At 46.0% G+C, this 144,179-nt stretch overlaps 5 protein-coding genes across 9 annotated transcripts; 2 read left to right on the top strand and 3 right to left on the bottom strand.

The window, feature by feature from the left end:
- The first annotated feature begins 8,019 nt into the window (after nt 1–8,019).
- Nucleotides 8,020–19,613, top strand: NR2C2AP (nuclear receptor 2C2 associated protein). Its single transcript, XM_066604535.1, has 5 exons — nt 8,020–8,148; nt 9,286–9,376; nt 11,811–11,916; nt 13,312–13,379; nt 18,823–19,613. The coding sequence occupies exons 1-5, from the start codon at nt 8,111–8,113 to the stop codon at nt 18,937–18,939; spliced, it is 420 nt and encodes a 139-aa protein (XP_066460632.1). The 5' UTR covers nt 8,020–8,110; the 3' UTR covers nt 18,940–19,613.
- A 2,834-nt stretch (nt 19,614–22,447) lies between these two features.
- Nucleotides 22,448–53,242, bottom strand: RFXANK (regulatory factor X associated ankyrin containing protein). 4 transcript variants are annotated; one of them, XM_066604530.1, is made up of 13 exons: nt 53,120–53,242; nt 47,480–47,608; nt 46,115–46,192; nt 44,983–45,111; nt 43,663–43,740; nt 42,499–42,627; nt 40,015–40,095; nt 36,721–36,786; nt 36,537–36,637; nt 33,647–33,772; nt 31,258–31,324; nt 28,526–28,606; nt 22,448–25,935 (listed from the first exon to the last, which is right to left on the bottom strand). In XM_066604530.1, exons 2-13 carry the CDS (start codon nt 47,604–47,606, stop codon nt 25,883–25,885), a joined length of 1,116 nt encoding a protein of 371 aa, XP_066460627.1. In that variant the 5' UTR covers nt 47,607–47,608; nt 53,120–53,242; the 3' UTR covers nt 22,448–25,882. The 4 variants fall into 4 exon arrangements, with proteins under 4 accessions (XP_066460627.1, XP_066460628.1, XP_066460629.1 ...); XM_066604531.1 differs by lacking the exon at nt 53,120–53,242 and adding an exon at nt 52,966–53,056; XM_066604532.1 differs by lacking the exon at nt 53,120–53,242 and adding an exon at nt 50,492–50,532.
- Nucleotides 53,243–53,304: 62 nt separating this feature from the next.
- Nucleotides 53,305–68,241, top strand: BORCS8 (BLOC-1 related complex subunit 8). 2 transcript variants are annotated; one of them, XM_066604536.1, is made up of 5 exons: nt 53,305–53,403; nt 58,964–59,027; nt 60,068–60,180; nt 60,993–61,057; nt 63,875–68,241. In XM_066604536.1, the coding sequence occupies exons 2-5, from the start codon at nt 58,991–58,993 to the stop codon at nt 63,984–63,986; spliced, it is 327 nt and encodes a 108-aa protein (XP_066460633.1). In that variant the 5' UTR covers nt 53,305–53,403; nt 58,964–58,990; the 3' UTR covers nt 63,987–68,241. The 2 variants fall into 2 exon arrangements, with proteins under 2 accessions (XP_066460633.1, XP_066460634.1); XM_066604537.1 differs by lacking the exon at nt 53,305–53,403 and adding an exon at nt 57,915–57,925.
- Nucleotides 68,242–71,278: 3,037 nt separating this feature from the next.
- Nucleotides 71,279–83,280, bottom strand: TMEM221 (transmembrane protein 221). Its single transcript, XM_066602039.1, has 3 exons — nt 82,994–83,280; nt 74,448–74,533; nt 71,279–72,654 (listed from the first exon to the last, which is right to left on the bottom strand). Exons 1-3 carry the CDS (start codon nt 83,278–83,280, stop codon nt 72,107–72,109), a joined length of 921 nt encoding a protein of 306 aa, XP_066458136.1. The 3' UTR covers nt 71,279–72,106.
- A 41,942-nt stretch (nt 83,281–125,222) lies between these two features.
- Nucleotides 125,223–129,593, bottom strand: LOC136627097 (protein kinase C theta type-like). The gene is made up of 3 exons (XM_066602040.1): nt 129,364–129,593; nt 129,145–129,273; nt 125,223–125,494 (listed from the first exon to the last, which is right to left on the bottom strand). Exons 1-3 carry the CDS (start codon nt 129,517–129,519, stop codon nt 125,333–125,335), a joined length of 447 nt encoding a protein of 148 aa, XP_066458137.1. The 5' UTR covers nt 129,520–129,593; the 3' UTR covers nt 125,223–125,332.
- Between the last annotated feature and the right edge of the window lie 14,586 nt (nt 129,594–144,179).

A 144,179-nucleotide genomic window follows, 5' to 3' on the forward strand; every position in this document is an offset into this window, starting at 1 on the left:
TGGCGTGTTTGACATTCGTCCAGTCTAAATGGGACTTTAGATGTATACATTTTTGAAATTATGTATTACACGCAAGTTGGTTGAGTACAAAAGAGATGTAACATGTCATCATTACAATAAAAAGAATAGTGGAATAGCAAAAATATCCGCAATGGTGGGTGATGTAGTTTAAGAAAAAGTATGGTCACACACACTTTTCTATTTTTGCTTCGCTGGGCTGCCCCCAATGAGAAGTGGTCGCATCCGCCATGTGGTTGAGAAGATGATGATGACGACCATGTTCTTGTAAAAATTCATGCCTGGCTTTCCATGGAGTTTGTGAATTTCCATGGAGTTTGTGAACTTGTGAGGCTTCGCTGAAGGTCTTGTTAACCAAATGCTCAGGCGAGCGCTTCGCAGGTTCAGACACAGGAGAGCTTCCCCACGAGCTTCCGCTTGAGAGGAAGCCGGGAACTGAGAGAAATTAAAATTACTCAGCCTCTCTGGTTTGGCTGTTGATTGCTTCCTTCTCCTGGATGACTGGGCAGCAGGGAAGGCCCAATCAGCTGTAGTTTTATTGCTTTGGAGTCGTGTGGAGCCCTGGTGGTTCAGGAGCTCTGCACCCAGGCAGTCACTCACTTCAGAAGCCACACCCCTGCTTGATTGTCTTTTAAAATATTAAAACTTTTATTAATTAAAAATGTATCTTGCAGGATTATGGGAATCTGTGCAAACTTCAAATATCTCCAATATCTGTGATATATCGGCTTAAATGTCCCAATAGTGCTTTGATAGATTGGTCACTGAGCAACGCTCTCCATTGTTGGTTATGACATTGTCGCGGTGCAGATGTCCGTTGTCCTGGGGGACGAACACCGAAATATCTTCTGCAAATATTATGGGGAAAAAAGGAGAAGTTATAGCATGACTAAATGTAAAGCGTAATTACTGAACCAGTTAGGGTGCATGACATGCACTAACGGTCCATCAAACCCAGGTGGTATCCCAGCAGGCAGCCAGTTCATCACTGCATGTGTTTCTTCCATGAAGACATCTTCATAAAACATACTTGCATTAGATTCTTCCAGTGTGTAGTGACAAAAATACAAAGCAGGATCCCGAGATGAACAATAAGCAGGAGCAGGATGCAACGTGACAATGAATGCACCACCACGGGTGGACCATCCAACATGAAGACTAACCTACCACAAATGTACAGATGTGTGCATACATACAGTACATGCAATTAGTGCCCGCCTAATGGTGCAATCAAATCTCCATTTGTCAATTAAGAGGCCAGTCCTAGGTACCAATGGCAGCTTCTGTTACACTTCCTACATTACTTCTACCTCAAACGGGTTTTCAGAGAGTAAAAAAAAATGTTATGGGCAGTGAATGGCCTAAAAAACAGATAAGAGGAAATATTGAACTATTAAATGGCCACCCAGTCAAGTGCAGACGCTCATACCCTCGCCGCTGCAGTCCTGGAAGCTGCTGCAGTGGTCACATGCCGTTTGCTGTTCACATGTGTCACGGATTGAGGTATGGCAGCGCAAGGTTCAGAATATGATGCAGCAGGTGTCTGCCAAACATCTCTTACAGTCCAGTCCCTCTCTCAATGAGATTACTTTGTACAGCAGACCTGCTGGCTAACTCTTCCTGTCCCTGTTGGTGTGCACACCTAAAGTCCCTGCTGAGGCCAACCTCACTTACAGTTTGATGCATGGGAGTCGCAGCTTCTACCGATCCATGTGTTGTCTGGGGTTGACAGCGCTACTCTCCACTCCTTTCTCTATCTCCTTGCCGGTGTTGGTCAGTCCTCCCCAGTTTAAGGCCATCACGATCCTTCCATTTATTTTCTGAGTACCAGAATCAGCAGCTCTCCTGGTCTTTCTCCCAGCAGAACCCGGTCACCAGGCTCTTATCTCTCAGTCCCATGCTGGCTCCGCACACACTATGCATTAAATAGTGCATCACCCAATCGATTAGTGAGCAATAAACATGCTCAGTTCCTTTGCGTCAAATTTTGGTGGGACTTTTGGCACATCTCTCCTATTACATCCCTGTGGCAACATTACACATTGGGGTGAGTCCATAATACATGACTGCTGCAGCCCGTCACTACTGTAGCCATGAAGAGCGTGTGACCACTGAAGCCAAAAATTAGCTGCGGTAGTTCCGGCATGTGACTGTATAGTGGGACTGTATGAGCTGCTGCGCTGGACCGCAGGGGCCTTTAATGAATGAATATTGCTTTGTTTTTCTGTTTTAGGTCTTTTCCTGCCCATATTTTTTACTCTCAGACAACGGCTCCAACACGCTGTTCGTGTCCCAATCATGTGGCCACACGCACCTAGACATCATGGCCCGGGGCAGCGAATCTTTTTTGGGTTATGACCTGTAGTGAAGTAGTCCCTTGCCAGAGAATGCCCACAGCGGGGAAGAGAGTCATTGGGTAAAAGGAGCCAGAATTCTGGCACAAATTGTATTGAAAATGTAGCATAATTGGTGCGCCAAATAGATGTTATTTACGGTCTGTTTGGCATATTCATGTACGGCAGATCTGCTACAGGAGTTACTGTTCCATACATGCTTCTTGGTTGTCTCTGCAGCAGAAACGTGAATGAAACAGTAAGGGCTCATGCCCACAGCCGTATGCGTAAGACGGTCTCCCTACAGCGTTTCACACATTTCCAGGCATACGCGCTGCGGGCAGAGACCACAGATGGCACTGCATGTGCCCGCAAATCCCACACCACTGCGCAGTGTGATTTTTAAAAATGCATTTTAAAATTCCCGTCTCTGTTCAGTGTGGGGTTACATATGGAAACGCTGGCCATGCGTATGGGCGGACGCTGCATATGAACGCAGAGTAGAGCATGCTGCGATCTATATCTCTCACGTGTAGATACGCAGTGTCTAAACGCCGGTGTGCATGGAGCAGTGAAAGTCTATTGACTGTTATTGACTCCACGACTGTGCAACGCAGTGAAAACACAGTCGGAGATTTGACATTTGCGGCGGGAGTTCTGTTCGAGAAGCAGGAAAGGGGAATCCCCGCGGATGAACGGAACCGAACAGCGCCAAATGGACCCCATTGACTATATGAGGTCCGTTTGCTTTCCCCCCAGCTACCCGGCTTTTAGCTGGAGGATAAAGCGCTGCATACAAGACTTTTTCTTGCGCATTTTGTGCCAATCTGTGAAGGAGCCTCCGATCAGAGCTGCCAGCGCGAACGTGAAGCCGGAATATTCCTAACAGTATTAACAAATGTGCTGCAGTTTTTCACGCACCCTTAGGCTGACTACCCACTAGTGTTTGCGAATTTGCTACGTTTTTTTTTTCAGGTGTCTATGGGGCTTTCTAATGTTAAAAATGCATTGCGGCAAAATCACAATTTACCGCGAAATCGCGATGCGATTTTAACATTAACAAGTCCCATAGACCCCATGAAAAAAAAAAAACGTGAATTTCACTGTGAAAAAGAACTGTAGTGTGTAGTCACCCATAGGCCGCTCTCACACAAACCGGTTTTTATAGCGTTTCAAACACCGCCGTAAATACTATAAAAACGCCTAAGTGAAAGCGGCCGTAGGATTGTGATCCGTTTGAGAACAGTTCCCATACGTCTGCCACATTCTTGGGTCAGCGGGCCAGATGCATAGTCTTGTAGCCACAGCCCTGCTGACCCTGGCACGTCCTTGGGCCCGATGCATAGTCTTGTAGCCACAGCCCTGCTGACCCTGGCACGTCCTTGGGCCAGATGCATAGTCTTGTAGCCACAGCCCTGCTGACCCTGGCACGTTCTTGGGCCAGATGCATAGTCTTGTAGCCACAGCCCTGCTGACCCTGGCACGTCCTTGGGCCAGATGCATAGTCTTGTAGCCACAGCCCTTCTGACCCTGGCACGTCCTTGGGCCAGATGCATAGTCTTGTAGCCACAGCCCCGCTGACCCTGGCACGTCCTTGGGCCAGATGCATAGTCTTGTAGCCACAGCCCTGCTGACCCTGGCACATCCTTGGGCCAGATGCATGGTCTTGTAGCCACAGCCCTGCTGACCCTGGCACGTCCTTGGGCCAGATGCATAGTCTTGTAGTCACAGCCCCGCTGACCCTGCCACGGCTTTGGGCCAGATGCATAGTCTTATAGCCACAGCCCCGCTGATCCTGCCCCGTCCTTGGGTCAGTTGGCCAGATGCATAGGCTTGTAGCCACAGCCCCGCTGACCCTGGCACGTCCTTGGGTCAGCAGGCCAGATGCATAGTCTTATAGCCACAGCCCTGCTGACCTTCGCACGTCCTTGGGCCAGATGCATAGTCTTGTTGTCACAGCCCCACTGACCCTGCCATGTCCTTGGGGCAGTGGGACAGATGCATAGTCTTGTAGCCACAGCCCGGCTGACCCTGCCATGTCCTTGGGTCAGTGGGCCAGATGCATAGTCTTGTAGCCACAGCCCTGCTGACCCTGCCGCGTCCTTGGGTCAGTTGGCCAGATGCATAGTCTTGTAGCCACAGCCCCACTGACCCTGCCATGTCCTTGGGGCAGTGGGCCAGATGCATAGTCTTGTAGCCACAGACCAGCTGATCCTGCCGCGTCCTTGGGTCAGTTGGCCAGATGCATAGTCTTGTAGCCACAGCCCCGCTGACCCTGGCACGCCCTTGGGCCAGATGCATAGTCTTGTAGCCACAGCCCTGCTGACCCTGGCACGTCCTTGGGCCAGATGCATAGTCTTGTAGTCACAGCCCCGCTGACCCTGCCACGGCCTTGGGCCAGATGCATAGTCTTATAGCCACAGCCCCGCTGATCCTGCCCTGTCCTTGGGTCAGTTGGCCAGATGCATAGTCTTGTAGCCACAGCCCCGCTGACCCTGGCACGTCCTTGGGTCAGCAGGCCAGATGCATAGTCTTATAGCCACAGCCCCGCTGATCCTGCCCCGTCCTTGGGTCAGTTGGCCAGATGCATAGTCTTGTAGCCACAGCCCCGCTGATCCTGCCCCGTCCTTGGGTCAGTTGTCCAGATGCATAGTCTTATAGCCACAGCCCTGCTGACCTTCGTACGTCCTTGGGCCAGATGCATAGTCTTGTAGTCACAGCCCCGCTGACCCTGCCATGTCCTTGGGGCAGTGGGCCAGATGCATAGTCTTGTAGCCACAGCCCCGCTGACCCTGCCATGTCCTTGGGTCAGTGGGCCAGATGCATAGTCTTGTAACCATAGCCCTGCTGACCCTGACACATCCTTTGGCCACATGCATAGTCTTGTAGCCACAGCCCCGCTGACCCTGCCACGGCCTTGGGCCAGATGCATAGTCTTATAGCCACAGCCCCGCTGATCCTGCCCCGTCCTTGGGTCAGTTGGCCAGATGCATAGTCTTGTAGCCACAGCCCCGCTGATCCTGCCCCGTCCTTGGGTCAGTTGGCCAGATGCATAGTCTTATAGCCACAGCCTTGGGCCACATGCATAGTCTTGTAGCCACAGCCCCGCTGACCCTGCCACGGCCTTGGGCCAGATGCATAGTCTTATAGCCACAGCCCCGCTGATCCTGCCCCGTCCTTGGGTCAGCAGGCCAGATGCATAGTCTTATAGCCACAGCCCCGCTGATCCTGCCCCGTCCTTGGGTCAGTTGGCCAGATGCATAGTCTTGTAGCCACAGCCCCGCTGATCCTGCCCCGTCCTTGGGTCAGTTGGCCAGATGCATAGTCTTATAGCCACAGCCTTGGGCCACATGCATAGTCTTGTAGCCACAGCCCCGCTGACCCTGCCACGGCCTTGGGCCAGATGCATAGTCTTATAGCCACAGCCCCGCTGATCCTGCCCCGTCCTTGGGTCATTTGACCAGATGCATAGTCTTGTAGCCACAGCCCCGCTGACCCTGGCATGTCCTTGGGTCAGCAGGCCAGATGCATAGTCTTATAGCCACAGCCCCGCTGATCCTGCCCCGTCCTTGGGTCAGTTGGCCAGATGCATAGTCTTGTAGCCACAGCCCCGCTGATCCTGCCCCGTCCTTGGGTCAGTTGTCCAGATGCATAGTCTTATAGCCACAGCCCTGCTGACCTTCGCACGTCCTTGGGCCAGATGCATCGTCTTGTAGCCACAGCCCTGCTTACCCTGGCACGTCCTTGGGTCAGTGGGCCAGATGCATAGTCTTGTAGCCACAGCCCAGCTGATCCTGCTACGTCCTTGGGTCAGCGGGCCAGATGCATAGTCTTGTAGCCACAGCCCAGCTGATCCTGCTACGTCCTTGGGTCAGCGGGCCAGATGCATAGTATTGTAGCCACAGCCCCGCTGACCCTGAGACAGCTTCTAGATGTTCCAACCCCCTCACTCCCACATACCGAGTCGCAATGCATTTGTTTCCTGGCGCTCAAGTTTAGGGTCTCCAATACTAACTGTCAATCATATCTGACGTCACCCGTTGCCAGCGGGCGGTGAGACTCCTCCCCTGAGGCCGCTATCAGACGGCCGAGATACTCACGTGTGTGCTGTGAGACGCACAAATCCCGCATGAATATACACCGGGTCTTTTGGACAGGGTCATACACAGGAGCAGCGTTCTATCTCTTCACGCTCCTCGGAACACCGCCTATTGATCTCAATGGGACCTTTAATGCCTCGCATGCCGCGTGATGTGTGTGTGGGAGCGGTGCCAGGTTTCTCATTGAAATCAATCCTCTATGACGCATGAAACTGGCGCAAGAGGAACGGAATTTCACAGATGCAATGCCCTTTGGCCTGAAAATCGCATGGGCCCTGATTTTAATGAAGTTGTGATGTCATACGGTTGTGATGTCATCTGTCACACGTGTGATACTGAAATCCGACTTATTAACAAAAGCCTGTCCTGTTCTAAAAGGGCTCCCGTGTTACACGTATCCGCACAATATAAGCCCTACGGCCCGCAGTCTGAATCCGGCCCCCCATGTGATTTTATGTGGCCCCCTACGAGGGTCGGACACAGAGGGGCCGGCTCTCCACTGTCCCCAAAGGACCCAGCTGGTGCTTGGCAGAGGGGGCGAGGCCGGTACAGGGATTGGGGGCCATCTTGAAATCTGAGCTCTGGCGCGCCTCCACCCTGCACAGGTGACGGCTCAGCTCTGACCCCCTACCCCTTTAGCTCGGGACTAAAGAGGCAGAAGAGGAGAAACCTGTCATAGTGCGGAGAGCGGCGCCGCCGTGTAAGAAGGAGTTACATGTAGGGGTCATTCACAGCGGCGGTCCGTGAAATATACAGCGTCATTGATGAGGGGAACTAAGATAGGACGGCGCTGTCCAGCGCCGCGATTGAGCGCAGGTCTGAGAGGCTCCACTGAAAACAATGGGAGCCTCTGACAGCGTTTAGCGCTGAGAGCGCAGCATTAAACGCTAAACAAAGCCGCTGTGGGAGGGGCTTAATAGGTCATTTTCTCCCGTAATATGCGTGTAAATATACATATGAAAACCGCACGTCTGAATACCCCAATGTAAATACATGTGTAATACGGAGCGCAAATCCACCCGCGTGAGCGCGCCCTTATAGCCGGCCTCTGAAGGCGCCCAGAAGGGCTTTTATTTACCAGCGGTTTTTTTAACGCTGTGATATCACTGCGTTTTTTTCCAATGGGACCTTCGTAATGTTAAAATCGCAGGTTTGTGCTTTTTACGTTTTTTGTGTGATGCGATTTTAACATTAGAAAGTCCCACTGAAAAAAGGCAGAGATATCGCAGCGTTAAAAAAAAACGCTGATTGATAAAAGCCCTTACGCGCTGTGGCCCCGGTGAGGAGGTCTCTGGCGCCCCCCGGTGTATACTAGATGGTACTGACAGAGGCTGTAAATAAACCCCTCATGGATGTCTATTAACTCCTCCAGAGAAACACTAATAACAAGCCCAGAACGTGAGGGTCGGCAGCCCGGGGTCCGTCCCCGCTGGTGTACACTGGGCTGCGGCGTCCATAGCGCGCCCTCAGCAAATAGTGGAACTCTGCTGCCCTCTGCTGACCGCAGCAGAGACAAGCCAAGTGACGTCACGCATCTTGCTGGACTCGAGGCTTGGGATGCAAAGCGCAGTGCTTTACGGCACACGTACTGAAAAACACGGCCTTCACGGCATCATTTTGCATTGCCGTCTACTCGTCCGCTATGTGGTTTACGGCAGCATGCCGGAGTCCTTGCTTAGTCCTGGGGTTGTGAGCAGGTGAGGTCGGTGATGTTTGCTGGATTCCAAGGACTTCTGAGTCTAGTGACAGGCGGAGCTACAGGAGTAACCGGTCTTCTGCTGTTTCCTCTGTCTTGTATTTTGGTTTTGGTGATAGTTATGCTTATTTGAGGAGTTAAAAGGAAAAATTGTTATTTTGTTAACCCCTTACTGACCGCAGAACGCCTTCTTACCGACCTCCCTAATGGGCTACAGACCTCTTTCTCAGGCGGTGGCTCGGCTGACTGCTGACCGCCCGGCTCCTGCTCTAAAGCCGCCACGGCTGTGAGAGTTACCATTGCAAACACTTGCGGATCCCCAGTCATTAAGGAGTTAATGGCTAAATTATTTTCTTGTGGTAAAAAGTTCTTAGGGTTGCGATGAAGCCGTCCCTCCGCTCGTGGGCGCTGCGTCGCGTCCCTCCGCTCGTGGGCGCTGCGTCGCGTCCCTCCGCTCGTGGGCGCTGCGTCGCGTCCCTCCGCTCGTGGGCGCTGCGTCGCGTCCCTCCGCTCGTGGGCGCTGCGTCGCTTCCCTCCGCTCGTGGGCGCTGCGTCGCTTCCCTCCGCTCGTGGGCGCTGCGTCGCTTCCCTCCGCTCGTGGGCGCTGCGTCGCGTCCCTCCGCTCGTGGGCGCTGCGTCGCGTCCCTCCGCTCGTGGGCGCTGCGTCGCGTCCCTCCGCTCGTGGGCGCTGCGTCGCGTCCCTCCGCTCGTGGGCGCTGCGTCGCTTCCCTCCGCTCGTGGGCGCTGCGTCGCTTCCCTCCGCTCGTGGGCGCTGCGTCGCTTCCCTCCGCTCGTGGGCGCTGCGTCGCTTCCCTCCGCTCGTGGGCGCTGCGTCGCGTCCCTCCGCTCGTGGGCGCTGCGTCGCGTCCCACGCAGAGATAAATCATTTATTTAGCAGGATTGTTTGGTTCTCTGAAGTGACAAATGAGAACGATCAGCCAACGAGCCAGCGATGGTTTCCACGCTGCAGGAAATGAACGATAAGCGAATCCTCGTCGGCCGCGTTCACGCTCAGCGATTGTCCTTCAAATGCGACCGATCTGGCAGTGTTTTCCTAGTTCCGTGTACGGGCACCCCAAGGAGGCAGCAGGCGCGGTGGGAAATTTGGCGCTGACGTTTCTCGCGTTTCTCCCTACAGGGTCAGTTCGGTTCTTCAGCGAGATGTTAAGCAGTTCGGTAAACAGTTCCTCTTTGACCGGAAGGAAGAAACCTGCTGGAACTCGGATCAGGTACAGACATGGCGGATTGTGACCCAGACGTGTGCTGCCGGCCGCCGCATACATATATACGTGGAGGCGACAGGAGAGAAGTCAGGAGTGTCATCAGCGCTCTACGAACAGCTCCTGCGCAGCGTGTGGCCTGCACGCTGCCATGTTCGGGGGCCAATGACGTCACTGCTGGCTCGCTCTCCTGCAGCTGGTTTATACAGCAGATACATCGCTGGCGCGTTCAAACGAGAATCCTTCAGCCATTCTCTGAGAGCGACCGTACGAACCGACCGATAAGTGAACGAGCCGACGATTTTTTCTGCCTGTGTACAATGAACAGCGAACAGAAAGCGAACGGTTCTCATTCGTCGTTGACTTGTGTTAAGACCGAACGATGATCGTTCAATTTCCCTCATCTGAGCGATAATCGTTCCGTCTGAAGGCGGCTTTGCTATAAGCCCTATTCCGAAAATAAGTCCAATTTGCATTTAAAACAAAAACCGCACATCATCCCCTAACAGCGCCGTCCACTCCGCCGCTCGTCTCCCCAGCAGCTCCCGCAGACTTGCTTGTAGTTTTCAGTCAGTGCTTCCTGGTTTGGAGGTTCAAAATCCCCTCCTCCAGTAAACGCTGGCTGTGATTGGCTGAGCCGCGGCGCTCGATGAACCAGTCACAGCTATTTAATGCAGTGAATCTTTGCACGTTTTCTGCATCAAGAATTGATACATTATTTCATTTTTTTCCACAATGCAGATTTCAGAATTTGCGCCCAGAACGGTCGGTCTGTATGAACTTTGGTGCGTTTTACACTGCAGTCATCGTAAGGCTAATAGGTTACTGAACACACATCGGAATCCGAGCCGGAAATATTCCATTTAAATCAGACCCTCGACTTATAGGGGGTTTCCAGACTAAACTATTGATGACATATATTCAGGGTAAGTCACCAGTAGCAGAACAGGCGGTCCAACACCCCATCGATCAGCTGTTGGCAGGGGGCTACTGAGCGCCAGAACTGCACTGTCACGGCAAGAGCAGTCCTACTCCCCTGAGTCAGACCGAGCTTGTAATACAAGTCCCGACCACTACACATTGTACAGCGCTCTACTAGTTGCGACACACCATGGCAGATCATGTCGGACTGCCACCAATCTTCATGACCTGTCCTGAGGATACATCATCTATAGTTTAGTCTCAGGAAACCCCTTTCTAAGCTTCTTTAACCCGTGGTAGTGTTGTGGGGGAACTAGACACTTGGGGCAAAGCTTCCTTGCAGGATACAGTTTATCGCTGAGGATCAAGTAGCGGGATACTTCATGATCCGCTTGACTTCAGGAAATTTTTCTAACTAAAAGGTAATGTTCAAAGTGGAGAAGCCCTTAACGCTTCATAATGTAGTTATGTCATGGAGGCTGTATGCAGCGCGATCGGGGGTCGATCTCACTCCACACGATGTAGGTGTTGGCTGCAGCCGCAGTCAGCGCTCATGCTGACCACCGCTGACCCCACTCCTATCCCCCATGATGAGATTGCTGTGTGCTGTTCAGTTGCCATGGCAGCTGGGGCCTTCTGAAAGCGCTACCATTGCAGATTGCCTCTGAGGCCATGCCTGTCAGATGGCGGTACAATGGGAGCTAAACAAAAAAAGAGTAAAAATTACTGGAAAAAAAGTTTTATTAATTAAAAAAAAAAATAGAAGAAAATGAAAGTTTAAAAAAAAAAACCAAAAACCCTTTTCCACATTTATAATAAAAAATCAAAGTAAAAAAACTTATTTGGAATCACTGCATCCATAAACGTGCGATCTATCAAAGTAACACATGGCGAACGTCAGGGGAAAAAAATACACAACGTCAGAATTGCGCTTTGTTTTTGTTTTTTTTTGTCACAATGTCTGCCAGAAAAAATGAATAAAAAGCCATATATACCCCAAAATGGTACTGACAGAAACTACAGAGCGTCCCGCTAAAAATGACGCACATAACCGCCCCGGAAATGGAAACTTTACGGCTGTCAGAAGATGGCGGCAGAAAATAATTATTTGTATTCACTGATATTTGTTAAAGTGATACAACAACAAAAGCATGAAGTCAGAATGGCAGTCATCGCGCCGAGCCGTAGAATGACGTTATCGTGTTGTGTGTGCGCCGTAGAAACAAGACCCGTCCCAAAGATGGCGGAATTGCACCTTTTTTTCCCAGTTTCACTCCACTTAGAATTTTTTTTTTTTTTACTATGTTATATTTTACATTAAATGGCATCAAAAATAAAACTCATCCCACTAAGAATAACCTGCAGACCGCTACTCAGGGGGATAAATAAAAGTTATCATTTTTTTGAAAGTGGGGAGGAAAAAAAGCTGTCTGCGTCCTTAAGGTTAATGAAGCGGCTTCTGCTCGCTGTCCTGGCGACCAGAGTCCACGGTATTGATAACGTGTCTGTTTTCCCGCTCTAGGGCTCCTCCCAGTGGATTGCATTGGAATTCCCTCACAAGGTCTGCGTATCAGAAATCCACCTCCAGTTCCAGGGTGGCTTCTCCAGCCGGAGCTGCGTGCTGCAAGGTGAGGACAGCGACGGCCCTGACATAAATGGAAGCACAATGCATTCAGCCGGGTTTTTAACTCCTTAGTGATTTTCGCCATAAGGACGCAACAACTTTTTGGGGATTTTCATCTCCTATTTTCAAAAGCCGTAACTTTTTTTTATTTTTCCGTCAAGTGGTTTTTTGTTTTTGTTTTGTTTTTTTGAGTGGCAAACTGGTTTTTATTGGTACCATTTTTGGGTGCATATAATGTATTTATTGTATTGTTTTATTAGTTTTTTTGAGGACGGAGAAAAAACATCAATTCTGACTTTTTAAAAAATTTTTACAGCGTAAATCATGCAGCATTACAATGATACCAATTGTTCATTTTTTTCCCACTAAAAACCATTTTATTTATTTATTTATTTTTTAAACCTTTTTTTTTTTTTTTACATCGTTGCAATCAGTCATGTAACTTTTTTTTCTCTATGGATGGATCTCTTTGAGGGCTTGTTTTTTTTTGCATGATAAGCTGTAATTTATATTAGTACTAGAGATGAACGAGCATCGCTCTTCTCGAGTAACTGCATTCTCGTCCGAGCAGGCTCGGGGGGGACAGTGAGAGAGCCTGCTCAGCCAAGAATGCAGTTACTTGAGAAGAGCGATGCTTGCTCGAGTAACTGCCTTATCCAAGCGTGCTCACTCATCTCTAATTAGTACCATTTTGGGGTACTCAGGGATTTATGATCACTTCTATTGTGTTTTTTTTATTTTTTGCTATGCAGGATAAATAGTGTGTCCGCTTTATTGTACATGTCGTTACAGATATGAGGATACCAAATAAGTGGGATTTTTAAAATTATTTTTATATAAACAGGAAAAGGGTTTTGTTTTTTTTGTTATATATTTTTATTACGTGTTAAATTATTATTTTTTTTTCCTACACTTTTTTTTTTTTTCTTTATGTCCCTGTAGGGGGCCTGAACCATAATATCTCTGCGAGGTGTTATAATGCATTGCAGGATTTCTGTACTGCAGTGCATTATCACTCACAATAGCGATCGCAGGCCATGGCGGGCCCTGATACCAGTGTAAGGCGTCCTGGTTGCCATGGCCACCCATCGTTCGTCCCCCTGTAAACCCTTTACATGCCGTGATGTACATCGATCGCAGCACATAAGTGGTTGAGATCGGCGATCAGTATTCTCATCTATCCCCGCTGCTGCAGTGGCAGACCAGCTGCCCATCACAGCCGACTCCCGCCACGGGATGGCTCGGGCTCTCTTCTGATCTTGCGCCATCCACAGGACGTATGTTGTGTTGCATTAACCACCACCCTGCCAGGATGTAAACTTGCGTCCTGTGGTTTTAAGGGGTAATACTAGACAAAAGAATCTAATTTTTCATTTTTTTTTGTTTTCCTGCTTTACAGGATGCCTCAAAGAAGGCGACTTGGTGAAGATTGCAGAATTTTACCCAGAAGATAACAACGCCCTTCAGATATCCTTTGCTTGCAGTAATGGCTCCACCGCCGGCCTCCCTTCTTCCTACGAACACGTATTGCGGTGACATCTTTATTCAGATGATTAATGGCCGTGATCTCCCTCACGGTGGATTTGACTTCATTTGCACTTTGTACGGCACGAGGCCTGTTCTGTTCTGGATGGGAAATACTTTGTGCCTGACCGATGTAACGTGCCATGCACTGCATTAAAGGGGGCATCCTGTGCTGAAGACCCCCCAGTGAATGGCAGGTTACATGTTGCCCCGTGTGTTCCTTCTGCCGTTGAGTGGTCTACTGTATAACCGCCATTACTGGTCGCTCCAGTTGCTTCCCTTCTATGGCGCTGCTTGACGTCTTGTATTCGGCGCCCAGCAGAGCCTATGGAAATGGTTGGCAACTTCCGTTTCTCCTGTGTAAATGGAAATGACAGAAGTCGTCTGTTTCTGTAGGTATCGTAGTAATGGATGACTAGCTGTTCACATCCTGACATCGTATACACTAATAAAATGTACGCCCTTACTCCAAGGCCTTATGCACACGGCAGAGACGGCCATGGTCCCCCATCTGCGTTCAGACTGATATATATGGGCTCTGCACACTGCATGTCCTCTCCTCCATCCAAACGGACTAGAACAGGACATGCCACTATTTTTTTCTTCCGTGTGAAAAGTTGTGCCTGTAAGTAGCCTAATAGACTATGATTGGGCCGCGTGCTGTCTGTGGACAAAAATATGGAAACATACGAAATGCATGCCTTACGTTACTTGGGATTATAAATCATATTTCAATAAGACATGTAGAGACCGATATTAAGTGGAGGTAATATGACACAGATGCTGCTGGGCAACAAGGCTGCATTGCTCAGGGGTTTGAGCACTCAGCTGTTACCAGCTGGATCCCAAAGCCACCCAGAGCAGGGCAAGAGGTGAAGTCAACACAAATTTGTCGGGATAGCTCTCAGCCAAGCAGGGTACAAAAGGACAGCTCAGCACTAATGATTAAATCCCATGCATTTTGTATGGTGCTTCCATATTTTCATCCACCCCTTTATATCTACAACTCACAGTCGGAAAGTACAGCCGCGTGCCTCTGGCTGTCGGGTATGGCCACACAAGGGCGGTTACGTAGGGGTGTGTGGCTTCTGCGGTTTTTAAATTAATAGTTAAAAGTCTGCCTGATTTTGTGTGCTGACATTGTTAATGGCCGCGCTATTTTGCAATTAAAACTGATTATTTGCAAAATCGCATGCTTGTAGGATGCATTTAGACGGGCGAGAGTGAGTCACACCCGATATTCTTGGGCACGACTCGCATCGCACAGCACAGTTTTTCGTCTCACTCAATGAGTTGTATTGTCAGACGTCTCACAACGCACAATACCCCATATTCTCGTCTGTATGAATGCACCCTGAGGCCTCCCTCACACAGACATTTGCAGAAACGCAGCGTTTTTCAATGCAATGGAGCATTGTAAACGCTGCGTTTACTGCAGATTCCGCCCGGTTTCAGCAGCACATAAAAAAAAAAAAATCAATACTCGCCTAGCTAGTGAAGTCGCTGTCTTTGGCGCCGCTGTCAGGTCCTTGTGAAGCCGTCTGATTGGCTTAATGCATGAATGGCTGTGATTGGCCGCATCCAGTGTCGGCTGTGATTGGCTGAGTGGCCTGTCACTCAGCAGCGTTCAGCAATCTCTCGTTGGAGGTGGGGATTTCAAGTCCCCGTCACCAGAGAAAAAGTTCCCCTGCTGGCTGACAAGTCCCGAGAGCGCCGCCACGGATAGTGACATCACCTGCAAGGGGAGTATTGATTTTTTTTTTTTTGACTCCGTGTAGCTAGGGCGTTTAGTGCTGCCCAAAGCGCGGTACCAAGTTGTGCCGTGTTTTCGGTAGCGCTGAAACCGCTGCCCATTCATTTCAATGGGCAACGCAGGGCTGAAAACGGCCAAAAATAGAACATGCATCGCTGTAAAGGCGCAGCGTTGAAGACGCTGCATTTTCAGCCTTGTGTGAGCAGCCCCATTGAAATGAATGGCAGCCTTGTACAGTGTTTAGCGCTGTACAAAAACGCCTGTGTGAGGGAGGCCTTGCGTAGCTGCTACGGACTCCAGCAATGGTGCTGGCAGCTGTCCTCTGATCACCACGCAGCATCTGAGCAGTATGTCCATCTTCATGGCTTTTATTTACCCTTAAACTACCAGCTATTTTTCGGGTTTTGTGTTTTTTCATCCTTCCCTGTCCAGTCATCACGTAGCCCAATGACAGCTTGTTTGTTGCGGATGGGTTATATTCTATAGGGGCTCCCACACACTTGCGTTTTTCTAACACGATTGTCAATGAGACTTTCTGATGTTAAAAACGCATCACACAAAAATTGCAAAGCACCAACTTGTGATGCGTTTTTAACATTTGAAAGTCCCATTGACAGTTGTGTTAAAAAAAAAAACCACAGCGTTAACCCCTTAAGGACATCACCTATTTTGGGCTTAAGGACGCAACGATTTTTGGCGTATTTTCATCTCCATTTTTCAAAAAAAAGCCATAACTTTATTTTTCCGTCGATGCGGCTTGTTTTTTGCGTGGCGAGCTGTAGTTTTTATTGGTACCATTTTTGGGTACATAGACTATATTGTAAAACTTTTAGTATTTTTTTTATGATCGTAGGGAGAGAAAACACATCAATTCTGCCATAGATTTGGGGGGTTTTCTTTTAAAGCGTTAATTATGCAGCATAAATGACACTATTATTTTTTTTCTGCGGGGCCGGTACGATGACAAGGATACCAAAATACTTATTTATTTTTTTTAGGTTTTTCCACTTTTCTGCAACAAAAACCCTTTTTTGGAATTTTTTTTTTCTAAATCGCTGCATTGAAAGTCCTATAACTTTTGTTTTTATTTTTCCATTGACGGAATAGAAAAATGATCATACATCATACCACTGATGATCGCTTTGATAGGGGATTACAGGACTTCTCTCCTGCAATGCCTTATCACTTCTTACAGCGATCATAGGCAGTGGTAATACAGGATGCCTGTTGGTGGCGTCCTGTTATCATGGCAACCAGCCGGGCTCTCTCTGATTTACATCGCTCTCCCTCTGTTGCAGTGGGAGGCCAGCTATCAGTGACAGCCGACTCCCGCTGCCGGTTAGCGCAAGATTTCTTCTGATCTTGCGCCATCCCCATGACATAAGGGCACGTCCAGTTGCGGGAAGTACCCTGCTGCCAGTAAGTACCCTTACGTCATCTGGAGAGAAGGGGTTAATGATGCTGCCTTTTTTTTCTTTTCCCCTTTTCTTCCCCCCCGCCCTTTTAAAAAATCGTAACTCCTTTATTTATCCATCGACATCGCTGCATGAGGGCTTGTTATTTTGCGGGATGAGTTGTATTTTTCAATGGTTAATGTCCTGAAAAACTTTTACAAAATTCTAAAGTGGAGTAAAATGAAAAAAAAAACAATGTTCCGCCATCTTTCAGTGCGTCTTGTTTCTACGGCGCACAAACTGCAACAAAAAAGACATGATAACCTTATTCTGTGGGTCGATTACTACGATACCAAACTTGTATAGTTGTTTTTTCTTTTTTGCTGTGCTACTTTTTATTTTTTTGCAATTATTTTCTGCCGTCATCTTCTGCGCGCAATAACTTTTTTTTCCGTCGAGGTAGTTGTGCGAGGGCTCATTTTTTGGGGGATGTCCTGTAGTTTACGTTGGTGGCACTCCAGAATACATCTGACTTTTTTCTGGGAAACAGGGTGACTGAAAAAGTTCATTTCTGGCGTTCTTTTTATTTATTTTTTTGGACGACGTTCACTGTACGGGGTAAATAATGCGCTACTCTGTGGCCGATTGCAGCTATTGCCCATGGGTGTCAGCTGTAATAAACAGCTGACGCCTACACTGCATGAAGAGAGGTTGCCCCATGATCTCTCTTCATACGTAACCCCACGCTGCAGGACATCTATGTACGTCCTGGAGTGGGAAGGGGTTAACAAGATGCCAGTGTGTGGGAGCGCTCATAGTACCCTTTAATATCCCATAACAACACATTGAAAAATTTTACACGGGGTGAAATGGGAAAAAAGCAATTGCAAGATTTTTTTTTTCACTGTGCAGTAAAATTGACACAAGACTCCGCTCACGGATTATTTTTTTTCTTATTTTATTAATATCTACTACTTTTTATAAATCCCTCTTCAGCCTCAGTCAGACGGGCATTTTTTGCTGCGCATGTTTTTTGCGTTTACGATTCGCATCTATTAGAACCAATGCTTTTTAATGGCAGCGGTCACATGTCCGATTTTTACCTGCACAAAAAATTTGCACCGTTAAAAAAATAGTTGTGTTTTGCAATTCGCTGTCCCAACTGTGGCATCAGATTCTTTGGATGTGAAACCCCTTGATGCAGCCCCATTGACAACATGCAGAAAAGGTTGCGGTCCTCTGCCACAGCTGTGACAGTTGTGGCTGAGGATTCCTTCATCTCCACAGGGAGTCTCCTCATCACTGAACACTGTGACAGCACTGTCACAGTGTTCAGTGATAAGGGGACTCCCCGCAGGGATGAAGAATTCCCCTCTCACAGCAGTGGCACAGGAGCACAATGCTATCCCATTAAATTCAAGATGCTGGCAGCCCCCACAGTGATTTTCAGGGAAGGGCTTTGGAGTGCAATAATGCTCAGCCATTCAGCCAAAGCTTTCACAGTGTTCAGTGATGAGAGGACTCCCCACCGAGATGAAGAAATCCTCCAGGGGTTTCACATCCAAGGAATTCCCTGCTGCAGCTATCACACCGCGCCCAAGTGCGATTTATCTTTAATTTTTATTAGGAGATGGATTGACACATGAAGTGATATAATTTATGTATATGTTTGTTTTGTTATAGTTGTTTTTTTTCTTTTCTTTTTTTTTAATTTTAAATTTTATTTGACTTAATTTTACATTATTTTTTTCACAATTGCAGTCTGTTGTATTTTTAATGTCATCTATTTAAAACCATTAACCCCCTGGAATTAATAAATGGCAGTCCAGCGAGCCTTTATCAGAAGACCCTCGACTTCCTTAGCAGTTACCGCCACCTTGTAATTGCATCGTGGAAGGCCAATGATGAGTCGGTGGGGAGACTTGGTCTGATGGCTCATGTCGTGGTCAGGGTTGACGGCACGTGTAAGCTAGCTTAGATTGTGGCTGTCTGTAGCAGGTTTGGCTGTCTAGCCTGGTGCATACCCATTAGCCACCTTCTCTGTGTCAGTTTATCATGGCCACCATAGTAACGGAGACCCTTTGTTTTCTGTCTCTTAGAGGAAGGGATACTGGCAGATAATATCCTTTTTTGGGGGACAGAAAACAAAGTTCTCAGATTAGTTTTAGCAAAAGCGCCTAGTTTTCGGCTTAATTTGTGTCTTTCGCTCATGTATTCTTCCTTAACTTCTGGGCTGCACAGGTTTGATGTTCCAGAGCATTGTGCCGAAAAGCTGCGTCTTTGCTTTCCGAACAGTACAGATTTCTTTGGGAGGATTGTGGTTTACCACCTTGATGTGCTGGGCTGCAAGAACTGAAACTGCAGTACAGTCAACCAATGGGTATGGCAATGTGGAATGAAAACTGTCGAACCAAGTGTGCCGCACCTCAGAGCCATCGAACCAACGGTGCAGCGTCTGGCTGGAGTGCCACGGGTACAGTGAACAGAGAGACCAGATAAACCGTATCAAGGTCTGTTCCACTTGGACCTGTCTACTGAAGAATGCCAGAACCTTGTACACTAAAGGATCTAAGGGTGCCTTTACACGGGACAACTGTTGGGCACATAACTGCCTCACAGCCGTCCCACGGACTACTGACAGGAGCGATGGTTGTTCGAGTGAATGGAGACGGAGTGGCTCAGGATCGTTCTGACCGCCGATTTCCATTCATAGCAAACAATAGGCGCTCAAGAAGTGAGCGGCTCCTTACACGGCCCAAATGTCGCTTCGCTTTTAGTTCTGCTAAAAACCAAGGCATTCCAACAGGTCAGCAATTCCTCATTCAGCATCCTGTAGGCGGCCGATAATCTCCCCTAGTGTAAAGGTATCTTACCCCAAAAACAAGCATTGCCTCTTGATGTGGCATTACCCTGTAATCCACAGCTACATGTTTCATTCACCGCCGACTCGTCAACTACACGGCCACAATGTTATATAGTGCACCACATTATAATACGTTTACATTAAAAGGATCCAAAAGTTCTGTGGAAGTTCCCATGTTCTTTACTACAGGGTTAAAGAGGTTTTTGTCAACTTCGTTTCTTGACATGGCCTAGGATCTGGATTGGTAGGGGAATGACTGCTGGGACCTGCACAGATCCTAAGGGTGGGCTACTTATAGTGCTGAAGCTGCATTGAGAAGAAAAGGCGACCAATGGCCACGACTAATGAAACCATTGGATGTCTACTCGGGTTTGGGGCGTCACTCTAGTTAATTAGAGCTGTTGGATGTGATTGGCTTCAGTATAGGGTGCTGTTCAATAGGTATCAAAGGGTTAGAGAAGTAATGGTAACGGCATTCCAGTGGCATAATAGTATACATTGTAAACGGAGCATATGTGTCATAAAAATGATAACGTGCGCTCATTAATCCATTTCTATTTTCTAGATAGATATAGTCGGTATTATAATGAACCCATAGTTGCCTTGTGGCTGCCCCCAAATCATACAATTTTGGGGTTAAGTTTGCATACCCCCCCCCCCCCATTCCGCCCTTGTGAGTTCTACCCCTTCATGGGTGTTCCAAACTGATTAACAACTGCAATACATGCGGTAGCCCATGAAACACATGTGATTGGTAATCTGTTAATCATATATAGACAAAGGATCTGAATATCCTCCACTGTATGACAGATTTTGGGGCAGGTGCTAATACACTGGTCATTTACAGTGTACTTACTCTCAAGGTCCTGCGAGTATAAGCTTTGGTGGAGGTGACTGGTAGTGTAGGAATAGGACTAGATGAATTCTTGGGGTATGTTCACACGGGAGGATTCCCTGGGGATTTTCTGTGTAGATTGTCCTTATAGAAAATCTGCAGCATTTACAGCAGCATGAATGGGATTTTCAGAATCTCGTTTGCAGGTTGTGGGGACCCAAAATCTGTGAAGAATTAACTGCACTTTCTCGACTAGAAGACTCACTTTTCATCTGAAGCGCCGCTGTGTTTGCTCACCAGAAGAGCTTTGTGTGACTGTGTGCTGCAGAGAGTAGTGATTTACCTGTAGCTCCTCCGTCGCTGGACCCCACTGCCAGACATCTTATTCCACCGCTGCTGATGGTCTCAGGAGGGCTGCAGTAAGTTCCACTGATTATAGCCGCAGCCCCCCAAATAACCACACTCACAGAATATACATTCCTGCATTGTTTTCAGTTACTAGTCAGTAAATATACAAATGGTAAAATGGAACAATACCTGTGCAGCGCCACCTATTGGAAGACAGTATTCCTGCAAGTCAATGTCAGACTTTTTCTAAGTGCTCTCCCTAGGGGCAGCCTCACCCGGGAGAGAAACTCACGCAAGACTTGTGTGTTGTGAGAAGCACAAACCTTGTGCGACTATGAACCCATTCTTTACATGTGCGGTGCAAGAAGAATGTGTGGCATGTCCTATCTCTTTACGTTCCTTGGAACACATCGTCCAATGATTTCAATAGGAACGTTGATGCATTGCATGGCTCTAGTCTGGCATGTGATGTGCGTGCATAGAAATCAATGAAAAACACATCCGTGTGAAACTTGCATGAGAGGTTCAGCATTTCAAAGATGTGAGCCCTCTTGCCTGAAAATCGTCTTGCATCCGCAGGTAAATTGCACGTTCTAGAATGCAGTATTGTGCTGGGTCTCTTGGCCTGATATCGTCAAGGAGAACCAATACCCTTGCTGAGCCATGTATATAGGCCTTTCAGCAGCCAAGCCAGAATCCTGCTGCACGCTGATGAGCAATCACCCCGAAACAGCTGTCTGTATGTGGCTCTCTGGTCCTTCTGGGGAAGAGTCTGGCTTTGGCCCATAATGCCCAGTCATTGTTATAAGACTTGTTTAATGATGTAAAATGCTGTGTTTTGTGAACGGATGTGTGCGAGCGGCCTAAGTTATGAGAACTCTGCGTTTAAATTTTTTTAAAATGCATGGATTTTATCTGTGTGACAAATTAAAAGTATTTCTGTGGAAATACTATTGATGCCGACCGATCAGCTGTGCGGGCACATGTTGTCATTAAAATCAATGAGAGCGGTGGCTGCAGTTACAAGCTCCGGCCACTACATGGAAGGTCAGCATGTTATTGCAGCATTGATAGGATGCGCCTGCACCGCTGATCAGTCGTGGTCCCGAGTGATGGACCCCAGCCAATCAACTGTTGACAACACGTCATCAATAGTATTTCCACGGAAAACCCCTTTAAACATATTGGCTGGTTTTATTTTTCTACAAATAAGTGTAAACCTCTAGTTTTAGCCATCTGTATAGATATACAAAGACGAAAGCCCTGACTCACTGACTTGCCACTCATTCTCCAACTTCCCGATGTCGTACAAACATGAAATTTGGCACAAGCATTGATTGTCATAAATAGGAAAAGCTAATGGGGTCCCAACTCGATTATTCAATTCTAGCGCAAAAGAACTAGCGTCCAAATATTACATACGGAATCTAATTCTGTCACTTGAAATTTGGCATGAGCATTGATTGTGTCATAAATGGGAAAAGCTAATGGGTCCCAACTCCATTATTCAATTCTAAGCCCAAAAGAATTAGCGTCCAAATTTTACGTATGGAATCTAATTCTCTCACTTCCTGATGTCATTTTATATGAAGGATACGTCGCATGGTTACCTCCACGTGGTGTTTCCTGGGTAACGCAAAGAACCATGCAAAATGGTGAACATATTTTTTTCCTCAGTATCTCTAAAGTAACCACGACTTCATAAGATTTTCCGTGTGAACACCAGATAAACACCAGTACCAAATTAACTCGGGCGACGCCGGGTATATCAGCTAGTTATCTAATAAGAACAAGACATTGTGTAAAACCATTACAGAATTATTTTATGCTTTTAAAAATAAAGTATTTATCAGGGAAGAAAGTGAGTTTAAATCCCATTTAGTATTTTCTTACAAACTATACATAAACCTGACTTTAACACCTGATTTCCATGTATCATTATGTGATAAACCTGCCGCTGGGAGAGCCGAGAAATGTCAAAGGTTTTTTTCTTCAAGTTTTATGTAAATTTAATTTGGTGTGTAATAAGTTTCTAATACTTGTCACTTAAGATCTTTTCTTGCTGTAAGTTAATGGAAGCAGCTGTACATCTATTAGGAGGCTGAAACCCGAACCTGGTGCTCCGCTGCCCATGCAGACGCCCCGCTACACAACGGCTCTGGCCACACTGGCTCTGGCAGCCTGCCACTAGCGCTTCCTGTACTTTTGACTTCAAAAAATGCAGATTCTGCAGCGCTACTCCTGCTGTCACTTTCCCTAAGAGCAACCATAAGTCGTTGTGCTCCATCTAGAGCTGTAGAAACTGGGCCTTGTGCAGCCATCATGTCTGCTATGAACACTAATGTGAACAGCCTCACATGCCGCTGTGGCAGTTGGAGGCGATCAGGACCGACTTTCAGCCTCTTGAATGCAATCAGAGATCTTAGAAAGAACAAAGGAACATTAAGTATTACAGAATTGCTTACAGGGTTTTCCAGGCAGCACCCGCTGTCAGTGCCAACCTACACCGGGGTTGGAGCGTAAGCCAAGGCTCGACCCTGTGTAGCAACTAGCACTCGTAATTGCATGCACAGATCTCATTGAAATGAATGGGAGCTGCACTTGTAATTGCAGGCTGGGGCCCCATGGATTACAACGAGAGCTGTGCCTGCACTTACGATTGTCGACCACTACCCGTAGGAGGTTATCACGGGAGGGGGCGAGTTCCCCTTCAATGGAAGTGTTCAGAGACTGGACAATTATCTGTCTGGGATGATTTAGTGATTCCTGCACTGAGCAGGGGGTTGGACCCGATGACCCTGGAGGTTCCTTCCAACTCTACCATTCTATAATTCACTACACAGGTCAGGGGGAGCAACTTCCGCTCCGACCCCGGGGTAGCCCAGCTGTAAAAGCAGTCGCTGCCTGTAAACCACCTTAAACTCAATTTACATAGAACTGGACTGGATGAGGACATTTCCAAAATGCACACCTATTAATAAGCGATGCTCCGAGGTTAAAACCAACATGTCCTATCTTTTGGTGTTCCAACAGAACACATCGCCCATTGTTTTCAATAGGACTATGAAAGCTGTGCGATCCACATGCAAGTGCGATGTGATGTTTCCCATTGAAATCAACGTGCCTGAGGATCGCAATTTCACAGAAGTGACGCCAGGCAGTTTTGAATGAAAAACACTTTGTGTCTGCATGTACAATACACGTTGGCAAGTGCGTTATCGTCCATGTTAATGTAGGCTAAGGGTATGTTCACACATAGCGGATCCGCATTACAATCCACAGTATACTCTGCGCTGCGGATTTTTTGCCACTGATCTCCAGCAGATCTCACCCTTTCAGTTGAGGGGATGAAGTCCTCTGGGGATCTGTGGCAAATCCTGCTGCACAATCCGTACCAATTGTGCGGTTTTGCTGTGGATTTCCCGCTGTGTGAACGTTCCCTATTGTACGTTATTCACAGCTCTGGTAGCATTTCTTGCGGCTCTTGATTACCTTTGCAATCAGATTTTACATAATGTGATAATTCATATCACATAATTAATTCCTGTCATTTTAGAGGGATACATTCAAATATCCAAGGTCAAACATGGGAGATCACTGAGCTAGCAGCCATGTGAGAGGACCCCAGTACAGAAACATTGAGTAGATTATTTATTCCACAACGGACTTACGGGGTGCCAAGACTGATCACGGTCATGATGTTGCCTCTACATACTAGTGTTGGAGCATGTATTACCGGGGCTTTCCAGGCAGCGCTCGCTGTGATACATCGGGGTTGGCACTCACTGAAATCAATGGAATCTGTGCTGGTAATTGCAGGCTGGGGTCCCATTGATTTTAATGAGAACTGCAATCAAGAGCGCCGTCCGCTACACAGGAGTAGGAGCCGGGCTTCCGCTCCAACATTGGTGTATCCCAGCAGCGCTGCATGCGAAACCCCTGATAAGATCTTGAATTGAAGAGAACCTGTCGCCCCTCATCCTATCTCTATATTAGTAAAAACTTGCATTCTCCATCTAACAATTCTGGAGCCTCTTTTCTTAGAACGCTGGTTGTGCTGTTCCTCTGTTGTTCCTCCTGAGTATTTATGAATGGCTTGGCAGTTGGATGATACCATTCCCCCAGAGGTGTATCCCTACATTGATACGGTCAGCTCTGATTGTACCGGGTCAGTTCTTATTCACACGACCATATATATGTTATTTAGCTGCGTCCGAAAATCGCGCCCATCTGAAGCATTGGATTCCAATGTATTCATTCAGAGGAGCGATTTTTAGCTGCGTAAAAAAAAAAAATGGGCCGGCGAAAATAGAACATCGGCTGCTGGTTTTAGTCGCCAATTTTATACGCTGCGTCCAAAGATAGGCCCTGCCTTGCCCTATCTTTGGCCGAGATACGCTGGAAGCTCCCATAGACTCCTATGGGAGCTGGAAAAAAAAAGGGATTCTTTAGCTGCATCCAACGCCGGGAAAATAAGACAGCTGGCTCTGTTTAAGCCTTATTAGTCATTCCGAGGATTTCTGCTGATTGAGGGATTTCCACGCTGCAGCCTATTTTTTTGCCGATACGCTGCAGTTGCCTGTGTGAACGGCAGAAAATATGCAGCTAAAGATCAGGAGTTGATTGCGGCTATTCTTCATTCGTGTGATTTTATGGCGCGTAAGTTAAACGCAAAGGGTCGTGTGAAAGAGCCCTCAGTCTGCAGAGACACACAGCTGGTAACGCCCACTTGTCAAATTACTCATCAGTATTTAGGAGCAATAGCAGAGGAACAACAGTTCTCAGAAAACAGCTTTATAGGGGGGAGTACAAGTCTTCAGTAAAACGGGCACGTCCGGAGGGGTGACCTCTAACTGTAATGGTTCAGGAGGTGATAAGTGGCCTACAGTATATAGAAGCTGATGATGTCATGCAATGTTTGCTCCGTACTGTAACCCTACAGGCTCACTAATGCTGGAGATTCTAGTTCCCACTCACACAGGCCCGAAACCTTCCTGGTTGGGCAAGGCACATGTACAAAGGAAAATGGCAACGATCCTCCAAGCAGAATATACAGCGGGGGTTTCTCCTCGTTCTCTGAAGCCGTTTTGTTCAGGTTGGATTATTTCTCTGCAAAGAAGCTTAAATGAAGTTCTTGAAGCTTTCTTACAATCCAGAGTTCATTTAGCATTGTCCATTGTGCGCTGCAGAAACTGCCCGTGTCCGTCAGCCGTAGATGGACCAGCTGGCTCCACGTCTTCTCGCTTCGGCCCGTCACGATTGGCTCTGAAACAGTTTCAGGATGTGATTTTCGATTACCTGTTGAACTAAAGAGGAAAAAAAAACTCTTAAAACATTACATAAAACCGTACCGACTACAGCGGACGATAATGAAATGTGGGTTATATGAGGTCATGGATCCACAAAAACCTTGGATGTGTAATAAAATATAACCTTTATTAGTAAAACATAAAGAAAAATATTAAAATAGCGACAAACGGGGTTAAAAAATGTAGATAATTATACAAAAAAGTTCCCACCAGCAAATTATAACCCATAAATATAACATAAATACACAAGTGCTACAATGGCAGCCTAAGGGGTTAATTACGCTCCCTGCTTATATTAACATCACTGGACATAAGTTAAGGTCCTCAGCGAATGATAATTAATGCAGCAGGGTGTAAACCTACGTCCTGTGGGCTCAGAAGAGAGCCCGTGCCATGCCGCAGCGGGAGCCGGCTATGACTGAAGACATGAGAACATCAATGCCTGCTCTCAACCACTTATATGCCACGACAAAAGTACATTGGGTCTCTGTCACATCATAGGCACTTCACAATGTACTCACGGAGGGCTGATCCATTTCCTATACAAGCGGATGCCATGCTCTGGTGTCTGGGCCTGCCATGGTCTATGTGAGCAATAATGCATTACCGTACAGAAGCACTGCAATGCATTATCATAGCGACCAAAGCTTTTATGGTTCTAGTCCCCATAAAAATAGAATGTTAAAAAGAAAACCTATAAAAATAAAATTTCCTGTTTTTATTTTGTTTGTTTTTTTAAATACACATATTTGGTATCATCATGTCAGTAACGACCCCTACAATGCATTTACCACACTACTTATCCTGTATATAGTAGCATAGTAAGGGGACATTGTCCACCTAGTTCAGCCTGTTTCCATCCCCCTTGTTGATCCAGAGGAAGGCAAAAACCCCCAATGAGGCAGAAGCCAATTTACCCTATTTTAGGGGGAAAAAAATCCCTAATGGCAATCAGACTAATCCCTGAACCTCTGATAGTTCCTACCTAAATATAAGACCTGGATCAACAACCCGCTGATCACCAATGTCTATATCCTGTAATATCGTCACGCTCTAGAAAGACGTCTAGACCCTCTTAAACTCCTCTATGGATTTTGCCATCACCGCATCCACAGGCAGAGTTCACGGCAAACACCGTAAAAAAAATGGAAGGAAAATGCTTATTTTATTCATTATGTCTCCCAAAACACACAAAAGTGATGAAAAAAGCCTCACGCCCCAGAAGGAAGTGCCCCCCCCCCTTCATTCCCACCCTCTGTTCCCTTTCCCGCTTTGTTACATAGTTTTTGCTGACCTGTGCATTACTAAGGATGTATGATTGAAAACCAAATAAAAACTTTGTTTAAAAAAAAAAAGAAAGTACCCCAAAATGGAACCAATAAAGACTACAGCTCGTCACATAAAAAACAAGCCCTCATGGAAAAAAAGTGTGGGACTTTGAATGCAACGATGTAAAAAAATATTTAAAAAAAGGGTTTCTATTGTACAAAAGTGGAAAAACCTAAAGAAAAAATAAAGATTTTGGTATTGTGATCGTACCAACCAGAACATTATGTCATTTATGCTGCAGGATTTAAAAACAAGGCAGAATTGATGCGCTTTTACTCTCTGCACTCCAAAAGAAAAGAAAAAAATTATTAAAAAAGTTTTACAATACATTACACGCACCCGAAAATGGAACCAATACAAACTACAGCTGGCCACACAAAACACAGCGGAAAAAAGGGATGGCTTTGGAAAATTAGGGCTCAAAATACCCCAAAAACCATCACATCCCCACGGCCAAAATAGGCTGTGTCACTAAGGGGTTAATAATGTAAGGTTAATAGTAGAGATATAAAAGCAGCCTACAGCATACAGACCCCCCCCCCCCCCCCCCAATCCATAAATTGCTGTATGTTGTATTTGGGGGTTATTGTTTGAGGTGGGAACTACTTCTGTGTCAGGAGTTACATTTTTTAACCCTCAGTTTGCCGATCATGATCGTTTCCTCCCCATTTTACGTTTTATATTTTTACTGATTTTGTACTAAGTTATATTTTATTGTACATTCATGGTTATTGTGGATCAGTTCTCTTTTTGCTGTGCATTCCATAAGACCCGATGTATGAATGGCTGCACATGGCAGGCCAAACCAGACAGAAAGCTCTCCTGTCCATAGAACAAAGAATACGACTACCATGGAAGAGAAAAATACAAAGTCTGCTGGAAAAACTTTAGATGGCAAACATGATAAGAAAACAAGAAGTAGTGCTGTTGGGTGCACCTGTGGATGGGGCCGAGTCCGTAATAGTAGGCCTGCGCTTCTATGCAAGGCCAAATGCACTGGTTGGTAAAATGCACCCCTGCGGAGGATATGCGTTTGCTCTTGTGCAGGAAGCAACATATACAATGGAGAGGGGGCTACAGGATGCAGGGATGTGGGGGGGCAACGTCACTTTACCCTAGTAATGAGGGATAGATTCAGGTCTACTACTGACTTATGCACAGTTCCCCCTCCCATCTCAGATTAGGTAGCGGTCAGTATTAGTTTTGTCGTTTAGCAGCATCAGTTTGTGGTCTCGTCGGAGTGAACCGGCTACTATACCTTTCTTATGTCCCAGTGCCACAGCCAGATCCATCGGGGTATATCCAGAATCTGCCTCCATTGTTAAATCGGCTCCTCGCTCTGTATATATACACAAGGCATAATTACTACACAAGCCAATCTTAGTATGCGTAAAACACAGCGTGAGACACACAGTTTTACCGCTGTGGAGCCGGCAGTGGCCCAGCCTATCACAATGTATGGCAGTGAAATTGTACTGCGCATGACAGCTTATCCCACAAAGGCTGTCTTGTGCAATCCACCTGGATTTTTTTTGTTTACATTTCCCGCGCTGTCGCTTTGCAGCGGCACGTATAAACATGGCCTATACGCCTATACCATTATCTGTCTCTATTAATAGATAAAGAGGAGTTGTCACTTTAGAAATGGTTTTTAATTATGTAATGGCCTATTTATGCTATTTTACAATACATTATAACTGTAAATATAAGGGTTTGCCTAAAAGAGCAAAATATTTCTCTACTTTTAAAGGTCAATTTTGCCCAAACTTTCTTGCTTTGCTTTCTCTGTTTAGTTCCATGCTGCTTAGTTTGGGTTGTTTCTGGGTCCTTGCGCCCTCTTGTCGTTTGTCAGGGACAGTGGGGTCTGCTGTTAGGGTCAGTTGCAGGGATAGATTAGGCAAAGCCTTAGAAAGAGCTAGAGTTGGGGTTAGGTATTGGCAGGTTCTTCTTTCTGTTTGCCTTAAACATTTACATCATCACCTGATTACTACTGTGTCACCATCTTGTTCCCGATAGGATTTTATATTTTTACATTACCTACTAACATTGATGCACATAGGGATGCTGGACCAAGACCTCGGCAGCGCCACCTATTGAAGGCAGCAGAAACAATACCCTTCCTGACGACTGATGAGCACTTCATACATTTCTTTATTTTACTGTTGTGTTACACAATACACGATTCAGAGTGTCTTGACGGATATCGTACTCGCTCATGTGAACCCACCCTCAGCACCCAGGAGCGGCAACAAGTGAAGTCCAGTCTTGCTGTCCAGCAACCAGACAGCATTGTTACACTGACAACCCCTTTAAGGCATGACTGCACTTTCAAGTGACTTCTTGGAATACACTGCCGTGTGTACATGGGGAACACTACTATTTTTGGCATTATAGGACTTGTATCCTTTTATAAGCTTAATTTCTAATTGTGAGTTTTTCCTGAATTCCTGGGTCGAGACTATCTGTTACATCTCCCAGATACTGCACACATGGAGAAGAGGAGATCCTGGTCTCCTACCTCTATCAAACTCTCAAAAGCAACACAAGCATGGAGGACATTGTAGCGCTATTGAGCTGTATAGATATGAATTTAAGACTGGGGTGAAATATAACACTTAGTAAAAGCTCTAGGCACATCTGTGCGTCTCTCTGCCTCTGTCTCCTTCCAGCAGCTCCTCCCCCCTCCCTTCTCCTCTCCATGGACTTTCATAGTGACAATCTGATCTCTGCATGTACAGATTTTGGGCTCCTTCACACGGGCGCTACGATTCTCGGCCGAAAATCGTGTGAACGAGAAGCAGCCGTGACCAAGTCATGGCTGCATCTCCCGTTTATGCACCCGTTAAGACGGCCCAGGTCGGGCGGGGAGAGCGAATTAAACTCCCTACCGCTCTCCAGCCCTTGCCGGCTGTCAGCAATGGGAGAGGGCAGGAGCTTGTGTGCTAATCTCCCATCCTGCCTTTTTCTAACAGCTGGCAAGGGGAGGGAGTTTAGCAGAAATGCTGCTAAACTCCCCCTTACCTCTCTATGCCGGCAGCTCTCATAGGCTCCCATAGGAATCTATGGGACCGGCCGCCGTATTCCAGCCGAAAAGATAGGTCCGGAGCCATCTTTTCTTGCTGGTGTAAAAATGGCCAACCGGAGTGCGCACCGCAAAATTGACAATCTGAACTGATGAATCTGAATCCAATGCATCAGATGGTCGCATTTATCAGCCGGCCGTGAATACGCAGCAGATATACGCTCATGTGAATAAACCCTTTATCAGTAAACCTGAGTGAATGATCAGCACTCAAACACGGGAGAATGTCTGATAATGGAACATTTTATTACAGAAAGATTCCTATTACAAAGTTTTTTGTATCTTTGCCTGTACTATTAATTGGATTTGTGAAAAAAAAAAAAGTTTAGTTGACCCGGGGGGCTCACATGACTACATGTGTATCGGTCATTCGCAATACAGTTCCTTACCGTATGCAGGGTCAGTGGCCAGGCTTATGGCCTTACTCTTTAAAGGGGTTGTCCAGTTATGAGCCATTGATGAAAATAGGCTATTGATAGGGTTCTGTCACTCAGGATCCTCACCAATCAGTTGTTTACTGGACCGCTGCACTGAGCCAATTTCTGTAGGAAGTGGACAGCTCCGTTCCCACTGCAGTGGCCCGCACTAGTACTGCAGGTCAAGTTTCCGTTGACATTGATAGGAACAAAGCTGTTTGCTTCCAAGAGAAATCAGCTCTATGCCCTGGTGCAGTGGCCTGGTGAACAGTTAATTTTCGAGGTCGCAAGCGGTGGACTCCCTTCGATCTGCTACTGATGACCTATCCTGAGGATAGTCTATCAATAGCTTGTAACCGGACAACCTCATCACTAATCATTTCTAGCCCAGAGCTAGGACTCTCCAAATGTTTCCACAAGTAGTTTTCTACTATAAGATACAAAAGAAGTACAACAGTACCTCAAAAATAGAGGATAAGAATCTATATGTACCTAGCAAGACCTCCACACATTTCACGTGATTCCCTCTTACTGCATACAGTAATGGTGTCCCCCCATTCTGCAATAGAAGAACAAGTCATTTATATGCATTACTATACATTGGAATGTACATTTCTGCTTGGTCATACAGCCTATAATCAATCTACCATAGTGCAGAATAAGGCATCGATCCAGAAATCTGACGGGAAGACGCCCAACTATCTGCTACATCCGACTACCCACTGCTTCATGGCTTTCTGATGGATGATGCAGGACTCCCGAACAGAAGCCTACGACATCCGTCACACATGGTGGCGGCAGGGTTATGGTGCGAGCCTGTATGCGAGAACTGGGTCACTGCTTTATTGCTGCGGATAGATGTAGCTGGATGCCTTCTGAAGTATATACAGCTACACAATGGTATATAATGGTGCGGAAATGACAGGAAGCGATGCACAGCATGGATGAAAAATGACCCAAAATATACCACAAAAGCATCCAAAGCTGCCTGTGGAGTGCAAGGCACATGTGCAGCTGCTGCTGCAGTCAGGGAACTTCAAGACCCCATTCTGGTGGTGAATAAGGGGTTCCAGCAGTCGGACCCCCACCAATTAACCAGAATACCCCTTCAAGGCCGGATTCACACATCTGTATTTGTACAGTGAATAGAAGCAATTGATTTAAATCGGTTAATTCGCATGTCGGTATTTTGGGCGCGCATTTCGGTCGTGCAAAAAATACGACAGGCTCTATGTTCTGCGCATTTGTGCAATGTAACACCCCATTGAAAACAATGGCCGAGCGCAAATTCTCCAGAAATAGGCAGGAAACCTGCATGTTTGTGGCACATATAGTCATAAAATCAATGAGATCTTGGGCTCATATACTTGTGTGCGCAAATGTGCGGGAGTGCATTGCGGCCGAATGAACACGCAGTGTTTTTACAACCAAATTGCACTTCTGCCCATGTGATTCCAGCCTAGGGGCTTATGCACAGACACATTTGTGCAGCGTATCACACGTGAAAAATGTGTGTGCGCAAAGTGCCATGAACAGAGTCAGTTTATTTCAATTGGTTCGGTCACATGCGTATTTTGCGTGTACATTTGTTTGTGACAAAAAATACGTGCTCGATTTTCCTGGGCATTGGTGCAAGAACATCGCACATACTGAACGAATTACGCTTAATTGCCCATTGCAATCAATGGGATCATGTTTGTGTGTTGTTTTTTTTCGTGCATGCAAAAACACAATGCCCATCACATAAACACTTAACTCCGCGTGAAGCCAGCCTAAAGCCCCTTTACACGGCTGTCAATATTGCGCAAATATTAACCCCATTCTTTTGAATGGAGTCATAAACACATGAGCGGCATGTCCCATCTCTTCATTGATTTCAATAGGACCTTGATGCATTGCAGGGCTCTTGCATGCCGTGCGAGGTGCATGTGATTGGATGCAAGGTTTCCCATTGAAATTAATCTTCTATTGCACGTAAAATTCGTGCAAGAGGATCAGAAATTCACAGATACGCTGCAAGGCGTTTGTCTGAAATCGCATGTTCACAAGCGCAATATTGGGCCGAGTTCCATGGTATGATATCGCGTTCGCCCATGTGTAGGTAGCCAAAAGGTTGAGGAATCTCTTTATTTTTGCCTTCAGGCATTCCTTCAACTTTAGCGCATTTATTTGAGAGTATGTAACTACAGTGTTTCCCCCCCCCCCCCCAAATACCTACCCTGATTTTCAGAGGGGGCTTGAAATATAACCCCTCCCCCCAAAATAAGCCCTAGCTGTGCAATCTGAAAAAAAATACTCACCTAGCAGGCGCCGTCCCGTTCGCTGCTCTCAAGGCGCACCAGCAGTCTTCTATGTCGTCCTCAGTGGTGACAGAGCATTCTCTTCCTGGTAATGTGGGTTAAATACCCCGCCTCCAGCAAGAGAATGCTGTGATTGGCTCAGGACCACAGCCTCAGCCAATCACAGCCGACGCTTGATGAGCCAATTACAGCCATTCAGTGAAGAACATCATTGAATGGCTGTGATTGGCTGAAGCCGCAGTCCTGAGGACGACACTCAAGGAAGACTGCCGGTGCGCCTGCAGAGCAGCAAGAGGGACGGCGCCTGCTAGGTAAGTATTAAGACACCCCTGAAAATAAGACACTGGGCCTCTTTTGGGGCAAAAAATTAATATGAGACACAGTGTCTTATTTTGGGGGAAACACGGTATTTGAGGTCTTGAACTTGTTCTGTAGTGCAGATTGTAGAGTTCCTCATCATGATGTATTACACAAAATGCATGAAAAAAAAAGCATAAAAAGCAATACTGTCATTCTTTTTCTTTCCAACATTCACATGGAGGGAACACAAGAGTCATTACTGCGCACTAACATTCCCTTACCCAGTCATAGATATTAATATCCACCTTCTGATTCAGGAGCAAAGTCACAATATCGGAATATCCGCCAGTGCTCGCCAGGGACAGGGCACTTTCTCGCTCCTTGGCCAGGATGTGCGGGTCTGCTCTCTGCGGACGGATATACTTAGTACATAGACATAACAATATCACTGAGAACACGTGTTAATGCAGGGTGACATAACGGCATATACCGGCTCGCTGACACATACAGATCTCCAACAGATGACGGACGCGGCTTTATGCGCTTCTCAGTTTTATGTATACTTGGGAACTTTCACCGTTTACTCCCAGATGATGACAATCGCTCATGTGAGGATCATTTGGGTATGTTGGTACCATTTTGAAAACGTCATTTCATTTATTTTGGACGTCAGGATCGTGTAATTATAAGGGCAGTTTTTGGAATTTGGATGAAAATATCAAAAATCTATTTTCTGCAGTGACTTTGAGGGGTCCATGTATTAGAAACCCCCACAAATCACCCCATTTTAAAAACTGCTCCCCTCAAAATGGCATTTACAAAATCTGTTACCTCTTTAGGTGTTTCCCAGGATCAAAGCCAAGTAGCGTTTGGTGTAAGTGATGTGCTACCCTTATTCTGCGGCTCAGGGCGGTTGCAACAATACCACATTTATAAATATGAGGGCCTACTGATAAGTCTTTGGCTTTGTGTTCTTTTTTGTTTCTATGGTAACGAATGTTACATCACATGAAAAAGCCTTATATGTCTAATATATGTTTTCAAAATGTTGTGTTTGTAGCTTATGGAACAATGATCTCGGCACGCGGGAAAACAAAATGGCGGAGTCTAAGGCGATATTCACAGCAAGTGAGAGCAGAGGAGTGATAAAATTCTTGTTTCTGCAAGGAAAGTCCGCAAAGGATATTCATGGTGATATTGCTAGTGGACTACCTTCAAAATGGTTCCACCATCAATGCAAGGTATTACATTGAACTTTTGGACCAATTGAAGGCAGCTCTGAAGGCCAAAAGGTGCGGCAAGCTGGCCAAAGGAATCTTGTTCCTGCAAGACAACGCCTTCGCTCACACTGCACAAGCGACGACGGCAAAACTGGTGGAGTTAGGCTTCCAGCTGGTTGACCACCCACCTTATTCACCAGATCTCGCTCCCTCCGACTATCATCTGTTTTCAAACCTGAAGAAACACCTCAAGGGGACTAAATTTCACACCATTTCTGATGCCATGGCTGCTACAGATAACTGGTTTGAGGCACAACCGAAATCCTTCTTTTTACAAGGCTTACATCGGAATACCGATGTAAGAAGTGTGTTGGCATCAGTGGAGAGGATGTGGAATAAATGTAAAGTTTCATATTGCTATCTCGTTTCTTTTTTGGGTAAAGCCAAAGACTTATCAGCAGCCCCTCATATGTATTTTTTTTCCTACTACTTCTGCGAATGAAAGCATTTTTTTTCCTGTTTTTTTTCCTGGCATTGCCATATTCAGAGACGTAACTTTTCCCGATCTCCGGAGCCGTGCGAGGCCTTGATGTTTGCGGAATGAGATGAGGTTTCCATTTGTATCACTCTTGGTTCATGTGACTGTTTGATCATTTTTTGTGTGTTTTTAGAGTTGAACAAAAGAACATACCCCTTTTGTTCCTTTGCACGCCGTTGACCGTTCCGTCAATGGTCATGATATGTTATTCTTGTTCTGTGTGTCATTACGATTCCAGCTGCACCAAATTGACATAGTTTTTATTGTTTTCGTTTTCAGATTTTAATAGTTTAGGACAATAAAAATTATTTTTCATCGCCATATTTAGTCATAACTTTTTTTTCTGTCTACGTTGCTGTAGGAGGGCTTGATTTTTGCGGGACCAGTTGCTGTTGGACCATTTTAGGATGCATGACTTTTCGTCCGGCAGTATGTTCAAAATAAGAGATTTTAGCATTAACGATTGAAACCCAGCTCCATCCTGGTTCTTGCAGCAGAACCGTGGCTGTAAGTTACATCCATGATCCCGCTCTCATTACTGGGGGCACCCATGGTAATCAGCGCCATGCATGTACAGCATGAGGCAGGAACTACGAGCCCACAGCACCCTACATGTACGGCACTTGCTGGGAACAATGAAGGCTTCAGCAACTGCAACCAGAGATCTTACAAATCATGAGGAATTCATACAAAAGGTCCGTCTTATGACGGAACCAAACAGCGCTGAACGGACCCCATTAGCTGTAATGGGGTCCGTTTGGTCTCCACTCAGCGCTGAATGCAGAACTTTGTCTTCCGGTGAAATGCTGTGCAGCCATTTCTTCCGGTAGCTCGTGTGGAGGCTCCAGCGCAGATGTGAACCCGGCCTTAGAGACTGTTTTGATACATGAGGTCCTCATCTTTACAACTTCCCAACTTCCTATTGGTAGTTTGATAAACTTCCTCAGTGCGGGCGGCTTCAGACGACCGTAAGCGCAATTGTGCACGCTTCAGCGCAACGTATTTGTGCAGTGAACGAGGTTTGATTAGGTAGATTTGAGCGCATATCAGATCATAGTACTGTCCTTTTTACACACGCAGGGCCAGATTGGCGATTAATGGCGATTTAACCTAATGAGGTCCCAATGTGTTCTTTTTCCCGCTGAATTGCGGAGAGTATTGAGACTTCTATGGGTTCCTTAGTGTACAAATGCACACAAAAATAGAGTAGCTTCCATTGTTTGGTGCGCATTAAACACGTTCATGAGAACGAACCCGTTAACGTCAATGGGTTACATTTTCTGGACATTGTGCACGTATGTTGCACACGCGCATATACAGTCGTCTTAAGAAGCCCTGAGACACGCACTGAAGAAGTCTATACCTGCATAGTGTCTTCCTACAACATGAGCCAGAGAAATGTCTCTTACTTACCATATCCAGGAGGTAACGGACGGTCTCAATCTCGCCAAAAGCAGCCGCCCACATTAACGGAGTAAAGCCTCGCTCATCTGCTCGGTTTAAAAACGTATTATCTAGATGGAATCAGAAGACTCATAAAGACAGGAGCTTGGCCGTGTCAATGGCGGACAGTCGTCACAACACTGGCGTCACGTACCTTTCTGCAGATAGTCTATTAACTGTGTCAGCTCTCCCTGGGCCGCCAGCTGCTGTATGGAAAGGGCTGAGCCAAGAAAAGAGACAAGAAACTCATGGGAAATGGAATGCAGAATTTAAAAAGAATGTGTCAGAAAAAAAAAAAAATCTGCCTATTGTTTAACCCCTTCCCAACACGTGTCGTACATGTACGGCAAGGATTACCTTGGGGTTCAGAAGCTGAGCCCCACAAAGCAGAGCGGGCTTGCAGCTGTAACTTACAGCCTTGGTTCCGCTGCAACCACCGCGATGAAGCTAGAGGCCTCCTGCATACTGGCGGGTCGGACCCCACATGTGGGATTCCCGTAGCGGAGTGGGACCCGGTGCCTGGCCGGTGACCCCTGCATACCCGTCTGGTGGCGTGTTGCTGCGCTGCAGATGTGCCGGCCGGCACTCCTTTGGGCATGCACAGTAGGCGCCAGCGGTCAGTGATGACACTGATCCCACGATACCCATGCAGTGCTCACTGTGGAAGTGCCACGGGACGGATGGCTTCCATTGTACAAAGTCACAGCATGCTGCGATTTCCCCCCCCCCCCCCCCCCCCCGAGCGGATAATCGCAAACGATTTGCGCTCGTGGGCAGGAAATCGCGTTTTCTCATAGCCTGTACTGGATTTGCTGCAGAATCCTACTTCGTATCTCGCAATGCAAATCTGCCCATATGCAGGAGGCCTAACTCTAATCCCAATGATTTAACCCTGTAGATGCTGCTGTCAATGCAGACCACAACACGTAGAGGGTTTGGAGAGGGCTCCCTCCTTCCCGTCAACACTTCTGCAAACCGATTATGGGATGCCGAAGGTTGCCTCCGGTCTGCTTTGTATGGTGGGCTGTGAGGGTCATCACTGACAATTAGCAGGCCGAGCTGTCAGTGATGAAATGACAATGCAGATAATACACTGAACTACAGAAGTAGATGCTTAAAAATGTCCTGCGCTGCATGTAAATGAAGGCAAGCGGTCTGGCGGGTGGGCCGCGATGGCTGTGCTAGCTGCCCGTTTTCCACCCAGGTCAGCCCTCTATCCACCTCTGATATGGATGCCAGAACTCTGAAATCATGCGTTGCGCCATGCGGTCTTCTCCCGCCTCATGCGCAGCTAAGCTCCTCTATTCTGCCTGTAGATGGGAGAGTTTATCTGCGCATAAGCCGGGAGAAGACCGCACGGCGCAGCGCGAGACTTCAGAGCGCCGTCATCCATGCCAGACTGGGCTAGACGGATGGACTTGGGAGGAAAACGAGCAGCTGGCACAGCTGGTCCGACCTGCCACCTTCATTTACACCCGGCACGGGACATTTTTAAAACTCTATTACTCAGGCATGCAGGCAAAAGCAGTGCAATAATGATGGATACTGCACAATGGTAGCTGCTATTGGTTAACTGCTGACAGCTGCCCTTTAAAAGTGACATGTCAAGATTCGAAAAGCAGTGCCTGGTCAGGAAGGTCAAAAACTGGCTGCAGGGGGAAGGGGTAAAGTCACGTTTTTTAAAAATATTTCTACGCTTTTTTTTCTATTATTTTCCATGTCGCTATGTATACTGAAAACAAAAATCTGGTACGGTGTTAGCCAGTAGAGCAAAATGTGATTGTTCCCAGCAAGAGAAACCACGTTGTCTTGTAGATATGATACCTTTTAATGGCGAACAAAAATACATGATGTAATAGCGAGCTTCCGAACCAACGCAGTGTTCTTCTTCAGGCTTGAAGAAGCTCGCTATTACATCCTGTATTTTTGTTCGCCATTAAAAGGTATCATATCTACAGGATTACGTGGTTTCTCTTGTAGGGAACAATCACGCTATGTGTACTTAAATGGGTTTTCCAAGATTACAAAAAATGTGACATTTAGGGAATGTTGCAAAACAATAAATAAGGCATACTTATACCCTTATGTGCTTCCCGGCCCCCCAGGTCCTGTATTAACAGTCCCTGGTTCTGCCATTCCAATCCTAGAAGAAGCCATAGCAGTCACATGTACATGTAACTGCTCAGCCAGTCACAGGCTTCAGAGCTCCACATGGCAGGATCACTGTGTGGTCGTGTGCACAATAAATGGCACGTGACCACTGCAGCATCTTCTGGGATTCCAGCGGCTAGAACCAGGTTTCCTGTCCTGGAATTGGGCTATTTAAAGGGGTTGTCCACTTACCAGAGATCACCACTTTAATAGCATTGCCTGCACTGAAACAATAAACTGAAGCCTACTTACCCCACTGCACCTGCTGGGATCCAGCGCTGCAGCCCACTGCGGTCCCAGTAATTGTTGTGACATATGAGGTCACAGGAAATCAGGTGACTATCGCAGCCAATGAGAAGTTGCAGCATCACTGCTCGTTTTAAACACCATGATGCCAGGAGTTGAGGGACGTGACACTGTAGCCTCTCATTGGTTGTAGCAGTCACGTGATTTCTTGTGACATCATATGTCACAACAATTACCAGGACCGCAGTGGGGCTGTAGTGCCGGATGCGGCGGCCGCAGAGCGGTAAGTATACTTCATTTTATTGTTTTAATGCAGACAGCCTTATTAAAGTGGGGTTATCGGGTAAATGAACCCCTATTAAGGAGGCAAGTAGGGTTTCATTTTGCATTTCCTACCAATTACTGCCCTTTATTTTTTTTAAATCCTAATATCTTCCTTCTAGCCACTAGGCCTAATAATTAGTCTGACACTTCTTGTTCTGTATAGCAGCATCATGGATCACAGAAATAACAGACTCTTAACAGAATCCTTGATTTCAGTTAAAGACTCTGTCACCATCTTTTTCATGAGTTGCAGGCTAGCTACCCCCACCTCGCCCTCTAGCTAATGATTGACAGTTCTCTGCTTATTACTGTACATGGAGAGCTGCTAATCATTGGCTGGAAGGCAGGGTGAGGCTAGCCTGCAGCTCATGAATAATCAGTACTAGTTCTGTATCTGGCTGCTACTAACAAAATGCGAGTTTCTCCCAAACTACTGCACAGATCCACGCAGTAAATACATCACTGTAATCAGTGTGACGGGCGGTACCTTATGCTGTTCTCAATGAGGGGTGCAAAGACTTGGTGACAGATTCCCTTTAAGGATTAGAAGAATGTAGCTGCTCTTTTCCAAAAGCAGCACCACACCCGCCCACAGGTTGTGCATGGTATCCCAGCTCAGCCCTATTCACTTCAATGCAGGTGAGCTGCAATACCAGACGCAACGCCACAACCCATGGGTAGGTAAGCATTAACTGCAGGACAAAAAAGCAGTGGCTATGTAACTCACAGTCCAGAGTTGCTGGTAATACAGAGATCATGTTCCCTCGTTGTCTGTTGGTTAGGGTTGTGGAATATTTCAGTGGGCCAACTGTGAAGAGAAAGAGAAACTAGTAATCAGATCGGTTAAAGAACGACATAGATTAACGCCCAAGGCTAACTGCACACCGGCGAGCGCGATATGGGGTAGCGAATCACGGCCGGATATCGCGCTCCCAACTGTGTTAATTCTGCATGGATGTGAGGGGGTTTTCATGTCAAAACAGCCTCGCATCACTCCGCAGATGCAGGGATCCTCCGGCGCGGATCGCAGAGTTTATTCTATTGAGATAGGGCATCCCGCGATTTGTTTCCCACAGCGCGGTACCATGCAGGAAAGCATCACTCATGTCTAGGACCCCATTCAAAAGAGGCACAGGGGGTTCATATTTGTGCGTCTCGCTTGGTTTTCTCGGCCATGTGACAGCGGCCTAAAACACACATCTGTATAAGTACTCGTCCAGTCAGCTGTAGACAACACACAGACTGAAAATACGCTTGTGTGCCTTAGGCCAGATTCACGTGGGCCGTATTTGAGTGTGGAGCACGCAGTGAATGGAACCCATTGATTGCAATGTAAACAATACGCTGTTAGGAAAAACTGTCCTTGTGCTACATGGTATTGTGGTGAGAAACTGAATCCATCTACAAGAATGGCAGAGGAAAAGCACTGTCTAGACAGGAGGGGCATATGATGCTCAGAAGCCCCCTCCTTGAAGTGTCAGCTCCAGACGTAAAAGGAAGATGCAGTCGGGTCCACAGAGGTACTTCCAATGCTTTAATGTCTAAGGCAACGCGTTTCGGTGCTTCTATAGTAGCACCTTTTTCAAGCCAGTCACATATACAAACACATACAAACATTTATATACAATAATTAATACATTACAATCTGTGTAGCGCCATCTTAGGGGCGGGACTGATGGTACCGACGTGCCGCGTCATCAGGCGAGCGGGATGGAGGACACCGGCATGCCACGTCAGTCCGAAAGTCACATGGCATCCAACGGCCACGCCATCTACGGTATCACTGAGCATCATATCCCCCTCCTGTCTAGGAAGTGCTTTTCCTCTGCCATTCTTGTAGATGGATTCAGTTTCTCACCACAATACCATGTAGCACAAGGACAGTTTGTTTATATTTCTGTCTTTTGGAGGGGCTCTCTGTTCAAGAGAAGCCCTCTGTATGTCCTGCAGCTCTCCCTTAGTCCAAAGGGATTGGATATATGTGGCAAAGAATCTGAAGATGAACCTTGTGGCGCATTTCCATTGTTTCTTCTATTGATTGGAATGGGTTCATCCACATGCGTGTATTTTGCATGTGCAATTCCGTTGCACAAAAAAAAAAAATCTGCAGCATATACTGTTTTCCTATGTGTTAGCGCAGGCAAATAGCACATATTAAACTAATTAGGATAATTAGCGATTTCAATGTATGGGACCATGGCTGTGGGTTTTTCTGCATCGTGTATTAAAGAATTGTGCGCATACTATACAGTGAATAAAAACAATTGATTTCAATGGTTTCGTTCACAAACGCGTACGCAATTCCATCATACAAAAAAATAAGCAGCATGCAAATACACAGGAAAACAGAACATATGAGATTAATTAGGCTAATTAAACATTTCAATATATGGGACCGTGGCGGTGTGTTTTTTTTTTGCACGCTCAAATGCGTAACAGATAAGCCCACATGTAGCACATCTGGATTAGGCAGCGGAATGGGGGGGGGGGGGGGGTCACTCCACAGGTGATAACATCCACATTTTAAGTATATGTCCTAAGAGTGACTATTGGGTCATCCCAGTGATCATCGTTCCTCTGTTTAAAACAAAACCAAAATTGAAGCTCTAGATGGGGATTTAGGCTGAGCTATGCCCCGTACAAATGTAGTCAGGATTGAGAGCTGCAGATTTTTGCAGCTCCTACTTCCAACTCCTACATCTGATGAAGTATTGTAGGCACAATCATGATGGTGGGCTTTAAAATTAGACCAAAATCAAATTTCTACTGAGAGACATTTAAATGCATCAGAGTAATAGTCACTGGGACGGTTCATGGGTGTTTATGCGCCCGACAATGGACCGTGTAAAGATACCTTCAGCTTTTATTAGGTTACCTATGTAAAGTCGGCCCCATATCTTGCTAGCCGATATGCAATCCCCCCCCCCCCCCCATCCCCCGCCCTTTCCCCCCCCCCCATCACTTCAGTAAAGTAGCGATTCTCCGGGCAAGCTTTCAGCTGCGTCAGAGGATCGACAAGTGTTTTCAATGGGAAACTTCGGAATACGAAGGAATGCGAAAAGATAGGACATGCCACGAAAAATCACTCATGTATATAACTCCATTCAAAAGAATGTGGTTCATATTCATGCAAGATCTGGGTATCTTGCAAAGCGCAAAACTCGGGCGATCTTCTCAACTGTGTAAAAGCAGCCTTAGGTATACAATTTACCATTTAACTGCATGGCTTCTTCCTCGGTGTCGGAGCCATTCTGGGTTACAGGAAGCAGATCTACGAAGACTACGTTCCCATCATGGACAGGCGGACAAGCTGCGGTATCGGCCGGGTGCTCTGCCATGGCTGGAAAAGAAAGATTTCACGGTTTTATATAGAAAATTGTTACAATTTATGTATCAATAATAAGCAGCGCTTCATCACTCCTCATCTGTACACACACCTATTGGAAATCCCAGGTCATCTTATCTGCTGGCAGTCATCCCTTTTAACCCTTCCCAATCCAGTTTCCCTGCCACCCGCACGCTCCCCAGCTCTTATTTATTTTTGGTGGGAAAGTGCGCTGTGGGTTCCGTGGAATTACTCAACAGAAACACATAAAAATGACCGGTTATGATGATTTTATCAGCAATACTTTAAACATTTAACGTGACTTAGGAGTGTTTCACATTGGGAAGATCATCTGCAATAATCCTGTAAATGTATGCATATTGATATTACACACGTTTGGTCATGCAAAAATTTTTTTTTAAAAAGTCCTATTTTTTCTTGCGTATTTGCACACCAAAGGTCCCCATAGAAAACACTGAGGGGTGCGCAAATGCACAGGCAATACACAAGGAGATGCGTGATACACTGTGTAATTATGCTGGAAAAAGAACACATCTGGAGCTAATTAGCAATTTCAATTGATGCGTTTTTGTTTGCTGCACACAAATGAACAAGCCTTGCGGGTGCAAAAGGTACAGTACGGTACGTCGATTTGCGCAGCAAAAAAGCACAGTTTATCCTGTAAAAATGCAGCACTCAGGTGCACTCAAATGTGTTTACGCCCAGGGTGAAGCTGGTTTCACACGGGTAAGCATGATATCAGTCCAAGAAACCCAGTTTGCTATTACACTTGTGTTAGCGCAATCGTGCTTTTCAATATACTGTGGGAGCCATATTAGGTGTGGTTGGTAGGAGCTTGAAGAAAATCATCTCTAAACAATGGGATGTGATACCCAAGTGATCTTCTGACTTATTGTATTAAGTCACAGCTTTTATAGACAAAAAGATAGATTTCAGGTTGATACAGAAAGGGGTGTTAGAAAGCCAAGTACAGCTACATCATTCATTTGGTTCAAACTGGTTTTCCTTTGAAGTGTAAAGAATGATCACCTTCTGTTGACATGTCTCTCTGTTGGCTCCATTGTGCTTGATAAGAATCCAGTTTTTCCTGTTCATGTTGAAACTTCTCTAGATAAGAAACAATGGAAAAATCACACTCTCATTGTGTATGGGGGATTACTTGCCGACATAACCAGATTTAAGGCCCTTTTACATGCAACGATTATCACTAGAACAACCACAGGACTGAAGGAACTGCCAACATTTTTAAATAAAATTACTCGCACCTAATTAGCTGTATTTTCCCTCATTAGATAAAGTAAACTCGGTAGCAGCTGGGCATGTGTTTATGCAGATTCCATTGTCTTCTCTCTTGCATATGCAATGAGTACATTGTGTTCTCTCAGCAAGAGCAATTACAGCGCTCATTGTGTATGAACAGCAAACAAAACGATCTAAAGTCGCTGAGAATACTGAATGAACTGCACTTAATTGGAACAAATTCTGAGCGGGTTAACAATGGATTTTATGCCGGCTAAAAACCAGCGCTGCACGTCAATTGAACGAGCGGTGCATGACTGCCCGCGTTTACTTGTGACGATTGTCGCTCACTTTCGGCCGTTTAAACGAATTTTGAGCAATAATCGTTGTGTGTAAAAGGGGCTTTAGACTGAAATACAAACCTGATTACTAAAGAATATCATTTCTCTCCCATTTATTTATTTAGGGCTAATAAAGCTGAATATATGAAAACAAACAAACAAGATAAAGAACGTTTCTGTCAGCTCCCACAACTTGTAAAACTACGGATCCGGATGTGAACACAATGCGTTTTTGCTTTTAAAAAAAAACAAAAAAAAACAAACACACATCGCATTTATGTACTTGTGATTTTCATGTGCTTGAAAAAAAAAATTCAATAATTGCATCACACTCACATGCAAATCGCATTGGCAAACTTTTTTTTTTTTTTTTTTTTAAAGATCCCATACGAAATAAAAGGCAATTCCTTACGAGGAATAATCCAAAAGTAGTACTAGCAACGATTTCCCAATCTTGCAGCATCACTGTGACAAAAGAGTCGCTGTGCGTGAATAAACACACTGAAATCAACGTGTTATTAATACGCACAAGTTCTGTTTACATCGCTATCGGCCAGAACTTGTGCGTAAAAATTCACCTGTGTGAATACACCCTAAGGCCCAATGCCCAAAGACGTAAATTCCGCAGCAAGATTCCGCACTGAATTTTCACCATTGCACGCTGCCATAGGATTGCAGACAGACACGATATTGATCGCGGTAAATTCGCGCAGTAACAAAATCGCAGCGTGTCCTATTTCTGTGCGAGCCTCATCAGCGTACGATTTACCATTTAAGTGCATGGCCTCTTCCTCGGTGTCGGAGCCATTCTGAGTTACAGGAAGCAGATCTACCATGACTACGTTCCCATCATGCACAGGCGGACAAGCTGCAGTATCTGCCGGGTGCTCTGCCATGGCTGGAAAAGAAAGAGATTTCATTGTGTTTATATACTCTGATGTTACATTATGTGTTGTTATTATTTATTATTATTATTATTATTAAGCAGCGCTTCATCACTCCTCATCTGAACACACCTATAAGAAATCCCAGGTCATCTTATCTGCTGGCAGTCATGCCCTTTAACCCTTTTCAATCCAATTTCCCTGCCCCCGCACGCTCCCCAGCTCTTATTTATTTTGGGTGGGAAGTGCGCTGTGGGTTCCTTGGAATTATTTAATATAAACACATAAAACTGACTGTCATGATGATTATCTTAGCAATACTTAGCAAATTAAACGTGAGTGTTTCACATTGGGAAGATCATTGGTTATAATCCTGTAAATCTATGTATATTGATATTACATACATTTGGTCACGCAAACAAAAAAAATTTACCATGTTCTATTTTTCTGCGTATTTGCACACCAATCAATGGGCTATATGCGCGAGCTACATGGAAGCACATGTGTGAAACCCTGTTATTGCGCTGGAAAAAGAACACATCTGGAACTAATTAGCTATTTCAATTTGTTTGCCATGCACAAATGAATATCCCTTGCCGGTGCAGAAAGTGCGGTACGGTACGCCAGTGTGCGCACCAAAAAAAAACAAACAAAAACACACTTCATCCCGCCAAAGTGTATCACTCAGACGCACGCAAATGCATTCATGCTCGTTTGAAGCCAGGGTAAGGTTGCTTTCACAAAGGCAAGCATGATATCAGTCCAAGAAACTCAGACCGATATCACACTTGTGTTAACAGAATCGCAATCTTCCATATACTGTGAGTGCCATATCTCTGAACACAATGGGATGTGTTACCCAAGAGATCTTCTGAAATATTGTATTAAGGCACAGGTTTTATAAACAAAACAGGTAGATTTCAAGTTGATACAGAAAGGGGTGTTACAAAATCAAATACAGCTACATCATTCATTTGGTTCAAACTGGTTTTCCTTTGAAGTATAAAGAATGATCACCTTCTGTTGACATGTCTCTCTGCTGGCTCCATTGTGCTTGATAAAAATCAATTTTTTCCTGTTCATGTTGAAATGTCTCTAGATAAGAAACAATAGGAAATCACACTCTCATTGTGTATGGGGGATTACTTGCTGACATAAGCAGATTTAGACTGAAATAGAAATCTAATTACAAAAGAATATAATTTCTCTTCTACTTATTTATTTAAGGCTTATAAAGCTGAATATATGAAAACATGCATGCAAAATAAATACGTTTTCTGTTATTTCCCACAACTTGTAAAACTGCGATTCTGGAAAGGAGTACAATGTGTTTTTCTTTAAAAAAAAACAAAAAAAACAACACATTGCATCTATGTACTTGCGATTTCCACGTTCAAAAAAAAAAAAAAAAAGCTTACAAGTGCTTTTAATAGTTTTCAGTGGTAAAAATTGCATTGCACTCGCATGCAAATCGCACGACATGCAATTTTTAAAACATCCCATAGGAAATAATGGGCAATTCCTTACGAGAAATCACCCAAAAAAATAGGACATGCAGCGATTTTTCAATCTTGCAAGAAAAGTCACTAAATATGAACAAACATACTGAAATCAGGAGTAATTAACACACACAAGTTTCATCTAGATCGCTATCACACAGAACTCATGTATAAAACTTGCCAGTATGACTACACCCTTACAACAATTGACTGGCTGATAACAGTGAACACTAGAATGTTCCTGTGCTTTTGGCTTTCAAACAAAACCAAAATTGATGTGGATTTAGGCTGAGCTAGACCCTGAAATACAGTCAGGACTGAGAACTCGTACTTCTCAGGAAGTATTGTAGCTACAAGCATGATCCTTGGCTTTACAATAAGAGTCATTTAGAGCAAAGACGTTTCTCAGACATGCTAGGCTACTGAAGCGCCACTCTGCAAGGACAACGGAGAAATGTCCTAAGCAACAAGAGGGTTAAAAGATTGTAAAGAAACTGCTGATGAGGCATTTAAGGTACCTCTACACGGACTGATAGTCGCCCGAATGATTTCGGAAACAATCGATTACGGGTGACTGTCGGGCCGAGTACACATGGCCCTGACGGCATGGGGGAAGAAGCCACTCAGTAGTTACATTTCAGCTTACTGAAAAGGAACGATTACCGAGTGGCTTCTTGACTCCTTGAATGACTGCTGTTTACTGTGAAAAGAGGCGGGCGGCCGGAAGAGATTTCCATCCACTCCGCCTCCGTTATCTGACAAACTGCTGCTCCTGAGTAAAGGCACAGCAGCCATAGTCACAGGAGCGGCTCTTGGGGGTTTATGCGCCCGACAATGTTACCGTGTAAAGGTAGCTTAACTTTCTATTAGGCATACAATTTACCATTTAACTGCATGGCTTCTTCCTCGGTGTCGGAGCCATTCTGGATTACAGGAAGAAGATCTAAGATGACTACGTTCTCATCATGGACAGGCGGACAAGCTGCGGTATCGGCCGGGTGCTCTGCCATGGCTGGAAAAGAAAGATTTCACGGTTTTATATAGAAAATTGTTACACTTAATGTATCAATAATAATAAGCAGCGCTTCATCACTCCTTATCTGAACACACACCTACTAGAAATCCAGGTCATCTTATCTGCTGGCAGTCATCCTCTTTAACCCTTTCTAATCCCCTTTTCCTGCCACCCGCACGCTCCCCAGCTCTTATTTATTTTGGGTGAGAAAGCACATTGTGGGTTCCATGGAATTATTCAACAGAAACACGTAAAATGATGTTAGGATAATTTTATTAGCATTTTGTGGAAAATTAAAGTTCTCAGTGTCACATGGAGAAAATCAATTCCAATAATCCTGAAAACAATATTATAGATCTCCATCCACACACAAGTAGTAATTATTAGAAAATTATAGTACCAGTGTTTCTGATGTCTGAATGCGCCACACAGCTCTGCTACATCCATTCTGATCCCCACACATCACACACACAGCTCCGCTACTGCCATCCTGCTCCCCACACACAGCTCCGCTACATCCATCCTGCTCCCCACACATCACACACACAGCTCCGCTACATCCATCCTGCTCCCCACACATCACACACACAGCTCCGCTACATCCACCCTGCTCCCCAGATATCACATACACCTGTACTACATTCATGTTGCTGTGCGGACTTTACACACACAGCTCTTTTACATCCATGCTGATTCCCACATATTACACACACAGCTCTACAATATACATGCTGAATCACACACACACAGCTCTACTACATCCATGCTGATCCCACATTACACACACAGCTCTACTGCATCCAGGCTAATTCCCACATTACACACAGTGCTCTACTACATCTATGCTGATTCCCACATTACACACACAGCTCTGCTACATCCATGCAGATTCCCACACAGCTCTACTACATCCATGTCGATTCCCACCCATCACACACACAGCTCTACTACATCCATGTCGATTCCCACCCATCACACACACAGCTCTACTACATCCATGTCGATTCCCACCCATCACACACACAGCTCTACTACATCCATGTCGATTCCCACCCATCACACACACAGCTCTACTACATCCATGTCGATTCCCACCCATCACACACACAGCTCTACTACATCCACGTCGATTCCCGCACATCACACACACAGCTCTACTACATCCACGTCGATTCCCGCACATCACACACACAGCTCTACTACATCCATGTCGATTCCCACACATCACACACACAGCTCTACTACATCCACGTCGATTCCCAAACATCACACACACAGCTCTACTACATCCACGTCGATTCCCAAACATCACACACACAGCTCTACTACATCCACGTCGATTCCCAAACATCACACACACAGCTCTACTACATCCACGTCGATTCCCAAACATTACACACACAGCTCTACTACATCCATGTTGATTCCCAAACAACACATACAGCTCTACTCCATCCATCCTGATTACCACACGCCACGCACACACAGCTCTGGTACATCTACATCCATCCTGATTTCCAGACACCACCAGCACAGCAGACTCCTGGATACAGTGATCCGCCCCTGGTCATATGATCTCTGACTCCACCCACACAGGTGATCACATGACAGTGAAATCATCACAGGTCCTAGTAGCTACTGTCGGATTATCAAGTATTCAGTAATTTCTACCAAACTGCAGAATGGCTCCTACCACAGCAGTGACATCACTACAGGTCCTTCAGCTTACCGGATCTCTGTGGTGGCAGTAGGTCGGTGTCTCCTGTCAGGACCGCTGAGTTGTGTCTGAGATAATAACGGCTTAGTTGTATTCTCATTTTGTTATTTTTGTCCTCCCTTTCAAGAACCATAATTTTGTTCTTCTTCTGTCGGTCAGGCTCAGTGTTTTATATACGCTGTAGGACCTGTGACGATGTCACCAGGGGGCGGAGCATGAGAAGCACCCACACATACACATACATACTAAACAGACAAGTGGTCATTAGGAGTTTGATAAAGGCGAAAGAAGGAAGGACTGACTGACTCGCCACTAATTCTCTAACTTCCCGGTGTCCTAAGTTGTAAAGAGGTTACAACTTAATTATTCAATGCTAAGCGCAAAAGTAAGTGACCCCCCTATGTGACGTAACTTCCCAGTGTTGTACAAACGTGAAATTTGGCACGACCATTCTTTAGGACGTAAATAAGAAAAACTAAAGGGGTCACAACTCGATTATTCAATGCTAAGTGCAAAACTAAGAGACCCCCAATGTTATGTACCGAATCTAATTCCCTAACTTCCCAGTATCGTACAAGCTTGAAATTTGGCACGACCATTCTTTAGGTCATAAACAGGAAAAGTAAAAGGGTCGCAACTTGATTATTGAATTCTAAGTGTGAAAGTAAGTGACCCCCTAAGTAATGTAACTGACAACACACATCTGAACCGCATAAACATTAAATTTGAGACAACCATTCTTTATATCCTAATAGGAAAAGTAAAGGGGGCTGCAACTTTAATCCTTTCCAATCCAATTTGTATCCTGGTTTTCCTAGGGGGCTTACTCTCTTTCTGATGTTATACAACGGCGCTATCAGCTGGCTAAAGCCAGTACTGCATGAGGTGACACATTGGATAGGCTTCGACAGCAGAGAGGCTGGCAATATACAGTAAGAGAACCCCGACGGACGTCTTCCAACATCGGAGCTGTACAGCCTTAAATCATAATGTCTTCAGAGGTCAGACAGTGGATTGGAAAGGGTTAATATTCAATTCAATGCGTGAAAAACTATGAAGATCCGCAATACATGAGATAGTTCTTTTCTCAGAAACCATAAAGCCTAGGGAAATGATTTGTATACTGAGGGGAATCTACCTCCCCTCTATGTGTCTATACTTACCGTAAAGTCTTTTCTTGATCAGGATATCCGGGACACAGCACCCTCCCTTTGGGTTTGTTCACATTTCCGTATTTTGCATGTGCATTTTGGTCACGCAGAAAGAAAAAAAAAAAGAGCCGAACATGCTCTGTTTGTCTGCGTATTTGGGCACCCAAAGTCTCCATAGAAGTCAATGAGGGAGCGCAACTGTGTGCACAAACACGGCGCAATTGCGCTGGAACAAGAACACATCTGGAACTAATTAGCCATTTCACTTGGTGTGTCTTTGTTTGTCAGGCGCAGATGAACATGTCTTGTGGGCGCAAAAGTACAGTAAAATGCGCCGATGCGTACTAAAAAAACCCTAATTTATTCCACAAGAATGCAGTGCTCGGGCGTGCGCAAATGTGCTTCATAGTAAGGTCGTAAGGTCGAATGAAGACAATGTCCATCTAGTCCAGCCTGTTTCAGAGGAAGGCAAAAAAAGCCCAAGAGGCAGGAGCCAATTAGCCCTTTTGGGGGAAAAATTCCTTCCCGACTCCCTAATGGCAATCAGACTGTTCCCTGGATCAACCCCTAATAGTTCCTACCTGCCTGTATACCCGGATTAACAATTATCCTAAGATTTATATCCTGTAATATCCTTCCGCTCCAGAAATACATCTAGTCCCCTTTTAAACTCCTCTATGGATTTTGCCATCACCACTTCCTCCGGTAGAGAGTTCCACAGTCTCACTGCTCTTACAGTAAAGAACCCCTTTCTGTGTTGGTGATGAAACCTGCTTTCCTCTAGACATAGAGGATGCCCTCTCGTTACCGTCGTGGTCCTGGGTATAAACAGATCCTGGGAGAGATCCTTGTATTGTCCCCTCATGTATTTATACATGGTTATTTCACCGCCATTTATTACCACCCTCTGCTTTCTATCGTTGAGCCAATTCTTTACCCAGATACACACGTTTTCGCCCAGTCCGAGCTGCCTCATTTTGTGTATTAGCCTATTATGCGGCACGGTGTCAAAGGCTTTAGAGAAGTCCAGATATACGAGATCAATAGATTCTCCCAGGTCCAGCCTAGAGCTTACTTCATCGTAGAAACTGATCAGATTTGTCTGACATGAGCGACCCTTCATGAATCCATGCTGGTGAGGAGTTATTCCCTTGTTTTCCTTGAGGTGCTCATCGATGGCGTCTCTCAGAAACCCCTTGAATATTTTTCCCGTTACTGAAGTGAGACTTACCGGCCTGTAGTTACCAGGCTCACTTTTGGACCCCTTTTTGTAAGCTGGAACCACATTGGCAATGTGCCAATCCAATGGTACAACACCGGTCTCAGTAGTGTCCATAAATATTAGAAATAGCAGCCTAGCTATCTCATCACTTAGTTCCCTTAGTACCCTTGGGTGTATTTCACCCGGGCCCGGCGATTTATCCATTTTAATCCCCTTTACCCGGCTCTGCACTTCCTCCTGTGTTAGGCATGCTATATGTAACGGGGGTTCATTTTATTCCCCTGCATCTCGTGTCACATTTCCTTTTCCTTCGTGAATACACTTGAAAATAAACCATTTAACCCTTTCCGATCCAATTTTGGATCCAGGGTTTCCTACAGGGCTTTATCTTCTTGCTGTCATACAACGGTCGTCTCGGATTTCTCCTGCATTATTCGTTAAAGGGCCGGCGCTCGCAGTGCGAATCTGTTAATATAGTTAAAGAATACTTTTGGGTTGTTTTTGCGCTTTGGTCTTTCTGCCTCCTTCAGTTCGTTTGACGCCAGCTAAGGCCTTATTCACCCGGGCGGACCGGATTCTGCATGCGGGGGGGCGGTAGCGGATCCCAGCTCTGACCCGACCAGCATGAACTGCATTCTGGATGACCGCGGAGGCTCGCCGTCGGTCACACGCACTATATTTTTTCCTTCTTTGTCCATATTTCCCACATTACATCCGCAATGTTAACCGATACGGGCTGCGGGTCGGGACCCTTCCATGGAGGCCATCTGCGCAGATTTTGCGGCAAAATAGACACGTTGCGATTTTTCTTTTGCTCGCCGAATACGCAATTCATATCAGCGAATGTGAAGGAAAAATCAAAACCACACGCCTTTCAATGGGATTTGCTGCGGATCGTCCGTGAGGCCGGCGATCGCGAATTCCACAACTAGAACCCGTTCGTATGAGACCCCCTAAGGACGCCTTCACACGGGCGAGAATATCATCAGCCCAAGAAACTCGGAGCAACGTTACCCTTGTAAGACCGCGGCCCCAGATGCTTATAAACCCCCTCACATCTCCGGACCTGTGATTTTTATGTGCGTGCAAAAAATAAAATATTGCAAGGGCTTCCAATCTGGTAAAAACTGCGCGAGGAATCGCCCGAAAATACGACGTACCGCCATTATTAGAAAAAGAGAAAAGTGTCGCACAACGGGAATAAACACACTGAAATAAACGTGTTATTAACAGGCGCAAGTTCTGTCTAAATCGCAAAACTCACCCGTGTGAATGCACCCCTACAACAACGGCTTGGCTGATAACAGAGAACACTAGACTGCAGGTAAGCCTGCCCGTTGTTCCGTGCCCAGCAGCCCTCACCGGGCACACACAGCAGTAAGCCCACAACAATCCCCCTCCCCCACAAGACCACCCACCCGTGGAACGGTCAGCATCTGTCCTGGTCAGAGTCTTAAAGGCGCAGCTGCTGCCTGCTGTGCGGCGTGGCAAGGGTTAAACCAGCCAGCTGCCTCCAGACACTTCCGGGAGTTCGCATGTGAGGCGCCTTCTGATTAGACAGCAGGACGCCGCTCCTGATTGGTGGATTATAGAATCGGGGCTGTGATTGCCTGCGAGTAGTCACGTGTACTGATCCTGTATGGTTTCCATGGAGTAGACGTGCTGCTGCTGCAGCGTGACTGCTGGGAGTTGTAGTGCCGCGGTAAGTAGAGCACAGGGGTGACTGCTGGGAGCTGTAGTGCCGCGGTAAGTAGAGCGGAGGGGTGACTGCTGGGAGCTGTAGTGCCGTGGTAAGTAGAGCAGAGGGGTGACTGCTGGGAGCTGTAGTGCCGCGGTAAGTAGAGCAGAGGGGTGACTGCTGGGAGCTGTAGTGCCGCGGTAAGTAGAGGGGAGAGGTGACTACTGGGAGCTGTAGTGCCGCGGTAAGTAGAGCACAGGGGTGACTGCTGGGAGCTGTAGTGCCGCGGTAAGTAGAGCACAGGGGTGACTGCTGGGAGCTGTAGTGCCGCGGTAAGTAGAGGGGAGAGGTGACTACTGGGAGCTGTAGTGCCGTGGTAAGTAGAGCACAGGGGTGACTGCTGGGAGCTGTAGTGCCGCGGTAAGTAGAGCGGAGGGGTGACTGCTGGGAGCTGTAGTGCCGTGGTAAGTAGAGCAGAGGGGTGACTGCTGGGAGCTGTAGTGCTGCGGTAAGTAGAGCGGAGGGGTGACTGCTGGGAGCTGCAGTGCCGCGGTAAGTAGAGCACAGGGGTGACTGCTGGGAGCTGTAGTGCCGCGGTAAGTAGAGCGGAGGGGTGACTGCTGGGAGCTGTAGTGCCGCGGTAAGTAGAGCGGAGGGGTGACTGCTGGGAGCTGTAGTGCCGCGGTAAGTAGAGGGGAGAGGTGACTACTGGGAGCTGTAGTGCCGCGGTAAGTAGAGCACAGGGGTGACTGCTGGGAGCTGTAGTGCCGCGGTAAGTAGAGCGGAGGGGTGACTGCTGGGAGCTGTAGTGCCGTGGTAAGTAGAGCACAGGGGTGACTGCTGGGAGCTGTAGTGCTGCTGGGTAAGTAGTGCAGAGGGGTGACTGCTGGGAGCTGTAGTGCTGCTGGGTAAGTAGTGCAGAGGGGTGACTGCTGGGAGCTGTAGTGCTGCTGGGTAAGTAGTGCAGAGGGGTGACTGCTGGGAGCTGTAGTGCTGCTGGGTAAGTAGTGCAGAGGGGTGACTGCTGGGAGCTGTAGTGCAGCAGTAAGTAGTGCACAGGGGTGACTGCTGGGAGCTGTAGTGCAGCAGTAAGTAGTGCACAGGGGTGACTGCTGGGAGCTGTAGTGCAGCAGTAAGTAGTGCACAGGGGTGACTGCTGGGAGCTGTAGTGCAGCAGTAAGTAGTGCACAGGGGTGACTGCCGGGAGCTGTAGTGCAGCAGTAAGTAGTGCACAGGGGTGACTGCCGGGAGCTGTAGTGCAGCAGTAAGTAGTGCACAGGGGTGACTGCCGGGAGCTGTAGTGCAGCAGTAAGTAGTGCACAGGGGTGACTGCCGGGAGCTGTAGTGCAGCAGTAAGTAGTGCACAGGGGTGACTGCCGGGAGCTGTAGTGCAGCAGTAAGTAGTGCACAGGGGTGACTGCCGGGAGCTGTAGTGCAGCAGTAAGTAGTGCACAGGGGTGACTGCCGGGAGCTGTAGTGCTGCGGTAAGTAGAGCGGAGGGGTGACTGCCGGGAGCTATAGTGCTGCGGTAAGTAGTGCACAGGGGTGACTGCTGGGAGCTGTAGTGCAGCAGTAAGTAGTGCACAGGGGTGACTGCTGGGAGCTGTAGTGCAGCAGTAAGTAGTGCACAGGGGTGACTGCTGGGAGCTGTAGTGCCGCGGTATGTAGAGCGGAGGGGTGACTGCCGGGAGCTGTAGTGCTGCGGTAAGTAGTGCACAGGGGTGACTGCCGGGAGCTGTAGTGCTGCGGTAAGTAGTGCACAGGGGTGACTGCCGGGAGCTGTAGTGCTGCGGTAAGTAGTGCACAGGGGTGACTGCCGGGAGCTGTAGTGCTGCGGTAAGTAGTGCACAGGGGTGACTGCCGGGAGCTGTAGTGCTGCGGTAAGTAGTGCACAGGGGTGACTGCCGGGAGCTGTAGTGCTGCGGTAAGTAGTGCACAGGGGTGACTGCCGGGAGCTGTAGTGCTGCGGTAAGTAGTGCACAGGGGTGACTGCCGGGAGCTGTAGTGCTGCGGTAAGTAGTGCACAGGGGTGACTGCCGGGAGCTGTAGTGCTGCGGTAAGTAGTGCACAGGGGTGACTGCCGGGAGCTGTAGTGCTGCGGTAAGTAGTGCACAGGGGTGACTGCCGGGAGCTGTAGTGCTGCGGTAAGTAGTGCACAGGGGTGACTGCCGGGAGCTGTAGTGCTGCGGTAAGTAGTGCACAGGGGTGACTGCCGGGAGCTGTAGTGCAGAGGGGTGACTGCTGGGAGCAGTAGTGCCGCGGTAAGTAGAGCACAGGGGTGACTGCTGGGAGCTGTAGTGCAGAGGGGTGACTGCTGGGAGCTGTAGTGCTGCGGTAAGTAGAGCACAGGGGTGACTGCTGGGAGCTGTAGTGCTGTGGTAAGTAGTGGAGAGGGGTGACTGCTGGGAGCTGTAGTGCCGCAGTAAGTAGAGCGGAGGGGTGACTGCTGGGAGCTGTAGTGCAGCGGTAAGTAGTGCAGAGGGGTGAGTGCTGGGAGCTGTAGTGCACAGGGGTGACTGCTGAGAGCTGTAGTGCAGCGGTAAGTAGTGCAGAGGGGTGACTGCTGAGAGCTGTAGTGCGGAGGGGTGACTGCTGGAAGCTGTAGTGCAGCGGTAAGTAGAGCGGAGGGGTGACTGCTGGGAGCTGTAGTGCTGCGGTAAGTAGAGCGGAGGGGTGACTGCTGGGAGCTGTAGTGCCGCGGTAAGTAGAGCAGAGGGGTGACTGCTGGGAGCTGTAGTGCCGCGGTAAGTAGTGCGGAGGGGTGACTGCTGGGAGCTGTAGTGCAGCAGTAAGTAGTGCACAGGGGTGACTGCTGGGAGCTGTAGTGCAGCAGTAAGTAGTGCACAGGGGTGACTGCTGGGAGCTGTAGTGCAGCAGTAAGTAGTGCACAGGGGTGACTGCTGGGAGCTGTAGTGCAGCAGTAAGTAGTGCACAGGGGTGACTGCTGGGAGCTGTAGTGCAGCAGTAAGTAGTGCACAGGGGTGACTGCTGGGTGCTGTAGTGCCGCGGTATGTAGAGCGGAGGGGTGACTGCTGGGAGCTGTAGTGCTGCGGTAAGTAGTGCACAGGGGTGACTGCTGGGAGCTGTAGTGCTGCGGTAAGTAGTGCACAGGGGTGACTGCTGGGAGCTGTAGTGCTGCGGTAAGTAGAGCACAGGGGTGACTGCTGGGAGCTGTAGTGCTGCGGTAAGTAGAGCAGAGGGGTGACTCCTGGGAGCTATAGTGCTGCGGTAAGTAGAGCACAGGGGTGACTGCTGGGAGCTGTAGTGCCGCGGTAAGTAGAGCAGAGGGGTGACTGCTGGGAGCTGCAGTGCCGCGGTAAGTAGAGCACAGGGGTGACTGCTGGGAGCTGTAGTGCCGCGGTAAGTAGAGCGGAGGGGTGACTGCTGGGAGCTGTAGTGCTGCGGTAAGTAAAGCAGAGGGGTGACTGCTGGGAGCAGTAGTGCTGCGGTAAGTAGAGCAGAGGGGTGACTGCTGGAGCTGTAGTGCAGCTGTAAGTAGTGCAGAGTGGTGACTGCTGGGAGCTGTAGTACCGTGGTAAGTAGAGCGGAGGGGTGACTGCTGGGAGCTGTAGTGCTGTGGTAAGTAGAGCGGAGGGGTTACTGCTGGGAGCTGTAGTGCCGTGGTAAGTAGAGCGGAGGGGTGACTGCTGGGAGCTGTGGTGCCGTGGTAAGTAGAGCGGAGGGGTGACTGCTGGGAGCTGTAGTGCCGTGGTAAGTAGTGCGGAGGGGTGACTGCTGGGAGCTGTAGTGCCGTGGTAAGTAGTGCGGAGGGGTGACTGCTGGGAGCTGTAGTGCCGTGGTAAGTAGAGCACAGGGGTGACTGCTGGGAGCTGTAGTGCTGTGGTAAGTAGTGCGGAGGGGTGACTGCTGAGAGCTGTAGTGCTGTGGTAAGTAGTGCGGAGGGGTGACTGCTGGGAGCTGTAGTGCTGCGGTAAGTAGAGCACAGGGGTGACTGCTGGGAGCTGTAGTGCCGCGGTAAGTAGAGGGGAGAGGTGACTGCTGGAAGCAGTAGTACTGCGGTTAATAGTGCACAGGGGTGACTGCTGGGAGCTGTAGTGCCACGGTAAGTAGAGCACAGGGGTGACTGCTGGGAGCTGTAGTGCCGCAATAAGTAGAGCGGAGGGGTGACTGCTGGGAGCAGTAGTGCTGCGGTAAGTAGTGCGGAGGGGTGATTGCTGGGAGCTGTAGTGCCGTGGTAAGTAGAGCGGAGGGGGGACTGCTGGGAGCTGTAGTGCTGTGGTAAGTAGTGCGGAGGGGTGACTGCTGGGAGCTGTAGTGCCGCAGTAAGTAGAGGGGAGAGGTGACTGCTGGGAGCTGTAGTGCTGTGGTTAATAGTGCACAGGGGTGACTGCTGGGAGCAGTAGTGCCGCGGTAAGTAGTGTGGGGGGTGACTGCTGGGAGCTGTAGTGCAGCGGTAAGTAGTGCGGAGGGGTAACTGCTGGGAGCTGTAGTGCCGTGGTAAGTAGAGCACAGGGGTGACTGCTGGGAGCTGTAGTGCCGCGGTAAGTAGTGCACAGGGGTGACTGCTGGGAGCAGTAGTGCCGCGGTAAGTAGTGCACAGGGGTGACTGCTGGGAGCTGTAGTGCCGTGGTACGTAGAGCGGGGGGGGGTGACTGCTGGGAGCTGTAGTGCCGTGGTAAGTAGAGCACAGGGGTGACTGCTGGGAGCTGTAATGCTGCGGTAAGTAGTGCGCAGGGGTGACTGCTAGGAGTAGTAGTACTACGGTAAGTAGAGCACAGGAGTGACTGCTGGGAGCTGTAGTGCTGCGGTAAGTAGTGCGGAGGGGTGACTACTGGGAGCAGTAGTGCGGAGGAGTGACTGCTGGGAGCTGTAGTGCCGTGGTAAGTAGAGCACAGGGGTGACTGCTGGGAGCTGTAATGCTGCGGTAAGTAGTGCGCAGGGGTGACTGCTGGGAGTAGTAGTACTACGGTAAGTAGAGCACAGGGGTGACTGCTGGGAGCTGTAGTGCCACGGTAAGTAGTGCGGAGGGGTGACTGCTGGGAGCTGTAGTGCCGTGGTAAGTAGTGCACAGGGGTGACTGCTGGGAGCAGTAGTACTACGGTAAGTAGAGCACAGGGGTGACTGCTGAGAGCAGTAGTACTACGGTAAGTAGAGCACAGGGGTGACTGCTGGGAGCAGTAGTACTACGGTAAGTAGAGCACAGGGGTGACTGCTGGGAGCAGTAGTACTACGGTAAGTAGAGCACAGGGGTGACTGCTGGGAGCAGTAGTACTACGGTAAGTAGAGCACAGGGGTGACTGCTGGGAGCAGTAGTACTACGGTAAGTAGAGCACAGGGGTGACTGCTGGGAGCAGTAGTGCAGCGGTAAGTAGAGCACAGGGGTGACTGCTGGGAGCAGTAGTGCAGCGGTAAGTAGTGCAGAGGGGTGACTGCTGGGAGCTGTAGTGCCACAGTAAGTAGTGCGGAGGGGTGACTGCTGGGAGCAGTAGTACCACGGTAAGTAGAGCACAGGGGTGACTGCTGGGAGCAGTAGTGCAGAGAGGTTACTGCTGGGAGCTGTAGTGCAGAGGGGTGACCGGTGCGGCACGTGTGTGCGGTATTCATGCAGTACCCCTGTTTACAGGCGGAGCGCTAAGCCCGGACGGCTGTCATGGAGGAGCAGGAGATGCAGATAAAGGTGAAGAAAGGTAATGTGTCAGACCCCTTCATGGAGGCCGCATTAGGTTATGGCGTCTGCATAGAGCCGTGTGTGAGGGCGTGGTCATGTGGACGGAGTCGCGCTCCGTGTTAGGCGCATATGTTTTTACGCTGATCTGCATTGCGATGTTCAGGCGAGCGTTTTTCACGGCGGCGCTGCCGGTCGCTGATGTCATTGCATATTGACTGCGCACCACATGCAGATATCTCGTTGCCGAATACGCTCGTGTCAGCCAGGTTCAAAGTCAGTGGGACGCCGTGAATACACGGATTTCCTACATATTCGCTGTGTACTTGCTCCAGCCCATCACCTCAGTGGTAATACACACCAAGACGGGCCGCGCAACCAAACGGCGGATGAAGTAGAGAAACTGAAACGGAAGTGGGGGGGGGGGGGGGGATGAAAACGGATGCGTGTTTTTTTTTGTTTTTTTTTTAATAAACCGACATGCAGACACGATCTGCATGTTCCGCGAGTGGAAGAAAAAACGTGGCGTGCTTTATTACACAGCTGAATCTGCGCGGCGGCCGTCCAACCTGTCTGCCTGTACACCATTAACATCACACATGGCTGCAGGAAGTACAAATAAACAAACTGTACTGCGCCTGCCACCTGCGCCACCCCCACCCCTCCACGATCGGCCGCAGTCCAGTAATGGAGGTACGCAGGGTCGCGACCCAGCTCACAACTGGAATCCTCTGCGGGCCTCCTGCTTGCAGCATCCGACCCGCTCGTGTAGCTGCGCCGGACTGCGAGCATCAGGCTTAGCTTTGATATTTACGCGCAGCGGCCGGTCTTCGTTACGATTACGTGGAAATGAGCGATTCGCTACAATCCGCATTACTTCACGCGCTGGTTTTGTGCCGTTACCTTTTCTTCTCCGTTCGTAGCCAAAGCTCTGCTGGTTGCTTCTGCGTGGAGTTGCTAAGAACGCTGCTGACGTTGCGCCAAACGTTACACATTTCTGTAGACGTCTGTACGCCGTGCTCGCACCCAGGCTGATGGCGCTGTATGCTTCTTGTCTTCTAGTGACGGACAAGTTCACGGAGAGCATGTATGTCCTCGCCAACGAGCCGTCGGTGGCCTTGTATAGGCTGCAGGAACACGTCCGCAGGTCCCTCCCAGAACTGGCGCAGCACAAGGTGGGGGCACAACACGTAATGGGGGCTTCTGCCCCTGTATATACTCTAGTGATGGACCGCCCCTCATGGAGTTCTTGGTTTTTGCCTCCACGTCTCGTGTTTTTCTTTAAACTGGATTTTTTTTTTTCCTTTTTAAACTTGATTTTATTTTAGCCCCCCAGGAGGACTTGAAGACGTGATCATTTGATCGCTAGGATAATACACTGCATTACTTAGGTAGTGCATTCTACTAAGCCTATGACAACAGCCTATTATATACTGCCAGAGGCAGGGCCTAATAGGCTGAGTTACATGGTAAACATAGAGGCCTTTGTCAGGCTTCCAGCTGCCCTGGGAACCCATCAGTAACTTAGTCACACATCATCCTCCTGTCCTCTGCTTACATGCTGCAGTTGCTATTGATTGTGGCATGTAAGGGGTTAAACTGCCATGATCTGAGGTTTCTTCTCTCCTGGCGGTTCGAGCAGGAGCCGGGCTGTCAGTAGTCTGCCAAGCTATCACCTTAAAAAGGCTCATGTGCAGGTTTATAGCCCATTGATGATGTGTTGGCCGTCACTAAGGGGTTAATGGTGGCCATGTTGTCCCTGGACTTCTGTACGTGTATCTGCTTGCGGTATCAGAGGCAATAAGCGTTCTAAACAAGAGAACAAAAGCCTATGACAGACATTCCTGGTCTACGATCAGCATCTTGGGGCCGTGGTACAAGATGTAAGAAGTCACCACTTTGCTGGCCCTCCATGAGGATCGCAGGTTCCTGAAGTCCCTTAGCGTTTGTAGCCGGTTTGCTGTAACTGAGTGATTGTCTCTTGCAGGCGGATATGCAGAACTGGGAGGAGCAGAGCCAAGGATCAGTGTACACGGTGGAGTACGCATGCAGGTTGGTGTTCCCGGTTTCGGAGGTTCTTATAACTTTGGGCGGACATGTTCCAGTATTGGTACTTGAGTGGGTAAAGGGTTTCTCCAGGCTGCTGTAAGAAACCCGTCCTACAATGTTACTAGAAGCGGTTAGACACCTGCGGGCGGTGGGCAGCGGTGAAGCTTTGTGGGGGACTACCGGCTCTATGCTGGATAGTATATCGGCAGCTCAGACAGCGGCGGCAACATCTGCTCTGCAGTGAAGTGCTGATGCTCCGGTGGTGGTCAGAGCCTCCTACGTCCTGACAAGGAGTGGGGTGTTCGGTTCCCAGCCCCTCCTAGTAACATTCCAGGATGGGTTCCTTACAGGCTGGTCAGACGGCGCCCGGTTTGTTTTCACTTCCTTTAAGCACTTATGCTCCTTCTCTTCTGATACATAAAACCAGTTTCACATCCGTTCGGACGTTCAGTCACAAAATACTGGAAGAAGTAGTCCTGCATGCTGCGCTCTTTCTTCTGGTAAAATGCCGGGCAGCTGAGTGCAAACTCCACAGACCCCATTATAGTCAATTGAGTTCATTCGGCGCTGTTTGGTTCCACCATACGACAGCCCTGTTCGGCCGGGGGATTTCCCTTTCCTGCTCCCCAAACCGACCCCCAACACAGATGTGAAGGCAGCCTGACTGGCGTTACATGAGCGCAGGTACCTGTCCCATAAGTTTGTTTGTTTCCACTGATATCACATTTCTGTATGTGTCTCACATCGGGAAGATCATCTGTAGTAACCTTGTATTGTACTTGCCTTCCTTGGCGTTTCCCTGCTACCTCTTGCAGGCAGACTACATCTGAGAGGGCATGGTGGACTAGTCCCCTCGCTCTATGTACGCAGCTGTGGGAACGCCGGGGACAGTAAGACTAATACATGCCTGGATTTAGCATCTCTGCTCCTACGAGTTTAGTTTATGGGGTTCATAGGAGCGGACAGATTGTCTTTAAAGTGAACCTGTTATGGGCTTCATGCTGCCTGAACCACAAGTAGCACAAATCCGGGACAGATCTGCCCATCTAGCCCTTGTATGTTTTATTATGAAACTCTGCAGCATTTCAGAAAAAAAAACACACTTAAAAGTGTGACTCTGAGCTCTCGAGTCAAAGAGGGGGGCTGCACCGGGCTCTCCTCGCTCGCACCATCAAGACCAGCCTCTCCCTCTCTACACACTAGCAGGAAGAGGAGTTGTCGGTCTTGATGACGGGGGAGCCTGGCGCAGCCCCCCTCTTTGACTCAAGAGCTCCAAGTTAATCTTCTTAGTGTTTGGCTTTGTGTTTTTTGTTTGTTTGTTTTGTTGCTAACTACAATTGCTAACTACAATGCTAACTACAATTGACGAGTCTTTGGGAGTTTTGCTGTTGTCCTTAAGAAATGCCGTCCATTCTCCAAACCCTTTCTTCCATGCTTGATTGAAATCCCCTGGCTGCTTATCTCCCGGACACAATCAGTAAAGCAAGGTATGCTCCCAGGATGACACCGGGCAGAGAACACCCTGCTTCATTGGGCATGCTGTGAGATTTGGAGGGTGAAGTCCATTTAAATGAGTTGTTGGTTACATCTTGAAATTTTAAAGGGCAGGTGCGGATATGGCAAAATAGCAATCGATCAGCACTAGCCTATCGTCAGCCCCAGCGCTGCAGCCCTGCTGTTCTCCTGGTCTCTGTTGGCATTGAAGTAAGGTGATCGCTGCCTGCTAATCGGAGGCCACATCGTCCCTGCCACTTCTCCTGGCATTAGTGCTCACATCCTGGGCGCCGTGATGCCAGGAGTTCTGAACAGTGATAATGCAGTCTGATTGGTAGACAGCAGTCACCTGACTTTTGCTGTCAACATCGACCTGGAGAACAGCAGGGCTGTTGCACTGGATCGCTGAGGATGGGTACGTACTGCTTGATTTGTTGTTTTACCACATTTGCATCTGACCTTTAAATTTTAAAGACTAATTGGACAAGCCCTTTAAGTGTGGGAGGAAGGTCTTGGCAACCACTTTGCTGGCTCTACAGCACCGCTCTCGTGACTCTCTGTAGTTATCATACAATGTGTGCCCATTTCAGAAGTTGGCTTTATTCATAATATGGCAATGTGGAGCTCATGCAGGGTCCTCTCTGTATACATACTCACATTTGGTAGAATGCAATGGTGGCAATTTAGGGCCCTAAAACTCCTGATGGGCTCCCTTTAAAATGCAAAGTTACCCTTCAACTGTAAGAAGCGTTACAGGAGGAATGAAGAGGAGAGAGACATGGAGTGCCTCACATAGTAAGGCCGGTTTCACATCTGCGTTGGACCTCCAGTTGGAAGTTATATTACAGATCCGGTTCAAAATACCAGACAGCTGAGCGGAAACCAAACAAACCCCATTATAGTCAATCTGTGGCGGGGATCCCCCTTTTCTGCTCCCCAAATGGAGCAGGAAAGTGATACCCCCAACGCAGATGTAAACCTCCCTAAGGAAAAACCTACACTAGCTGTGGAGGAATAGGAGCTGTGGTATCTGCATCTGTAAACGACATCAAGGAGTATTACTTTATATTATGATGGAATAGTACAAGAAGGGTTTTGTGCAGCAAAGAAGATGACAATGGACTAGTTTTCAGAGACCTGGCCTCTGGATTGGTGCAGTGTGCAGGAATTCCTGGCTGACTCCATCTAGTCGGCTAGTATTGTCTGCGTACCCTTCTGTCTGACCGATGCCCGTTAGAAGGTATAATATATGTTTGGCAAATTGAACAGAATGCCCAAAAATGTGAATGTATTAAAAAGCATTTAATAGATTATTTCCTCCCTCAGTGCCGTTAAAAGCATGACGTTCAGCAGCGTGCACTTCAAGAGCATCGACGGCCTCCTGAAGCAAGCTATTAATCTAAAGCATCAGCTGAACGCCGTCCAGAGTCGCAGGTAGCGCTTCCACGTACCGTCCGAGCCGACTGCCTCCCTGCAAGAATCAGACGACTGCCAAAGGATTCCCTGTACTGTCTATTCCGCTACGCTCGTCGTGACTCTATTCCGCTCAGCGCGCGTCGTGACGTGCAATAGTTCTAAAACCAGTTGATGTGTTGAGGACTTGTACGGCTCCTGATGCGTCAATACAAACTTGCGTTGTGTATAACCTTTATGTTCTAACTTGCTACTACTGCAAAGGTTAACCCCTTCCTGCTGCAGGACGTAAATTTACGTCCTGGGGATAGTGCGAGATCACATATGATCCCGCAGCGGGAGCCGTCCTGCTGTTAAACCCTTCCCTGCCGCGATCTAAGCTCCCTCTGTCTCCGGCAGGCTCTCGCGATGTTATCGCGAGAGCCCGGCTGGTTGCTATGGCAACAGGACGCCGGATACTGGCGTCCTGTACTGCCAAAGCCTATGATCGCTATAGTAAGCGATAATGCATGGCAGGGAAGAAGCCCTGTCATGCATTATCACAGCGATCTGAAGTGTAACAGTAAAAGTCCCTCAGAGGGACACAAGTGTTGTAAAAAAAAAGAGAAAAATAAAGTTCAAAAAATAAAAATGTAAAAAAAAGTAAAAAAACCCTTTTTTTAATGCCTTTTCTCATATTAGCATAAAGAAAATGTAAAAAATTAAAAACCCCACATATTTGGTATCAACGTGTCCGTAATGACGCGTACAATACATTGAACATGCTTTTTATCCTGCACGGCAAAAAGCGTAAAAAAAAATGCTAATTTTTAGCATTTTGCCTCCCATAAAGCGCAATAAAAGTGATCAAAAAAACCAGATGTACCCCAAAATGGTACCAATTAAAAAATACAGCTCGTCTCGCAAAAAATAAGCCCTCACAGAGCTCCGTACATGGAAAAATAAAAAAGTTATGGCTTTTGAAAAATGGAGATGGAAAAATACCAAAAATCGCTTGGTCCTCAACGCCAAAATAGGCCATGTCATTAAGGGGTTAAATAATCCAGGTGGTTATGAGTAACAGACATTATGCTGTAGATGTGTGAAAGATGTCCCTAAAGGGGTATAAAGACTCTAGGACTTAAAGGGGTTGTCCCGCGCCGAAACGAGTTTTTTTTTTTTTTCAACCCCGATGCAGGGACGTACAGAAAGCTTACCGGAGCGCTTACCTTAATCCCCGCGCTCCGGTGACTTCTATACTTACCTGTGAAGATGGCCGCCGGAATCCTCTTCCTCCGTGGACCGCAGCTCTTCTGTGCGGTCCATTGCCGATTCCAGCCTCCTGATTGGCTGGAATCGGCACGTGACGGGGCGGAGCTACACGGAGGCGGCATCCTGCACGAAAGGCTCCATAGAAGAAAGCAGAAGACCCGGACTGCGCAAGCGCGGCTAATTTGGCCATCGGAGGGCGAAAATTAGTCGGCACCATGGAGACGAGGACGCCAGCAACGGAGCAGGTAAGTATAAAACTTTTTATAACTTCTGTATGGCTCATAATTAATGCACAATGTACATTACAAAGTGCATTAATATGGCCATACAGAAGTGTATAGACCCACTTGCTGCCGCGGGACAACCCCTTTAAGTCTTCACCTATCCACTAGATGGATCGCTGGGGGTCCTGACTTCTTGGACCCCCACTGATCCCAAGAATGGGAAACCCATGTCTCCCCTGTTGCATTGTTGAACATACAGGCTTCTATATCTGTAGTGTAGTGGGGAACTGGAGCCACTAGTCACACATACGTGAATGGCGCAGCCAGTCAGCTCTACTATGTGTCTGCACTAGTAAATGGAGCAGTAAAGTGGAGTCCCCAGCAGCCTTAGGGCTCATGTCCACGGGCAAAAGAAGAATTAAAATCCGCAGCATTGCGGATCCTGCCCGCGGATCCGCACCCCATAGGGATGCATTGACCACCCGCGGGTTAGATAAATACCCACGGATGGTCAATAAAAGTGATTTTAAAAAAAATGGAGCATGAAAAAATCTGGACCATGCTCCATTTTCGTGCGGGTCTCCCGCGGGGAGGCCTCCCGCGGGCTTCTATTGAAGCCTATGGAAGCCGTCCGGATCCGCGGGAGACCTAAAATAGGAATTTAAAAGAATTTACTCATCCGGAGCGGGCGGGGAAGGTCTTCTCTTCCTCACGGCCGGATCTTTCTTGCTTCGGCTCGGCGGATGTGCCCGGCGCATGCGTGCGGCACGTCGGAGACGTGCCGCCGGCATGACGAGTTCATGCGCCGGCCGAAAAAGAAGATCCGGCCGTGAGGAAGAGAAGACTTTCCCCGCCCGCTCCGGATGAGTAAATTCTTTTAAATTCCTATTTTCAGCGCTCATGTCCGCGGGGCAGGAGGGACCCGCTGCAGATTCTACATGTAGAATCCGTAGCGGGCCTGATTTTCCCCGTGGACATGAGGCCTTAGGCCTCATGTCCACAGGCAGGTAGGATTCCTCATGCGGGAGCTCGTAGCAGAATCCCACCCAGCCCACGGCAGAGGACCCTGCATACCTGTGCAGGCAGGCAGCGGCGTCTACGCAGACCTCTGTACTGCGGATGGTCCACACGGCTCGCTGTCGGACATGCACAGTACAGATTTTTTTTTCTTTTAAATCTCTGCTTTCCCGCAAATCAGATGGCTTTCATTGACTTCAATGGTAGTCGTCCGCGCGGGGACCGCACAGAAATGCAGCATGCCACGCTCTGCTTTCCGGACCAAAAGGTCTGCAAAACAAACCTGCATTCTTTAATTCAGGTGCGGCCGCCCATGCTTCCCTATGGGCGGCTAGATTTGCGGATCTCTGCAAATTAAATCCGCCCATGGACATTGGGCCGTACTCCATTGTCATAACTTCCATTGAAGCGAATGAAGGTTTGCGCTTTATTTCACGCATTCCTTCATCATTTAGGAGAGAGGGGTTGGGGGCTGAGCCAACAGGAAGCTCGTCTGCTGGAATGATCGCCGCTGAGCAGTAATACATAGAGGCTGAGGAAGACAGATGGTAGAAAGGGGAAGCATGTATTTAATAAAATGCACACCATGCATTTACTGGGCAAATATAATTGATGGATTATCCTCAGGATAGGTCATCAATAGTTAATCGGCTGGGGTCCGTCGCTCGGGACCCCGACTGATCAACTGCTCGTGTCTGCCGTAACTGACATACACAGGGGTACGCAGCTGAAGCAGATCGCTCCGACCCCTGTGTAGTGGCTGCTGCTGGTAATTGCAGGCACAGATCCCATTAAAATCAACTAGAGCTGTTCCTGCGATTACCTGGGCCGGTCACTATATGGGGTCGGAGTGATCTGCTTCCACTCTGTACTCCTGCCTATTTTGTCAGTGACAGCAGGCGCCAGAACAGCGGATTGGGCCAGGATCCTGAGTGGTGGTCCTCAGCGATCAACTATTGATGACTTGTCCTGAGGATAACTGATTAATAGTGTTTGCCCAGAAAAAGAATCCTTAAAATGTCCCCGGAGGTGTCCTTCTAGAGCCCTTTTACACAAGAAAGTACACCTATTGGCAATTGTCAGTATGTTCACTGTAGGCGACCGACTGGCGATTACTGATGCATATTTATACATACGGTTGTTTTCTAAATACTTGTGATACATTTGTTGTTTGGGTATCTGTTTAACAATCTGTTTACTTCCCACAGTGTTGGCCATTATGGCAATTTTATGTATGCAAGAATAAGCATTCATACAATCAATATTTATTAAATGGGTTGTCCAGCAGAAAACCATTGGGCCACCATTAGTAGATTAGTTGGGGGAGTCTACCACCTGGGAACCCCCGCTATTCGGTGGGCAAATACACTTGTGTATTGGGCTGATTTCAGCAGGAAGCAGGTGGCTCTGCTCCCACTGCAGTGGCCAGGCTTGGTACTGCAGGCATTGAAATTAATGGGAACTTTGCATGAATACGACAAGCCTGGCCACTGCATCGGAAAGGAGCTGTCAGCTTGTGCAGGAGAACACAGACCTCGCAAACAGCTGATGAGTAGCGATCCGGGGCGGCATATCCTCGCCAATCTACTAATGATAGCCTATCCTAATGACAGGCCAGCAATAGCTTGCATCTGGACAACCCCTTTAAGCAATTATCTGCTTGTGTAAATGAGCCTTTGGTGATTAAGATCTTCTTCTGTTTATCTTGCTGTCAGCTAAAAACAACCAATTTGTCAAATCCTAACAAATGTGTTCTGTTCGCTCAAATAAAATGTGTTTTTATTAAAATTTGTGTGAAACATATTTTTTTATTTACACAAATAAAAGATAACAGAAAACACAATAATACAAAAAAAATGCAAGATGATAGAAAACTTCAACGTTCGTCTTCCTCGTTACTCCCTATCTGTTTCTGTAATGATTTGCTGTCCTGGCAGCTTACTACGGTGTTTCCAATATGGCCGTTCTCGCTCCCCACCAGTCACCATAGTATTATACAAGCGCTACAACTCATTCAAACTCTATTTATACTGACTATAGTATCCGTCCAGAAAAGAGTAAACTGTCCGCTTCTCTTTTAGATTTGAAGTTAATTGTAGCAGAATCTTTTCCAGTGAGTCTCCCAAGAGACGGTTGGATGAAGTCCTAGAAGAATGCTAAATATACTGTAATATTGCAGGGAATTAAAGGGCTATTAATGTGTGTTAAAACATTAAAGGGGTTATCCATGCAGCACCAGCCGGCATACACCGGGGTTTGAGCGGAAGCTGCTGCTCCGACCCCTGTGTAGTGGCTGGCACTAGTAATTGCAGGCGCAGCTCTCATTAAAATTAATGGCACCCCAGCCTGCAATTACATGTGCAATGCCCATTGATTTCAACGAGAGTGGTGCTTGCAATTACGATCACCAGCCACTACACAGGGGTAAAGGCAGTGGCTTCTGCTCTGACCCCGGTGTACCCTAGTGGGCGCTGCCTGGGAGACACCTTTTTTAAGGCTTTATTCACACAGGTGGTTTTGTGTGACTTCTTCGTAACATCACAACCATCTGAGGCATTGGATTCCAATGCATTTGTTCACGTGAGCGATTTTTTTTTACGCCACAAACAATTGCCCAGCATGGAAAAATGCCGCATATGACCGAAATCTGCGGGTGCTTTTACGCACGGATGGAAAAGATAGAACCAAACCTATCTTTCAACTGATATACACTGGTGGCGCCCATAGACTCCTATGGGAGCTGGAAAAATAGGGAGGGGGAGGCAGTTTAGCAGCGTCCATACGCTGGTTTGTTCTTGTCAATGTCTGAGGCTTTGGTGTCTGCTAAGAATCTTCTGTCCTCCTAGCTCTCCCCATTAACAGAACATGGTTGCTTAGCCTGTATCGGGTGAAGTCTGACCAGCTTTGGATGGTTCACTGCCCATACTGAGCCCTGCTATGCTTCGTGTCTGAAGACCACAGTAGCCCCTCCATTCTAGCAATCCCTAACCCAGTACACACAACTTCTGACATGTGACCCTTAAAGGTTTTACCCAGATAGTGCCGGCAGGATACATCGGGGGCGGAGCGGAAGTGCTGCGCTGATTCCTGTGTAGTGGCCAGGACTCATAATTGCAGACGCAGCTTTCGTTAAAATCAATGGGAGCTGCACTTGTAATTGCAGGCTGGGGTCCCATTGATTTCAACGAGCGCTGCACCTGCAATTACGAGTCCTGGCCACTACACAGTGGTCAGAGCAGCGGCTTCCACTCCGAACCCTGGGCATCCCGGCGGCCGTTGCTTGGATAACCCCTTCTAAGGGTATGTTCACATGTTGTGGTAAATCCACAGCATTCTGCAGTCCAGACATTGTGGGGGAGTTTTCAAGAACTCTTCTGCTGCAGGAAGATGTTACATCCACAGTATAAATCGATGTGCGAGGACTTCACCGCCATGAAATCCGTGGCAGAATCCGCATGAGTTTTTTTCATGTGATTCCCTGGCAGACGTTCTGCGGTGCGGGAACCCTTCTTGTCACTTACAGGACAGTCTGCAGTAAGCACCCCGCCATACGGATGGATTCACAGAAACGGACGGTCAAAAGTCAGTGAACATTTCACAAGGTTTACAGAAATAGAGTTCACCTGCAAACATTGATTAGGCCTTCGTTAACTCCGTTTAGGTCAGGATTTAAATGTTCTTGTCGTTATCGGAGCAACGCGTCTCTGCTTGTAATAAAGCGTAACAGTACAACTGTAATTCCCTAAAGCTATCGCTATACCAACGTACTAACTAAGGTTTGGATCATTATGTTTCTTGGTAGGTTTTTTATCGTGGTTCAGAGATGATGGCATTTCCAGCAGTGAATGGGAGCTTACAATGTTATGAGAGTCTCATTCTATACATTCCTACAAGTAAGGGCTCATTCCACAGGCGTATGCAATCTCGGTCTATAAGATACACAGCGGGGGGTTTTCTGCAGGCATATACAGGTTGAGGCAAAAATATGGAAACACCATACGAAATGCCTTAGGATTCATAATCCCATGTAACTTATTTCACAATAGTACCAGTAAATTTTAACTATATCAAAAGGGCGGCTCACTGCTAATCACTAAAATCACATGTGGATCCCTCCTAATGGTGCAGGATCCATACATGGGTAGTAAGCAGTGCTGTCGTTGGCGCTGTTATACAGATCACTCAACAACACGGGGTAAGGCTGGATTCACACTCTCTCTGCGGGGGAGGAGCCTGGAAGAGCCAGGAGCAGTGCTCTGAGCTCCTGCCCCCTCTCTGCCTCCTCTCCGCCCCTCTGCACTATTTGCAATGATGAGAGGTGGGATGGGGGTGGGGCCAATTCTCGGCCCTTAGCCCTGCCCCCATCCCGCCTCCTTTCATTGCAAATAGTGCAGAGGGGCGGAGAGGGGGCAGGAGCTCAGTTCCTGCTCCTGGCTCTTCCATCCACCCACCCCTGCATATTAGGACACCGTATATCGGCTCGGCATGAAAACCGAGCCGATATATGGTTGTCTGAGTCCACCCTAAGTGTCATTGGAATTCAAGACAGCGTTCTGCGCAGTCGTGAGGGATTTATGGCAGAGCTGACAGAGTTCCAACGCGGTCAAATTGTTGGGGCCATATGGTGGGTTCCTCTGTAACAAAGGTAGCGGAAGTTTTTGCTGTATCACGAGGAACAGTATCCAAGATTATGGCTGAATACAGTAAGGGTTCCTTCACACTGCCAGGGGGGATGAAAAAAACGCAATTTTGCTCATGCGATGTTTGAGCACCAGCAATGCTTTTTCTTGCAAAAACATCGCTGCCACTTGCGATTTTTCTCACGTGTTTTTCTTACAATAGAAGTTAAAAACGCATCACAAAAAAAAATTGCAAGCTCATGCTTTGCGATGTGATAAAAAGGAGGCTCCATAGGGAAGCACAGAAGGATAGGACATTCCTTTTTTGGGGGGAGGGGGCGAGTTCCCTCACTCCAAATCACACGAGTGAAAACATCGTAAATGGGCATGAAACAATTGAAAATCATTGGTTTCATAATTCTTTGTTTTCACTCACTCTTTCATCGCCCCAAAATTGCACGATTTTATCGCAAGTGGAAGGATGCCATAAGACTGGAAAATCTGCATCCAACAAACATCAGCGTGGACGGAAATGTGTATTGAGTGACAGACAGACCATCATTGCGTAGGGTTGTGATGGAAAAGAAGCAGAGTACAGCTTTGGTGTTTCCATATTTTTGTCAACCCCCTGTAAGCATATTATTTCCCTCCACACATGCCAAATAAAGGTAAGAACGCCCAACTGATGTCACTACTTTTTTTACCGTTGTGTTTTGCCAACCCATGTAATAACGCAGTAAATACACATGCCGCTGCATATTGGCTGCGTTTTATGCAATTCCGTAAACTTTAATGGGCAATTTCGATCTGTGATATGAACCAAGGAAGGACATACTGCGAATGCAAATCAATGGGGTTTATGCTACAAGCCTAATACTGACTGGACATATGCCCGCATGGACGAGCCTTAACAGTCCCTTTTCCCCACTCTCAGTGACATCTTTGGTTGATCCTTCATAGTTTTGGACTGTTTTAATATACATTTTCTTCTCCCAACAACTCGGATTTGTAAGGCACAAGCTGGTGTGAAGCGGTCATACCAACGTGGAGTCCTTCCCAATCACTCCTGGCTTTCTAAGGACCATTGTTCTCATCTCTTGTGTTCCGCCGTTCCAGGGTCGGCTGTTGGGTTGTGTGAGTCCAGACTCTACAGAAAGTGTCCGTTGCATTCTGGGAATATTGTAGCGCTCGTCCCGACTGCTGTTGCACATGCTCTCGCTCGGCTTCACCACACATTGGACATTGTTGAATAGTGGAGAAAGAGTTTGTGGTTTCTGCGGCTGAAGGAATGGAGGGTAGGCGAATTCCCGGTGGATCTCCGGATGTTGCCTCACCGGGGACATCTCCTTATCGTTATTGAGGTCAGAGGACGGGGTCGAGTCGTTGAGGTCTGCTTCATGGGCGGAATCATTTTCGTAGAGTGTACTTGCCACCTGGTCGTGGTTCTGACAGGTGACCTGTGAAGCTTTGTGGAGGGTATGGGCCACTGTGACGATCATAAAAATGGAGCCCATACTGAGAATACAAGAACTGGCTATTCCGGTTTCAATCTCAAAAAGGATTAACATGTAGAGCGAGAGAGCTGTAGAGAGAAGATAAAGTCACAATAAACTCCTCGCATTGGGCCAGACTTACTAGTACAGTCTAAGAGACAGTATTAAAATACGCCAGTCTATCACAGAGACTGCTGGGCATTTTCGGACTGTCTAGGGTAACTTTACACCATATCACTTGGCTAAGGTCGCTTTTAAATTGTGCAAGTATTGTGTGTTGCTACACTCACATCTCGCACGAATATGAACCCCATTCTTTTAAGTGAGGTCATATAAATGAGCATTTTTTTTTCTGCATCGCATCGAGGTATGGGGGAAAAATCGTCGCATGTCCTATGTTTGGGATTTACCCAATGGGGCCCAGAAAACACATCGTACAGCATGCAATGTGCACGCAAGTGCGATGCGAGGTCTGCCATTGAAAACAATGGGAAACACTTGCCGATCCTCTGACACGGCTGAAAACGGCCCTGAAGGATCGCAGCTGTACTGAAGTGAGGGAGGCGTTTTGGGGACAAACGCCTCATATTCTCGGGTATATCGCACGTGCCCAAGCACAATATCGGGCTGAGTTTAACGGCCTGATATACTCGCCAATGTGAAACTAGCTTTAAGGTACATTTAGACAGAACGATCGTGCCAAAAATCGTTCAAACGGATACTGATATAGTCATTCAGTTTAAGGGCTTATTCACATGACTGTATTTACGGAGGTATATAGCTGCGTAGAAAAATCACGCCCATCCGAAGCATTGGATTCCAACGTATCCATGCAGATGAATGATTTTTGGCCACAGGGAAAAAAAAAAAAAATTGCACCTACGCGACTGTTTTCAATCGCTGATTTTATACGCCGCCTGAATAGATAGGTCTTGCCCTATCTCTTGCCGAAATATGCAGGAAGCTCCCATAGACTTCTATGGAAGCTGGAAAAAAGGAAGGGGGAGGGAGTTACCCTGCATACAACAGAACGCAGCTGGCCCTAATTAAGCATTATTGGTCATTCCGATCGATGGTTTTCATCGCTTCTGCGTATTTTTTGCCAATATGCAACAAAGGCCCATGTGAATGGCTGATAATACGTGAATAGAGAACGGGACTCGATCACAGCAAATCTTCATTCATATGATTATACTGTGCATACGGGCGAACGTATAAACGCATATGGTCGTGTGAAGGAGGCCTAAACATGAGCCAACGGCTGAACGAGAATCATTCGCTTTTCATTCATCCTTCAGTTCTAAGCAGCATAAAAATTGTCGTCTTCTCGTTGCGTTTTACGCTCCCCGCTCAGTGATTCACATAGGAATGGGAACCGCCAAACGAGAAGTTCATGATTTTCAACGATGATCTGCCTGTCTACATAGGCGGCCTGAGCGCAAACCAGCTGGTGAAGATGTCACCACCTTGGGCAAACGAGAATCGTGCAGTTCTCGTGTCTAAAAGGGGCATTAGTTCACGCCAGATTTTGGGCCAGAATTTTGGAGCACAAGGTCACATTTAGGCCATGCGCACTTTCCATGAAGGACATTGCTTCTGTCAGAAACGGCGAGAAAAAGGGTCAGTATACATGAGACTTCATAGCCTAAAACATTCTGTGATAAAGCTCTAGGAATGAAGCTCAATCCAGAAACATGTTTCAGTCTGCGGTCTCTCTGGGGCAGATTATGAATTGAATTAGACATTTCAGGTTTACGTGGGAATTCATTGTGTTTGTCGCATACTCAGATTTTATCTAAAATCATGGGTGAGCTCATGACATGTAATCATGAACTATGGAACACTGCTGGATGTAAACGAAGGTATACCAATAGTATCTTACCTGCTAAGTATAGTGAAAGTCCAAGGCAGAAGAGGCAGATTGCAGATTGTCGGATACTTCGGTTATCTAGCAGAAACCATTCGCACCTACACAGGGAAAATGATACGTTAATGTGTGATCTATAAGAGGACAATACTGTATAAGTTGGACTTCTATACACCTGAAGGTTATGAGTGTAGCTGAGAGGCAAGGCAGGTGGGGCATGCGCCCTGGGTGCAGTCAGGACAGAGAGGGGAGAGCACCAATCTAGCAGTCTAAGACATTAGCGGATGCTGCAGCCACCTGGTACGCTCATACATTATATCAGTCTGGTGTAACTTGTGCCCAGCGTTTCTGGGTAACAGAGCAGATCCTGCACTGATAATAGCAGCCCTGCAATTACCAGGATTTCTACATCGATTACTAATGAACTACAGTCTGATCTTTATCTAAGTCACAGTTATAAACCAACACAATCCAACTAAACTAGAAACACTCAAACATTGGACCGTTCATGTCTATTGAGTACATTGACAATACTCAAGACTGCAGTGAGAAAAAGTAAGTGAAGCCTTGATTTTAATAATCTGTAGATCCTCGTTAGGAGCATTTACCTCCAATAAAAGGTTTTCTGTTGCTGCACAATGTTTTGGAGAAATGTTGGACCATTGGCTTCCTGTACATATGTTTCAGGTCATGTCAAAATAATCTGATTGATTTCTATGACTATGTCACAAAAGTGGGCTTGATGCGGATATCACCTACCTGGATTTCAGTAAACCCTTTGCTACAGTTCCACATAAAGAGCTCATAGATAAGTTATTGAAAATTGGACTTCAGCCTTTGATAGTCCGGTGGATTCGTAATTGGTTAAAAGATGGATATCGGAGGGTTGTTAATGGAGTGTACTCTGAACAGGCACAAGTGGTGACCACAAGGGGCTGTACCAGGTCTTATTCTTTTTAATATGTTCATAAGTGACATAGGAGAAGGTGTAACAGGTAAGGTCTGATGACAGAGAGGTGTGCAGTAAGGTTGATACTCCTGGTCGTGTCTTGAACATGGAGTAAGATGTAGCTTTACTGGGTAAATGGGAAAACAATAAAAAAACAAACTGCCGTTTAATGTAAAATAATACATTTAAGGGGCCTTCATACGACCGTATATCAGCTGGGTTTTCACGCCCGGCCGATATACGGCGTCTCTCTCTGCAGGGGGAGGAGGCTGGAAGAGCCGGGAGCAGTGCACTGAGCTCCCGCCCCCTCTCCGCCCCTCACCACTATTTACAATTGGGGGCGGGGCAAAGTTCTGCCATGTAGCTCTGCCCTCTCTCCTCCCCCTCCCATTGCAAATAGTGGCGAAGGGCGGAGAGGGGCCGGGAGCTCAGAGCACTGCTCCCAGCTCTTCCAGCCTCCTCCCCCTGCAGAGAGGGACGCCGTTTATCAGCCGGGCGTGAAAACCCAGCTGATATACGGTCGTCTGAAGGTGCCCTAACGGAGAAGAAATCCTCGCAATGAATATCCAAGCTGTTCTGTGTTATCCAGGACTTCAGAAGGGAAAGATTTAGGGCTTCTGATTTCTGACAGCCTCAAAATAATACACAAGTGAGATGTATAAAAAGGGACCGCACCCCCAGAAAGAAAACCAAACGAGTATACAGGAACAGACTCACCAGGTGTGGTGGGGTCACCAAGCAAAAACGGGGCACACCACAACACCTAGCAGCCTGTCGAGCCTTGGATCAGTGGGTGAAGGAGGATCCCCCTCGAGTACGGACATCCACACAGGAGAGCACCAGTCACAGCCACCCATTCCACCAGTTTAGGGTCAGCAGATGTGAAGAACGGAAAACAGAAAAGGCAGACAGCGCTCCAGGACTATCCTTTTAATTTAAAAGACCATACAAAATTTTTAAAAAAACTTTTTTTAATACTGTTTATATTTTATTTTTGAAAACCTTTGTTTTTAAACCCTTTTTTCAGCTTAACGTTTTAATAAACCAGAAGACAGTCTTTTATCTAAACTGTGCGTTCCTGCTTCCTGGACCACTCACTTGGTTATCTTCATTTCTGGATTACAGGGAGTCAACGGAGGTCTACCCAGGCCTCTGTGCCTCTTTGGTAAAGTACGGGATCCACTTACTTTATGGTTACTTTATGGTTTGTTCACAGAGGATAGTCTTTGAGCGCTGTCTGCCGTTTTTGTATTCTGTTCTTCAATCCTCAGAATGAGTCCACAGTGTGGTCAAGCAGCAAAAAAAAAAGCAGCTGCATAGCTAGAAGTATTACCAGTAGAAAGAAGGAGATTGTGATCTTGCTATGTAGAGCTCTGGTGAGACTACATCTAGAATACTGTGTTCAGTTCTGGAGACCTCATCCATGGAAAGACATTGATAAAATAGAACAAGTCCAAAGATGGCTACAAAAATAGTGGAAGGTCTCAGGAACAAAACTGATCAGGAAAGACTTGAACTTATTTTGTATAGCCTGCAGCTGAGAAGGGAGAAGAGAGACATGATCATAACCTTTAAATATGTTAAAAGTATAACTAAGGTGAAGGAAGAAAGTGGGTTTTATTATGAAGCTAAACCCTAGAACAAGGGAGCAGAATCTGAAATTAGTTTGGGGAAAAAAATCAGAAGCAACATCCAGAAATATTTTTTCCTGAAAGAGTAGTAGATGCTTGGAATAAACATCCAGCAGACGTGGTTGGAAAATCAGCAACGAATGAATGTAAGCTGCCTGGGATAATACAGATCTATCCTAGGAGAGACATAATATAAGGGCAGACCAGATGGACTATGCAAGCCTTTCTGCCATCTAGTTACTATGTTTCTAACTATTTCTTGTATGCAGAGTTCTCTTCAGGTTAAGACCAGGACTCTGACTTGGCCATTCCAAAACACAAACCTCCTTTTTAAACCAATTCTTTAGACTGCTGCCCTTACAGTCTTCCACAATATGTTTGATACATCTTATATCCCTCTACCGCAAGGTTTTCAGTACCTGAGGAAACAGAACAGCTCCAAACTGTGATATTCCCTCCACTATGCTTAAAGGGATTTTCCAGGCAAATACTAATGATGAACTATCCTCAGGACAGTTCATCAATAGTTGATCAATGGGCATCCGCATTAGGGTTGTAGCAGGAAGTCTCAGACGCAACTTTGCTGCCATTGATTTCAATGGGAAAGAAGCCAACTCTGATATTTCCTACTCTGATCCAGATGACAACATCCAGCCTCGCTGCACGGACAGCGGCGCGGATGATCAGCTGATCGCCGGAGATCAACTATTGATGGTGTATCCTGGAAAACCCCTTTAACAGATGGGTTGAGGCATTGGTGTGCAGTGTTCTTTTTCCTACAAACACAGTGTTGTGCTTTATGCTAAAAAGTTCCACTTTTGTCTCATCTGTCCATAGAACTTTTTCTCAGAAGCATTGAGGAACTTTTAAGTGGTCTGGGGTAAACTTTTCTTTTGACAGTAGCATCATTTGATGAACACCATTCTTATCTAGTGTTTTTCTACTTGTAGACACATGAAGAACCAACTTGTCAGTAACAGGGCTTTGTGTGCCTTTATTTATTGGGCAAAGCACCTGTGAAACCCACATTTCTAATCTCATCATAATTGAAACATGTTTTGTCAGTTAGCTCTGGGAGAAATCGATAACATAGAAGGTCATTTACTTTTTTCTCCCTGCATTCAGTGTGCTCAATAAAAGCCATGAACTGTACAAATGTCTGAATGATATTAGATTGGTTACATTGTGCTTGTCTATAATTGTGACTTATATAACGATTAGACCACATTTTATAAGTAATCAATATAGAAATCAAGGTAATTCCGAAGGATTCATTTACTTTTCCTGCAACTGTATATAGCCTGAGGTTTCACTTGTGAGATAACTACCATGGAGAGAGCAGCACTCCTGTCTGAATTTCCATACAGCATCAAGACACCTCCCAATACATGGGGGTCCCAGAGGCAGGGATATAGTAATACATAAATATGTCTCAAATAGGAATACTTTAAAACATCAGTTTAGGTAAAACCTCGGCACTATGCTATGTCTAATGCAGAGCATGAGGGCCACCCCTAGAGCCTTGCAGTAAGCTTATTAGTAAGCCTACTGCAAGACCGTAGCGGTGCCCCTCATGACCTGCATCGGGGGTTCTGCTTTCGGGGAGCAGGAGATAGGAATCCCTGTGGCCAAAAGGCTTAATCGCAGGACAGACGCGAACAGCATCAGACTACATTGACTATAATAGGGTTTGTTTTGTTTCCGCTCAGCAGCATGGTTTTTAGACAGATCTGCGGCGAAACCTCCGATCGGAGGCTCTAACGTAGATATGAAAATGGCCCTACAGTTTTGCTTGAATTACCCCTTTAAGTTGCTCAAAAATAAATCAAGACATGACTGTATGAGTACTATCGGGACACCAAGAAGCATGTCTGTTCCCTAGCATTGGTGGTTGAGCAGAATCGACTGCGGGGGAATGCATGTGTCTCCCGGGCCACAAGTTGTGCGCCTCTACGCTAGCTTTGTGGTCCCCACTCCTATTTTCCCTCTCTGTAGCACCAGCTTCTCAAAGTGCTGCTGTCTCTATACAAACCTGTTTGCACCACGGATAGAGCTTTTTAAGGCTACCTACACATGGGCGAGAAACTTAGCCCAATATTGTGCTCGTCAACCTGCCTTTTACCCGCAGATGAGAGATGATTTTTTTAGGCACAAACGCCTTGCATCCCTTTTGTGAAACTCCGATCCACTTGCGCAAGTTTCACACACAATAGTGGATATGAAGTGTTTCCCATTGATTTCAATGCGAGAGCCATGAAATGTGTTTAAGGTCCCATTGAAATCAATGGGAAATGCATTCCAAGGAATGCAAAAGAATAGAACATGCCACAATTCTTTCTCTTGCAGCATCACAATGAGGGAAAACATCGCTCGTGTGTATGACTCTAATCAAAAGACTGGAGTTCATATTTGTGCCAGTTCTGTCCTGCACCAAACTCACCAGAGATTCGTGAAACCAGCTCCAGCTCCTTTAAGTTATCACATGAGAGGACACCTTACAGCGTTAGATCTCTATTTTTATTTTACAAGGAAAGAATATTCTGGTAACCAAAAAGCCTCCCAACTCCAGGGTTATAGTTTTGTCCTTTTGTAGGGTTAATTGGGCATATGCCATACTTTTGAAATGATTGCTACTTCTTATAAAATTGGCTTTGATGGGACTGTTGACTGTGAGGAGTTAATAGTCATGTGGCGTTTAACAAGCTGGAAGCAGCTCCATGCCGGAACATTGTTTTCAGGAGCTGCTCAGAACAAAGGGTGAGCATCTATAAACTGGAGCAGAGACAGTGGAGGCAAAGAGCGGGTTCTCAGAATGCATGGCTGGAGTGTTAACTACATGTAATGAGGGGCCGATGAGGGCCCCGTGTACTAGACTTGGAAACAGTGTTCTCAGCATCAGGTAGATTTTATAATGTCTCATTAGAATAGGGTTTTAACCTTGTCCTGGCAACAGCACAGGTTTGTGATAGAAGTGATTGGCTACATATGTAAAAAGATCTAAAGAAATCCGGAAGTGTCTATTGTACTGTGCAGTGCCACATGGGCCAAACCAAACATTTGGGTCACCATAGTCCTATATTAAAGGGGTTGTACCAGAATTTCAAGGTAATCCCATCTACAGGATAGGGGACAACTTGCTGATTGGCAGACCACAGTGTCCCACTCTTAAGTCACTGCAAAGATTGCTCCCTCCCCCTGCAGTGATGTCACTGACTGGAGCGCTGGCTGCAAATGCGTGGTCAGCACTGCATTCATATCAATGAGCTGATGGAAATACCTGAGCGGGTGCTTCAATCAGTTTCCTTCTCATTGTCAGGGGTGCAGTAAACCTGCAGTGAGGAGGATAGGGGACACAGGACCCCCATTCTTGAGATTGGCGAGGGTCTCAGCAATGAGACTCCCACCAATCAGCAAGTTATCCTATCCTGTTGAAATTCTTGTACAATCCCTTTAATCAAATTCCAACATGTTGTGACATAGTGTTATAGAAACAACTGAGTAATCAACAAAAAGTAAGTGAACTCTTTGGGCTCTTTGAATTTGTGCATGGATTACTAATAAAATGTGGTCTGCACGTTATCTAACTTGCAATTATAGACAAACACAATCTAACCAAACTAATAACAAAACAGTTGTAACATTCTTGTCCTATATTGAGCAGACCGAATAAATACCCACAATGCAAGGGTATTTTTCCAAGAGTTAATTGGCAAAAGGTGTTTCAGTTATGAAGATGATATTGGAGGTTTGGGTTTCACAGATGCTCTGTCCATTAAATGAAGGCACACAAAGCCTGATTACTGACAAATCTGTTCTCAAGAAATGCTGGTTAGTGTGAACCATGCCTCGATACAAAAAACTTCCAGAAGACCTGAGAATATATGTTATAGGGACCCATGAAGCTGATAAAGGCTACAAAGGCATTGCTAAAGACCTGGGTGTACGTAAATCCAGGGTTAGACAAATGTACACCTGGTGACAGTGCAGGTCTGTAGCTATTCTCCCTAGGGGAGCGTATGCTATTAAGATCACTCAGGCAGTCCTGAAAGAGGTGAGAAAGAACCCAAGGGTAATCTAAAGTTTAACAGAAAACTACAAACTGCAAAAACCTCTGTTCTCTTGTCCACTATTTGAAGACCCCAGAAAAAATATGGTGTTCATGGAAGGACACCAAGAAAGAAACCACTACTCTTCATAAAAACATTGTAGACCATCTCAAGTATGTCTCAGGCCACCTGGACGTTTCACAATGCTTCTGGGAAAATGAAAGGATAAGATAAAAGTGGAACTTTTTAGCATATATGTGTTTGGAGGAAAAAGAACACTGCGTACTAACATCAAAACTTCATACCAACTGTGAAGCATGCAGGAGGGAGCATTATGGTTTTGAGCTGCCTTGCTGCACCATCTTGAAATCATTGAGGGAACAATGAATTTTAAGGTGCATCAAAACATTTAGAGAAGACTGTAAGGGCAGTGGTCCATAACCCAAAGCTGAAGAAATGTTGCCTGATGCAATAAGACAATGACTAGAGATGAGCGAACGTACTCGGATAAGCACTACTCGTCCGAGTAATGTGCTTTATCCGAGTATCGCTGTGCTCGTCCTGAAAGATTCGGGGCGCTCCGCTGCTGACAGGTGAGTCGCAGCGGGGAGCGGGGCAGAGCGGGCGGGAGAGAAGGAGAGAAAGATCTCCCCTCCGTTCCTCCTCGCTCTCCCCTGCAGCTCCCCGCTCCGCAGCGCGTCCCGAGTCTTTCAGGACGAGCAGGGAGGTACTCGGATAAAGCACATTACTCGGACGAGTAGTGCTTATCCGAGTACGTTCGCTCATCTCTAACAATGACCCAAAGCACACATGTAAATGAACTAAATAATGGTTGACAAAGAAGGTGAAAGAGGGCTTTTCATGCAAGGCCTCCCAGAAATATTGCTGAACTAAAACAGATTTGCAGGGAGGGATAGTTCAAAATGCCTCCTCAACATGTGTGAATCTTATTTGTAGCCACTGGCATAAGTATAGGCGATGCGGTTGCACCCAGGCCCAGGAGCCTTAGGAGGCCCATAAGGCCTCTTTTCTCCATATAGGGAGCCCAGTACTATGAATGAAGCATTATAGTTGGAGGCCCTGTCACATGTTTTGCATTGGGGCCCAGGAGCTTCAAGTTTTGCCTCTCTTTGTAGCTACAGGCAATGTTTGGTGGAAGTAATTCCTGCTAAAGTGGAATGGTTAATAATCTACAGGTTAGTGCATGGGTTCACTTACTTTTTCTCCCTGCGCTGTGGATGTTTACTGAAGGTGCTCAACTAAAGACATGAAATAGTGCAACTGTTTTGGGGTTATTAGTTTAGGTAGATTGTGTTTGTTTATAAACAACACCTAGATAACAATCAGAACAAATTTTATTAGTAATCAATGCATAAATCCAAGTAATTTCAAAGGTTTACTTGCTCTTACTTGTAACTGCACTGTACTTCAATGAGCCAAAGATCACTCTCCTGACAGTCTGAGGCCCCCTTCGCACGGGCGTATTTGAGCATGCAATACACAGAGAATAGAACCCATTGATTTCACATGTGTGTATTTTTCCTGCACATTTCGGTTGTGCAAGAAGAACTGCAGCATGCTCTATTTTATTGCATATTTCCACACCAAAGATCCCCATAGAAGTCAATGGAGGGTGTGCATATGCACGCAAAATACAAGTTGCGTAATTCCACTAGAAAAAGAACAAAACTGGAACTCATTATAAGAATTAACCATTTCAATCGGTGTATCTTTGTTTGCTATGTACAAATGAACATGCCTTGTAGGCACAAACAGTACAGTAAAATATACCATTACACATGCAGAAAAAGCCTCATTCACTGCGCAAAAAAGTTGCGCCAAGGCGCACGCAATTACGCCCATGCTCGTGTGAAGGAGACTTATCAGAGTATTCTGCATGCTATTGCATGAGGGTATCATTTTTAATGTACTCACCTCCTGGTATCTGTGTCCTCACGACAAACCTCAGCAGTGAAATAGGAGTGCAGCAGACACAGCAGTAGACAGCTGGTATTGAGTGCAAGACATAGAGCAGCCAGTACTGCTGAAGCCGGCAGTAAGATGCTACCAGCGGCAGGGCCTAGCCCTGCACTAAGCTCCCCTTGCTTTGTAGCACTTTGAACTTGGAAGATTAGGATAACTGAAAGGGAAGCCATGATGGCAGCCAAAATGCCGAAAAGAGCAAGAACTATAATGGACTGATGGCTGTAGTGAGAAGGCATTTTTGTTCTCTTTGCCCAAGTTTGTTAGAATAATGCAGTTTTCTACCTATTCTGCTAGAAAAGAGAAACAAGCCACTTACACTCTAGTATTCTGATTATGCTGAATAATACCCTTATTATGCTAAAAGCATGTAAAACAGCAATACAAAGCAAGCAGATCCTTCAAATGACAATACCTAATGCAATAAATTTCTAACACATATTATACTATGTGTGAATATAATAGGATCAACAATAGTAACTGCCATGTAACTGTTAGTAACTACGAGATCTCATATGCATATCAATAGCATACATTAAAGTGCTGTATTCATACACTATACAAATCCACTCAGTGATCCTGTTTTCCAAAATATCGACACAAGTTTCCAAATACAAAACAAATTGATCCTCTAAATCAAGACTACTATTGTTCAATGAATATAATACACAGGCTGTAAATGCTATACATATTGACAGATCCAAAATGTATCCTACATAAAATTAGTATAAAAGAGACAAACTGTGCTTACATAATAATGCCCACTGCAAAGCTATTACATGAAAGTGATAGTCATAGATAAAGCTATCCCTTTAAATATAGACAGCCCTTACTTACACAACATACAATCAGTCCATCTAAATTTCTGCACCTGCAACCAGAGATAAAGTGGGAAAAGCTAAAAGCCTCTCAAATTACAGAGAGTTCTTAAGCATCTCACTTTCCCACTATACTAATCTCCCGTAGAACATAAGAAAGTCACAATTCCTTCTAGTTTTTCTTACCCCCTAAAAAGAACCTGCCTTTTAACCTCTTGATGGACTCTTGAAAATGAGCTCCTTTGATTATTTGAGCATTTACAGACAGAAAAAATATATAAAATTCGGACAAAAAAAAGAGCGTTCCGAAAAGATTGCCTCGTTTCCCAGATTCTTGGAAACTCTGGGGTTTCCAACAGGATAAAAGAAGGAATCTCTGAATTGTTTGGTCCAGGCACAGAAGGAGGGGGCATGGGCGGGAATTTCAACCGTCTTTTTAACCTCTTCCCCAGCTAGAAATCAGTGTGGTAAGAGGCGCGTTAAAGATATCACTAATTGTTCTAATTGATTTTAGAAGTATGTGGCACACAGCAGAAGCCTCAGAGTATTAAGTAGGAGATTGTTCTTTCTAATATTGTAGTTAGTTTCTAGAAATCCCTTGGTATTTAGACTTTTATTAGCAGCTGAACAATGTTGTTTGCAACACATGTATCAATCAAATAGAGCAGATATGTGCACCAAGATGCTGTATACTGGGCTGGCTAGAGCTGCTTGTGTAGTTTGTATTAAGTAGCGGGATGTTTATGTAATGAAATACTACATTTAAGAAACAGTGTTGCAACGTTTTTTTCAATGTTGCAACAATTCACACAAAAAGATACTTTTCATGGGTGACCCTCAGAGGTTCTAGACTGGGAGCTGCTACAAATTTCTGGGACATCTGGATTGTTTTCTCATTTGAATTCCGAAATACAAACATATTCTTTTATGAAGAAATGACTGGATGATATTGAATAGACTATTGAAAAGAAAGATGGAGTAGAGGGCCTGCGCTCAGTGTCAGTTACCCATCTGCTATCTATTCTTCCACTTTCAAAAGTCCCGTTTTGAGCTATCCATCACACTGCTGTTCAGACAAAGGCGTGGATTATCTTCACTGATCTTCAAGGGAGGTAAAAGGGAATTAGCTATTAATTCTGATTAAAACTGGAATTCAAGCATTTTATATATTTTAACATAGATCACTAGTAACATCCACAAGGTGACCAAAAGTCGTCAATGATTGAACGGATAAATCATCATCATCACTAGTAACCTCCAGGGGCCTCTCTTCGTACATACCCGATGCTCGCAGACGTAAATGTACATCCTGGAGCGGGAAGGGGTTAAGGACCAAGTGATTTTCATCATCGGATTGCAAGACCCATAGGTGGTTGACATAGCCATATGAGGTTTGTTTTTCTGGGACAAGTTGTATGTTTTAATGTCCCCACTCTGGGGTGCATATAATGTCTTGTAGAACTTTTATTACATTTAGAGGGGGCCATTGTTATGGGGTTTTGTGTTACGGCGTTCACCATTCGGTAGAATTCAGGATAACGTTCTTATCTGATCAGCACGATTACTGCGATACCAAGTTTATAGGTTTTTTCAATTTTTTTTACCACTTAAATCACAGGGGTGGGATGGGGCGGAGCTAAGTTCCACCCCCTCCCATTGCAAATAGCGGTGAGGGATGGAGAGGGGGCGGGAGCTCAGTGCACTGCTCCGAGCCCAGCCTGCCTCCTCCCCCTGCAGAGAGGGACAGTGTATATCGGTTGGGCGTGAAAACTTGGCCGATATACGCACGTCGGAATAAGGCCTTAAGGGTACTGGTGTATCTTGACGCCACCGGAAACTAGGGGTGTGACAGCTGTCACCAGGAGTGAATGCCCCTGTCACACCCCAAGGTTACGATTGGCTTTCAAGATACAGCACTCACGGGCAGTGATCAGGTGGCACTGCACAGGAAGGGCATACATTGGGTCTGTGAACCACACACAGAGCCTGAAAGAGGCCATCTCCAGTGATCTGCGCCGCTCCTCCGCTGAATGGACTCACCAGCCAGGACCACAGAGCTGCGCTGACACTCCGCTCCTCTGTTGTTGGCTGCCGCGCTGCTACCTGCCTCACTGTGACTGCCGCCGTACAATGCAGAAGTACTGCTAACACCACCGGGGTCAGGACGCCAGCAGGAGCAGCTGCCGAACCAGTAAGCATGCGGGGAGCACGGAGCTGGGACACTGCCGCTGGCCAGAGGCACAGCAGCTGTGGCATGAATCCACCAGGGATAATCGCAGCATTAGGTGGGAGACTGCAGCCAGGGAGAGGCACAACAGGCCTGGCATTATATACTCACACCAGGAACGCCAGCAGTCACACGACGCCTCCGGCCACATAATGCCAACCACTTCACCTGAGCAGCCAATCAGGTTGTGGCCGTTGTTTGTACTGGTGTCTCTTGTCTCCACACATTCTTCCCGTGGCATCAAGATACACCAGTACCGCCCTTAAGATCCAGAACATTTCTATTTCTCCAGCAGAGGAGTTCTGTGAGGGCTTGTTTTTTTACCGGAAGAGTTGCAGTTTTTATCGGTATCATTCTGCGGTACATGTGACTTTAGGATAGCTTTTTGTTGCATTTTTTGGGGAAGGTGACCAAAAGAAAAACAACAATTCTTGCGTTACTTTAACTATTTTAACGGCATTCACCAAGTGCGATAAATAACTATAATCTTTTCATTTTCTGGGTCGTAACAAATGTGGTAATATCTATTATGTTCTAGTATTCTATATATTCAAACACTTTTTTGGGGGGAATGCATATTTTCTTCTAAACTTTTTTTTTCTTTAAATTCAACTTGATTTAATTTTTTGATACTGACTTTTAGTTCCTTAAGGGGACTTGAAGATTTGATACTTCATTCGCTAGGATAGTACACTGCATTACTTATGTAGTACATTCTTCTAAGCCTGTGACAGTAGCCTATGATACTCTGCCAGATGCGGGGCCTAATAGGCTGAGCTACATGGCACAATTGGAGGCCTTTGTCAACTATAATGCTTTACTCATAGTACTGGGCTCCCGATATGGAGAAGAAAGGCCTTATGGGCCGCCTAAGGCTCCTGGGCCCGGGTGCAACCGCATCCCCTGCATCCTCTATAGTTACACCCCTGCCAGTCGGGTTTTCACGCCCGGCCGATATACGCTCCCCCCTCTCTGCAAGGGGAGGAGGCAGGAAGGGCGAGAATATAGTGCACTGAGCTCCCGACTCCTCTCCGCCCCTCACCACTGTTTGCAATGGGAGGGGCGAATGGGGACGGGGACGGCGCTTAGTCCCGCCCTCTCCCAGTGGTCAGGGGTGGAGAGGGGGTAGAGAGAGGGTGAAGAGGGGGCAGGAGCTCAGTGCACTAGCTCCCATCCTGCCTCCTCCCATTGCAGAGAGGGGCAACGTATATCAGCTGGGTGTGAAAACCCGACCGATATACACCCATCTGAATAAGCCTTTAGACTGACTTCATACGGGCATCTGCATTTTTATGTTCCCCTGCCGGCAACGTAAAAACACATGAACGGGCGCACAAATCTGCTGTTCAGGCGGCCCTGGCCCGGCGCATGTACGCCGAGGCCGCAATGCCTTTGGGTGAGGGGAGACTGTTTAGCTCTCTCGGCAAGGGGAGGAGGCAGGATGGAGCGAGAGCTAGTGTGCTAAGCTCCCACCCCCTCTCTGCACTTTGTCGCAGCCAGCAATGGGAGGGGCGGGATGGGATGGATCTTAGCTCCGCCCCCTCTCATTGCAAACAGACGGCCAACACCTCCCTTCTCCGGCAGCTGTCATAGGCTCCCATAGAAGTCTATGCAGCCGCTGCTGGCATAACAACATCCGGCCGATCTTGCCCGGCCAGGCGCTTTAACGCCACGGAAATATACCCATGTGCACTGATGCATTGTAAACCAATGCATCAAAGGGGCAGCGTATAACTACCGGGCGTGAAAACCCAGCTGATATATGCCTGTGTAAATCCAGCCTAAAAGATGTATGTGCAGGTTTAAAGCCCATTAGTGATGTCAGTAAGAAGGTTTATTGTGGTCTCTAACAGGTTAATAGAAGTGGTGCCCAGTCTCCCAATGGTCAGTCTGATCTCACCTGCAGTCTTTTCCTTGCTAACATGTGGTGCCAGTGGTTGGTGGGGACAGATTGTTAGCTTCTATGTATATACAATAAAGGTTATCATTCACTGACAGCAAGCAAAGCTCTTGAAAGCAGTGATCAGTCAATACACAGAAGAAAACTGCAGAACTCTTCCTTCTGCGATGAATAAGCTGCTGTATGGTTGTGAACATAGAATAAACTATGAATGTCACCGTATGCCTGCAAGATCTGGGGAGTCATATAGTCCTAAATGCTCCAGCACAGAAACAGTTAATAACTGATTATGGAGCAGCATGGTAAGCGGCTAACATTAATAAACATTACCTGTAATTATGCACAAAACATGTAAGAGAAAGTTATCTATAAACTCGGAAAGCTGCAGATCAGAGATCAGGTAAAAGTCACATAGGAGGCGATGGACGGGCTCAGAAAGGGTCTCTTGTGAAATCAAATTGCAGTCCCTGCAGAATCCTCATTGCTTTAACCCTTAATGATGCGGCCCTTTCTTCCTCCACATTTTTAAATCCTTTAATGTAACTGTTGGAGGGCTTGTTTTCTGCGGGACGAGTTGTATTTTTCAGTGGTACTATATAATGTACCATATAATGTACTGTAAACGGCTTCAAAAATTCCAAGTGGAGTGAAATAGAAAAACAAACCCAAATTCCGCCATCTTTGGGGGGTCTGCTTTCTACGGCGTACACATTTCGCATTGCTATTAAACAGGTTGTTTTACACAGTTGCTTTACCTCTCATGGAAGTGAATGAGTGTTACGGAAACAGAATAGCGCAGTTTCTGCAGCTCCCAAGTGACAGACATGTTATAGCTCACTGCGCTATGCTGTAACACTCATGCACTTCTATGAGTTACAGCAACAGTGTAAAACAGCCTGTTCGATAGCCTCATACAGAAGAGCATTCCTATTGTGGCCATGATTGGGAATACCCCTATAACCCCTCAACACTCCATGATCTACAGTTACATCACGGACGTTCGGAGTTTGTTCTGGAAACAGCACAGAGCAGCCTGCTCAATTGTATCTATAACTCAAGAAAACCTCCAAGCACCACGTAAGCCGGGTTGGGTGGCCAATACATGAGATAGGTGTGTTGGGTGGCCAATACATGAGATAGGTGTGTTGGGTGGCCAATACATGAGATAGGTGTGTTGGGTGGCCAATACATGAGATAGGTGTGTTGGGTGGCCAATACATGAGATAGGTGTGTTGGGTGGCCAATACATGAGATAGGTGTGTTGGGTGGCCAATACATGAGATAGGTGTGTTGGGTGGCCAATACATGAGATAGGTATGTTGGGTGGCCAATACATGAGATAAGTATGATGGGTGGCCAATACATGAGATAAGTATGATGGGTGGCCAATACATGAGATAAGTATGATGGGTGGCCAATACATGAGATAAGTATGATGGGTGGCCAATACATGAGATAAGTATGATGGGTGGCCAATACATGAGATAAGTATGTTGGGTGGCCAATACATGAGATAAGTATGTTGGGTGGCCAATACATGAGATAAGTATGTTGGGTGGCCAATACATGAGATAGGTATGTTGGGTGGCCAATACATGAGATAAGTATGTTGGGTGGCCAATACATGAGATAAGTATGTTGGGAGGCCAATACATGAGATAAGTGGGACCTGCATCTATCAGGCTTTTATTTACTGAAAAGGAAGCCAATATTGCAACACCTGACAGACTGCAGGCGGCACAATCACCGTAGACCCCAGTAGAATGCAGCGGGCCATACGATAATTTGGAGGAGCTACATGCTCAAGACAAACTTATAATGCAAGCCACTCACTCATACAGAGCAATCCACTGCTTTGCCAGTAGGGGGGGGGGTCGCACTCCTGAATAGTGTGGCGCACCTATCTGTGGTTGGTGTCTTTGGTATCCATTCACATGTGCAGACTATGTTTGTTTGCAGTGACTCCTCCCCAATCTGGGTTGGGTTGATTAAATGGCTTGCATTATTAGTCTGCATTGAACAAGGAGCTCCTCCAAATTATCGTATGGCCCGCTGCATTCTACTGGGGTCTATGGGATTGTGCCGCCTGCAGTCTGTCAGGTGTTGCATTACTGGCTTTCTTTTCAGTGAATAATGTCCTTATTTTTTTTCTCACCTCTGTGATTTTATGAGGCTTTTATGGTATATCCTGTGTATGTACTTGTCCTAAAATATAGGGGACCCAGACATGACTACACAGGGCACCCAAAGTACTTGTCCTAATATACAGGGGAGCGAGACATGACTACACAGTGCACCCTTAGTACTTGTCCTAAAATATAGGGGACCCAGACATGACTACACAGGGCACCCAAAGTACTTGTCCTAATATACAGGGGACCCAGACATGACTACACAGGGCACCCTTAGTACTTGTCCTAATATATATGGACCCAGACATGACTACACAGTGCACCCTTAGTACTTGTCCTAATATATAGTAGACCCAGACATGGGTACACAGTACACCCTTAGTACTTGTACTAATATATAGGGGGCCCAGACATGACTACACAGTGCACCCTTAGTACTTGTCCTAATATATATGCACCCAGACATGACTACACAGTGCACCCTTAGTACTTGTCCTAATATATAGTAGACCCAGACATGGCTACACAGTGCACCCTTAGTACTTGTCCTAATATATAGGGGACCCAGACATGACTACACAGGGCACCCAAAGTACTTGTCCTAATATACAGGGGACCGAGATATGACTACACAGGGCACCCTTAGTACTTGTCCTAATATATAGGGGACCCAGACATGGCTACACAGTGCACCCTTAGTACTTGTCCTAATATATAGGGGACCCAGACATGGCTACACAGTGCACCCTTAGTACTTGTCCTAATATATAGAAACCCAGACATGACTACACACTGCACCCTTAGTACTTGTCCTAATATATAGGGGACTGAGACATGACTACACAGTGCACCCTAAGTACTTGTCCTAATATATAGAGACCCAGACATGACTACACAGTGCACCCTAAGTACTTGTCCTAATATATAGAGACCCAGACATGACTACACAGTGCACCCTAAGTACTTGTCCTGATATGCAGGGAACCGAGACATGACTACACAGGGCACCCAAAGTACTTGTCCTAATATACAGAGGACCGAGATATGACTACACAGGGCACCCTTAGTACTTGTCCTAATATATAGGGGACCCAGACTACACAGTGCACCCTTAGTACTTGTCCTAATATATAGGGCACCCAGACATCACTGCACAGGGCACCCTTAGTACTTGTCCTAATATATAGGGCACCCAGACATCACTGCACAGGGCACCCTTAGTACTTGTCCTAATATATGGGGACCCAGACATGACTACACAGGGCACCGGTAGTACTTGTCCTAATATATAGGGACCCAGACATGACTACACAGTGCAACCTTAGTACTGGTCCTAATATATAGGGACCATACATGACTACACAGGGCACCCTTAGTACTTGTCCTAATATATAGTAGATCCAGACATGACTACACAGTGCGCCTTTAGTACTTGTCCTAATATATAGTAGACCCAGACATGACTACACAGTGCACTCTTAGTACTTGTCCTAATATATAGGGGACCCAGACATGACTACACAGTGCACCCTTAGTACGTCTCCTAATATATAGGGACCCAGACATGGCTACACAGTGCACCCTTAGTGCTGCCCTAATATAAAGGAGACCAGACATGACTACACAGTGCACCCTTAGTACTTGTCCTAATATATAGTGGACCCAGACATGCCTACACAGGACACCCTTAGTACTTGTCCTAATATATGGGGACCCAGACATGCCTACACAGCGCACCCTTAGTACTTGTTCTAATATATAGGAGACCAGACATGTCTACACAGGGCACCCTTAGTACTTGTCCTAATATATAGGGACCCAGACATGGCTACACAGGGCACCCTTAGTACTTGTCCTAATATATAGGGGGCCCAGACATGACTACACAGGGCACCCTTAGTACTTGTCCTAATATATGGGGACCCAGACATGACTACACAGGGCACCCTTAGTACTTCTCTTAATATATAGGAAACCAGATATGGCTACACAGTGCACCCTTAGTACTTCTCTTAATATATAGACCAGAGTAGGCCGCACAGGGCAAGTACGTCTCCTCATATATAGGGACCCAGACATGACTACACTGTGTATCTTTAGTGTTTGTCCTAATATATAGTAGACCAAGACATGACTACACAGCGCACCCTTAGTACTTGCCCTAATATATAGGAGACCAGACATGGCTACACAGGGCACCCTTAGTACTTGTCCTAATATATAGGGGACCCAGACATGGCTACACAGTGCACCCTTAGTACTTGTTCTAATATATAGGAGACCAGACATGGCTACACAGGGCACCCTTAGTACTTGTCCTAATATATAGGGACCCAGGCATGATTACACAGGGCACCCTTAGTACTTGTCCATATATATAGGTGACCCAGACATGACTGCATAGTGCACCCTTAGTACTTGTGCTAATATATAGGGGACCCAGTAAGGACTACACAGGGCACCCTTAGTACTTGTCCCAATATATATGGACAAGACATGACTACACAGGGCACCCTTAGTACTTGTCCTAATATATAGGTGTACCAGATATGACTACACAGTGCATCCATAATACTTGTCCTAATATATAGTAGACCCAGACATGGCTGCACAGGGCACCCTTAGTACTTGTCCTAATATATAGGGACCCAGGCATGATTACACAGGGCACCCTTAGTACTTGTCCATATATATAGGTGACCCAGACATGACTGCACAGTGCACCCTTAGTACTTGTGCTAATATATAGGGGACCCAATAAGGACTACACAGGGCACCCTTAGTACTTGTCCCAATATATATGGACAAGACATGACTACACAGGGCACCCTTAGTACTTGTCCTAATATATAGGTGTACCAGATATGACTACACAGTGCATCCATAATACTTGTCCTAATATATAGTAGACCCAGACATGGCTGCACAGGGCACCCTTAGTACTTGTCCTAATATATAGGGACCCAGGCATGATTACACAGGGCACCCTTAGTACTTGTCCATATATATAGGTGACCCAGACATGACTGCACAGTGCACCCTTAGTACTTGTGCTAATATATAGGGGACCCAATAAGGACTACACAGGGCACCCTTAGTACTTGTCCCAATATATATGGACCAGACATGGCTATACAGTGCACCCGTATTACTTGTCCTACTGTATAGGGACCAGACATGACTACACAGTGTGTAGTGGCCCAGAGAGTCCTACAGAACAATCACGCACACTTGTCCTGTTTCACCTGTCTGGATGCCGTCCCTATATCTAGAAGGTACCGTATGTGGGAGAGACCCTGTGTCTCCCCTTCTGCTCTGAGCAATAAAGCTCAACCCTGATGTCAGCTGGCCCCTCATTGGCTGACAGTCAGGTTTAATGTGACTAGCGCGGAGCGGAGCGCAAGGGCGGGAAGCAAAGATAGAGGTCCCTATGCAATAGTGCACGAGAGAGAGGTTATAAAAGGAAGTGACGCAGAGCAATTAGGCAGACTCAGCCAGGAGTGAGTAAGAAGAGGTTGCAGTTTCCACAGTCGATGAGGAGGAGTATCACAGCAGTTATCGGTTTCCCAAGGCAGAGTGTGGTGTTCAAACTCGCTCCCTTCGCATCTACAGCAGAGAACACAGAAGATCCTTTCTGAAGTCCATCTTCATCTAACAGTGAGTTATAGCTACCCGGTGAAGTTAAAGCCAGGATTAGCCCTACAGCCACCTGTCCCTCTGCTTCATGAAACCCTACAATTAAATCCAACTAAATTATTTTATCTGAATTCACTAGTGGGGAAATGGTCTATCAAATCTTCAGGAAAATAAGAGAGAGCATTAAAGTCAGAGTATCATCAGTTGAACATTATTGTATCTTGCTTGTGTATTACTATAGTCTTGAATACCTACTCTAAATACGTCTTCAGAAAATTATAAAGTTAACCCATTGTTGCTAAATACCAAAGTTAGTAAATCTGCTCACTCTCAGATTACCAAGCTAAACTGGACTTGTCTCCGTTATTTCTGCGCCATCTTCTGGAGTGTCCAAATAGAGTGTGGCATCACCATGACAAAAAGTTTAGGCCTCCGGCCTTACAAGTGCACCCTTGGTACTTGTCCTAATATATAGGGGACCGAATATGACTACACAGTGCACCCTCAGTACTATTCTGCTCCTGGTGCCCTGCTATGTGTCATTTCTCTTCACTCTGACATGGAAACTACATGTGAGCTACCACGCATAGATATTTCTGTGTCCAGATTATTGGGGCTACAAAGAATGGCATTGTGGGCCACATGTGCCTCCTGGGCTGCATATTGTGCACCCCTGATCCTTAGCATAGGCCAACAATAGAATAGGGGTGGGGTCTGTCACCCAGGATCCCCCCTGACCATCTGTGTGTTAGGCCAATGTGTTTGCACACTGAGCTACTTTTTGCAGGAAGTAGACATCTCTGTTCCCACTGCAGCCGGCAAGCCTGGTATTGCAGATAATTTACTGCATTGGAAACTTTGCTTGTAATACCGAACCTGACCACTACAGTGGGAACAGAGCTGTTTGCTTCCTGCAGAAATAAGCTCAGTGAATGATCACACCATCCAAGTTAATAGTCGATTCGTGGTGTCCTTGGGCATCAGACCCTTGCTGATTTACTATTAATGGCCTATCCTAATGATTTTTGGAAATCTTATATACCCATATTTTATTCACAATAGAACATAGAACACATCAGAAGGTGGAAGGGAGACATTTTTCCATTTCATTTAAAGAAAGATAACTCATTTAGAAATTGATGGCATCAACATATCTCACAAAAGTTTGCCGGGGCCGTGTCTACTAATGTGCAGCATCCCCTCTTCTTTTTATAACAGTGTCAATGTCTGGAAAGTGAGGAGGCCAATTGCTAGAGTTTGGGGAGAGGAATGTTGTCCCTATATTTGTGTGATGTAGAATTCTATTGGTGAAAGGTCTGGTCTGCAGGCAGCCCGTTCAGCACCCGGCCTCTTCTTTGAAGCCATGCTGCTGTGATGGATGCAGTATGGGGTTTAGCATTCTATTGCTGAAATATGGAAGGCCTTACCTGATAGCCACGTTGTCTGGCTGGGAGCATATGCTTTAAAACCTCAATGCACTACTCAACATTGATAGTGCCTTCAAGATGTGTTAGCTGCCCATGCCATAGGAACTAATGCAACCCCATAACCTACAGAGATGCAGGCTTTTGAACTGTGCACTTATAACAAGGTAGATGTTCCCTTTCCTCTTGAGTTCGCAGGACATAGCGTCCTTGGCTTTCAAAAAGAATTTCAAATTTTGATTCATCTGACCACAGAACCGTTCTCATTTTTGTCTCAATCCCTTTTAAATGAGCTTTGGCCCAGAGAAGATGCCAGTATTTTTGGATTGCGTTGATATATGGCTTCTTCTTTGATGGTGCAGCTTTAACTTTCACTTGTGGATTGTATGGTGAACTGTGTTCTGGAAGTATTCCCGAGCCCATGCTGTGATTTGCATTACAGAATCATGCCTGTTTTTAATGTAGTGATGCCTGAGGTCCGTAGATCTCGAGCATCCAATATTGACCATCGACCTTGTCCCTTGTGCACATGAATTTCTTCAGATTCTCTGAATCTTTTGATGACATTATGTGCTGTGGATGGTGAGATATTGGAAGTCTTTACAATTTTACTTTCAGAAACGTTTTTTTTTTAATTGATCCCCACTCTTAAGACGCAGTTTTTCTCAGATTGGTGAACCTCTGTCCATCTTTGCTTCTCAGAGACTCATGCTCTTTTTATACACAGTCACGTGACTTAGTAGAACATTGACCCTCCAGCTGTTTTGCATTGGTACCAGTTTCTTTTCCAGCCTATTAACTTTTGTGAGATGTGTTGCTGCCATTAATTTCAATTTTTTTTAATGAAATGGAAAAATGTCTCCCTTTCACCTTCTGATATAAGTTCTATGTTCTATTGTGGATAGAGATGAGATCTCCACATTACTGCATTCTAATTTTTTTACATTTTACAAAGCGTCCCAACTATTTTGGAATGAGGGTTGTGATGCGATGCACATTTTTTTCAACAGTCATCACACGTAAAACCACTGGTTTGCAAGTGTAATATCAGCCTCAGTTTCTCGGACCGATATGGCACTTGCCTGTTTAAATACGGTCTTTAGTTTACACTGCTTCTAATCCAACAAGATTCTAACATTTATGGTGACATTTAGCAGACATAGGGCCTGCAATCTAAAGGGGCCTGGAGTAGAGGGTAGTGGGCAACACCACCACTCCCTGTTTTGGAAGAGATGCACCCATTTGTAGATACTTCACCTTTCTCCATTGTAGAATATCTGAGTCTTAGACTGCTTCCACAAGGGTGTCAACAATATCCCATTTGTGTTCTATGCAATATTGCTCGTGACATTATCTCGTGGCAACATCACCATTTTGTGTCACTACAAAGTCACATGTGGTGGTACAAAGTCATTCAACTTTATAGCACCACGTGCAAGGATTTTTAGGGTGGGAGGTGGGCTGAAAAATAAGTCCTATCCCAAAAAGAAGCCCTAGCTGCCTTAAAAAAATGTAATACATCACCTAAGAGGAGTTGTCTGGCTCCGCTGCAGTCTCTCGCTCAGTCGTTTTCATCCACTAAGGGCTCTGTCATGTCTGTGTGACACAAGAGCACCACACTGAGTACGGGCGCAGGGTAACATTCACACTGAGCGCAAGTCATACACCACGCAATGCAGGACAGCAAGCAACACTCCAGGAAGGAGGAATAAACCCTTGTCCCTTACCAAACAGGGAAGTGAGGAGCCCATGCCTGGAAGCAGAGGTATTGTCCTGATAAGGACAGCCCCACTGTCTTCCTCTGGGCTCCAACTATCCCTATCAGAACCCCTGGAGAGGTGCATTGACACAGCAACGCAAAAAACACAGGTAATCAAAAACGACAGAAAGGATACAGTCTCCTTCATGTGTGCGTATTTACTGGAATGGATTTCAATGTGTTCGTTCACATTTCCGTATTTTGTGCGCACATTTAGACACTTGTCCCGTCTAAATGGGCCTTTACCAGGCCCATTTATCTCTGCTATAGATTTCTCATAATCTCCAGTGATGCATGAACCCGCTTCTGATGTGAATTCCGGTCTGGAGATTGTCAAAGATGGTTATAAGCTTGTACTCCCTTTTTTCCATTTTTTCGTTTTATAGGGGGTAAAAAGCAAAAAAAAAAGTTAAACATTTATAGTTGTTTTTTTTTAATTAGTACATTTACACTAACATAAAGTATGTGAATTGCTTCCTCATTTTGTTTTGGAAGTTTTGATATAGAATATGTATGTTTTTGGATTACAGAGTGCATACAGCGACGGTTTTGGGTCATTTTCTTTTTTATGAATATGGTTTTATTCTATAATTTATGTAATTATTTTTTTTACTATCTATGTCCCACATGACATCATATAAGACCTCTGGTGGACATTCACATGTTTTTTGTTTTTTTTATTTGACACTTTTCCACAGTAGTTGGGGCATCAATAGGAGCCTCAGTTACAGGGAAAAACATTCCCTGTAGTGACAATAGCACTGGCAGAGCTTATCAGGGTCTGCGGGGACCCTGCAGTTCTGCTGTGCCAGGGTTTCCCAGCGGTCACGTGACTGCCAGCTTGTATAGTGGAAGTTATATTTCCACTTTCACTTCTTAGCTGGTTTCATCACAGAAATGGGTTCTTTACTGTAAGAGCAGTGAGACTGTGGAACTCTCTACCTGAGGATGTGGTGATGGAAAATTCGACAGAGGAGTTTAAGAGGGGACTAAACATTTTTTAGAGAACTATGATAGTACAGGATATAGACATTAGGTGACCTGTAGGTTATTGATCCAGGTCTTGGAGTTAGGTAGAACTAATAATCCTGGGATTATTCTGAATACCATTATGAAGTCAGGAAGGAATTTTTATCTCCAAATGAGCCAAATTGGCTTCTGCCTCTTTGGGTTTTTTTTGCCTTCCTCTAGATCAACAAGGGGGGTAGAAACAGACTGAACTTGATGGACATTGTCTTCATTCAGCCTAACATACTATGTTACTATGTTAGTGCATAGCGTTCATTGAGCACTGTGTACAAGTGAAAGGAGAAGGCAGAGGGGGTTAAAAACAGCTGACAATCTGACCTGCTTCTGATTGATTGGAGAAGCAGGGGCTTTAATGTCCTGCCGTATTTTTCTATTGGCTCGGATTAAAACCCAAGGCCTGGAGCGTCTTCATACAGCGCGGTCGTCAATTGTTTATTAAAGCTGACACTCGCGGGCAGTAGCTGCAGTTGGCCGCGCAGCTGATTGCAGCTATTAATCCTTTAAATGCCGCTGTCAATCCGTACGGCCCCCCGAGATGAGATCGGGGAGCCGTGCAGGTGTCATGGCAGTCGGGGGCTTTATGAAAGGCCCCAGGGCTGCCTTAGGAGACTGCCCATAAAGCCATACCCCGAGGGGTGTCTTGATAGACTGCCAATAGCATTACATCATACTGCAGGAGCGATCAAAGCATCACATGTTGTAGTCCCCCATGGGGGCTTAAAAGAAAAGTGAAAGTTAGATCAATAAAGTTTCATTAAGTGTAAAAAAAAAAATGAAAAGTAATAAAAGTTTAAATCACCCCCCTTTTGCCATATCTATAATTTAAAAATGTAAATCATTAAAAGAAAAATACATATTTGGTATCGCCGTGTCCGTTAAAGTCCAATCTATCAAAGTAGCCAATTATTTACCCCACACGGTGAACGTCATCTGAAAAAAAACCAAAAAAAAAACCAGAAATGCACCTTTTCAGTTACCCTGTCTCCCAGAAAAAAATGCAATAAAAAGCGATCAAAAAGTTGTATGTATTCTGAATTGATACTAACAGAAACTACAGGACATCCCGCAAAAAATGAGCCCTCGCACAACTATATGAATGGAAAAACAAAAAGTTATTGCGCGCACAAGATGACGGCAGAGAATAACTTAAAAAAATTAAATGCCTTTGAAAAAAAAAAAAAAAAAAAGAGTAGTACATTAAAAAAAAAACCTATACAAGTTTGGTATTTTAGTAATCGTACTGACCCATAGAATAACGTTATCTTGTCGTTTTTGTTGCAGTTTGTGCGCCGTAGAAACAAGACGCACTGAAAGATGGTGGAATGTGTTTTTTTACTTTTCATTTTACTCCACTTAGAATTTTTTTCAGTACATTATATGATACTTTAAATAGCACCATTGAAAAATACAACTCGTCCTGCAAAAAGCACACCGTCAGACAGCGACGTCGATGGATAAATAAAGGAGTTACGATTTTTTTAAAGGGGGGGGGACAAAAAAACGAAAATGAAAAAAAAAAGGGGGCTGCGTCATTAAGGGGTTAATGGGTTAGTGTAGTGACTTTCATATTTTCTATGTTGTGCGTGTGGCCAGAAAAATGCTCGATCACAGGTAATTTTGTCTTTCTCTCTTTAATTGTGTGGCAGTGAGACCTCATCCTCGCATTCAGTTGTTGTCTTGTTTCTTCAACATAAAGCTCCCCCAACAGGACACTTACTACACAGGATCAGGTAGGTACACAACAAGTGAATGTCCCAGGGACACATGATCCTGGACTGCAATATAAGATCAAGTGAGCAAGTATTCCATGTATCAGTTTCAGCAGGAATCCACATAAGAATAGGAAAAAAAAAAACCAAACTGTGATCTGACCAACTACAAGAAAAAAAAAAGGCAACGCCAATGGTGCTAGACTAGCCAACCCCATACATGACAGACTGTTGATCCAACCCCATAACTTATACAGACCTAGTGTTGGACTAGGTTGGCTAGGGTCTACCAGTAGAACTTATGCTACATTTACATTCTAACATTACTTGCTCCCTTTTCAATCTGATCTCAGCATGAAAAATCTAAGGTAGATTCACACCATGTCAACATGCCCTTCTACTAATGCAGGCATACTTTATGAGGCTTCAGACAGTGGTATATGCGTGCAAGTTCTGTGTGTGCAAAATATACACAGGCAATACGCAGAGAATAGAACCCATTGATATCAATGCGTTCCTTTACATTAAAAAAATAGAACATGCTCTAGTTTCCTGTGTATTTGCACACCAACAGACCCCACAGAAGTTAAATAGGAGGTGTGCAAATGCAAACGCAATACACAAAGGGATGCACAATAAGCACAATAAGCTGCAATTCCATTTTTAAAAAAAATCCAGTCCACATTAGGTTAAATAGCCTTTTAAATCATGGTGGGTGTGTTGGGCGTGCATATGAACAGGCCCTGCATGCACAAAAAAGGTACAGTAAAATGCGCAGATACACACGCAAAAAAAATGACTCGGCTGTGGCCTGGGACTAAGTAATGGAAATGGCGGTGGCAGGGGTTAGTACACTTAGCAGTGGCAGAACAGTTAATAGGGATACAGGTAATATAAAAAATAACCAAAAACCTCAAACTGTATGGTGACTAATGCTAGAAGTCCAATTAATATAGTAGATAAACTAAAGGTATTAATATCTTAGGAAAACTATGACATAGTGGGAATAATGGAGACCTGCTTGGATGAAAGCTGTGACTGGGCGGTGAACTGACAGGGTCTGTTCAGAAGAGATCGTAAAAAACGGAAAGGGAGAAGGGTTTGTCTTCATTTAAAGTTTTATGGGAAGATTTATATGAAGGAGATGAACATGTGGTGTCTCTGTGGGTAGAGATATACGGTATGGAGGGAAAAATAATTATTAAATCCTCATAGGGGTTTTCTGTAGACACCAAATATAGCAAGCCACTGAAAATCTATTACTGAGGCAAATAGATGAAGCAGCAAATCGCAACAAGGTAATTATTATGGGAGGCTTTATCTATCTGGATATAAACTGGGAAGCTGCAACCTGCGGATCTCATAAAGGTAACAACTTTCTGTCAATTGCTAAAAATAATTACCTTACCCAAATTTTATAGGACCCAACCAGGGGGACGGACATTTTGGATTTAATATTAACCAACAGACCTGACAGTATAACAGGGGTGCAGGTTGTGGGGATCACAGAAATAGTGGTAATATAATAAATTTCCACTTGTCTTTCAAGAGAGTTTTATAGGGGAGCTACAAAAATACTAAAAGCTTTCAGAGGGCCAAGTTCGATCAACTCAGAGATGCCCTTAATCTTAGTGACTGGGACAATGTCCTCAAAAATAAGAGTACAAACAATGGCACACGTTTAAAAACATCCTAATTACTTACTGTGAGATGTTCATACCTTACAGGAATAAAAGAGTTAGGAGCAGAAAGCCATTAATACTTTAGCATCTTCATTTGCATATAAAAGAAACTCCAGGATTTATTTGCAGAGCCAAACCTGTGTTTAAACACACGCCCAGCAAACAGCTGTATTGTTCTCATGGTTGCCAGCAGATTGCATTGTTCTACTTGCAGCTAGTGTAAACAGGCCGTGGGGAGAACATCCTGAGGTCTTTTGAAAGATAGGCGAAATACATACAAATGGAATGTATTTGCTGAGGCTTACGGTTAACTAAAATCCATCGTTCACATGAAAAGTGCACAATGCCCGCATTTACATGTAACAATTATTGCTCATTTTCGGCCGTTTGGATGAATTTTGAGCGATAATCGTTGCGTGTAAAAGGGCCTTAACTGCAAACTGTTCTACAAATATATAAATAGTAAAAAGATTAATATTGAAAGTGTTGGCCCTAAAATGAATAATGTAGGAGAAATTGTAGAGGGTAACGAGGAGAAAACAATCTATTAAACGTTTTTTTTTCTCCAGTGTATTCACAAAGGAAAATGAAATGTCAGATGAGATGCAGAGTGATAAAGTAAACTCTCCACTAAATGTCACCAGTCTAACCCAGGAAGAAGTGCAGAGCCATCTTAAAAAGATTAAAATAGACAAATCCTCTGTACCAATGGTATACACCCCCGGGATCTAAGGGAATTGAGTAATTTGATAGAGAGACCATTGTTTATTATATTTGAGGAGTCTATACTGATGGCATCTGTTCCACTGGATTGGCGCTTAGCCAATGTAGTGCCGATATTCAAAAAGGGGGCTAAAAAGTTAGTAAGTCTTACTTTCTGAAGGGTTTCTGAGATGCTATCCTGGTGTACCTCAAAGAAAATAGCTGTATAACTCCGTATCAGCATGGGTTTACAAGAGATTGCTTCTGTCACACCAACCTGATCAGCTTCTACAAGGAGGTAAGTTCTAGACTGGATAGGGGAGAGTCATTGGATCTTGTGTATCTGGACTTTTCCAAAGAGTTTGATACTGTGCCGCAGAAAAGGTTGGTATATAAAATGAGGATGCTTGTTCTGGGTGAGAATATGTGTAAGTGGGTAAGTAACTGGTCAGTGATAGAAAGCAGAGGGGGGTTATAAATGGTACATACTCTGATTGGGTCATCGTTACTAGTAGGGTACCACAGGGGGCAGTATTGGGCCCTATTCTTTTTAATATATTTATTGGTGACCAGGTGGAAGGACTGTACAGTAAAATATCAATATTTGCAGATGACACAAAACTATGTAAAGAACTTAAACACAAGAGAAGACAGTATGCATGTGCAAGAAGATCTGGATAGGTTAGAGGCAAAAAAGTAGCAAATAAGGTTTAACACCTATAAATGTAACTTTCTGCCCATGGGCATGGAAATACATGTCACCACTTATGTTGGTGACTTATGTAAACACTAAATAGGAAACCACTGGGGAACACTGACATGGAAAAGGACTTGGGGATTTTAGTTACCTGCAAGCTTAATCGGAGCAACCAGTGTCAGGCAGCTGCTGCCAAAGCAAATAGGATCATGGGGGACATCAAAATAGGTCTAGGGGCACATAAAGAGAACATTGTTCTTCCTCTTTACAAGTCACTGGTCAGATCACACATGGAATATTGGGCACCAGTACTCAAGAAGGACAAATCAGAGATTGAGCAGCTTCAAATGTGGACAACTAAAGTAATAAACAGAATGGGCGGGCTACAATACACAGAGAGGTTATGAAAAGTTTGGGTTATTTAGTTTAGAAAAAAAGATGACTAAGGGGGGACCTAACAACTATGTATAAATATAGCAGGAGACAATACAGAAATCTCTCCCATCATTTATTTATAGCCAGGACTGTAACAAGGGGCACTCTAATAACTATGTATAAATATATCAGGGGTTAGTACAGAGATCTCTCCCATCATCTATTATACCTAGGAGTGTAACAAGGAGCCGCTCTAATAACTATGTATACATATATCAGGGGTTAGTACAGAGATCTCTCCCATCATCTATTATACCTAGGAGTGTAACAAGGAGCCGCTCTAATAACTATGTATAAATATATCAGGGGACAATACAGAGATCTCTCCCATCATCTATTTATACTCAGGACTGTAACAAGGGGGCGCTCTAATAACTATGTATCTAATAACTATGTATATCAGGGGTCAGTACAGAGATCTCTCCCATCATTTATTTATAGCCAGGACTGTAAAAAGGGGACACTCTAATAACTATGTATAAATATATCAGGGGTCAGTACAGAGATCTCTCCCATTATCTATTTATACCCAGGACTGTAACAAGGGGGCGTACTAATAACTAAGTATCTAATAACTATGTATATCAGGGGTCAGTACAGAGATCTCTCCCATCATTTATTTATAGCCAGGACTGTAACAAGGGGGCACTCTAATAACTATGTATAAATATATCAGGGGTCAGTACAGAGATCTCCCCCATCATCTATTTATACACAGGACTGTACCTAGGGGGGGCGCTCTCTACATCTAGGAGGAAAAAAGATTTCTACACCAACATAGAAGGGGGTTCTTTACAGTAAGAGCAGGGAGACTGTGGAACTCTGTCTGAGGACGTGGTGATGGGGAACTCAATAAGAGAGTACAAGAGGGGCCTGGAGTGTTACAATATTACATGTTATATCACTGATTACTTCAGAAGGGTCGGTTATCCGGGGATTATTCTGATTGCCAGATTGGAGTCAGGAAGGAATTTCTTTTAAATGGGGAAAATGTGCTTCTACCTTATTGGGATTTTTTTTGCCTCCCTCTGGATCAACATTGAGGGTAATACGATGAACTGAATGGACATATGTCTTTTTTGGTCTTACATTCTATGTTACTATATTGATGTTTATTGTGTTTTGCTTTATAAAAATGGACATTTAGCTGACATTTTTCTTTTGGCTTCTTTGTGCAGGTTCCTGGCCACTGGGAATTCTCATGCTCCGCTGAATTTCAAGTCTCTCATTGGGAAATCTACGATTTCTGGGATCATCAAGGCGACCTGTTACTGCCTTTGGCAAGTCTGGTGCCTTTAGTGATGACCTCGCCCTCTCGTTAAGACTGGATGGACATCACCGAGGGATTCCATGCTGCTGTGCAGTTTCCGGACTCCATTGAAGTACTGAACAGAAAACAGATCCATATTAAAAGAAAGAAAAACACACACACACACAACACTCAGGGTCCCAATATTACAATTATAAGCAGTGCTTCTCATTAGTGAAGTTGACTGTTGCTGATAGTAACTATCGATTTCTGCTTCTGCCTATCGGGACTTATGAAAGAGCTACGGATGCTCACATTTTCAAGGCTTCTAGAATGAGGGTTTTGGTCTGACCCCTCATGTTCTGCTTCCCTTCGCACAGAGAGACATGTACACCAGGAAGTGACTCACACGTGCCTGGCATTTTGTGGAGTGTGCCTTTGGAATTACAACCAACAAGTGGAGGCTTTTCCACAGCGCACTTAAGCTGTAACCTGTTTCACTGAAAAAGAGCTAAAATGCGATACCTGATAAGATGCAGAGCAGGCGCGATCACTGCTAAGCAGGCACAATGGCCGTAGGGTCGGCACAATGACCGTAGGGTCGGCACAATGGCCATAGAACCTAACAATATGCAGCAAGCCAGACTATAAACCAGAGGAGCTAAACTGTCCACCGCAGACCTATATGCAGCCACCCACTCAACCCAGCCCAGATTAGGGAGGCGGACTGCAGACAACTAAATCTGCAATGTGAACGATGCCACAGAAGCCAGCCAATAGATGGGTGCGTCCCACAATACAGAATTACAACTCACACTGACATGGCAGTGGGTTGCCCTGTATCTCAACAGTGGGCCACACTGGCTGGCATCTTGGGCTCCCCCAGAAGTCTGTAGCAAACTGCAGAAAGGAACTATTGATACACACTAATAAAATGCGGGTGTTAGCATTTTGGCCAAGATGCATAAGCTGACGGGCCGACAGCAAGGCCACACCGCCTCCGTCAGAACCTACACTATACTCACTGTAAAGTAAATTAAAATCACAGAGGTGTAACCTGAGAACGTGTGTGGTAATTAGAGCCTATGTGGTTCTGAATAATTTTTGCTGGCACACGGTTTGCCAGTTGGAATGCAGAAGAGGCTGAACCTGAAAATCTCCCAGCGTTAGTTGTGGATCATCCCACGCTGCATTGCAGGCCAAGAGCATCTGCTCTCCGAGTCAGGGACATCTTCACAGACTACTTTCTGAGTCCTCAAGGAGCAGTTCCATGGCAGATGGACTATGTTCTTGGAACCAGATGAACTGATCTCTCCAAACAGCATCTTTTTTTATTTAGCTAGATAAAACCCCACAAGTGGACCCCCTGTGGATGCATCAGAAGTTAGAAAATTTGGGGGAATTGTATTCTTTATGAAGCCAATAAAGAAGCCAAGTGTGTTGACCAAGAACAGACCTTAGAGAGGGAGACAACAGGGAAACAAAATGGTAGTCAATAGTTGCTCTGCTGCTCCTCTCTGAAGGTAAAATGCAGCCTGGCTTGGCTGTACACACTGGTAGAATCAGGCAGTTCTTATAACTTGCGGAGTCGGGTAGAGTAAGATGTTAGTCTGTTGTGATACCAGCCAATCTACAGGTAGGGGCCCCTTCCAGGCAGAAACAATAAATATAAAAAGTGGAGAATTCAACAATAATGGGGGTAGTAGTCCTTGTCCCTGAAGCGTTAAGCGTAGTGCAGTGTATTGATGAAGGGAAGACACTTCAGGAAACAAACTATAGCTGATGAAAACAGTTCAACCTTTTATTTGCAGGGAGAGAGGGTATCTGACTTTGCATTTACATTCACATGCAGTAGCTGTTAAATTACATTGACTTTAAATCTTTGATGACTTGGCATTGCTATAGTAGACATTGCATTGAAACACTTTCTCAGGGGGGGCTGTGGCAACATATTGCAGTACAACTCTTCCAGCTTTCATCCCTGGCTTTGACTAATGCATTGCAGACAAATTACTGACTTGCTGACTTGTTCCTTTCCTGTACTCCTCGTTTGTCTTTCTTCTCTCTCTCTCTCTCCTCTGCTAAAACTCCAACACCACTTTTCTTGTTAGGTACTTACACTTAGATGTTCTCCTTGTAACTCCATGACTAGGCTCCAGAACTAGACTACTTCTTAGAAGACCTTGTGTAAATGTTTGCCTTGTAACTTCCCAGTCTCTATCTCTGGCTGTCTTCTTTCAGCTATCTCCAAGACTAGACATCCTCCATGGTTGAGCTCCAGGAGTAGACTGCCTAACCACACCCAAGTGCTAGCTTTTATACCTCCCCACTAACCTATCCTGGGCTAGAGGAAATTCTCTACCAAATCCCAGGGCTAGCTAGAGGTGATTGACAAGTGTTAGAGCAGGTTAGATTACATTCTGCAAAGTTATTCACAAGTTAGCTAGAGAGACACCAGACATTGACCTTTGGTGATCTGTCTAGGCCAATACACATAACCAGACAGTTTTACAGACATATACACTTCACTTGAAGTAGCTAATAAAGTCCTGTGGGGGCCTCTAACTCTGTGCCCCTACACCAAGCATTAGGGTCTACTGGAGCACAGATATTTTATGCCACACCCCAATGTTCTACATAGCTTTGTCAAGCGATCATAAAATTCCTACATTATAATGAGCTCACCCAACGATGACACCAGTTATGATCACTTATATAAAATCAGGCCGATAATAGAGCATTCTTATGCCAAGTCTGCCCAGGCGTACAACCCTGAGAAATACAGTTCTGTAGATCAGTCCCTGGTGCAGTTTGCTGAAGGGAGCTACGGATGGTGAGGGCGGCAGTAGGTAACTTGGATCATGCTTATTAGCACCTGCAGCAGTTGAAATGGGTGTTTACTGCAAGGCTGGGTTCACATGGGGCGGAAATCCCGTGGAAATATCGCATAATGTCTGCAGCGGGGCGGCACAGAAATTCCACGAGATTTCTGCAGTTGAAGTCCCAAGATATACGGTGCAGGTTTTGAAAGCGGCTTATTCTCCATAAAGAGAAGAGAGCATGCAGTGGAAATGGCGATACAATTGACATGCCGCAGATTTGAATTCCGCGCAGTATGTCACTTTCAGCGTGGCTTGGCGGCAGCGCGTGGACAAGATTTTTGCAAATCTCATCAACTTTGCTGCTTAATCTTAAAATTGCTGGCAGAATTTCCGTGCAAAAAGTCTGCACTGAAGTTCCACGACAATTCCGCCCTGTGTGAACCCAGCCTAAATGCTACAGGTCCTGAGGCTCAGCTGAGGACTCTGGATACCTTCCCATCCACTTTACACGCTTCTCCACATTTCCAACTCTGTTTTGGTATTATGACGTTTCCTGCCGCAACTCTCCAATAATAAGATGGCTTATGGGATCTTCTCTGCAATCACTTGCTGGTAGCTTAGGTGGCTCGCAGGATTCACATTGTAAGCCTCTCTGCTCGGATGCTCTGCATGCTGAATCAGCAGCAGCTCAGGCAGACTCCTCACACATGTCCTACCCATGCAGGTCTCTCTCACCTGGACCTTCCTTTGCTTAGGCAACCGATCCTCCAATCCCAGGCTCCCTATTGTTCTCACACCACTGTCTGCTGCCCAATCCTGTTATTTCTCTCATTTGGCAGACTGGCACTAAGAAAAAAAATCACTGCCTGCAACCAATAGCAAGGGTCTATCATATCCTATTGCTAGGCAGACTTCCTGACTCATCAGAGGCATTGCTTTAACCCATTCCTGGACCAGGGGTAAGTGTCAAAACTGCCTCAGTGTCTCATAGATTTGTAGTACCCTTCTGGGTCACTACACTGGTAGATTTTAAAGGCAGGCTTAGATTCTACCAGTACCTGCCCAGTAAGAGGGCACAGTATGACATGAAAATGTATCAGCTGTGCCCTCTTACTGGGTATACCAGATTATATCAGGATATACCCATAATTTCCAGATTTATGAAGGGAAGTACACCAGCATTGAGCCCCTAGATTGCCCTACCCCTCCTGAGAATTACAGGAAAAGTTCTATGGGTATTGGTACCCCCACTAATGAATCAGGTTACCACCTCTACCTGGGTAATTACACTAGTGTTCCGCTATTCCAAAGCCTGGATTCCAGAAAAACTGCGGCATGTGGCACTGTCAGCGCTAGTTATTCCTGCATACCTGACCAGCATCACTGCGGTTGCAAAAGGCCAGAGAGTACCAAGTGAAGGAAGTGCCGAGAGTGCAAAGACTTCAATGGTGAGGGGAAGTAAGATATCTTCTGAAATCTGCTGTGGATACACACCTGATTTTAAGTGAAAATCCATTCCAATGCTGCAGAGACCCCCCAAACCAGACTGTTTCCTTGATTATAATACGTACAGGGGAGGGGGGGGGATAGACCTGTCAGATCAAATACTCAGGCCATACAATGCCATGCGGAATTCAAGTGTAGTGGCCCAGAACACCATCCTGGTCCCCTCCATAAATGTCATACATGTTTTGTCCTATGTAGATGCACTGTGCAAAGCTTGTCCCGTCATATCCAGTGTGTGTGTGTTGCACAGCTGCGGCGCTCGAGAGGTTAACAGTAATAAAATCACTGCCTGCATGTAAATGTATCAGTTTGTCTTGTCATGGGGTATAAGTGAACATTTATGTGAGTGTTTGAGAGTGGGAGAAGTGATCCATCTTGCCTGCTACAGAGTGCTAACAAAGAGTCACATGGAAGCACCTTCAGCTTTTATGTAGGTGAAGATGGTGGAAGAGAAGCGATATCCCGTAGCATTTGGAGAATGGATGTAAGTGGAGTGAGTCCTACAAAACGTTCTAAACAAGGTACTAGTTCACACTACAGACTTTTCCTGTGCGGCCGTCCATAGTTAGGATCACTGCACAGAGGTACTTTATTGTGACACCCACGCACCTGCCGTGCGGGGTGTATATTGGCTAAGCCTTCTTTAATAACGGTCTGCCAGAGAGTCTGCGGAGTGACCCCTACCCTCTTCCTCCTCTGTAGTGCTCCCAATCCAGGACTGGTGACATATAGATAACGTGGACTGTAGGACCATATTTATCCTGTGTATCCTCCCTACCTCTGAGCAATAGCCTGCTAATGTGTTACAGTGAATTGTACCTGCATTACCTATTGTAAAAGTTATTCATTAAGTAAAAGTTATACTGAGTCTTAACCGTTCCTAGGGACCTGAGGTACTATGCTCAAGTCTCTGTGTTCATTTCTCCACCGCATAGCATACCGGTGTGTGGGAATGGTGGCATCACGAGTGATCAGTACTACTACTCCCCCATCCTGTTTATTCACTATCATAGGGGTGCCGAAGCTGGCCTGTGATCCTACTCTGGCCTTGGCTGTGTGTCATCCATCCAGGACCAGAGCCTGGTAAGTGCTGCCATGACAAGCTAACACTTATCCCTCCCAGCTCTTCATGTTAGCCAGGTGCCCAGGGTCACCCCTCTGGGGTGTTGCCTAAGGGTGTGGTATACAAAACTGGCCGTGCGCATCATACAGATGGTGCTGGATAATTCATACATGCTATATCCGTGCACCGGCCCAAGGGGCACCTATTTTGAATTCCAGGGATTTGGGGAAGCAAGGCCACATATATAATACCAGGGCAACGTGTTCCTAATAAAATTCCCCCCACTGGCAAAAAAGGAAGGACCCAAAAACGTACAGTATATTACAGACGAGGGATAAAGAAGGACGCCATTTATCACTGTGAATCACGCCTTACAAAAAGTGCCTGTGCATAAATGATTGTTTAAAAATATACCACAAGTGCCTGGAATTATAGTTATATTATTGCGTTGAACCACCAATATATGATTTATCCTGATATACTCCACACAGCTTATACATAAAGCCACACGACCAAACAGCACTATTCTGGTTGTTTTACTCATGTGGAGCAGAATAGTCAAGTGTGATGGCTCAGTTGTTGCACTGCTGCTTTATAGTGCTGGAGTTGTAGGTTCAAATCTGACCAAGTGCAACATCTGGATGAGGTTTTCAAAGTACTTGCAGATGTTATCCTTGATGGGATTTGAACCCAGAATCTCAGTAGTGAAAGGCAACAGTACTAACAACTAAGCCACATTCATAGAAAACAGTGCGCACATGTATAAAACAATGTTTACAAAAGTTGGCTTGATTGTATCGCCTGATTGATCATGATGAGCAACACTAGTTGTGTACAGGCACCCTGAATATAGGGATTCATCTTTCCATGGGAGGAAATGGCTATACGTGATTTTGTTTTTCAATAATATCTGGAAGAGGAAAAAAATATATATATATCACAATTGAGGCAGTATGGTGGCTCAGTGGTTAGCACTGGGGCCTCACAGCACTGTGATACTGCGTTCAAATCTGACGAAGGAAAACATCTGTATAGGGTTTGTATGTTCTCCAAAGGTTTGTCTGGATTTCCTCCCACATTTTATATAGCTTGCAAGTCCCTCAGGGCTTAACACAATGATGACAATCCGTGTAACCCTGTGGGATATGTAGGTGTCATCACCGCTGTGTTCTACTGTTGGGATGGGGATCAAATATTCATATATCCACATGCTAAACAATGCTGAGCCCCACAAGATGAGGTGTCCTTCACATAACTGGAAAGCAGTGCACTCCATAAGCTCATTATAGAGCTATATAACCAGACTAAGGGAATAAGTTTCAAAACGAGGAGTATTGTGGTCTAACAATGTATTAATGTGGGGTCTCGTGGTCAAGGTCTATTGCTGCTTGCACCAACTAAAGTCCCATTTATATGTAACGATCATCGCTCAAAATTCGTTCAAGCAACTGAAAATTAGCAATAACTGCTACTTGTAAACGTGGGCATTGGGCACTTTTCGTTTGAACGATGATTTTAAGGTGAACTTAAAATCAATCGTTCAACTACTTGAGCTAAAGCAAACACATTTATCTCTCAGTAGACCACAGGCTGTTATCTCCACTGGAGTTGGCAGATAACATTGTAACCTGCCAGCAGCCGCGAGGAGAACAATGCAGCTGTGTGCACAGCTGAGCCTGTAGTTAATCACAGACTGGGCTCTGCAAACAGCTCCTGGAGGCCCTTTTACATGCAAATGAAGATGATAAAGTGTTAGTGGCAATTAGTGGCCATTAACACTTTATGCAGATAGATCACAAAATCTTTCAGTCGTTTGAAAGATTATCTTTGCGTATAAATGGGCCTTTAGCACAGAATAAGCGCATGAACAGATTGCGGCTAAGAAAACCAATTGTTTCATATAGAAATGTTCACATGAAGGAATTTTAGATGAGCAAAAAACTCGCACCTTAAAAAGATAGGACATGCAACTGCAATGCTCGCATCCAAGGTCCAGGCTGCAAGAAAAGAATAGACCTGACCTATAATTGCCTTGTGTGTGCCCTGGGCCCAATTCACTCAGGTCTTCCCGCTATTGACCCGGAGGACAGAGAGTGAGAGGAGCCGCCATGCAGTGCTGAGTGCTACTTCTGTCAAGCGAGTGTTGACCGGTAAAGAGCTGGAGAGAGTGAAGGAGGCTGGCTGGGAGCAGAACGCCGCAGATAACCTGGACTGTGGATTCGTCTGACATCCTGTGATTCCTCACTGTTACACCACTTTGTGTTTTTGGACCGTTATCCTGCTGGTGTGTATACTGTTTTATGGTCTGTAAATAACTCTACAAGTAAAGGAGCACTGCCAACTGTTCCCGACTTTGCTATACACAGTTTTCCTGTGTGTGGACTACTTATTTCTACCATCCAGATTCCCTGCAGAGGAAGAAGCAGTAGCATTATGAGTGACAGGACTTTAAAGGTACACCACATATTGGGTTAACCTGTGAAACTCCCCCAGCGATATCTTGGACAGTGATCCTACTCTGGTCTCATGCTACCCCAGGGGAGGAGATGGTAGAGCCCTGTGACAAGGCCGCAATCTACCCTGCTATCTCCTCGGTTGTGGGCCCGCTCCTTGGATGCTACACTCCTATAGGATTCTATGGGACCAGCTGGCATATTCTGGCCAAAAGATAGGTCCAGACCTATCTTTTCCGTCCGGTGTAAAATCAGCCGCCCGTAATGCGCACCGTATGTGCTATCTTTTCTGGCTGGCCAATTTTATGCCCCCCAAAATCACCCATCTGAACAAATGCATTGGAATCCAATGCATCAGATGGTCATGATTTTCGTCTGGCGCTTTATTGTGGCAAAATTGACGCAATTAAATGCCCATGTGAATAAAGCCTCAGGCTTCATTCACAAGGGCATAGGCATTTTTATGTTCTCTTGTACGTGAAGTAAAATCACATGAATGAAAGAAAACGATCAAATTCTGAGCTTTATTAGCATCCATTCACACGGGCGGGTGTAACGTATTAGCGAAAAAATACATCGCAGCCTAGAAATCCTCGCAATAACTTCTAATGCCTAAATAGAGGCACCTGTAAGCTTTTCCCAGAGTTGGACGCTGCTAAACTCACTCCCCCTCTCTATTTTTCCAGCTCCCATAGGAGTCTATGGGAGCCGCCAGTATATATCAATCGAAAGATAGAACCAGAATTATCTTTTCCAGCCAGACGTAAAAGCAATTTGTCTATTTGAATCTTTTTAAGACAGCTCTGAACTTCTTCCTGGGTTAAGGCCCATTTACATTGGATGAATGACTAGAGCGGCTAGCAGGGGGCTGGGGCTACTGGAGGAGAGTTCTCTCCTCGCTCTCCCCCACCCCTCTCCATTCACTGTACGCAGCAGCTGTTGAGTATTGTGGGTGCTGGGAAAAAAAGGAGAGGGAGACATTTTAGCAGCATCCAAAGCTGCGAAAAGCTTACAGGTGCCTCTATATAGGCATTGGAAGGCATCCTGAGGATTTTTGCAGAGCGAGGGTTTTCCGTGCTGCGGTGCATTTTTTTTAGCTAAAAACGTCGCTCCCAGTCATGTGAATGGGTGAGAAAGCGCTGGCCATGATCGCAGAAAAACAGCCGATGATTCAATTTTACGGTGCGGCTGAGAGAACACAAAAACACATGCGCTCGTGGGAAAGAGGGCACAAGCAATAAACACAAGCACTATTGTGAAAGTTAGTGGAACAGTCTATAAGTTACTACAATGACTACTGTAACATCACCACAATAAACACACAAGCTATAAATTAAGACAGGTTCGTTATTTTTTAAAGTCATGAATTTTGTCTAACATAAGGTGGCTGATTAGAGATGAGCGAGCACCAAAATGCTCGGGTGCTCATTGCTCGAGTCGAGCTTTCCGTGATGCTCAAGAGTTCGTTTCGAGTAACGAACCCCATTGAAGTCAATGGGCGCCTCGAGCATTTTTGTATATCGCCGATGCTCGCTAAGGTTTTCATTTGTGCAAATCTGCAAAATCTACGAAAGTGATGGAAAAGACACACAAACGGACAGGGCAGGTAAGGGGCAACTTGCAGGGCTGCATCTCAAGTTCCCAGGTCTCACTATTAAGCCACAATAGTGACAAAAGTGCCCCCCCCCCCAACAATTTTTACTTCGGACAAACCCTCATTAGCAAGGCACACCTTAGCTAAGCACCACACTACCTCCAACCAAGCACAAGCACTGCCTGCGGGACACACCGCTGCCTCTTCTCCTGGGTTACATGCTGCCCAACCCCCCCCCCCCCCCCCCCGCACGACCCTGCATCCACAGCGCACACAAGAGTGCCCCTGCGCAGCCTTCAGCTGCCCTCATGCCACACGCTCACTTCATAGCCACACCACCCTCATGTCTATTTATAAGTGCGTCTGCCATGAGGAGGAACCGGAGGCACACACTGCAGAGGGTTGGCAGGGCCAGGCAGCGACCCTCTTTGAAAGGGGGGGCAATAGCCCACAATGCTGTTGAGAATGGATAATAGATTGACGTTCGATCTTCATTCCAATCCTGTGCCACCTCCGTCAGGAGCTGCAAACGTGGGCATAAAGGGGACTCCGCTGCCAGCCCAGCACTTCTAAACATCTTCACAATGCAGCAATACTCGGTGTGGGAAGTATGTGAGCGGGCCACAGCATGGGTGGCTAGCAGGAACATACAGACGGTACCGGAAGAAATCCCATTGCCGTGCCCCGGATAGCTGAGGTTACGTGAGAGGAAATACATGTTGGCTGCGGCCCACACGCCATGCCCTAGACATTCTGGGTTTTGTTTAAAATTGCCAGGCAGGTACAACTCCGCTATGGCAAGTCTGTGTGCACCCGCAGCATGGGTGGCTAGCAGAAACACACAGACGGTACAGAAAGAAATCCCATTGCAGTGCCCCGGATAGCTGAGGTTACGTGACAGGAAATACATGTTGGCTGCAGCCCACACTCCATGCCCTAGACATTCTGTTGTTTGTTTGTTTTTTAAGTACCAGGCAGGTACAACTCTGCTATGGCAAGTCTGTGTGCACCCACAGCATGGGTGGCTAGCAGGAATACACAGACAGTACAGAAAGATATCCCATTGCAGTGTCCCGGACAGCTGAGGTTACATGACAGGAAATACACGTTGGCTGCAGCCCACACTCCATACCCTAGTCAGTCTGGGGTTTTTTTTGGGACAGATAGGTAGAACACCTCCATGGGAAGACTTAGTGCACCCATAGTATACACAGACCCCTGTAATATTCCTATAGCAAAGGTATAAGCTGACCCCAGTAACAGTTATGTTGCAGAAGTCTAGGGAGACCCCAGTAACATTTCTGTAGTAACAGTATAGACAGACCCCAGTAACATTTCATTAGCAGAAGTATAGGCAGACCCCAGTAACATTTTAGTAGCAGAAGTATACGCAGACCCCCTAGTAACATTTATGTAGCAGCAGTATGGCCAGACCCCTGTAACATTTCTGTAGCAGCAGTATAGGCAGACTCCTGTAACATTTACGTGCCAGAAGTATAGGCAGACCCCAGTAACATTTTAGTAGCAGAAGTATACGCAAACACCCTAGTAACATTTCTGTAGCAGCAGTATAGGCAGACTCCTGTAACATTTACGTGCCAGAAGTATAGGCAGACCCCAGTAACATTTTAGTAGCAGAAGTATACGCAAACACCCTAGTAACATTTCTGTAGCAGCAGTATAGGCAGACCCCTGGAACATTTGTGTGGCAGCAGTATAGGCAGACCCCTGTAACATTTCAGTAGTAACAGTATAGACAGACCCCAGTAACATTTCTGTAGTAACAGTATAGGCAGACACCTGTAACATTTGTGTTGCAGCAGTAGAGGCAGACCCCTGTAACATTTCAGTAGCGGGAGTATAGGCAGACCCCTGTAACATTTAAGTGGCAGCAATATAGGCAGACCCCAGCACAATTTCTGTAGTAGAAGTATAGGCAGACCCCAGTAACATTTCTGCAGTAACAGTATAGGCAGACCCCTGTAATATTTCTGTAGCAGCAGTATAGGCAGACCCCTGTAACATTTCTGTAGCAGCAGTATAAGCAGGCCCCTGAAACATTTTTGTAGCAGCAGTATAGGCAGACCCCAGTACCATTTCTGTAGAAGTAAAGGCAGCCCCTAGTAACATGTCTGTCGCCGCAGTATAAGCAGACTCCTGAAATATTTATGTAGCAGAAGCATACGCAGACCCCAGTACCATTGTTGTAGCAGAAGTATACACAGACCCCTGTAACATTTATGTAGCAGAAGCATAGGCAGACCCCAGTACTATTGTTGTAGCAGAAGTATACGCAGACCCCTGTAACATTTCTGTAGTAACAGTATAGACTGATCCCAGTAACAGTTATGTAGCAGAAGTATAGGCAGACCCCAGTAACATCCTTGTGGCAGAAGTATAAGCAGACCCCTGTAACATTTATGTAGCAGAAGTAAAGGCAGACCCCAGTACTATTGTTGTAGCAGAAGTATACGCAGACCCCTGTAACATTTATGTAGCAGAAACATAGGCAGCCCCCAGTACCATTTTTGTAGCATCAGTATACGCAGACCCCTGTAACATTTCTGTAGTAACAGTATAGACTGATCCCAGTAACATTTCTGTAGCGGAAGTATAGGCAGACCCCAGTAACATCCTTGTGGCAGCAGTATAAGCAGACCCCTATAACATTTATGTGGCAGAAGTATAGGCAGACCCCTGTAACATTCAAGTGGCAGCAGTATAGGCAGACCCCTGTAACATGTAAGTGGCAGCAGTATAGGCAGACCCCTGTAACTTTCTTGTAGCAGAAGTATAGGCAGGCAGATCCCAGCAAAATTTCTGTAGTAATAGTATAGGCCAACCTCTGAAACATTGGGATACCATGAGTGTAGGTGAAGGCCGGAAAAATTAGTTGGATAAGAGTGTAGGCATGGGCCCGAAAAATAAGTGTACCTCTGAAAAATTTATCAACCGAGAGGGCAGGTGAAACCCATAAACATTTTTTTAAAGATACAGCTCACTGTTGCTCAATTTGTAACAGAGCCTGTAGGCAACCCTGTTTAAAAAATTGGTTCATGTTACAGTCTCAATACTTTTGAAACTGAAAAATTGTAAAAACATTGGATCGCTGAAAAATTGGCTGTTCAGCGCGATGTCATGTTGTTTCTGGAGGAGAAGTAGGAGGAGGAGGATTAATGTCAGAGACAGATTGACAAAGATAAATGCCCCGTTTTCCCGATGATAGAGAAGAGTGTTTTTATCTGCGGTTGCAGCGAAAAGAATCTTTAGGTTCCGCTGCTCTCCACCGGTGGAGAAGAGAAGTGAGGGGAAATCCAGGCTTTGTTGATCTTTATGAGTGTAAGCATGTCGGCACTGGCAGTTGACAGGCGGGTACGCTTGTCTGTGATGATTCCCCCAGCTGCACTAAACACCCTGTTTGACTAAGCGCTAGCGGCAGGGCAAGCCAGCACCTCCAGGGCATACAGCGCAAGTTCGTGCCACGTCTCCAGCTTTGACACCCAATAGTTGTATGGAGCAGAGGCATCACGGAGGATGGTGGTATGATCGGCTATGTACTCCCTCACCATCTTTTTACAGTGCTCCCGCCGACTCAGCCTTGACTGGGGGGTGGTGATGCAGTCTTGCTGGGGAGCCATAAAGCTAGCAAAGGCCTTGGAGAGTGTTCACCTGCCTGCGCTGAACATGCTGCCTGATCTCCGCGCCTCCCCTGCTACTTGGCCCTCGGAACTGCGCCTTCTGCCGCTGTCAGATGGAAAGTTTACCATCAGTTTGTGCCACCAGGGCCCTGTGGTATTGCATCACTCTCGAACCCCTTTCCTCTTCGGGAATAAGAGTGGAAAGGTTCTCTTTATACCGTGGGTCGAGAAGGGTGTACACCCAGTAATCCGTAGTTGCCAGAATACGTCTAACGCGAGGGTCACGAGAAAGGCAGCCTAACATGAAGTCAGCCATGTGTGCCAGGGTACCAGTACGCAACACATCGCTGTCCTCACTAGGAATATCACTTTCAGGATCCTCCTCCTCGTCCACAGGCCATACTCGCTGAACAGATGGGAGGCAAGCAGCATGGGTACCCTCTGCAGTGGGCCCAGCTGATTCTTCCCCCTCCTCCTCCTGCTCCTCCCCCTCCTCCTCCTCCTCCTCCTCCTCCAAAATGCGCTGAGATTTAGACCTGAGGGTGCTCTGACTATTAAGCGACATACTCTCTTCCCCAGTCTCCTGTTCCGACCGCAAAGCGTCAGCCTTTATGCTTTGCAGCGAACTTCTCAGCAGGCATAGCAGAGGAATGGTGATGCTAATGATTGCAGCATCGCTGCTCACCATCTGGGTAGACTCCTCAAAGTTTCCGAGGACCTGGCAGATGTCTGCCATCCAGGCCCACTCTTCTGTAAAGAATTGGGGAGGCTGACTCCCACTACGCCGCCCATGTTGGAGTTGGTATTCCACTATTGCTCTACGCTGCTCATAGAGCCTGGCCAACATGTGCAGCATAGAATTCCACCATGTGGGCATGTCGCACAGCAGTCGGTGCTCTGGCAGATTAAACCGATGTTGCAGGGTCCGCAGGGTGGCAGCGTTCGTGGTGGACTTGCGGAAATGTGCGCAGACGTGGCGCACCTTGCCGAGCAGGTCTGACAAGTGCGGGTAGTTATTCAGAAACCGCTGAACCACCAAATTAAAGACGTGGTGCCTCTTGTCACCTAGGCTGAGTAGTTTCTGGCGTCCTGTTGCCATGGCGACAGGCCGGGCTCTCGTGATAACATCCCGCGCTCCCTCTGTGAACTTTTTCCCTGCCGCGATCTACTTAAAACGGTGCACGGTAGGGGTTAACAGCGGGGGGCGCAACTTCGATGCCCCCCCGCTGTTGCAGCGGGACTCCGGCTGTGACTGACAGCCGGCTCCCGCTGTGGGATAGACGTAAGTTTACGTCCTGTTGTGGGAAGGGGTTAAGGACTATCAATAGATATCAATAGATCTGATCAATAGAGGATCTGAAGAAAGTTCAAGGAGACACATATGTTCTACTCCTATGTATCATAAAAACTATGACAACCAAGATATGACTACTTAGAGCTGATGGATGAGCTATACCACTCTTGGCATAAAACGTGCACACTGTCACTCCGGCCTCGCGCCCTTTTTGGCGACATGCTCAATTGCTAGATTTAGGATAGCAAAGAGTCAAAAGGGAATACCGTTGTCCCTCTTTCACGTCTTGTTCTTAGGCAGTGCAGGAGTTGATGTGAACACTAAGGTTGTATTTGTTCCTGCCGTTTTTTAGTTCCGGTGGTTATGTGCATTCAGCTTATAGAATATACAACAGGGGGATAAATGTCTTCTAGGAGGCAAACACTTCTGTATGGTATCCTGCAGCATATCGCTCCAGATTTGCTGTAACTGATCCTCTGGATTGTGCCAAGTCACAGACTATTGAAGTTGGTGTCCCAGATGATCCCATACATGTTCTATTAGTGATAATTCTGACGCTCCACAGCAAAGGCAGGACTGCGGCGCTCACCCCTAGGTTTACACACAGAAACATTAGTGCCCAAACTAAAGCTGAATTCGTGAATGAAGACAACCCGGTTCCACTCCGTAGCATCCAGAGGTGATGGTGAGTGACAGTCAAAGGCCTTAGAAGTAATGGGCACTCTGAGACCAAATGTGCCTCAGTTAAGTGCCTGAAAATGGTTCTGACAGATACAAAAGACTACAACGGTGGCGCCACCTGTCTCTAGATGGTGGACAATGAAACAATTAGAGCTCTTTATGTTTGTCAGATGATCAGAAGACCCTTTTATCTTGTGTGCCCTCACGCATCCACTGGTCCCCAACACCTCCTAACAGTCTGGTCAGATGCTCCTCTCTACTGGTGGTCTGTAGGGGCGTCCTGAGCCCAGTCACCTTGTGCGCCCTCACACATCCACTGGTCCCCAACAGCTCCTAACAGTCTGGTCAGACGCTCCTCTCTACTGGTGGTCTGTAGGGGGCGTCCTGAGCCCGGTCACCTTGTGTGCCCCCACACATCCACTGGTCCCAACACCTCCTAACAGTCTGTTTAGAACGGCCGAGGTGCCGGCAATTCGTCGATACGACCATCTAGCTTCTCACATTCCAATAATAAAACCCCTTCTCAAACTCTGTTAACTGGGCCAAATCTCTTTGTTGCATTGTAGAGGCGTCTAGTGGTCAACACAAGTAGAAGAAGAGGTCACTACAGATAAGGAGCCTCTGACAGTCTTTTTGAAGGTCATGGGTGGAACCACTTTTAGGGCCTCAAATGTAACTATATGCCAAGTTTTGCAGCAAATTGACAACTTCTTCTAGGGGCTAGATTTTTTTTTACAAAGAGTATATATAGGATCATCTAGAGTGGGTAATTTCCCAAAATAAGGTCAAAATGTCCTAAATAGATAATTTTGACAGGCAATGTCCTATCCATAGGGATAATTCCTTTAAGATTGACTACATATTTAGCTCATATAAAATCCAGCATGACAAGCTATGTTATCAATCAGCAGTTGTTACCGCAGATTACCTGCTCCTAAGGCCAAAGTCAGACGAGTGTGGTTTACACTCTGCTAAGCAACATGTAAACCACGCTGCTGTCATCCTGAAAACATAGCATGACCGGGTGGCTTCTAGTTTTGTGAAGCATGGTGCAAGCAGCCTGCTTCCACGGCTCTCTTAGTAGCCTATGGTATGCACCCCAGACAGCGTACACCATGGAGCTGACAGGTGAATCAGCACTGGCTGTCTGTTCTTTTTTAGAAGCGTAGATCCTGCACTTCTAAAAAGGGTCTGTGTCAGCGCTTCCATAGCAACCTATTGTTTCTTATAGCAGTGTGGTTTACATGTTGCTGTAGCAGTGTGTAAACCACGCTTGTCTGACCGAGCCCTTTGAGGGCACTTATTATATTAGCTCACTATCAAGCTGATTACAACATAAACTATCTAATTCTAAACCTAACCTCTTACCATCACTGCCAGTTTTGGCGTTTACATCACAGCAATTGCTTTCTCAATTTTGCCGTCCATTACTGTTTTGTTATTTTTCCGTTGACGGTCCTATGAGGCTTTGTTTTTTGCAGAATAGAAAAATTCCGTGAAGTCTTTCTTGGAGTGAAAAACACATCTCATTTTTTCTAAATAAACACCTTCACGGTAGAAATGATGTAACTTATTTATTCAGCAAGCTGATACAATTATGGCGATACCAAATAGTAACATTTTTTATATTTTAATACCTGCGCATAATAAATGTACTTCAAAAAAATTGTCATTGATTTTTACATATTGCTATATCCAAAGACCGAAAACAGTTTTATTTTTCCATTGACAGAGCTGGTTTGTTTTTTGCAGAAGCTGTAGTTTTCAGTCAGGGTTATATATGACATTTTGATCACTTGTCACTTTTTTTGCTTTTTTACTGTCACCTCCAAAAAATTGAATGACAAGTAGAGATGAGGGAGCATACTCGTTAAGGACAAATATTCGAGCGAGTATTGTCCTTTTCGAGTATCTGCCTGCCTATTTGTCCATAACGAGCATGCTCGCTCATCTCTACTTGTCATTCAATTTTTTGGAGGTGACAGTAAAAAAGCAAAAAAAAATAAAAATCAGCTATTCTCCTGTTGTACTTTAGGTTGTTGTTTTTTTTGTCGCTGTGAGTTAGGCCTTATTCATGCGACCATGGGGCTAATTTAGCTGCATTAAAAAATCACAAGCATCTGAAGCCTTGGATTCCAATGTAATCATTCAGATGAGCGATTTTTACCCGCATAAAAACATCAGGGCGCCGGGAATAACAGGACATTGGCGACCGAAAACGGCAACCGATTTTATACGGTGCGTGAAAAGATAGGTCTTGACCTATCTTTCGCCGAGATATTCTGGAGGTTCTCATAGGCTTCTATGGAAGCTGAAAAAGAAAGGGAAGGGGAGGGAGTTTTATAACGTCCAACACCAGGAAAAGAAAACAGCTGCCTCTAGTTAACCATTAAAATCATTCTGAGGATCTCCCCACTGCAGCATATATTTTGGCTGATACGCTGCAGCTGCCTGTGTGAATGGACGAGAAAATGCTAATTTTGATTGGGACTTCATCACAACGTTTTTCTTTTCACGCAATTTTTTGCAGTGATGCGGCGAGCATAAAAGTGCATACGGTCATAGAATCCTGGAATGGTAGAGTTGGAAGGGACCTTCAGGGTCATCGGGTCCAACCCCCTGCTCAGTGCAGGATTCACTAAATCATCCCAGACAGATATTGGTCCAGCCTTTGTTTGAAGACTTCCATTGAAGGAGAACTCACCACCTCCCATGGCAACCTGTTCCACTCATTGATCCCCCTCACTGTCTAATATCTAATCTGTGTCTCTTCCCTTTCAGTTTTATCCCATTACTTCTAGTCTTTCCTTGTGCAATCCATAGCAATCTGAATAATGCTGAGCTCACACGGCCGTAGGTGGAATCCACTTGCGGAGACCTGCAGCAGATCCCAGCTGATCACGTGACCGAGGACCGCATACAGCGGCCCCGGTGACATCTCCCTGTATGTTAAGGAATCATATAATGGTAGAGTTGGAAAGGACCTCCAGGGTCATCTGGTCCAACCCCCAGCCCAGTTGCAGGATTCACTAAATCTTCCCAGTCAGATGTCTGCCCAGCCTTTGTTTGAACACTTCCATTTAGGGAGAACTCACCACCTCCTGTAGTAACCTGTGCCATTCATTAATCACCCTCACTGTCAGAAAGTTTTTCTAATATCTAATCTGTGTCTCCTCCCTTTCAGTTTCATCTCATTGCTTCTAGTCTTTCCTGGTACAAATGAGAATAAGGCTGATCCGTCTGCACTGTGATATTTGTAGACAGCTATTAAGTCTCCTCTCAGCCTTCTTGTTTGCAAGCTAAACATTCCCAGATCCTTTAACCATTCTTCATAGGACATGATTTGCAGACCGCTCACCATCTTGGTAACTCTTCTCTGCACTTGCTCCAGTTTGTCTATGTCATCTGGAGACAGTATTCCAGATGAGGTCTGACTATATTTCCCCCTCTTTCCGTTTGATAAACATATTTTTCTTCCTTTAACATGTGTACAAGTTCTGTGTTCGTCCATCTTGGTCTCTTTAAATGCTCCCCAATCTTCCTTCTTCTAGGGATTGTTAACGATTGTGCTTTGAGAGTCTCATTTCACAATATTTCCCAACCTACTTAGTCATTTCTGTCCTTAAGAACATCCAGCCATTGGATTCTTCCTACCCTCTTTCTGAGTTCAATAAAACCTTTCTGAAATCCAACCTTGAGGTCTGAGTTTTTCCAGGTCTTCAACCCCTTTTTATCCAAAATTCAAGGATAACATGATCACTGCCTCCTAAGGTCCCAGCCACCCGTACTTCCTCAACCATTCCCTCCCTGTTGGTAAGAATTAGGTTCAAGGTAGTCCCTTGTTTTCTATTCTACCTTTGGAAGATAAAGTTGTCAGCAAGAGCGAATAAGAATTTGTTGGATCCATTACTTTTACCTGAGAGAGATTCCCAACAAATGTCTGGATAGTTATAATCTCCCATGATCACTATGTTGGGCTTTTTTGAGAGCTTGGCCATCTGATGTAGAAAGAGTTCCTCCATATCTTCTGCTTGTCCAGGCAGCCTATAGTAAATGCCTACAATGGTGTCCTTTCTGTTGTTCTCTCTTTGTATTCCTACCCAAACAGCTTGAAGCTTGAATCTCTGTGGAGATGAATGTTTTCCTAACATACAATGCAATACCTCCTCCCCTTTTTAATAAGGTCTATTTCTTACTTGTCATATGAAGGAGGCCTTATACAGTAAAGCCGGTGGCACACGGGTGTATTTGCACACACAATATACAGATTATAGAACCTATTGATTTCAATGGGTTTGTTCACCACCATGTATTTTTCCTAAGGATTTTAGTCGAAGAAAAAAACAGCGCACCATGCTCTATTCTCCTGCACATGTGCACAGCAAAAGGTCTCATAGAAGTAAAATAGAGGGTACATAAATGCACGCGAAATATGCTAGGAGATGCGTGAAACACTGCGGGATTGTGCAGGAAACAGAACACATCTGGAACGCAGGCAGAAAAAAGCATCGTTCATTCTGTAGGAACACTACACTGGTGCACATAGGCTTATATGACGCTGGCATAAATGACATCTTCGCTGCATCCTGTGGTCAGTAGGATTACATTTGTATCCAATTTATATAGTTTTGTTACATTTTATTACTTTTGCACAATAAAAACAATTTAAAAATGGTGTCACTGCATTCAAAGAGCCGGAACATTTGTATTTTTCTGTCTACAGAGCTGGACCAATGACCGACTACTATAATTGGCCCAAATATAAAAGCAAACAATTACAATAAAAGGTCCGGCCTCCTCCACCCCTTAATAGCCGGCCATCCCTCACCTTATTTCCCTTTCACTGGTGACAAAACCATGAGATGTCAGAGGAGAGGGAGAAGTATAAAATTCCCCTCAGCGGTAATCACCAGTAAATGTAATTGTATTCTTAATATCTTATGGAGTATAGATATAGTGTAACACTATACATGTAGTACCGTAGTATCTTATTCTGAGCATGTGGTGCGCCCGGTATGGTCCGGCACATCCTAATGCCAAACAGTTATATTCCTGGAAACAAATTTTATATTAATTAAAAAAAAAAAAAAAAAAAGGTCCGGCCTCCTCCACCCCTTAATAGCCGGCCATCTCTCACCTTATTTCCCCGTCGCCGGTGACAAAACTAAACAATGTCATAGAAGAGGGAGAAATATGAAATTACACTCACCGGTAGTCAGCGGTAAATGTAATTGTAGCATTAATATCTTATGAAGTATATGTATACGGTGACACTATACATAGAGTATCATAATATCATCCTATATTGGGCATGTGGTGCGTCTGACATGGTCAGGCACATCCTAATACCATACAGAAAAAGAAAAAAAAAAAGGGTCCGGCCTCCTCCACCCCTTAATAGCCGGTCATCTCTCACCTTATTTCCCCGTCATCGATGACAATACTAATAGATGTCATAGAGGAGGGGGAAATATAAAATTACACTCACCAGTAGTCACTGGTAAATGTAATTGTATTTTTAGTCACTTATGGAGTATATATAAAGTGTAACACTACATATATAGTACCATAACATCAACGCACTCTGGGCATGCGGTGCGCCTGACATGGTCAGGCACATCCTCACGCCATACATAATAAAAGAAAAAAAAAAGGTATACCACCTGTATGCCAGATGTAGACATTCTGGCAGTAATCATCCAGCTTGGTCTGATGGAATTGCTGGGCTGCTCCTGATGACATCATCAGTGCTCTTCTGCTTCTCTTAATGGTCTTCTGCTCTTGATGGTCTTCTTCTCTTGATGGTCTTCTTGGGGCTTATGAGATCTGGCTCTGATGATCTTAAAGAGCCGGTGTACTGTCCAGGGTTTTCCAGTTAGTGCTGACAAATGAAAACCCTGTGAATAAGGCCTGGTGGTCTGCCGATATGGCCGAGTGGTGGGCTTCTGCTGCCTCAATCCTCTCGAGATTAAATGGTCGGGAACCGCGCCGGATGTTGTTAGACTATAAGAAGAGGAAGCATAGGGATTTAGCTGGTATTATAACTTCTCATGACAGCACTGGATTACAGTTCAAAAGAAAAAACTAATGCCTATATAAAAATTTATCACCCTAAGGGCAAAGTCAGACAATCGTTTTTTTGTTTGCGCCTATGTGCGCAAAAAAAGGCACATCTGATAGAGCCATTGGCTCCCTATGATTTGTTCCTATGTCCGTCTTTTACAGGCGCAAAATACTCACACTTGTAAAAGATAGGACATACGTGCGCTGGGAAGGTCTGTGCGGCGCGGAAAGATTCCCCACGTTGAGTCCCCTTATCACTGAACACTGATAGCACTGTCAAAGTGTTCAGTGACAAGGGGACTCCCTGTGGGGATGAAGCTGTCACAGCTGGGGCAAAGGACCATGATGCCATCCTATTGCTTTCAATGGGGCTGTTGCTACTGCTGCTGGCCCCATTGAAAGCAATGCGATGCGGTCAACCCCTGCAGTGGCTTTCGGGGAAGGGCTTGAAATAGAGGCTGCTGTAAAAAAAAAAATATATATATATATACATACATCAACTCTCTGCTGCTGTGCAGCTCCTGGCGCATGTTTTTGCTGACTGCCGACACTGCTCTGGAGCACTTTCAGCTGGCCGGGGATTTAAAAATCCTCGCCTCCAAAAGAGGTGTGTCTGATTGGCTGAGTGTTCAGCCAATCAGAGGCAGCGTCATTGAAAGCAATGGGCATGGAGCTACAGTCAGGTACATTTTGCACATGCATGCAACCCTTTTTTTTGCGCAAAAAGGACGCTTGTCTGACTGAGCCCTAAGGCCAAATGCAGATGTCCGGGGAGAAATCCGACTGTGAGATCTCGTAATGGAATCAGACCTTGTTCCCCAGCGGTGACCCCTGGCTTACCTGTCCGCTGTCTTCTTTCTGCGCTGCAGATGTGCCGGCTGGTGTGCCGCCACACATGCGCAGTGCAGAGCTGTTGCACCGGTGATGATGCAGATCTGTGGCAACTCGCTGCGGGATGGACAGCTTCCATTGACTGCAATGGAATTCGTCCGTGCGAGCCTCACACTAGAATAGGACATGCTGCAATTTTTCCCCCGGCAGCAGAAAATCACAGTTTATTTTCGCTTGTGGGCATGGAAAAGTGTTTTGCTTAGCATGTCTATGGGCAGTATTTGCTCCAGATCCTGCAGTGTAAATACACCCGTGGGCATTGGGCCTAAGACTACTCGCACACGGACAAATTTAAACTTGTGTCTCAGATTATTACATAGAACTCACATCAGCCGGCACACAGACACATCATCCATGCGCTGTCCGATGTGCGGGACATCACACATTATCATGTGCTGCAGATTTTTTTCCCCATGAACTATTCATTCGAGTAGAAACAAATCCCCTGTAAATATACCCGGTCCAATCAATCTGTTTACTTTCTGTCCAACTTTCTAACCAAAAAATCAGTTCGAAAGTCAGATGGAAAAAACTCCAGTTTGAAAGTGGCCTAAATCAGGTTACTGTAAGTTATCACTGATAGTCACAGAAATTCAAGTGTTCTTACTAAACAATATTACAACCTAAACATTCAAGACATATACAGTATATAGACCAAGGAAGCTCATAAAGGTGATATTAGGGCTACAGCCCACGTCTAGCACCATAGTGAGGCTTAGACATATACAGTATGTACACCAAGGAAGCTCATAAAGGTGATATTAGGGCTACAGCCCATGTCTAGCACCATAGTAAGGCTTAGACATATACAGTATATAGACCAAGGAAGCTCATAAAGGTGATATTAGGGCTACAGCCCACGTCTAGCACCATAGTGAGGCCTAGACATATACAGTATATACACCAAGGAAGCTCATAAAGGTGATATTAGGGCTACAGCCCACGTCTAGCACCATAGTGAGGCTTAGACATATACAGTATATACACCAAGAAAGCTCATAAAGGTGATATTAGGGCTACAGCCGACGTCTAGCACCATAGTGAGGCTTAGACATATACAGTATATAGACCAAGGAAGCTCATAAAGGTGATATTAGGGCTACAGCCGACATCTAGCACCATAGTGAGGCATAGACATATACAGTATATACACCAAGGAAGCTCATAAAGGTGATATTAGGGTTACAGCCCACGTCTAGCACCATAGTGAGGCATAGACATATACAGTATATACACCAAGGAAGCTCATAAAGGTGATATTAGGGCTACAGCCCACGTCTAGCAGCATAGTGAGGCATAGACATATACAGTATATACACCAAGGAAGCTCATAAAGGTGATATTAGGGCTACAGCCCACGTGTAGGACCATAGTGAGGCATAGACATATACAGTATATAGACCAAGGAAGCTCATAAAGGTGATATTAGGGCTACAGCCAATGTCTAGCACCATAGTGAGGCTTAGACATATACAGTATATAGACCAAGGAAGCTCATAAAGGTGATATTAGGGCTACAGACATGTCTAGCACCATAGTGAGGCATAGACATATACAGTATATACACCATGGAAGCTCATAAAGGTGATATTAGGGCGGCAGCCCATGTCTAGCCCCATAGTGAGGCTTAGATATATACAGTATATAGACCAAGGAAGCTCATAAAGGTGATATTAGAGCTACAGCCCACGTCTAGCACCATAGTGCGGCTTAGACATATACAGTATATACTACAAGGAAGCTCATAAAGGTGATATTAGGGCTATAGCCATGTCTAGCACCATAGTGAGGCATAGACATATACAGTATATAGACCAAGGAAGCTCATAAAGGTGATATTAGGGCTACAGCCCACGTCTAGCACCATAGTGAGGCATAGACATATACAGTATATAGACCAAGGAAGCTCATAAAGGTGATATTAGGGCTACAGCCCACGTCTAGCACCATAGTGAGGCATAGACATATACAGTATATACACTAAGGAAGCTCATAAAGGTGATATTAGGGCTACAGCCCATGTCTAGCACTATAGTGAGGCATAGACATATACAGTATATAGACCAAGGAAGCTCATAAAGGTGATATTAGGGTGACAGCCCATGTCTAGCCCCATAGTGAGGCTTAGATATATACAGTATATAGACCAAGGAAGCTTATAAAGGTGATATTAGGGCTACAGCCCACGTCTAGCACCATAGTGTGGCTTAGACATATACAGTATATACTACAAGGAAGCTCATAAAGGTGATATTAGGGCTACAGCCCATGTCTAGCACCATAGTGAGGCTTAGACATATACAGTATATACACCAAGGAAGCTCATAAAGGTGATATTAGGGCTACAGCCCACGTCTAGCACCATAGTGAGGCAAAGACATATACAGTATATACACAAAGGAAGCTCATAAAGGTGATATTAGGGCTACAGCCCACGTCTAGCACCATAGTGAGGCTTAGACATATACAGTATATAGACCAAGGAAGCTCATAAAGGTGATATTAGGGCTACAGCCCATGTCTAGCACCATAGTGAGGCCTAGACATATACAGTATATACACCAAGGAAGCTCATAAAGGTGATATTAGGGCTACAGCCCATGTCTAGCACCATAGTGAGGCATAGACATCTCCCATTAGTACTACTATGACGTTATAACATACCAAGCTCAACCAATACAATTTCTGCCCATACTTACTGGTACAGGGATGTGTGGTGGTCGCATCTGCAGGGCTTGCACCATGTCCCAATTGATATGCTGGAAAAACCTCTGGGCTCTGATGTCACCGTGGACCCCTAAGCGCGTCGTAGGATCTTCCCGGAGGAGCTAAAAAGGAAAAAAATGTAATCTAGTGCTTTGAACTATTATTACTGTCCTGGTCTAGTATAACATGTATTACATAGAGAATATATTCACCTTCTTGATGATGTTCTTCGCCTCGATGTTGGAGGCATTAAATCGTCCTCGATGATACTTGGACCTGCTGGTAACCATGATATTTAGAATGATACCTAAGGCATACCAGTCGATGGCAGCATTGTACTCCTCCCCGCTCAGCATCTCAGGAGCCATGAAGCCCGGTGTTCCAGCATATCCAGAGGCTGTGCGGTCTCCATAGATGTCCTCGAGGGCCAACCCGAAGTCTGCGATCTTTAGATGGCCCGCTGAAGTCACCAGGATGTTATCCGGCTTGAGATCTCTGTGAAGTAGAGGAAACAATGGTTTATTCCCATTCATACTGCTAAGAGAGAATCTGTCCCATTAGCTGATTTACTTGATAAATATATGAAGATGTTACTTAATGTGCGCACAAACATCCAGAATTAATATATCTAAGTATGTTTTATATCAGATTCCAAACCATCTACTATAATATAATCTGGGATTACAGACCCGGCCTGAGTCCATTACACCTAAAAAAGACAAGAATATATTTACCGGTGGACGATGCCCTTCGCATGCAGGTGTTGGATACCGCATACAAGTTCTGCTGCGTAGAAACTGGCACGAAGGGAAGAGAAGACAATTAGTATCTGGAGGCTGACAGAAAGCTCTGAAAAACACATAGTACAGAAGAGCAGAAGATCCACCATGTGAGGTTATTACTATAGACTGCAGGGATCACACATCTCATTCTTCATGCTACATGTTCTCTAATCCTATCTTATTCCGCATACTACAAACATGGGGATAAGGACTCCTGCACAGGGCAGCGCCATATGTGTGTGTGTTATAGATCAGTGGGCTCTCTGTGCGACACCCTATAGAGCCTCGAGAAGATATATCATCCACCGGAGCAATGCAATATAATGTTACATGCGGTGGAGCATGGAACTATTTTTTTTCTTTTTGCAGATTAATGGCCGCCAAACAGTGCCGATATACAAGAACAGCCATTTCCCTGCTTTAGGTGCAGTCCTATGCAAGCACTGTGTGACTTAGAGTTATGTATAAGAGATGCTGCTATTGCAATGTGAGATCCATGATATACAGGTACAGACCATATAGAAAGTAATAAGCCTAGAATTGGATAAAAGTCTTTTTACAAAGTGTTTCAGTACTAACATCCACTGACATAACTATAGGGAATACGGTTGCACCCGGCCTAGGAGCCTTAGGAGCCTATAAAGATTCTCTTCTCCATATAGGGAGCCTAGTACTATGAATAAAGCATTATAGTTGTGGGCCCTGTTACAGGTTTTACATTGGGGCCCAGGAGCTTTAAGTTACGCCTCTGCGTTAAGGGGTTAAGAGAAGTTGGGTGGCCCAAGGTAAACTTTTGCACCCGGGCCCATGAGCCTTTAGCTACGCCCCTGCTAACATCCTATAAATGGAGAGTATAGTTGCAGCTTCTGAGTATAACACTCTATTCTATGTACAGTCCCTTAATGAATGGAGTCCATCATTGGAGCTTGTATGTGGGCAGTAAGGCTAACAATCTAAAGGTTCCTTTACACAGGACTACTATAGGTTGCATAAGCGCCCAACAGCAATTCCATGAACAGCCGCCCAACTATCGCTCCTGTGCTTTACAAGGAGTGATAGTCGTTCTGTGAATGGAGGCTGAGTGGTTGAAGAGCATGCTGACCCGCCGCCTCCATTCACAGTAAACAGGCAGTCATGCATTGTTGAACGATTGCCGGTTTACACGGCCGATAGTCGCTGGGTTTTTAGTTCTGCTAAGTGACTCTGACCAGTGATCGATTTCTCGCTCCATACCCAGTACACGGGACGGCTATTGCTTGAATTTGCTGCTTCCAGCGATAATTGCCCCATGTAAGGGTAACTTCACTCATGTACTGTCCTCTTCATGTATAACCTACAGGGAGATGTTTATTAGCTTACGACTACATTACCGTGCACAGGGGCTGTCGAGACACCCCTTCCGCTGTAGAAGTTCATCGAAGTCTCCGCAGTTGATGTACTCCATTCCGAGCAGCACCAGGTCCTGCCATACAGAAGAGCGATACAAGAATGTGAATGTCTAGGATCAAGCTAACTCAGTAAAATACAAAAAAAAAATTATACCAGCACGCCAGTGTTTGGAAGATAACAGGCAGAGAGTGTAACTGTTTATATGAAGATCTAGTTGTACAGTATATGTTATTTACTTCACAGGGATGCTTGTTGAAAAACACTAGAGATGAGCGAGCACCAAAATGCTCAGGTGCTCGTTACTCGAGTCGAACTTTCAGTGATGCTCGAGAGTTCGTTTCGAGTAACGAACCCCATTGAAGTCAATGGGCAACTCGAGCATTTTTGTATATCGCCGATGCTCGCTAAGGTTTTCATTTGTGAAAACCTGGGAAATTCAAGAAAGTGAAGGGAACGACACAGCAACGGATAGGGCAGGCGAGGGGCTACATGGTGGGCTGCATCTCAAGTTCCCAAGTCCGACTATTAAGCCACAATAGTGGCAAGAGTGAGACCCTCCCCCCCCCACTGTCAGCATAAAGATCGTTCTCCTCTGCCACAGCTGTAACAGCTGTGGCAGAGAAGAACAATGTTAGCCCATTGAATTCAATGGAGCCGGCAATACAGCCGGCTCCATTAAAAGCAATGGGCTGCCGGCGATCGCGGGATGAATTGTCGGGAAGGGCTTAAATATATAAGCCCTTCCCTGCAATTCATCCAGAAATGTGTAAAAATTTAAAAAAAATATACTCACCTTGTCTCGGCAGAACGATGTTAGCCCATTGAATTCAATGGAGCCGGCAATACAGCTGGCTCCATTGAAAGCAATGGGCTGCCGGCGATCGCGGGATGAATTGTCGGGAAGGGCTTAAATATATAAGCCCTTCCCTGCAATTCATCCAGAAATGTGTAAAAATTTTAAAAAAATATACTCACCTTGTCTCGGCAGAACGATGTTAGCCCATTGAATTCAATGGAGCCGGCAATACAGCTGGCTCCATTGAAAGCAATGGGCTGCCGGCGATCGCGGGATGAATTGTCGGGAAGGGGTTAAATATATAAGCCCTTCCCTGCAATTCATCCAGAAATGTGTAAAAATAAAAAATATATATATACTCACCTGGTCCCGGCAGACGGAGTTCAGTGCGGCCAGCGGCAGTCCTCCTGAACTGCTCTGAACAGCTGTGAGTAGTATTCAGCAGCCAGGGATTTAAAATACAGCATGCTGAGGGGTAGGGGTAGGCCTAAAGGACGTGGATGCGGGTGAGGACGCGGAGGTCCAAGTCAGGGTGTGGGCACAGGCCGAGCCAGTGCGGTGGCCAGGGGTAGAGGCAGGGCCAGACCGAATAATCCACCAACTGTTTCCCAAAGCGCCCCCTAGTGCCATGCCATCCTGCAGAGGCCGAGGTGCTCTAAGGTGTGGCAGTTTTTCACAGAGACGCCTGACGACAGACGAACAGTGGTTTGCAACCTTTGTCGCGCCAAGATCAGCTGGGGAGCCACCACCACCAGCATGCGCAGGCATATGATGGCCAAGCACCCCACAAGGTGGGACGAAGGCCGTTCACCGCCTCCGGTTTGCACCACTGCCTCTCCCCCTGTGCCCCAACCTGCCACTGAGATCCAACCCCCTCTGAGGACACAGGCACGAGTGCCTACCGGCCTGCACCCATACCCTCACCTCTGCTGTCCTCGGCCCCATCCAGCAATGTCTCTCAGCGCAGCGTCCAGACGTCGCTAGCGCAACTGTTTGAGCGCAAGTACGCCGCCACGCACCCGCACGCTCAAGCATTAAACGTGCACATAGCCAAATTGATCAGCCTGGAGATGCTGCCGTATAGGCTTGTGGAAACGGAGGCTTTCAAAAGCATGATGGCGGCGGCCCCGCGCTACTCGGTTCCCAGTCGCCACTACTTTTCCCGATGTGCCGTCCCAGCCCTGCATGACCACGTCTCCCGCAACATTGTACGCGCCCTCACCAACGCGGTTACTGCCAAGGTCCACTTAACAACGGACACCTGGACAAGCACAGGCGGGCAGGGCCACTATATCTCCCTGACGGCACATTGGGTGAATTTAGTGGAGGCTGGGACAGAGTCAGAGCCTGGGACCGCTCACGTCCTACCCACCCCCAGAACTGCGGGCCCCAGCTCGGTGCTGGTATCTGCGGCGGTGTATGCTTCCTCCACTAAACCACCCTCCTCCTCCTCCTCCTCCAACGCAACCTCTGTCTCGCAATCAAGATGTGTCAGCAGCAGCATGTCGCCAGCAGTCGGTGTCGCGCGGCGTGGCAGCACAGTGGTGGGCAAGCGTCAGCAGGCCGTGCTGAAACTACTCAGCTTAGGAGAGAAGAGGCCCACGGCCCACGAACTGCTGCAGGGTCTGACAGAGCAGACCGACCGCTGGCTTTCGCCGCTGAGCCTCCATCCGGGCATGGTTGTGTGTGACAACGGCCGTAACCTGGTGGCGGCTCTGCAGCTCGGCAGCCTCACGCACGTGCTATGCCTGGCCCATGTCTTTAATTTGGTGGTTCAGCGCTTTCTGAAAAGCTACCCACACTTGTCATACCTGCTCGGACGCTGCCACCCTGCGGACCCTGCAACATCGGTTTAATCTGCCAGTGCACCGACTACTGTGCGACGTGCCCACACGGTGGAACTCTACGCTCCACATGTTGGACAGACTCTATGAGCAGCGTAGAGCTATAGTGGAATACCAACTCCAACATGGGCGGCGTAGTGGGAGTCAGCCTCCTCAATTCTTTACAGAAGAGTGGGCCTGGTTGGCAGCCATCTGCCAGGTCCTTGGGAACTTTGAGGAGTCTACCCAGATGGTGAGCGGGGATGCTGCAATCATTAGCGTCACCATTCCTCTGCTATGCCTCTTGAGAAGTTCCCTGCAAAGCATAAAGGCAGACGCTTTGCACTCGGAAACGGAGGCGGGGGAAGACAGTATGTCGCTGGATAGTCATAGTACCCTCATGTCTATATCTCAGCGCGTTGAGGAGGAGGGGAGGAGCATGAGGAGGAGGGGGAAGAGACAGCTTGGCCCACTGCTGAGGGTACCCATGCTGCTTGCCTGTCATCCTTTCAGCGTGTATGGCCTGAGGAGGAGGAGGAGGATCCTGAAAGTGATCTTCCTAGTGAGGACAGCCATGTGTTGCGTACAGGTACCCTGGCACACATGGCTGACTTCATGTTAGGATGCCTTTCTCGAGACCCTGGCGTTACACGCATTCTGGCCACTACGGATTACTGGGTGTACACACTACTCGACCCACGGTATAAGGAGAACCTTTCCACTCTCATACCCGAAGAGGAAAGGGGTTCGAGAGTGATGCTATACCACAGGACCCTGGTGGACAAACTGATGGTAACATTCCCATCCGACAGCGCTAGTGGCAGAAGGTGCAGTTCCGAGGGCCAGGTAGCAGGGGAGGCGCAGAGATCAGGCAGCATGTGCAGCGCAGGCAGGGGAACATTCTCCAAGGCCTTTGCCAGCTTTATGGCTCCCCAGCAAGACTGTGTCACCGCTCCCCAGTCAAGGCTGAGTTGGCGGGAGCACTGTAAAAGGATGGTGAGGGAGTACGTAGCCGATCGCACGACCGTCCTCGGTGACGCCTCTGCCCCCTACAACTACTGGGTGTCGAAGCTGGACACGTGGCCTGAACTCGCACTGTATGCCCTGGAGGTGCTTGCTTGTCCTGCGGCTAGCGTCTTGTCAGAGAGGGTGTTTAGTGCGGCTGGGGGAATCATCACGGATAAGCGTACCCGCCTGTCAACCGACAGTGCCGACAGGCTTACACTCATCAAGATGAACAAAGCCTGGATTTCCCCAGACTTTTCTTCTCCACCAGCGGACAGCAGCAATACCTAAGAAATACGTAGGCTGCACCCGCGGATGGAAGCATCATTCTCTATCACCATCAAAAATGGGGACCTTTTTGCTTCATCAATCTGTGTATTCTATTCATCCTCCTCCTCCTGCTCCTCCTCCTGAAACCTGACGTAATCACGCCGAACGGGCAATTTTTCTTAGGCCCACAAGGCTCAGTCATATAATTTTTGTAAACAATTTTTATACGTTTCAATGCTCATTAAAGCGTTGAAACTTTCACCTGAACCAATTTTTATTTTAAGTGGGCTGCCTCCAGGCCTAGTTACAAATTAAGCCACATTAACCAAAGCGATTAATGGGTTTCACCTGCCCTCTTGGTTGGGCATGGGCAATTTTTCTGAGGTACATTAGTACTGTTGGTACACCAATTTTTTTGGGCCCTCGCCTACAGTGTAATCCAATTAATTTTTTGCCCACCTGCATTAAAGCTGACGTTACATCAGCTGTGCTGGGCACTGCAATGGGATATATTTATGTACCGCCAGTGGCTTCCTGGGACCCACCCATGCTGTCGGTCCACATGGACTTCCCATTAGGGAGATGTATGTGCCTGTGTATACTTATAAAAAACTCGAGCCTGACTGGGGCATGCAGTTTGGGCCGAAGCCCACCTGCATTTAATCTGATGTTAGCTCTGCTGTCCAGGGCACTGCAATGGGATACATTTATGTACAGCGGGTGGGTTCCAGGGAGCCACCCATGCTGTGGGTGCACACGGCATTCCCATTGCGGAGTTGTACCTGCCTGTGACTATTTATAAAAAAACGCAGTCTGACTGGGGCATGCAGACACCTTGACAGAATGAATAGTGTGTGGCACATAGGTTCCCCATTGCTATGCCCACGTGTGCAGCTCCTGATGGCGGTGGCACAGGATTATATTTCTCATTGCTTCTGTACAGTATTGTGGGCTATCGTCCTGCCCCTTTTAAAGAGGGTCGCTGCCTAGCCGTGCCAACCCTCTGCAGTGTGTGCCTGCGGTTCCTCCTCATGGCAGGCGCACTTATAAATAGACATGAGGGTGGTGTGGCATGAGTGCAGCTGAAGGCTGCGCAGGGACACTTTGGTGTGCGCTGTGGACACTGGGTCGTGCGGGGGGGGGGGGGGTTGGGCAGCATGTAACCCAGGAGAAGTGGCAGTGGAGTGTCATGCAGGCAGTGATTGTGCTTTGTTGGAGGTAGTGTGGTGCTTAGCTAAGGTATGCATTGCTAATGAGGGCTTTTCAGAAGTAAAAATTGTTGGGAGGGGGGGGCACTCTTGCCGCTATTGTGGCTTAATAGTGGGACCTGGGAACTTGAGATGCAGCCCAACATGTAGCCCCTCGCCTGCCCTATCCGTTGCTGTGTCGTTCCCATCACTTTCTTGAATTGCCCAGATTTTCACAAATGGAAACCTTAGTGAGCATCGGCGATATACAAAAATGCTCGGGTCGCCCATTGACTTCAATGGGGTTCGTTACTCGAAACGAACCCTCAAGCATCGCGAAAATTTCGTCTCGAGTAACGAGCACCCAAGCATTTTGGTGCTCGCTCATCTCTAATCATGGCCCACCTAGATGACATTGTAGCATGTGAGCTAGAATGCATGGAGAGGATTGTGCATCAGGAGTGGTGTTGAATAGCTCACTAATGTGTATGTGGGGATCGCTATATGATGGATGATATAGCGATCGAGAATAGAGCTGAATAGTTCACTAATATGTGTATAGGAATCGCTATATAATAAATGATATAGCGATCAGGGGAGCCTGTGTTAGACATTATGGTTTAACATAGTTGCCGTCACGTCAGTGGGCGTCAGTGGTGGCGCCGTTATTCAAGTTACCAAATGATTGCAGCGTCTTCATTCTATACAGACAGGAACTATTAGAGGTTGATCCAGGGATTATTCTGACTGCCATTATGGAGGCAGGAAGGAATTTTTCCCCCGAAAGGGCTAATTGGCTTCTGCCTCTTGGGGTTATTTGCCTTCCTCTGGATCAACAAGCCTGACCTAGATGGACCTTGTCTTCATTCAGCCTCACATACTATGTTACTATGTTATACAGAGGCCATTCTCAGTTATTTCTCCATCATAGATGTAGACTATATGACGATGGGGGGGATGGGACAGTTACATGTATGATGGATCAGTAAGCTTAGTACTGGTGATAATAAGGCTGCAGCCCGGCACCAGACACAGGAGAGGTGTAGCTTATACCTCATACAGCAGGCGTTCTCCATCTACTGAATATTCACTAATAATCTACATATAAGAATCATGTAGAAGAAATGATTTTTCACGTAGGTTTTCATGTTTGCATCATAGAGAAGACGCCATCTCAGTCGCAGTGGCATCCATAGACTATTTACAAACCGTTTGCCTACATTCACAGATTTTTTACACAAAACCCTTTTCCCTTTAACCCCTGAAGGACCGGCCACTTTTCATGTTTTTATTCTGACTTCTTCATCCCTATTTTCAATACATACATTTTTTTCGCCATATGAGGGCTTCTTATGTTGCGAGACGGGTTGTGTTTTATTGGTATCATTTAGTCTACTATATAATGTATTGGAACAGTTTTACATTTGTAAGTGTGGTGAAATGATAAAACACAATGATGCCATTATCCTGCAGATCTCACTTTGACACAACGTTATTCTGCGGGTCGGTACGATAACGGCGATTAGCAAGCTTATATAGTTTTTATTAAGTTTTACTACTTTTAACCTGGAATATTAAATTTTCGAAATTCTTGGCACCAGAGAGATATTAATTTAATTTCTTTTATGATAACCAAATTATACTGATCTTTCATTGGCTGCAGTTATCATGTGGTTTCCTGTAACATCATCTGTCACAACAATCACCGGGAATGCAGCGGGCTCCAGGGCTGGATCCCGGAGGCTGCAGAGGGGTAAGTATATCTCAATTTATTATTTTAATACAGGGGGTCTTATTGAAGAGGAGTTGTCCAGTAACTGGGCAACCCCTTTAATTTCAAGTGACACAAGCTGCCATTTATCATGCTATGTGAGAGACAGTTACAAACTAATTACAATGAGAGCAGCCTGTATTGTGGAGAACGGGGTTTGCAGACCCCCAGTTTTGGGGCCTGGTTGCAACAGCAACAATTCAATACCATGTTTTCCCCCCAAATAAGACTATCTTAAATTACTTTTTGCCCCCAAAGAAGCACAGGGTCTTCTTTTCGGGGGATGTCTTACTAATACTAACCTAGCAGCTGCTGTCTGGGTTCCTCCCGCTAGTTTGCAAAGTTCCATAGCTCCACCGGGCTTCCTGCACTCCTTGGCCGCTGACAGATCATCACTTCCTGTTTTCAGCGTTCATCATTCCCGCCTCCAGGAAGCGATGGCTCTGATTAGCTAGAGATCGCTGCTCTCAGCCAATCATTGCAGTGCTTGCTAAACCATCGTGACAGATGGTGAGTTCAGACGCTGCGGAATTGTTGCGAAATTTCAGCTACGGAATGTGCACCGACATTCCCCAACAATGTGCAGTACAATGTAAATGAAAGGGCTTTTAACAAACCCCATTCACTAACAATGGAAACAACCTGCAGTGGAGGATAGTCATGCAGCATGCGTCATCTGTCACAGGAAAGTCATGGATCTTCATTGTGGATCTCATTCAAGGCAATGAGTGACGTCCGCAGTGAAAATCGGCAGATTGACTCCACGATGTTTGCACGTACCCCTGTGGTTTGCTTCTATGTTTGTATATGTTTTTAAGTGGTTCAAAGTAGTCATAAATGTACCTTTGTCTGGAAAGCAAATTGTCCATGTAGAAGAAAGGGGCTGCCAGATGCAAGTTGTAGCACCCGCCGCTCCACCATCACGCGGTCCTCTCCTTCGGTAAGCAGGCTTCTCTTGGCGATGACTTTTACAGCAAACTTCTGCCGAGTAGAGTTGTCTTCTGCCAGCACCACCTAGAAAAACAGTCATTTATGAAGATTCTTTAAAGAGGACAAATAGAGCAAAAATCCTAAACTGATCTGAAGGTTGGATTCACAGTGCAGGTTTGCAGTGCGGATTCTTCAGCGCAGCTCCATAGCAATCTACAGTACAATGCATCTGGATGGAGATCTGTGTAACAGTAGGGAATTACATGTTATGTAGTAATATTAATGCTGTGTGCAGAGCAAGAAACATGTGAGGAGAAGACGCATTGTAGTTTCATCCTACTAACAGGGTCTCAGACAATGATCATGCAGCTTTGTCATCATCAGCCTCTTGTAGGATTCTACTATATTAGAAGTATCGCACGCGCTCTAGACTTTACATTGTGGACCGTTGGAGAAGCCAAAGTATAGAACCTCTTGTATCAGAACAATAAAGCAGAAGAGCCTGAACACATCACTTCAGTGTTTTGCGCTCTTCTCTGATGCATCGTATACATTATATATACGATTAGATATACCTGATGGATAAGGCTATGATACCCCTTGAATATCATCTAAATGAAGTCATTACTGTAACAATCCACAGATAAAAATCCATATGGAAAAATTAGCATGTTGTGGATTTTCAATCCTCATGTTTCAGAAATCTGTGAATTTTCTCCAGTTTTCACCCACTTAATGTGCTGTATACCGGGTGGATGCACCTGTGATTCCACTGTACAACCTGTTTCACATTCCAGGTACTGTATATGCCGTGTGCAGGCACATCCTAATGCCATATATACATGTGAAAGTCAGTCCGTCCAATAGTCCAATACATATTTCAGCCCCATTTTTGGTGGTATTCTCAATATAATAAGTGTGCTATAATGCAAATATTTGTTAACCCCTTAAAAGCGTTGTCGGGGAGTTTTACTATTAGTAGAAGCGCAGATAGCGCTGTGAACATTGTAGCAGCCTGGGATGGTACTGCAGACAGTGTATTCAGTGGGAGCTTTGCCTGCAGTACCAACCCAGGCCTCTGCATTATGGGCAGCGCTGTCTGCTTCCTGCACTGCCAGCAGGCCCAGTCGTTAGCTGTATTTACTGCATAGCAGGAGTTTGGGGTTTATATTATGTCTGTATAACTTTTTATTCATGTATTTTTTGGGGGGTGAGACCTAGAAATGTCACCATTTTTGGGGGGTTTTGTTTTTACAGACTTTACCATGCAGCATAAATCGCTTGAGAACATTATACTCCAGATCAGCACAATTAGATCAATACCAAATTTATTCAGTCTTAATGTTTTACTACTTTTGTAAAGAGGGGCATACATTGAACTCACAGGGCCCCACAGCAAAACTCAGAATTGAATTAGGGACAGCATATCTATAACAGCGGCTCAGCTCTAGTATACCTCTAATACAATCATATCATAGAGATGCTAGATTCTACACTGTGATAGTGATTACAGTGCTGTTACCTCCAGTGATCACATGTGACATCTCCTCTGATTGATGATTTCTGGTTTCCTTTTTGTTCTTTGTCTGGGCCCAGAATTCCATGAAGATTTCTTCTTGCCAAGATTCATCCCTGCACATTCCCCATCCTACCACTAGCTCTCACTATCGCTCCATAGTATTGGTGTCTCCTCTGTGGCCCCAGAAAGTACCGCTGTGCCCTCTCTGTGTCCCTACAGACTACTGGTGTCCCCTCTCTGTGTCCCTACAGACTACTGCTGTCCCCTCTGCGGTGCCACAAACTACTGATGTCCCTTCTGTGTCTTCCCTTTCCCCTTAATGTCCGACTAACAGGTGCAGCATAAATCTCTTTGTAACCTGCTGGTAGGGGGCGCTGCTCTCTCAGGCTTCTTATACACAGCTGAGTGTGATCTCGGGTTGTGAAACCCAGACTGATATCGCGCTCATCAACCTGTGATTCACCCACGGATACGAGGCATTTTTCTTTAAAACGCCTCCCATCACTTCAGGAAGAGTGCAGGAAGGAGGTGGAGAGGAGAAGGCGGCTTCTACACTGATGGATCCAGACCAGCAGGAATGTAAGTTCCAGACTTGTGAAGGGGAAGGGATGTCCGCAGAGGGACAGGCGGCGGGTCCTACACAACCCGTAGCAGTGACATCGTCTGCTTACATTGGAGACACATCATTGTTTTCAGACCAGAATTACTTATTTAAAACAATATAAATAATTTTATGAGAATTCCTACATTCAAAAAACTATCACATTTTTATTTTTTAACAGTCGGCTGTTTTTTAGGACAAGCTGCAGTTTTTAATGATATAATTTTTTGGTTCATAGATCTATTTGATCGCTTTTTCCCATTTTATATAAGTTGTGATGTACAAAACTACCCATATTGGGCAATTATTTTATATTTTATTCGGCGTTCACTATGCCAGTTTAACTTTCTTTTATTGAAATTATTATGAATGCATCAATACCAATACTATTGGTAAGTTTTTTAAAATAATAAGAGACAAAAGGGGAGGAGCTACATTTTTATTTTACTTTTTTTTACACTTTTTACATTTGCTCTTTCTGAGACATGAACTCACCAGCTTTGAGCGCTGATAGAACGCACAGCAAGCCTTCAGTATTGCCATGTATTCTACAGGCCTAATAGACCCTACCACTGGCAGGGCATAAATGGCTGACTTGGAGGTCATTGTTTGGCTTCTGGGTGCCATAGCAACCGATCCGAACCTTGTGATGGCATAACGGGGGTCCGATGTGTGCCAGAGGAAGCCTCCTTCCCTGTCAGTCACACTGACCGCGGCATCTAAATGTTTAAACTGACAAGATTGAAACTAGCTCTATTCTTGGCAGTCAGTGCAAAAGCCCATCTGACTGCTGACAGCTCAGCTCCGATTATACCACAAATGGCACATGCATGGGAATAAAACCTGTTAGTCACCATGGTCAAACTGTACATGTGTGGCCACTAAAGGGTTAACAATAGATTTTGGAACAGGTTATAAACAGAGAAGAGCGAGCATCCTCGGATAAAGCAGTTACTTGAGCGAGCATCACTCTTCTTGAGTAACTGCTTACTGGTCCGAGCAGGCTTGGGGGGGGAGGGGTGATGAACGGGGGGGGGGGGGGGGCGAGTGAGAGAGATCTCTCGGACCAGTTAGCAGTTACTCAAGAAGAGCGATGCTCGCTCAAGTAACTGCTTTATCTGAGCGTGCTCGCTCATCTCTAGATATGAATATTAGTGGAAAACAGGAAAACCAGAAATGGTCAAGAGAAATCACACTGGCACGTTCATGTCAGGAATGCTAACCACACTATATAGATATGTTATAGTGTGATTCATATAGAACCATTGTAGTGGTAGGCGTATATTAATACTTGCCAGTTGGCCTGAAATGTTTAAGAGAATCTAGGAAGAGAAGGCAAATCACCCGGGCACCGAACCTATAAATTACACTCGCCTCTCTCCCTCTGCACCCCTCTTCATTGTTGGGCATTGCTGGCAAGTGAAATGAAGGAGAATGAAGAAGTGCAAGGAAGGAGAGAAGAAAATAACGACAGGTCCGGGGCTTGTGTTCAGGTCTGTATAAGGTCTGTGTGATGTCAGAATAAAGCAGAGGAAGGGTGACGGCTAGTCTGGGGGTCTGTATAGAAACACAGAAGACCACATGGTCCATGTCTACCATTGTAATATTTCCTTATCATTATTCTTTAAATGGGTCCTATAGACTGTATTAAATCAGTTCTGGTCTAGGGTTTGCACTAAGTAGGGTCTGATCTGATATTTGTATTCATTCCCTAAAGGGTTATCTGCTCTTTTTTGACTGATGACCTTTTCCCTAGATAGGTCATCAGTACTGTAGTTGATGGATGGGTATCCGACAATCAGGATCCCTGTCCATCAGCTGATCGTCCGGCCCACTGTCCGGTGTAGTAGGCTAGATGTCGTGATCACTGGTCAGAGGAGGAAGTCTGATCTCTGAACATGAAGTGTAGGAGCAGCATGGTGCCATACCATGGACTACAACCATTTTACTGGTGATGAACTATCCAGAGGATGGGTCATCAGTTAAAAAAGTGCAGAAAACCCCTTTAGTGACGAGGCTCTTTAAAGCCTTAATGACAAACCATTTCCAATTTTTTTCATTGCCCCTTCCTAGAGCCATAACATTTACATTTTTCCATCCACATAGCCGTACTAGGGCTTGTTTTTTGCATACATGTATTTTATAACTTTTATTAACATTTTTTGGGGGAGGGTTGAGAAAAAAAAAGACATTTCGCCATTGTTTTTTGGATTTCACTTTTCAGGGTTCAGCATGCAGAATAAATATTGTGATAGCATTATTCTCTGGGTCCGCACGATTCTGGCGATACAAGAATTGTTTTGTGTTTTGCTATATTTGTACATTAAAAAGTCTTTCACGTTTCTGTCGGCACCTCCCAAGAGCTATAGTGTTTTTATTTTACCACCAACCGAGCTCTATGAGAGCTTATTTTTTTGCAGAGGAGCTTTAGGGCTCAGTCAGACGGCGTATTTTGCTGCGCATCTTATTTGCATTTGCAATCTGCATCTATTAGAACCAATGCTTTTCAATGGCAGCGGTCACATGTCTGGTTTTTACCAGCGCACAAAAATGTGCAGCGGTAAATCTAGGGCAGCGGATCTTAAAAAGCAAATAACTACGGTATTCAGGACTTTTTGGATGTGAAACTCTTGGATGCTGTCACATCTAGGGACTTCACCTGTGGTCAATGGGGCCAGCGGCGGCCCCACTGACATACAGAGAAGCAGTGCATGTTAGTTGCGCATAAACGCAGCCAAGTGCATTTTCTCAGAGTGATGCCCGCTTTGGTCACGCAAATATTTGTGCATTTGGGTTTTGCGCAAAACAATGCGCAGCAAACAAACGCCCGTCTGACTGAGCCCTCAGTCTTCATTTATCTCATTTTTGGGAAAGATAATCACTTTTTATTACACTTTTTCTAGAATTTTAATTATTAAAATCTGCAATTCTTCTTCTGTTTTTTCAAACTCTTCA

Source organism: Eleutherodactylus coqui, chromosome 5 (assembly GCF_035609145.1).
Source record: "Eleutherodactylus coqui strain aEleCoq1 chromosome 5, aEleCoq1.hap1, whole genome shotgun sequence".
Classification (NCBI taxonomy): domain Eukaryota; kingdom Metazoa; phylum Chordata; class Amphibia; order Anura; family Eleutherodactylidae; genus Eleutherodactylus; species Eleutherodactylus coqui.

Coding starts and splice junctions, on each gene's coding strand:
- NR2C2AP (XM_066604535.1), top strand. CDS start 8,111: ATGCCGGAGTCCTTGCTTAGTCCTGGGGTTGTGAGCAG. Junction 11,917..13,311: donor CCGGAGCTGCGTGCTGCAAG/GTGAGGACAGCG, acceptor CCTGCTTTACAG/GATGCCTCAAAGAAGGCGAC. Junction 13,380..18,822: donor AAGATAACAACGCCCTTCAG/ATATCCTTTGCT, acceptor TCTGGGCTGCAC/AGGTTTGATGTTCCAGAGCA.
- RFXANK (XM_066604530.1), bottom strand. CDS start 47,606: ATGGCAGAGCACCCGGCCGATACCGCAGCTTGTCCGCCTGTCCATGAT. Junction 36,638..36,720: donor AATAGACTATCTGCAGAAAG/GTACGTGACGCC, acceptor GATTCCATCTAG/ATAATACGTTTTTAAACCGA. Junction 31,325..33,646: donor ATATTAATATCTATGACTGG/GTAAGGGAATGT, acceptor CTTCTATTGCAG/AATGGGGGGACACCATTACT.
- BORCS8 (XM_066604536.1), top strand. CDS start 58,991: ATGGAGGAGCAGGAGATGCAGATAAAGGTGAAGAAAG. Junction 59,028..60,067: donor GCAGATAAAGGTGAAGAAAG/GTAATGTGTCAG, acceptor CTTGTCTTCTAG/TGACGGACAAGTTCACGGAG. Junction 60,181..60,992: donor CAGAACTGGCGCAGCACAAG/GTGGGGGCACAA, acceptor TGTCTCTTGCAG/GCGGATATGCAGAACTGGGA.
- TMEM221 (XM_066602039.1), bottom strand. CDS start 83,280: ATGCCTTCTCACTACAGCCATCAGTCCATTATAGTTCTTGCTCTTTTC. Junction 74,534..82,993: donor GAGGACACAGATACCAGGAG/GTGAGTACATTA, acceptor TTCCCTGTGTAG/GTGCGAATGGTTTCTGCTAG. Junction 72,655..74,447: donor ACTTTCACTATACTTAGCAG/GTAAGATACTAT, acceptor TTCTCTCTACAG/CTCTCTCGCTCTACATGTTA.
- LOC136627097 (XM_066602040.1), bottom strand. CDS start 129,519: ATGGCTCCTGAGATGCTGAGCGGGGAGGAGTACAATGCTGCCATCGAC. Junction 129,274..129,363: donor CGAAGAACATCATCAAGAAG/GTGAATATATTC, acceptor TTTCCTTTTTAG/CTCCTCCGGGAAGATCCTAC. Junction 125,495..129,144: donor CACCACACATCCCTGTACCA/GTAAGTATGGGC, acceptor CTCTTCTTATAG/TCTAACAACATCCGGCGCGG.